General features: G+C 32.8%; 9 protein-coding genes and 2 long non-coding RNA genes across 13 annotated transcripts; 7 read left to right on the forward strand and 4 right to left on the reverse strand.

The window, feature by feature from the left end:
* Window positions 1–3409: 3409 nt before the first annotated feature.
* On the reverse strand, window positions 3410–7754 carry LOC144571781 (cytochrome P450 711A1-like). The gene is made up of 5 exons (XM_078321158.1): window positions 7474–7754; window positions 7126–7278; window positions 4431–5196; window positions 4244–4339; window positions 3410–3985 (listed from the first exon to the last, which is right to left on the reverse strand). Exons 1-5 carry the CDS (start codon window positions 7707–7709, stop codon window positions 3659–3661), a joined length of 1578 nt encoding a protein of 525 aa, XP_078177284.1. The 5' UTR covers window positions 7710–7754; the 3' UTR covers window positions 3410–3658.
* An 8015-nt stretch (window positions 7755–15769) lies between these two features.
* Window positions 15770–22082, forward strand: LOC144571386 (cysteine synthase-like). Of its 2 annotated transcripts, none has more exons than XM_078320660.1 (7): window positions 15770–15916; window positions 17903–18030; window positions 18306–18508; window positions 18926–19051; window positions 20259–20417; window positions 21021–21214; window positions 21744–22082. In XM_078320660.1, the coding sequence occupies exons 1-7, from the start codon at window positions 15842–15844 to the stop codon at window positions 21867–21869; spliced, it is 1011 nt and encodes a 336-aa protein (XP_078176786.1). In that variant the 5' UTR covers window positions 15770–15841; the 3' UTR covers window positions 21870–22082. The 2 variants fall into 2 exon arrangements, with proteins under 2 accessions (XP_078176786.1, XP_078176787.1); XM_078320661.1 differs by having other exon boundaries at window positions 21114–21214.
* Window positions 22083–33795: 11713 nt separating this feature from the next.
* LOC144571385 (cysteine synthase-like) lies at window positions 33796–38775 on the forward strand. Its single transcript, XM_078320659.1, has 7 exons — window positions 33796–33975; window positions 34690–34817; window positions 35228–35430; window positions 35836–35961; window positions 36579–36737; window positions 37851–38044; window positions 38346–38775. The coding sequence occupies exons 1-7, from the start codon at window positions 33901–33903 to the stop codon at window positions 38469–38471; spliced, it is 1011 nt and encodes a 336-aa protein (XP_078176785.1). The 5' UTR covers window positions 33796–33900; the 3' UTR covers window positions 38472–38775.
* A 9775-nt stretch (window positions 38776–48550) lies between these two features.
* LOC144571928 (uncharacterized) lies at window positions 48551–48959 on the forward strand. Its single transcript, XM_078321322.1, has 2 exons — window positions 48551–48870; window positions 48956–48959. The coding sequence occupies exons 1-2, from the start codon at window positions 48551–48553 to the stop codon at window positions 48957–48959; spliced, it is 324 nt and encodes a 107-aa protein (XP_078177448.1).
* Window positions 48960–49170: 211 nt separating this feature from the next.
* LOC144571387 (uncharacterized) lies at window positions 49171–49834 on the forward strand. The gene is made up of 2 exons (XR_013517503.1): window positions 49171–49594; window positions 49629–49834. It is a non-coding gene; the product is annotated as an uncharacterized LOC144571387 (long non-coding RNA).
* A 3072-nt stretch (window positions 49835–52906) lies between these two features.
* TAG1 (membrane bound O-acyl transferase (MBOAT) family protein) lies at window positions 52907–60506 on the reverse strand. 2 transcript variants are annotated; one of them, XM_078320735.1, is made up of 16 exons: window positions 60066–60505; window positions 58448–58528; window positions 57466–57539; window positions 57293–57368; window positions 57135–57202; window positions 56687–56810; window positions 56225–56323; window positions 55645–55746; window positions 55172–55308; window positions 54642–54723; window positions 54498–54518; window positions 54159–54221; window positions 53842–53889; window positions 53653–53715; window positions 53509–53562; window positions 52907–53234 (listed from the first exon to the last, which is right to left on the reverse strand). In XM_078320735.1, exons 1-16 carry the CDS (start codon window positions 60405–60407, stop codon window positions 53133–53135), a joined length of 1536 nt encoding a protein of 511 aa, XP_078176861.1. In that variant the 5' UTR covers window positions 60408–60505; the 3' UTR covers window positions 52907–53132. The 2 variants fall into 2 exon arrangements, with proteins under 2 accessions (XP_078176861.1, XP_078176862.1); XM_078320736.1 differs by lacking the exon at window positions 58448–58528 and having other exon boundaries at window positions 60066–60506.
* LOC144571453 (uncharacterized) lies at window positions 57546–58345 on the forward strand. Its single transcript, XR_013517514.1, has 2 exons — window positions 57546–57864; window positions 58278–58345. It is a non-coding gene; the product is annotated as an uncharacterized LOC144571453 (long non-coding RNA).
* Window positions 60507–76457: 15951 nt separating the features above from the next.
* Window positions 76458–77063, reverse strand: LOC144571851 (Ribosomal protein S30 family protein). Its single transcript, XM_078321236.1, has 2 exons — window positions 76926–77063; window positions 76458–76821 (listed from the first exon to the last, which is right to left on the reverse strand). Exons 1-2 carry the CDS (start codon window positions 76927–76929, stop codon window positions 76637–76639), a joined length of 189 nt encoding a protein of 62 aa, XP_078177362.1. The 5' UTR covers window positions 76930–77063; the 3' UTR covers window positions 76458–76636.
* A 9579-nt stretch (window positions 77064–86642) lies between these two features.
* LOC144571742 (Protein phosphatase 2C family protein) lies at window positions 86643–89447 on the forward strand. The gene is made up of 5 exons (XM_078321113.1): window positions 86643–86885; window positions 87628–87969; window positions 88350–88467; window positions 88795–89018; window positions 89119–89447. Exons 1-5 carry the CDS (start codon window positions 86709–86711, stop codon window positions 89293–89295), a joined length of 1038 nt encoding a protein of 345 aa, XP_078177239.1. The 5' UTR covers window positions 86643–86708; the 3' UTR covers window positions 89296–89447.
* Window positions 89448–96282: 6835 nt separating this feature from the next.
* Window positions 96283–102817, reverse strand: LOC144571590 (Transducin/WD40 repeat-like superfamily protein). The gene is made up of 13 exons (XM_078320940.1): window positions 102660–102817; window positions 102080–102198; window positions 101527–101679; window positions 100570–100697; window positions 100168–100357; window positions 99509–99674; window positions 98844–98944; window positions 98573–98749; window positions 98337–98392; window positions 97992–98049; window positions 97346–97463; window positions 96963–97073; window positions 96283–96654 (listed from the first exon to the last, which is right to left on the reverse strand). The coding sequence occupies exons 1-13, from the start codon at window positions 102673–102675 to the stop codon at window positions 96566–96568; spliced, it is 1482 nt and encodes a 493-aa protein (XP_078177066.1). The 5' UTR covers window positions 102676–102817; the 3' UTR covers window positions 96283–96565.
* A 13534-nt stretch (window positions 102818–116351) lies between these two features.
* LOC144571545 (dof zinc finger protein DOF1.7-like) lies at window positions 116352–117843 on the forward strand. Its single transcript, XM_078320873.1, has one exon. It carries the CDS (start codon window positions 116854–116856, stop codon window positions 117403–117405), a length of 552 nt encoding a protein of 183 aa, XP_078176999.1. The 5' UTR covers window positions 116352–116853; the 3' UTR covers window positions 117406–117843.
* Window positions 117844–120585: the final 2742 nt, after the last annotated feature.

Genomic DNA, 120585 nt, shown 5'->3' on the forward strand with positions numbered 1-120585 from the left:
TACATGACTAGAGTATTAACAATACCCTTAACGGGTATACCCTACCCTACCCGCTCGTGCCCGAGCCCGGGTATGGGTCGGGTACTTGGGTACGCGGGTAAGGGCAAAAACCGGACCGGACCCGGTTTTTTTTATCAATACCCGACCATACCCTACCCGACTATACCCGTACCCGACTACCCGAGTATCCGTACCCGTATACCCGACCACTGTTCATGCCATTTCAAAATTCAAAATTTGTATTTTTTTCCCCCCAAAAAAATCAGAAAAAAATCAGAAAAAACCAGAAAAAACCAGAAAAAAACCAACAAAAAAAAAAAAACCAGAAAAAAAAACAGCAAAAAAAAAAAAAAAAAAAAACCCGTACCCGCCTTACCCGTCAAGGGTACACGGGTAAGGGTATAGGACTGGTAGGGTATGGTTTTTGAAAATTATACCCGCCATACCCGTACCCGTATACCCTTGTACCCGAGTATACCCGTACCCGCCCGAGTATAAATACACTATACATGACTAAAGGTTAGTTAATTTCTGGTTGTTTCTGCAACAATAATAATCAATAGAGCCTTCGCCCCAAGTCCCAATGAAAGAGGAAAGTCGAACCGTCGCGCAGAAAAGATAAGTCGAAGGTTTGATTTTAGAAATTTTTTTACCGGGTCCATTACACACGGATATCCGTTTAATTAAAAATTACGGATACAAATATTATCCGTATTCGTATTCATATCTGCTTTCAAAAATTGAAACCATATCCGTATCAGTATTCTCACAAGTAATATATGTATCCGTATCCGCAAAACATCGGATACAGATCCAGATCCGAACGGATAATATCCGATCCATTTGCACCCCTAGTTCTATTGGAACCAACTCTGCTGTTGAGATCCGTGCATGAAAAAAATTCAACGGTCCGATTTAGAATAACAGAGTCCTGCTCTCCTATTTGGAGAGCAGCAGAATCGGATCCAGTTCTATTACATCCACAAAATATAGATTTCAAATTATTAGAATTTTAGGTGGCTCCTTGACTATTCCACAGGAGACGTTGCAACTTGAACCCGCCTTTTGAGTGCTGCTATGAGACTTGACCGGTGCCATCATTAAAGAACTAACCCAGGGGCCAGGACCATGTTTTGAATATTTGTACTCAACAGTAAAGTAAAAGCATCACGTCATTGATGTCTCTGTTTTTCTATTATAGATACTGTAAAAAAGGAGACCTGTTTAATCACAGAAAATATCAAATTTAAAGAAACTGAAATTGCTTCTGTTTCTTTAGCATCAATGCAAAAAGGAGACCTGTTTGATTGTCATTTCAATGGGTTAGAACAGTTTTTTATTTGTAGTTACAAATAAATCTCAACATAATTTAGTAAAAATTAAGGAAATGAATTCCGAAATTTGTATGGCATTTTGGCATATTTGATAATTAGTTCTTCAACTAAATTTCAAAGTCTAGCTATCGCTATCAAGAAGTTTGAAATACGTACCTGCTGTTTGCATCCCTGGTCGATGTTAATACAAAACCTGCCAAGGTTATTTCATTTCATATTTTGAAAAGAAAACGACTTAACGAAATCTGCAGAAGAATTCACAATCAGTGTTTTCTGCACCATAGCTTTCTGATAGTGCAGTGTACTATATGAAAATGAAATTTGAAAGCAAGAGTAGTAGTTAAAGTTCAACCACACACAACCTTTTCGAAAAAAAGCTGACAGGGTAATTATTCTCAAGTTGAATTCAAAGCAAAATAGTGACACACAAATGCAAATTGTCAATTTGATTTATAGGTGGAAGAAACTTGCGTATGTGCAAAAACCTGCACCGTTCAATATGCATGGTCACCTCGAAACTACTTATCAAGATTTCATGTCCAAGTTAGAATCTAATGATGATTATATATATAAATTATTTAGTAATGGAGAATATTTAAATTGAAATTTTTTATTCAGACGTGCGTATGTTGTGCGTATTCAAAATGATATTTTGTCAAAAAATAACACAGTGCCAAACTGCCAATGGCTAACATAACTCGATGGCATTGCATCCGACCAATGGTGGCACTTTAAAAGAACTGTAAATCTCTTACCGTCGCAATCCGTTGGAATCTCTGAGAGGTAATTAATATCTCTCGCTTCACCTCGTATTACAAGTAGTTCAAAGATTTTGTAAAGGAGCAAGAATTAATTAGGTTGTCGTATATATGCAGTGCATTATACCCCTGGACCGTTTTTGGTAGACCTCTACAATAATTGTGATGATGATATATATGGGCATCCAATGGAATATTCTTATTCTTGTTATTTTGAACTATTTTCATGTGATGTGGGACTGGCATCAGAATAATCTTACTTCTCTGTTTATCTCATCATCATCATCAACAACTTGGTACCATTTAATTGTGTCTGTCTGTCTTATGTAGATACTTAATGTATCAGTCACTCAGCGTCTCATCGATGCATATCAGCTGTGATAAACCAACCGATATAACTTGGATACTTCCGATAGCATTTCAGAACATCTTAGTTCAAAAGGTAATAGATATTCCATGAGAGAAACAGGACAGTGATTGATGTATCCTCATAACCAGTGGCGGAGCCACCTATATCCAGGGGTAGGCAGTCGCCTACCCTGGATTTTGAAATATGGTACCAAGTTTATATATAGTTGGTTTGGATTTGAGTTTTGTCTATTCCCGATTGAGTCAAAGCTCTCGATTAGTGAAATTGGCTGAGTCGTTACAATTTTGCTAGTCTTTCATCAATCTATTTTCAAATATTAAGAAGGTTAATAAGAATGGTATGACAGTGAAACTACAATAAATTTGTTATTTTTTTGTGAAAGGAATAGACTAAAATGTTTTATAAAGTAATATACTGAAATTTAATGTAATGCATTAAATTATTTTTATTATGTTTAACTGTTCAAAATGAGCTGAATTTTAATAGAAGTCTTATGAACTATGCTTCAAAGTAAACTTTCAAAAAAATTGAGTTATAATCTAATTTGGTGGATTTCTACTGATTTTCTCGATTTTAATTTATTGTTAATTACCGATTATGCTTCCAATAAAATTATTTAATAATATTTTATAATTTAATAATTTAAATAAAATAAAATAATAATAATTAATATAATAATAATTTATTTTGCCTACTCCTGATGAAAATCCTGACTACACCAATGCTCATAACCACATGCTGATCATATGTAACAATAAATATATTGTTGTATTTGATAGATTATGTTCCATTAACAAAGAAACAATGAATGCATAAATGCATAACGACGAGAAAAAAATCATGCGCAAAAATTGCCTACGCAGTGGTTTTTTTTTTAAAAACATCCTGTTGCTGATTACAATTTTTTATAAGCACGTAAAGAAATTGACACAATTTGCGTCTAATGATTTTATTTTATAATTTGAGCTTTCAAATTTTTTTATTATCTTTCTGTCAAAAATAAAGGTACAAAAGTGGACATGGACAGCTAAATATCTCAGTGACAATTAGAAGAGTCACTGGCACAAGTTTGAGAATTTGAAAAACAGAATTTAGTACATACTTTTCTTCTAAGAAACAGCTCATCATACTATTAATGTCTACATAATGTTGATTATATATATTTTACAACAGGGCTTTTGCAGAAAGTTCCCAACCTACCTCTTTATAACCCTGAGATAAACTCCATATTTAAAATTCAGAACAATGCCAAACTGGAACTGGAGAGGGTTTTCCATCTTTGGTGAATGCCGGAAAACAAAGTTCTGGTAAAGATGAATTAGTGTCAGCTTGATTTCTTGCAAAGTGAACTTCTGTCCGATGCATGCCCTGGGCCCAATCCCAAACGGTATGTGCGCATAAGGATGTCGATTTTTCTCTTCCTCACAATTTGGATCAAACCGCTCTGGTCGGAATTCACGAGGCTCGGGAAAGTGGTTTGGGTCCTTTGATAGAACCCCTGGTGCAATCCAAACCCACGCGCCCTGTAGACAAAAAAGCAAAATAAATGTTTTCTCTATCTTTGGATTGCTTTCATAAATCCGTTTTCTGATTTTTATTGTTCAAATTTAGAAAAAAGTCATACAGGAGTCCAATTTTAGAAAAAGGTTGTTCGATTTATTACTTGTAAACAAGAAGAATGTGCAGTGCAAGTAACTTTCTGAAATTGGCTGTTAAAATGTAAAAATGCATCAGCATATGTTATGTGGTAGTTAGATCTGCAGTAAGCCTAATAGAGAAACCTTTGGAAGAAAATAACCCCCGACTTCAACTGCTTGAGAAGTCTCTCTTGCAATCAATGGTGAAACTGTGTAAAACCTCATTGTCTCTTTTATCACCTAATAGAGAACAATAGAAGCACCTTTATAATTCATTGTATCAGAAAAATTAGTAACTCTGGGTAACAGTTAATTGCTAATTATTAATTACCTGATCAAGGTAAGGGAACTTATACTGCAAATCATCAGCACTTGGTACCAAATTTTTCGGGCCAAACTGATCAATCTCCTCTAACAATTTCTCCTCCACCTCTGGATGCCTGGCCACCAAGTAAACAACTGATGAAAGTGTAAATGCTGTGGTCGCAGATCCAGCAAGAAGGTGCTCATACGTAAGTGCACTTATGTAATCTGGTGTAAATAAATTTCTCGCCGACTCATTCATCTCCCTTGCATTCAAGATGGACGATAAGAAATCCTTGCTTTCTCTTTTTTCCTCATTCGCCCTCTTAGCTACGATTTCATTTAGTCTCTTAGTTAGTCTCATGTTGGTTTTGTCAATCTTCCAGTCTGCACTGTGTGGTACTCTTTTCAATACATGCCGAAATGGACATTGTAGGAATGGCACAATTAGGCCCAATATTATAGAAAGAGAACCAGATAAGTCCATCTTAAGTGAAGTTGTGGAATAGACGTGCTCTTCGATAAAACCTTGGCATTCTTGGTCCATTTTGAGGTTAGAATTAGGGTTTTCCTCTGTTAGCGCAAAATCTATGCCAAAGGCAGCTTGGCCGATTATGTCGGTGGCTAGCTTTAGTGAGAGGTCCGAAAAGCAAATATCTTCTTTGACAGAGACTTTGGAGAGAGCTTGAACTACACGCTCTATATAGGATTGCATCGAGGGGATCAGACTTGCTAGATGGGACGGCTGGTACAAGGAGATGACTGTGTTTCGCATAGCCGACCATCTTGAATCCCTGCAATTAGACTTGCGCGTCAATTGGATAATGGAGTTTGGTTTACCTTGAATGATATCAAGACCAATATACAGTGCCTAACTATATAAAGAAAAACCAAACTTTCAAATTTTAAAATTTGGCAATAGTTTGGCACCTACTGGATGCAACTCAGATTGGATTAAAGTCAGTTAGATCTTGTAAAATTTTGAAACACAGTAAAATGCATACATCAGTGGCACTCAACTGCTCTCTATTTCAGATCTCAAACAGCAGCGACTAGTGACCACTAGGCAAATCTCCTTCATTAAAATTAAAAACAGAATAAAGTACTTATTTTGCTGTTCAGATGCAAGTATGAAAGCCATTGGGGGTAGCTGGAATCAAAGTGAGTCATTTACAAAATCTATGTGCTGCCTCTGAAATCAAAGTGAGTTCTTTACATATGTAAAACATGAGATTAATCATACCATTTCGAGCTAAACATCTAAAACCTGCTTAGCAAGGACAAAGTTATGACAACAAAAGCCCAAGCGCTTACGTATACCTTACATGTTGACACACACACACACATACAAATTTCAGGATCAATCATTAAACATATCAGGCCATTATTAGCTGGACAAGGCTGTCTAAAATGCAGTTGGTATCCAGTTGACCCAACATAACTCAGTCTAAGATATGTTGAGCCAGGTGAGATTGTGAGGTCAGGCTCAGCCAGATCCACAGTTCAAACTTTTAATTTGACAGGCAAACCCCCCCCACCCCCCAAAAAAAAAAAAAAAAAAAAGAAAAAGTTCGTATATATATATATATAAATCTTTATATATTAAAATTAAAATAAAATATTAGGGCCCAAATTTTGTATGTGTAAATGGCCCAAACTTTTCTATAAATAGGTATAATCTATTGCATATTAATAAAAAATGAGACCAGCTAATAGGCTTCTATAAGTACTTCAACACCATATGCTTATATGTCTTTTTTTGCATTTTAAAAGTCCAAATAGTCTATCCAAACCATTCAACATGAAACCCATATTAAAACGTGCTTGGAGACCAAATTTTACATTTTTTTGAATTTTTTAACTGTTTTTTAATGCAGGTAGAAAATCATTGTTTTTTATTGTCCAAAATCTTTTAAATCAATGAATTTCTACATATATTAAAAAATAGTAAAAAAATTCCAAAAATATGTAAAATTTGGTGTCCAAGCACATTTTAATATGGATATCATGTTGAATTATTCGGATCAACTGTTTGGACTTTGAAAATGCAAAAATGACTTATAAGCATGGTGTTGAAGTACTTGTGGAAACGCATTAGCCGGTCTCATAAAAAAATTGTATATATAAAGAGCCAAATTTTTCTCCCGTCCCAGGCCCCAAAATCTTCAGGATCGGCTCTGAATTTCAATGACCTCCACTAGGCATTTGGCAGATTGCATCAAACCCCCGATGTAGGACTAGATGAAATTTCTCAGCCTCGTTCCTTCATGACTCTCAAATTAAGAGATAAGGGTTCTAGGAACAGTATAATTTTAGCCAGGGCCAGAGCAAGACTTTCAAGCTACACGGATCAAACACACATTGTGGGGTCCATCATATAAAGTTTTCATGTTGAGTATGAGGATTTATTTTACACCACCCGTACCATTTTACTCTAAACTATATAGAAAATCATGTATAATTAAGCACACATTTTTTTAAAATGAATAGGGGTCAATCGACCTCCCTCTCCCCATTTGTACAAACTGAACTGCCCCTGATTTTAGCAAAACACAAATTCAGAACCATAAGCATATTTGTCGATTTTTGTAGGATACATTACATAACACTACTCACTGGTTATTATCATTGAAAGATGTATAAATAATTTTGACATGCTAAGATGATACACAACAATTAATATAAATGCAGGAATTATAATTTCTCCAGTAATAAAAATATACCTTGTGAAGAAGAGACCTTTCTGGTGTAGTGGGGAACCAGCAATAGGAGAAGGCAAGCTTCTATTAGGCATACTCTTGAATTTCTTTATACCCACCTCCTTGCAAAATTCCGGATCAGCAACAATTATCAATGGCTGTCTCCCCAAATGAAACCTAAAATACAATACACATCGTTTTTTTACATAATTGAAGTACTGGTATGTATTTTATACTGTACTTCTCATGTGATTGTTATTTATTTTAACGATAGTGGCCTGGTGTACCATCGATTTCATAGAAACCATTTCATTAAATCTGCTGTGATTCTTATGAAAATTAGGAGGAAAAATAAAACGAAAAAGCACATACCTAAAAATGGGGCCATATTTCTTTGCTAAGACAGTGAAAATATCAGGACCAGCTTTCGCGATCAAGTGTAAATGCCCCAGAAAAGGAACTGTGGGTGGTCCAGGGACCTGTCGCACTCTCCAAAAAGGACCATAAAAGTATAAAATATAACCTACAATTAAAGACATGAAGGTGAAGAGGTAAGGTGCCATTCCCTCTATTTCTCTCCATGCCATGGTTATGGTCATCTTCTCCATTGGATTACTCGATCGGACTCAATTCATCCCATTTGATGTTTATCTAAGCTAGAAGTGCTTTTTAGTTATTTGATCCACTGTGAATAGAGCTGGATGCCTTTTCGAGTGTGGTATGAACTATTAGACTTGGAGTCTTGGAAAAATATCTTTAATGGTAGGTTAATTTTACATTTACCTATAGAAAAATGAATACAATCAATCGTGACTTTCAATGTGCCTCCACTTTTTTAAGATGTAATGATTGTGCATTAGTCGGGAGAGCACTTGGCAAACAAGTGGCTGACACTGAGCATAACTGGTCTTTATTGTATCCAACTTTTAAGACAGAGGGGATGGTTGTACATTTTCCATGAAAAAATAAAAATAAAGAAACAGGATGGACTGATGCCCAAGCGGTAGTGGTTTGCTAACGGGTTAACCGTGACCCGTTCCGGGTAACCCGTTAAGGGTAACGGGTAGGACGGGTCAAGGGGTAGGCCGGGTACAGGTAAAATCCGTGACGGGTAGACGGGTAATTTTTCCGAAACCTCTATCCGGTCCGTTTATTATCCGTACCCGTTGCGGGTTGACGGGTACGGGTCCGGTCCGGGCGGGTTTTTTTTTTTTTTTTTTTTTCTGTTTAATAGAAACGAACGGCCCAGATTTACTTAGGATTGTAGCAGATTTAAATAAAAGGTTGGATTTGGAATTGGAGGGACCCTACAATCCCTTAGGATTGTAGCAGATTAGAATTGCACTGGATCTGAATTTTAAAAGGAGGCCGCCAAAAAAATTTGAAATTCAAATTTTGTAACGGGTCGGGTACGGGTAACGGGTACGGGTAACGGGTACGGGTAACGGGTACGGGTACGGGTAGGCGGGTACGGGTAGGCGGGTACGGGTAGGCGGGTAAACGGGTACGGGTACAACGGGTTTTTTTTTCAAATGCCTTGTCCGGCCCGTATATTACCCGTACCCGTCTACCCGTTTGACCCGGGCAACGGGTACGGGTCAAACGAGTAACGGGTACGGGCCGGGTGAAACGGGTTTAACCCGTTTCGGGTATAGCAAAACACTACCAAGCGGTAGTGTTTGAATAATACCCTTAACGGGTATACCCGCCCGTACCCGCCGCCTAGGGTACCCGTGCCCGAGCCCGAGCCCGGGTATGGGTCGGGTACTCGGGTACGCGGGTACGGGCAAAAACCGGACCGGACCCGTTATTTTAGACCAATACCCGACCATACCCTACCCGAGTTTACCCGTACCCGACTACCCGAGTACTGTTCATCACATTTCAAAATTCAAAAAATTTGATTTTTTCCCCCCAAAAAAATAAGAAAAAATTCAGAAAAAAACAAAAAAAAAAAACAAAACCAGAAAAAAAAAAAAAAAAACTCGTACCCGCCCTACCCGTCAAGGGTACACGGGTACGGATATAGGACGGGTAGGGTATGGTTTTTGAAAATTATACCGGCCATACCCGTACCCGTATACCCTTGTACCCGAGTATACCCGTACCCGAGATGTACCCGTACCCGAGTCGGGTATACCCGGGGTACCCGTACCCGAGTCGGGTATACCCGGGGTACCCGTACCCGCCCGAGTATAAATACACTACCAAGCGGCCAAGCCAAAAGACCAAATCCCCTTCTCAAGAAAATTCCGCTAACACAATTCTATGGTCATAATAATTAAAGTTTGAGTTGTTTCTTTTCAAAACTCAATACTAGCTCTCTATATTTTAAGAGGAGGGTTCAAATGTCTCCATGTTTTTGTGCCTCCATCTCTCTCTATCATTTTCAAAATTCAAACAGTCGATCCGAACCGCTCAACCTAACCTCCATACTAAAATATGTTTGGAGACCAAATTTTACATTTTTAGGAATTTTTTTAGATAGGTACAAAATCAGTAAATCTGAACCATCTAAAAATAGTATTTTTGTACCTATCTAAAAAAATTCCTAAAAATATCAAATTTGGTCTCCAAACATATTTTAGTATGGAGGTTAAGTTGAGCGGTTCGGATCAACTGTTTGAACTTTGAAAATGATGGAGAGAGATGGAGGCACAAAAACATGGAGACATTTGAACCCTCCTCATATTTTAATGAGGGTTCAAATGCCTCCATCTTTTTGTGCCTCCATCATGCCTCCATTTCTCTCCATTATTTTTGAAGTTCAAACGGTCGATTCGAACCGTTCAACCTAACCTCCATACTAAAATATGTTTGGAGACCAAATTTGATATTTTTAGGAATTTTTTTACTATTTTCTTAGATAGGTACAAAATCAGTAAATCTGAACCATCTAAAAACAGTATTTTTGTACCTATCTAAAAAAATAGTAAAAAAATTCCTAAAAATATCAAATTTGGTCTCCAAACATATTTTAGTATGGAGGTTAGGTTGAACGGTTTGGATCGACCATTTGAACTTCGAAAATGATGAAGAGAAATGGAGACATGATGGAGGCACAAAAAGATGGAGGCATTTGAACCTCTATTTTAATTATCACCATTCTGAATTTCTGATTATGGATGGATAAATTATGTTTGCAGAATTTTGCTGCTCACATGTGAACAGGAAATGCGGTCTAAAAAAGCATAACAATATTTTATGTTTCATACGTTAGTAATAATAAATATTTCGGCTTATCTTTGCAAACTTAATTTATTGAAAACTAAAAGAAACGGAGTTAAGCTTTTAGTTTTAAATATTGTCTAACGCAAAAAATATTGATTCTAGAGAAGTATTTTTCATTTTTTTCCCCACAAGTCAAGCAGGCTCTATTGTTTTTTTTTTCTGCATCTTTTTATATAAAAAAAAAAATCAGCTGCAATTATAATCCGTATTTCTTATTATTCTCGCTCTCAAATTACTACAATTTTTTTTCTATTTGGACTGTACAATCTAAATATATTATTTTGATTGATCAGCAAATGTTAGTAAGGAAGTTTTTTATGTGAATCTCGATCTGTCTTAATTAAATTGGATAGTTAAACTGAAAAAAAGTAGGTCCTATTTTTCTGAATTTGATTGATCAGCAAACTGAGGTTTAGTTGTCTCTTTCAAATGCAATTTAATGGAGGGATCAAAAACTTTTAAAAAATCATTTACACCATGTTTGGAAGGAATAGGAGGTTAAGAATAGAAGGGAATGGAATGGAATAGAAAGGAAGATTAACATATTTAACCTCTTCGTGTTTGGATGATTAATAAGAGAAAATAAATGTAACTTTTATTTCCGTCTTATTTTTTGTTTGGTTGACTAAAATTTAGGAGGTTAATGAGAAATTCGGTGACTGTTGTAGGTTTGAGGAAAAAATCTTGTATGAGAATTATATATGTAAAATATAGGATTAGACATTTGTGTTATTTTTTCTAAAAATATTTGTAACAAAATTTATTTCCATCCATTACACCCCAATTTGGAAGGGAAACCGATTCTATTATTTATAATGATACAAGGTTAAACCTTCAAACTCCTATACCCTTCACCTCCGACATAATTTTAACAACCAAACACGATTCAATGGAAAGTTTTTGTTTCTTTCCATTCCCTCCCTTCCTCTACTCTCCATCCAAACAAGGTGTTAATGGTACTTACCGGCGGAACACTTAATAGTTCAATATATAACTAAGAAGGACAAAGAGACTGATAAATCGTGATGTCACTTCATTTTGCATAAAGACTAGTTTTATATGGTCCAAGTTATAAATAACAAATCTCTATACTTCTTAACATAATAGAATATCAACTTTTCATTTCTACTGTTATCAATTTTAATATGATTATTAATGCAGTAAACTACTATTGTTTAAATATTACAGTCTCAACTTTTGAAGCAAAATAGAACTTATTTAATACTACAAGATCTCAAAGTAAAGTACCAAATTAACACTTGGTAATTTAAAATTACAAACATCAAAATATATTAAATCTGCGTTTTGCGTCGGTTAATTGGTTTTATCATTGTTTAATCGTGCTTTTTATATAGCTTGTCTTAAATATATCTGAACTATGTATTTGAAAATTACAAATTTAATTTCATAAAAAAAAAAAATTCAAATTTGATGGTCCAAACCGGACATGATATGTACTATTATATCGGGCAGTAAAAACACATATTGAGCAGATTGAATCAGATTAGATGTGAGCCGTTGGATTTGAAATTGACAAGCTCAAATCTGTGTAGACTTTAGAATTAAATGACACTGGCCTAATTGAATTGGGTTTGTCGACTTATACTTCATCCTACTGACTTTTGACGGGCTTTTCTGGGCCTGATGCCCATGCTAGTTGAATTGATTCCTATTTTCTATTGTTCGGATGTAGGTACTCGGTCCTACCCAGTGTTATAAAATGCGGTTTCTATGCGGTATGCGGAAAGTCACCGCATATGCGGATTTTTATGCGGATTTATATATGCGGATTTTAAAATAAAAATTCATATATATTTGGAAGCATAATCTCACAACAAGAATAAGAATACACATATTTATAGAACTATTTTATATCCATTATTCTCTAATATAAAAGCAACATACATATATAAGAATACACAATAACAATATCATATGCGGATCATATGCGGTTCATATGCGGATCATATGCGGTTCATATGCGGTTCATATGCGGTTCATATGCGGATCATATGCGGTTCATATGCGGATCATATGCGGTTCATATGCGGTTCATATGCGGTTCATATGCGGATCATATGCGGTTCATATGCGGTATATGCGGTTCATATGCGGTATATGCGGTTCATATGCGGATCATATGCGGTTCATATGCGGTATGCGGATCATATGCGGTATGCGGTTAAAAATTATGCAGCCGAATATGCGGCCGCATATGCGGAACCGCATATTAATTTTCTATGCGGTTCGGAACCGTATACGCATATGCGGCCGCATAGACCGCATTTTGTTACACTGGTCCTACCAGCTCTTGTCGATTGTTGAGCGAACGACAATGTACGAACAAAAAGGGTGGGAGCTCGAAATGCTAAACAGTAAACACTAAGCACACTGAGTAATGAGTATGGTATCGCAAACATACAGGGGAATCGAGAGCGTGCGGATTCTGATAAGCGGAATCATTATTCCTTTCCTTTTTTTAAGTTCGAATGTTTTACCTTTTTCATTTTCATAGGGTAAGGCTACGTTGCATAGAGGGCTACGGTGTTACGGTTCAATATTTGAGTTTTCAAAATTCTAATGATCGATCTGAACCGTTCATTTTGCTCTTTATATTAATATGTGTTTGGAGACCAAATTTTACATTTTTTAAAAAAAAATTACTATTTTTTTAGATAGGTACTAGATAGAAAATCAAATATCTGAATGGTGCAGAATTTTTAGATCAACTGATTTTCTACCTATCTAAAAAAATATAGTAAATTTTTTCAAAAAATTTAAAATTTGGTCTCCAAACACATTAATATGGAGAACAAGATGAACGGTTCGGATCGACCGTTAGGATTTTGAAAACTCGAATATTGAGCCGTAGCACCGTAGCCCTACCCTTTATAACAAAGAAGAAATCCACGAGATAAATCCTTTCGCCCAGTGTTTTAATATTCAGTTTATATGCGATATGCAGAAAGCCACCATCGTATACTGCATATCGGTATGCGACCGCATATGCGGACTTATATATGCTGATTTTAAATGAGAATTCATATATATATAAACAAGTATACAGTAATATGTGGTATAAATTACTGTCAATGTACTCTAAATCGATATTTTTATCACTGTTAATATACTCTATATCAGTAATATACTATAAACCGATAATATGTTGTATAAATCATTATTAATATACTCTAAACTGGTATTTTTTATCGCTGTTAATATACTCTAAAACGGTAAGATGCTCTAGACCGCATATTCGGACCAAATATAGATTTTTTATTCGGATTACAACCAAATAGAAATATTGGCCGAATAGACCGAATATTAGTACACTACTTCCGCCTAATAATTTATTTCTTAGTTTATTAAACGCGAGACGAGAGCTGAGAGATATGGGTCAAGTTAAATAAGCTTTCTAGTATTATATTTGTATATGTACAAATCTCCTGGTAGATAGATCTGACATTTTTATATTTATCTATTTTCTAATATGTTTTAATAAAAATAACCAAGAGTTTGACAAAATTTTAAAAATGCTTAAGTCGCAAGATTTTCCGACATTTTTATTTTTACCTATTTTTAAAAATATTTTAATAAAAATAATCAGGGTTCAGTCAAAATTTTAAAAATACCCAAACCGTGAAAAAAATCCACGATCCCAAATTTTAATTCGGAACCGTGGAATAAATACACGGTCCGGAATTTAAATTCGGAACCGTAGAAAAATTTTATGGTCTGAAATTTAAATTCGGAACCGTGAAAAATATCCACGATCCGAAATTTTAATTCGGAGCTCGCGATTGACAGTGAGGAGACGGGACCATGTCGGCTTAATAATGCTGCCGATGCTTTGAGGTTGAATGAAATCAAAGTCGGCCCATGAAGCCCAATTCAACTTTTTTATTTGATTCAACTCAATTCGCATCTTTGTTGATTGGCTGAGGTAAAAAGGTGGGCCCCACCTACTTCAATATGACTAAATGAAAGGCAGCTAGCGCCATCATCATTTTTTTTCCTTTGAGTCATCTCCATTTCAAACAAAAATGGATACCTCAATTTCTCATTTTATTTAATCTTCAAAATTTAAATGGCCCGGGCTTATATATTTAGGTGAGCTGTGGTTTCTGTTATATCTCGAAATTTTAAAATATAATTAATTTGCTAAATTAAAAATTTTGGTTAATTAAACAACCTTTCATATTTTTGTCTGATTAATTTTAAAGTGAAACTAAAATTTCGAGATATAATCGAACTATGAATTTAATGTGTACTAAGTTAAGAATTTGAATCTAAAATATAAATTCTATAAATTAATGGTAATTATTCGAGTAGTTCATCAATTTAAAAATTCATTACAAGTTATGTTGAACCATTTAGAAAAGAAATTAAAATTTGATTTGTATGAATAAATAAATAATTGAATTCTAAATAAGAGTATAATTATAAGAAGTTATTCGTATAAATAAATAAATTATGGAATTCAATTATATATATTTCTTTTGTAAATGGTTCAACAGAACTTGAGACGAATTTTTAAATTCACGAACTACTCGAATAATTACCATTAATTTATAGAATTTATATTTTAGATTCAAATTCTTAACTTAGTACACATTAAATTCATAGTTCAATTATATCTCGAAATTTTAGTTTCACTTTAAAATTAATCATACTAAAATCTGAAAGATCGTTTAATTAACCAAATTTTTTAATTTAGCAAATTAATTATGTTTTAAAATTTCGGGATATAACAGAAACCACAGCTCACCTAAATATATAGGCCCGAACTGTTTAAAGATTAAATAAAATGGGAAATTGAGGTATCCATTTATGTTTGAAATGGAGATGACTCAAAGGAAAAAAATGATGAATGAAACCATGCATGGCGGCATGGCACTATCTGCCTTTCATTTACTCAAATGTGAAGTAGGTGGGGCCCGCCTCTTTACCTCAGCAACAAAGATGCGAATTAAGTTGAATCAAATAAAAAAGTTGAATTAAAGTATGGGTAGCATTATTAAGCCGACATGTGGTCCCGTCTTCTCACTGCCAATCGCGAGTTCCGAATTTAAATTTCGGACTGTGAATTTTTTTCACGGTTGCGAATTTAACAATTTTGAACCGTAGAATTTTTTTACAGTTCCGAATTTAAATTTCGAACCGTGAATTTTTTTTATGGTTCCGAATTTAAATTCCGGATCGTGTATTTATTCCGCGGTTCCGAATTAAAATTCAGGATCGTAGATTTTTTCTACGGTTTGAATATTTTTTAAATTTTGACTGAAATCTGAATATTTTTATTAAAATATTTAAAAAAATGAGTAAAAACAAAAATGTCGGCAAGATTTTCCTGCGACTTTCTTTTTGCTTTTTATTTTTTTTGGATAAATCCAATTCGCAAGGATTTTTCGGCGACTTGAATTTTGTTTCTTTAACACCCCTCTTCTGTGAACAAGCTCCACTTATCAGGTGCCAAGGAGGATAGAGAGAGAGACGAAGACAGAGAAAGATGGAGGATGGGAGAAGAGGGGTGCCTTCACTGCTCGCTTCTAATGGAGAGCACATTGCCTCTAATATAAGCGAGGTTAAACACAATTTCTTCTCTTTCCCTTTCGCTTTTTATTTTGTTCCACTAACGCGCACACACCTAGGGTGCAAACGGATCGGATACGGATCGGATAGTGGTAAAACTATATCCGTATCTGTTTTTATTTTCCAGATACAGATACGGATCGGATATTAGACGGATACGGATTGGATATTAACCGGATACAGATACAGATATCCGTTTTTTATAATAGTGAATAACATAATTTTTTTCATAATATATATTAAACTATATAATATATATCTACTATTCGGATACGGATAGTTAAAATTCAAAATCATATCCGTATCCGTATCTGCACGAATATTCAGATATCAGATATCTGTATTAAATTTTCGAATACAGAATCGGATACGGTCGGATAATATCTAACCCGTTTGCACCCCTAACACACCACCAAAACAAAAGGTATTTTTTACGTTTTCTTCCCCGTGTACCGTGCTTCTTGTCTGTAAATTTAATTGAATCAATGCACTTTTACTAATTGAGATTTACTGGGAGTCTGGGACTCGTGGCCGGAAATGCTATCTGGATTGGAGACTAAATACTCTAGTTATAATTTGTGCCTCTCAAATTATGGAGAAGTGGAAGTGTGGAACAGATCCACTGCTTGGTTGTACTGTATCCTTTATGGGAGGTTGAGTTCTATTCTGAAAGAAGATCATGAGAATATTAAAAGCAAGGTTTAATAGAGGTGCTATCGGGTCGGGTCGGGTCCGGATACTATTATATTTGGACCTGTACCCTAAAAGTGTTCGGGTCCGAATTTTGATCCATATACTTATTTGTTTAAAATCGGATTGGGTCCGGATCTGGATACCTATCTACTTGAAGATATTTCGGGTCCAATCTTTCGGTTCCGGGTAGATAGATACCCATAACTTGTTTATAGATTATCGGGTCCGGTTCGGATACGAGACGGTTCCAGATTCGGAGTGAGTATATGTCATAACTCCAAAGCATTTGAAAAATCATTTACATTTAAATATAATAATTTTTTAAACATCTCATATCATAAATCATTATAATATAAATAAAAAACTACTGCAAAATAAAAATTATACTAATGATCTTGTTCATGAATAATAAAATATATCATGCTACATAATACAATAAAAATAATAACTCTATAGTTAAAGAAGAGATATAATTTTTAGAAAGTAAAATATTAGAGATGACGATTTCCTTTTTTATAGTTCAAAAAATTTATGAATAAAACACTAATAATTTGTAGAAAGGACATATCAATGAGAACAATAAATTTTCATTATTATGTAGAGGATATTAAGGCAAATATTGAAGGATGCATTCATAGCAATAAATTTTATTTAAAAAATTAATGCGGCCATTACGAAATGAATAAATTTGACATCTATCTGTGTGTATAAGTATAACGAATATGTGATTGAAAAATTCATTGCATTATATTTTCTCACATTTAAGTTTTGAAAAAGTACTGGGCTCACCATAATTTATGCAAAAATTAATATGTAAAGTTGTATTTTTATATATTAATAGTTATTAATATATGTTTTATCGGGTATTTATACGAGTATCGGGTCGGGTTCAGTTATGAGTCGGATAATTAAATGAAACTCATATCCTACCCATTACAGTATCGGTTCCGGTTCGGATCCGGATCAAATATTAAATTATTAATTTTGTAATTGTACCCATAATTTAACATGTTATATTTTTTAAACCATACCCTATCCAAATTAATCGGATCCGGTTCGGTTCCGGATTGGATCCAGGTAATCGGGTAAAAGTAGCACCTTGAGGTTTAATCATTAAAGGCAAGTTCTGCGACCACAAATTTCATACGATTTTTTGGTGAAGCACAAAAGGCTCCTATCTGTGTGCTTGTTAATTCATTTGAGGAGCTTGGGGGCAAAAAAAACAAGCTGAAGATGTATATACAGTTTTAATAGGCATGGTTTTTACTTAATTATTTGTGTTCAGCTTATAGGATGGACACCATTGGTAGAGTTGAAGAAAATAGCACAGAAAGATGGATTGGATGTGAGACTGGTTGCAAAGTTAGAGTTCTACCAACCTCTTTCTTCTGTTAAAGATCGAAGCGCTCTCAGGTTCTTTTGCAATTAATTATATTTTCTAATTTTTAACGAGACAAAAATATTAATTTGCAATGACGTAATGTTTTATGTTTAGGACCTTTATCATGTTTATTTGTGCATACCGTCCATGTTTTTATCCCGTCTCAGCTGATGTTTAAGTTGGTTCTTTTTCTTATTTTGAGAAAACTAGTTAGTGATGGATATTACTGATGTTTCTGATGCTTTAGAAGGGCAAAATGATTCTCATTTTCTTGGAGTATAAATAATATTTAATATTGATTGTTTAGAATGATAGAGGATGCTGAGGAGAAGGGTCTAATTAAACCTGGTGTAACGACATTGGTGGAGCCCACAGGTGGTAATCTTGGACTAGGGATTATTCTTGTGGCCATACAAAAGGGCTATCGGTTTATTGCGGTAATGCCAGCTCAATACTCACTTGATAAACAGATTCTGATGCGATGGCTAGGTGCTGAGGTGCAATTAACTGGTATAAAATATAAATCAAACACTAATAAGCAACAGTTGAAAATTTATTCATGATTGGTACATTACTGCCACAATCTGTTCAGCCTACAGTTTCAGATTTTGGTACAACACTGGTTAGATGCAGTATGTACCCCCAAAGTAGTGAGTATTCATAATTTTTTATTCTAGGATTTATATAACTTTGTTGTTATTTCTATTTCCTGTTGGTTCAACTTTACTTTTTAGGCCCAAAAGTAGTGAGAAAATCTAGTACGATCTGACAGGATATGAAGGCCAGTGCTGAGACAACAAACGATTGTACTGGTGCGGATGGATAACAGTGGTACTGGCCATAACTTGAACCTGGAATACTCCTGAAATGATGGATTAGTGCTGATTTAACATAAGTACCCACCATGACCAGATTTTTCTCTTGTAGATCCTATGAAAGGAGTGGATGGATTAATTGAAAGGACAGAGAAATTGAAGAAGCAAGGACCAAATGTTCACGTACTCAATCAGTTCAACAACCCGGCAAACTCAGAAGCAAATTTCAGATGGACAGGTACTCTTAGAAACCCTGAAATATTTGTTTTCAACTATGTTTTTTTTTTTTCCTTCTGAGAAATTTGTTCTGAAAGATCTTTCTGCAATATGCTTTACCAAAGGTATTTTCAAGTCTTTATGCAATATAATTTAGTGGCTTTCTTTTGGCAATGACGAAGGACCTTTTTTTTTTTTTTCTTTTTCTTTTTTGCAAAAATGGTCCAAAGTTTACCCAACATTTTGGCCGGAAGCAAACATTTGTTGTTGTTGTTGTTGTTTGCAAATAAGACTTGACTAGTTGAGCAAACAAATTATGAACTTCCATTATCCTTCTAGTTATAATTTAAAAATCTGGCATCAATAAGTTAAAAAAAGGCAGAAGCCCACTATATTACTAAAAAGAGTTCTTACAAGACTGATAAGGCATCTTAGTAAGTATTGTATTTGATATAAACTTCAATGTGAGCATCTAAATTGGTCCGGTCTTTTGGCTGGGTTTGGTCATAGGAAAAGAAAATGACCTTACTAAATACTGAATGATGGCAAAATATTTCTTCTTCTTCAAAGCCTTTATTCTCAAACAAGTTGGGGTAGGCTAGAAATAAAACTCAACCGGAATCAGCAACACAGAGACTTTCCAGGAGATCACCCATCCTAGTACTACTCCTGCCCAATTTGTGAGGGTTTTATTTCCATAAAGAGGCTGTTTTTTTATCGCTGGCTCGCCAAGTCTATCACGAACCCTCCTCTTTTTTCTTGGCTTGGGACAGGTTGTGTAGAAACTACACAGGCGGAGTTAATGATGGAAAAATACTAAGTTCAAAAAAACCGGACTAACCTTTGTACATATTTGTAAATATTTTATTTTATCAATCAATTTGTCAGTGGGCTACTAGCCAACTGACAATTTGGCTGAGTTCTTACAAGACCGATAAGGCATCTTACTGAGCACATAACATATAGGAAAAGATAAGGCATCTTATGTGCTCCTTTGTAAATATTTTATTTTATCAATCAATTAGTCATTAGGCTACTAGTCAACTAACCTTTAAAAAAAATGTTATGTGCTCAATAGAAAACCAAGTCTAAAAGTTAGGTGCTTTTTGCATCTTTTTTAAAAGGAAAAAAAAAAGCAAACATCAGAAAATGATGGGTTCTAGTATTCAGTATTCTTAAATATTGGAAGTTAATTTTTAAAATAACCTTATAACAATGTAAACTGTCAGGGCCAGAGATATGGGAAGACACGGCAGGCAAAATAGACATTTTTGTGGCAGGATCAGGGTCAGGAGGCACTGTAAGTGGGGTTGGCAAGTATATCAAGATTAAAAATCCTAATATCAAAGTAGTTTGTGTTGAGCCTGCTGAAAGCCCCGTTATTTCAGGTAATTTCTTTTTCTTTTTTTTTTTAGTACAAATTATGTGGGCTGTTGGAACACCTAATCTAAATAGAAGGTTAATATTAGTTAGGCCTTATAAAATTAATAAAAAAAACATCCTGTATAACCTTGTATAATAATAATTTTTTAATGAGTGAGGCTAAGGTACTATGCTAAGCGCACATCGGTTCGTGCTATGAATCCGTATATTCATTTTAAAGGTCCAAATAGTCAAGGGCGGAAGAAAATTTAGAGGGGGGACTAAAATTTAAAATGCATAATGCACGGTTGGAATTTGATCCCAAGTCTCTGCAATAACAAACTAAAATTCTAACCACTAGGCTACATTCTACAAGCACACATGCAATAATTTATGAAGGAGGCTGAGCTATATAAAAACTTTAAGAAAAATAAAAAATCAATTAAATTTCAAATATAAGGAGTAAAATTTTTGAAATCATGGGGTGACTAAGCACCCCTGGGCTACACATAGATCCGTCCCTGCAAAAAGTCGATCTTAATTGTACAACATGATTTCCATATAAAAATATGAATAGAAGGTGAAAATATGAATACTGTCAAAATGAAGCTCTTGATGTGGCATTGCAGGGGGTGAGCCAGGCCCTCACATCATACAAGGATTAGGGCCAGGAATAATTCCCGAAAATCTAGACACATCAGTAATTGACGAGGTTTTGACAGTGTCGTCTGAGGAAGCCATGGAGAATGCTAAGAGACTTGCCGTGGAAGAAGGTGTTCTTGCCGGCATTTCTTCTGGAGCTGCTCTTTCCGCCTCTCTAAAGGTAACAGATTATCTTATAAGCCCATGGTGTTATATTTTGACTCTTCATGATCATTCTTTCTTATATGTGCATTTGTCAGCATAGGACAAAGGATGAAACATGTGGTCTGCAAAGAATAGGAAATTTATTTTTATATTTATTTGAGTAAAGTTGGGAGTAAGCTATTCAATTATTTTAATATTTACAAGAAATTTTCATTCGGATTTCAAATCTGCGACTTTCCACACAGATTTTGATTATGCAATATTTCACACGGCGATCATTATTTTTAACACTAGACCAAAGACGAATTATGGATAGGAAATTTATTTTAACATTTCACAATATAAGGATACAAACTAATTAGTAATTAAGTTCCAAATAAAATTTCGGGACTTCTTAGTTCCACCATATACTAATTTAATATAACTCCTGTCGGAAGTAATTAAAGATTTCAATCCAACACCTGAAAAGCATATGAAAATCAAAACCTAGCATTCCTTTGTATTTTCTAGTTTTTTTATAGACCTTTTTTCTTTCTTTTATTTAGTTGGCTGCTAAGGAGGAGAACAAAGGAAAGATGATTGTGATGATGCTTCCAAGTGGCGGAGAGAGGTACACAAACTCAATTCTCTTTGCAGAGGTGAAAGAAGAATGTGCTAAAATGACCTTCTAATTTAGTATTGCTAGTTTGTTACCGTCACAAATTAAACCCTAGTTTGTAAAATTTTGTTTGTAATATGGTTGGCTTCAGTCATTGCGCCACCTTTGTTAAAAGAACATTATATCACTGAGGATCTTTGTATTTTTAATTCAGGCCTGGATTTTATAACTCGATACTCCCAGGATTATGTTGTACCTTTAAATTTACATATGTCAATTTTTACACCTCATTTGTTTTGTCTTTGATCTTTCGTCTCTTTTTCTTTTTTTTTTATAAATTGAAAATCAAGCCACCCAATTAATTAATATCCACAAAAATTCAATCGGAAAACAAGAAAGAGAAATCCCACTTGAGGAAAAAGTCCTTTAAAGAACGCCATACATTCATGAACAATTCTTATGATAGTCTCAAGAAACAAGAGACCGTCGTCTATGGGACTGCAGCTTTGCTTTAAGGTTCTGGAGAGGGCTGTGTGCACAATTTAATATCAGGATGGGAGATGTCCGGGAGGTTCGCAACATGTGGCCAGACTTACAGCATCTTTCTGGTCGAATGAGGAGACATCAATGAGTAGTCTGGGCGGCAGGAGCATAGGCAATCTGGAAAGAAAGGAATAGAAGATTCTTTTCGGACAAGAGTAAACTAGTGGATATTTTAATTAATGAAACATCCATTATTACCATGCAGTGGTTGTGTAATATTTAAAGAAGGGCGAAGGAGTAAGGGTATAAGCCAAGTAGGTGCATACGTAACACAACTGGTGGTTTTATCTACAATTTGAAAAATTGAGCGAGCTCTTTTTTTTTTCCGTTTAGCCTTTTTTTATCTTTCTTTGTGTAAATAATATTGTGAATACTTTGTACATAATTTTTTTTATCCAACCTTCAAAAAAAAGATAGTCTCAAGAAACATGCAACTACTATAAAAACGTGTTATATTAATTTTTCACATGATCCGATGATTTTTTTTTTTTAATTGAAGATTGTCATCGAATGTCATTGTAAAATTACGTTTCATTTTGAATTTTTGGTTCCATGTTATTTTGTTCCATTCCAATATTTATCATTATGTTTAATTCGGTGCCACTGTAATCCCAAGCAACTTGTTAAAAGTTTAATTTACAATCAAATTTAACTCCAAACTTAATTCATTTCCTCTCTATTGCTCACTTGATGAAAATTTAAAAAAATATATTTACTCTAGTTATTAAAGGTAATGTCCGTCACAGAATTAAATTCGAAGATTCTCTATAAATATTTAATGTTAAATGTGAAGAGTTTGTCACACATCTTTATCTAAACAAAATAGTTAGAAAAACTATGCAGGAATCTTCAGACACGATTTCAACTTGTTGGTTTAAAATATAATAAAAATGTTGAACATCTTTATCTAAACAAAATAGTTAGAAAAACTATGCAGGAATCTTCAGACACGATTTCAACTTGTTGGTTTAAAATATAATAAAAATGTTGAAATTGTTGGAACATTATTGTTACATATAAACAATTCAATTCTATATGCCACTATTGATCGACCTATGCCAAAATGGTCATCATGCAAAATTCATCAATTCTTAGGGAGCAGACACAATACTTGACTCCATTAGCGTATTTATGCAAAGCTTCTCTCAAAAGCGGTTGATGAACTTGTAAGACGGCGGCAAGAAAAACTTCGTGCCGATGTAGAGGTTGAAGCGTCGGCGGCCTCCTTAGTGGTAGGATAAAGCCTTCCAAAGCTACAAGACTGCCCTTGTGAGATCGTGTTCACAATTTCTTAATGATCTCACCTCTCTATTCTTTAATGGGGAGAAGTAGAGAAGGCTACAGAATTGACTAGATGACGGCTAGAAAATTCTGCAACTTTTCGTATATCCTTGTGCTTTGGGGACCAACCTATTTATAGAGAGGAGGAGTTGGCACATTGCCAAACCCTAACCCTAAACAGATTTTCTGGCCTTATGCCAACTTAAAAAAGGTATTTTGTGCTATTGCATCAAAAACCGTGCAGTCGCATCAAAATCCGTGCAGCTGCTGAAAAATCTGTTTCCTTAATTGCAAATCTCAGAATCAGTCCATCAATGATTTGATTTTTGCCTAAATTGTTCTACACATTTGTGAACCACATCCTAATGAATATATTGATTGTCTATTTCTTTATTTGATCACTTTAATTGACAACCATATATGACAGTAAACAATGCATAATTAGATTACATATATGCTCAATGTTGGCATTAAATCCAACGAGGTTGGCAATAAATCCAACAGTCTCCCACTTGAGCAATATGTCATGACTTTTTAATTATGCATTGTGTTCCTTATGTGCGCACATTTCTTTACTGTCTTCCTTATATATTCTCAAACCAATTCGGTCCATCAATTATACTAGTAAATGACTAAAGCGGCATTCGTCGCATTTATTCGCAACTAAACCCTCAATAATCACATTACTAATACAGCTGAATGACATGAATCATGATGTGGATGTGTAGCATAGAAATTACATGTAATTGTGATCTTCACATGCCTATTTCTAACTTGGTCTCCCACTTAAGTCTTGAAACTGAATTTCATAAATTAACTGAATATTCAAACATAAATGAGAAACAGAATGTCAAAACTTCATAATATATATAACACTTGTTACATGTCACGAGTTATATATCCAAAATTACAATGAAAAATAGAACATTAAATTTCAAATAACAAACTCCCACTAAAACTGAATATTCTTAATAGAGATTACACCCATATGAGCAACATGCTCTTCAAACTTAGCCGGTGTCAATCTCTTAGTAAGAAGATATTCTAACCAGTGTTGTAAAATGCGGTTTTCATGCGGTATGCGGAATGCCACTGCATACCGCATATACGGTATGCGGCCGCATATGCGGATTTTAATGCGGACTTATATATGCGGATTTTGTACATAGTGGTGTCTCCATAAATATAAAAAAATTAATATCTTAAAATATATAAGTTAGGAAAAAAAATAAAAATAAAAAATGTCTCCAATCATATAAAAGTTGGAGAAGTTCCCTGCATGAAATCAGGTCAGCCACCTATTCAGGTTGACATTTAGAGCCTCAATATTAAAGAAGCTCACTGCATGAAATCAATTTAGCCCAGCGCATTTGTACGTACCTAGTGGTGTCTCTCATTTTCCAAGCATCCAGCCCATTTGAGAGTTCATTTACCCCAGCGCTCAGCCCAATTTAGCCACAACTCACACCCATCCGGTTAGCACTTAGGCGAATAGTCCCACAGTATCAAAATAAAAGTTTCAATGCGCTGGAGGGCTTATAAAAGAACTGAGGAGGCACTGGACAAATTAACGGACGGATCCGGGACTCAGTTAATGGGTTCGGGATTCGGAGTTCTTCATATTTTTTTAGTTGCGGTAATGGATTTTGATTTTTTTGAATCCGTTAACTAAAATCCGCATAAGTGGATTTTATGCGGTCGAAGGTCGCAACCGCATATGCGTCCGTATATACGGCCGCATAAACCGCATTTTACAACACTGATTCTAACATAGAGTCTGTTCCTACATGTTCTATTTTCAATTCACCATTCTGTACTCTTTCCTTTATTTTACTTTATTTTAGCGTTGTTTCATTAACTGAATAATACTTGGGGCACTTGTTGAGACTAGATTTGTCTCTATTCTCTATTGAGATTTATTTTCTGGTTTATTGTTTTGCTTGTCATACTTAAGGATAACCTTGGGATAAACTTAGAATACTTTTGGATTTTATCCCTTCGTATTTCAATCCCTAGGCTAAATGATGCATCACTAAAACCTTCCAACTCTAAATTCTTTATCATAAAGTTTTTAGTTTATTGCAAAATATTTATATCGTTATCGGCAAGCAATATGATATCCACATATAAAACCAGAAATACAAACTCACTCTCACAGAACTTAAAGTATACAAAATCATTCAATAAATTTATCTCAAAACCAAACGACATAATCTCACTATGATTTTGTAATACCATTGTTGAGACACTTTCTTTAGTTCATAGATGGATTTCTTAAGTTTTCACACTATAGACTTTGCGTCTCTTGACACATAGGTTTCTAGTTGCACCATATAGATTATTTCATTAATGTCACCATTTAGAAACGATGTCTTAATATCCATCTACTAAATCTCTAAATTAAAATGCATAACCAATGCCAATATGATCTTGAAAGAGACTTCCAAAAATAGAGTTTGATGATTCAAATAACATATCAATCAATATGTCTTCCTTTGGGCTGACAATATTGATTATATGTAAACATAATAATCATCACTATACTCTATGTGCACATAATTTTAACAATTATTAACCTTTCTTTGGGCCGGTTAATGCTTGCATTCATTAAATAAAATCAAATATAAAATATCTTAAATCTTTGGAGACAAGACGAGCTTTATATTACTCCTCATTACTAATGAGTTTCACATCTTTAGGTAATGGAGTAATTTCCTAATGTCATTGTCAATTAATGATTATATTTTTTTGGGTAAATTTCGCTGGAGGTCACTAAACTTTGTTATTTGTCACAAATTGGTCACTCAACTTTGATTTGTCCCTTTTGAGTCACTCAACTTTGTTATTTGTCCCAATCAAGTCACTCAACGTTTTCCATCCAAATTTTTAACGGAATATGCTAATTCCGTTAGTTTTTTGGATGGAATATGCTAATTCCGTTAAAATTTTGGAAGGAATGGGTATATTCCGTTAATTTTTTGGACGGAATAGGAATATTCCGTTAAAAATTTGGATGGAAAACATTGAGTGACTTGATTGGGACAAATAACAAAGTTGAGTGACTCAAAAGGGACAAATCAAAGTTGAGTGACCAATTCGTGACAAATAACAAAGTTTAGTGACCTCCAGCGAAATTTACCCTATTTTTTTTTATTGGCACTTCTAAATTTTCTTGAGGATTTCCAGCATTGTCTGAAACAATCTGGCGTACAACAACATCTTCCAAAACTTCATGCAACCTTGAGTGGCCTGCACTCGTCTTTGGATTTTTATTTTATGTTGTTTCATCTTGTTGAGTTTGAGTTTCAATAATTATTTCGTCCGTAGAGGTGTTTTGAGTAAAACTCGGATCTATATCCACAAAACTCGCAATACCTAATGGAATATTTGTATATTCCGATTCGAAATCAATTATTTTCTCACCCCCCACAAACTCAACATCCTCCAAAATTTTTGCATTTTTTTTTCTCAAATACATTGTGTTATGTAGGATTATAAAATTTATAACCCCTTGAGTGCTCATTAATGCTTCTTCATGAACCTCTTCATTATCATAAGACACATGCGATTAGACCTGTTTCACTTTTCCTTTTCCTTCTTTTGATCAGAAGTACTTGTATCCGTAATAGTGAGACAAGTTTCTCTAAACGCACGGTCCAGATCGATGACACTGAGAACTATTACTATGTTCTCATGTCAAAATTTGAAGTTGGTTCTATTCAACATAAAAATATTGTTTAGGCCTTTAACAATGCTAACTGAAAAATCGCAAAGAACAACACAAATAAAAAATCTGAATTTATAAATTACATTCAAATAAAGGCCCAACTTGCTCAAAATATATGAGATGATTTTCCCTTTTGTTACTATACACACGAATTTCACAACCAGGTAAGTTCCCAGGTAAGTCAGGGATCCCTAAGGATACACTTCGAATTCCGACTTGCCTAGACAGAACTTTCCTCGACATTGTTACATTCATAGTATCGTAACTTATCTCAATAAATCACCAAATATTTTATGAGTCTTAATATCATCATAAAACCAAAGTATCGTTTTCCATTAAGCGGCTACCTTTGGGTAACGGGTCAATTTCTTATGATACTTTGGCGCAATAATAAAGTATTGATAACCTAGAACATACCGAACAACATGCCTTCCTTTGGGCCGACAATGTTGACATATGTGTAAAATTTTTGATCATCACTATACTTTATTATTACTCACTTGCACAAATAATTTTTATAACCATTACCTTCCTTTGGGCCGATAATGATTATATCCATTAATTGCACCTTAACTTCCTTCATAAAATGCATTTGAATTAACCTCATCAAAAGAGATACCTTTGGGTACAATTAGGAATCAATTAATTCAAATCCAAATTACATATCCCTTTGCCTTTAAAAGAACAATAATTTATACCCTAATTATATAATCTAAATGTGCAATCAAACTAACGCAAAAGGAAAAAAAATTAATTGCTTTACAATAATTTACCGTTTCCAAAATTTGGCTTTACCAAAATAGCAGCGGAATACTTAAAAAAAATGGCTTAACATAATAGCAGCGGAATACTTAGTTTGGTAATAAAATATTAACCATAATTCATTTTGGAAAAGTTGAATTATATAAGCCGAATCAAATGGATTAATCATATATATAATTCATTTTGGGTAAAAAAATATTGATCACATATATAAGCCGAATGAAATGGATCCAAAATATCCGAATTGTTTAATCAAATTAAATGATTTGTTCGGATGATCAGGTCAAACATTTGCTTGATTATTGTAGTAATCTCCACAGTAGAAACAGAGAGGGCTAATTTCAAATTCTTATTTTACCCATTTTAAAATAGAGAATAGCGTAGAAATAAACAATTTCAAAGCAATTGAAAAATCAACAATCAATTGCTTATTCTCTAGATCAATTATAAACAAATAATCCAAATTGGCATAGGAGTGGCTCTGATACCACTTGTTGGAACCTTATTGTTACACATAAACAATTCAATTCTATATGCCACTATTGATCTACCTATGCCAAAATGGCCATCATGCAAAATTCATCAATTCTTAGGGAGCAGACACAATACTTGACTCCATTAGCGTATTTATGCAAAGCTTCTCTCAAAAGCGGTTGATGAACTTGTAAGACGGCGGCAAGAAAAACTTCGTGCCGATGTAGAGGTTGAAGCGTCGGCGGCCTCCTTAGTGGTAGGATAAAGCCTTCCAAAGCTACAAGACTGCCCTTGTGAGATCGTGTTCACAATTTCTTAATGATCTCACCTCTCTATTCTTTAATGGGGAGAAGTAGAGAAGGCTACAGAATTGACTAGATGACGGCTAGAAAATTCTGCAACTTTTCGTATATCCTTGTGCTTTGGGGACCAACCTATTTATAGAGAGGAGGAGTTGGCACATTGCCAAACCCTAACCCTAAACAGATTTTCTGGCCTTATGCCAACTTAAAAAAGGTATTTTGTGCTATTGCATCAAAAACCGTGCAGTCGCATCAAAATCCGTGCAGCTGCTGAAAAATCTGTTTCCTTAATTGCAAATCTCAGAATCAGTCCATCAATAATTTGATTTTTGCCTAAATTGTTCTACACATTTGTGAACCACATCCTAATGAATATATTGATTGTCTATTTCTTTATTTGATCACTTTAATTGACAACCATATATGACAGTAAACAATGCATAATTAGATTACATATATGCTCAATGTTGGCATTAAATCCAACGAGGTTGGCAATAAATCCAACAGAAATAACATTTTCGATTATAAGAATGTATCTCGATCTTCTGCATAGAGAATGAATCAATACGGTTCGTAAACAGGTCAAATCGGATCTAAAACTGACAAGATCTGACTCATAATTATCCATGTTTGGGCGTTGGTGGGTCGGAAAACATGGACGAAACGGGTCATGTTCTGAATGGTGCATGGGGATGAGTATTTACAGACCATGTTATGGTCCTACCTGCTTCCTAAGCAATTTTCTGCCAGTATATCTGTTTTGTTTATAAATACAACTGTTGGACTTGTGAAAACAAATATAATTTATATTTTATGTTATTAGATAGATTATTGTCTGTTAGAAATTTAATTTGTATTTTTTACAAAATAAATCTTAATTTTTCGTTTTTGAAAAATAAAGTCCACATACCGAGAAATTTCAGAAAATTAAATCAAAAAAGTAGTTTTCTTTATAAAGCTTATAAAATACCACTTTCTTAATTTTTCTTTTACTCATGTTTTTAAACTTGTTCATAGTTCTACCTTGCTTAAGCATTATGTCCAGCTTCAAGCCTTCTTAAAAAAATACATTATGTCCAAACTTTTTCAAATCGAACTCGAATCGAATCTCGAATTTTTTGTGCACCCTACCTTGGACACACTGTGAAAAGTCCGCGTGCCTTTCCTTTGAGTTCGCTCAGTTTGTCTGAAACTAAAATTTTCTCTTTTTGAAGGTGACGAATAGAAAGAAATGGAACATGTTACCACTTGCAACCCTCTATTTTATCAGTTCTCTTTTCAAAAGCAATTAAATATAAAATAATATGGATGGAGCCACAAGGATCGGCTGGTGGCAAACTATTATATTTAATTTTATATTATACTAAAAATTAATACTTCATTTTGGATTCATCATCAAGCCAATTATGTACGAATTTGCTACCATTTTATGTGGCTCCGCCACTGGCTGAATTGGTCAGATTTATAACCAAGCGGTCCGGATTCAAACTCAAAATTTGAGTTGCTTGAGGTGATCCAAATTTAAGGAACTGAAGGTCTCCATCCACCTTTTATTTTGCTTACTTTATTAAAACGAAAATCTTTTTTTTTTTTTTCTGAGAAAGAACTTTTTATTTAAATTGAGGGCTAACACGAGTAATAGAGAGACAGGAACAATGAGGCATTAATTATGACTGTAGATTTTATTTGTGACTGTTGATATTTAATTGCACTTGATATTAAATGGAGGCAGCGGCAGTAGATCTCTCTTCGAGAATGGAGTAGATATGATGGGTATCTGATTTTTTTTTTTTTAGGTTTAATGAGGTCTAACACTGTCTGATCTATTTTAAAATATGTGCGTACGGAAATTAAAATAGACACGCACGAAATTTTAAATAAAATGCACACATTTTAATACATATTGAATAATGATTAAGACCAGTGTTCTAAATAGCGCGCTATAGCGTTTTTGGACCCTAAACGCTAAGCTATGCATAATAACGAGCTATTTGAGCTATGGACGCTATAGCGGTAATAGCGGTCCGCTATAGCGCATAGCGTATAGCGCAAATAGCGCCCGCTATGTAACATTTGCTGTTTTTTTTTTTTTTTCAATTTATATGAGCTTTAAAATAAATAAATGGTGAAGATATTGTTTAATTTTGATGAATATTACATTATATCAAATTCAGGTCCGCTATAATAATTTTTTCATTTTGCTCTTGGTTTTTTTTAACTGATGATAAATCAAATAAATAATTGCTAAATTATGGAAATTTTAGGGACTAACAAGAATTTCTTCAAGGATCATCTGTTTTTTTTACTAGAAGTATGATTTTTTTTTTTTTTTCAATTTCTAGGTTATTTTGAAATTTAAATAGAAAAAAAATAAATTATGTTATGATGTTGAAGATATTTTAAATAGAAAAAGATCGATAGTTTATGATATTAGTATTACTATAGATATTTTGAGTCGCAATTTGGACTTTGTATTGGTTCAATATGAATATTATAATTTTTTAATCAATTTGATATTATTTATTGTTCTATGAGACTAAATAATGTTGATATTTAGTACAAATATATAATATAATTTTTATAAAAATAAAAAAAACGCTATTTGGGATAGCTTTCGCTATAGCGTCGCTATTCGCTGTAGCTTTTTTTGGAAGCTCCCCGCTATGACGCGATAAACGCTATTTAGAACCTTGATTAAGACTATTGAATTAAAATAAGTTTGATGGACATTGGATTTACTCTAAATTCTCCCTCTTCTATTGGAATCAAGGTTCTAAATAGCGTTTATCGCGTCATAGCGGGAAACCTACAAAAAAACCTATAGCGAAAGCTATGCTACATAACGTTTTCTTATTTTATACAAATTATATCATATATTTGTACTAAATATCAACATTATCTATATCTCATAGAACAATAAATAATATCAAATTAATTAAAAAATTATAATATTCATATTGAATCAATACAGAGTCCAAATTGCGACTCAAAATATCCATAATAATTCTAATATCATAAACTATCAATCTTTTTATATTCAAAATATATTCAGCATCATGACATAATCTATCTTTTTTCTATTTAAATTTCAAAATAACCTAGACATCATGGCATAATTAACTATCTTAATATATTCAAAATATTCAAACTAATGTATAGTAAGTATCATTTTGTTACTTCAAGAAATATCTTAATATATTCAATCTAAGTCTTTATTTAAAACCCATATAAATTGAAAAAAAAAAGCTGATGTTACATAGCGCGTTGTAACTTACTTATTTTGATTTCGTTTGATGGATCTCTCATTAAATATTTAATAGTTTAATATAAAACTTAGTACGTCAATTGAAAAAAAAAATTACGGTTAAAATCCAATTTGAGTCTTTATTTAAAGCTCATATAAATTGAAAAAAAAAACAAATGTTGCATAGCGGGCGCTATTTGCGCTACACGCTATGCGCATTATTATGCCATAGCTTAGCGTTTAGGATCTAAAAATGCTATAACGCCGCTACAGCGCGCTATTTAGAACACTGATTGGAATGGAATGAAATATCACAAATTTTCATGCAAAATTGAGATGATGACAAAATCAACAATCGGTAGATTCGAATTTTTTTGTTCAGATAATGATACATTTTAATACATATTGAACAATGATTAAGACCATTGAATTAAAATAGGTTCGATAGATATCAAATCTACTTTGAATTCTCCCTCTATTGGAATGGAACGAAATATCACAAATTTTTATGCAAAATCGAGATGATGACAAAGTTAATAATCAGTAGATTCGAAATTTCTTACATAGACAGTGATGACAATAATCGATAAATTCGAAATTTCTTGCTCAGACAATGATACAATTTCTGATAGTGCTAATCCGGGTGTTTGTTTCAAAATATGTAACGAAGGCTAAAAAAGTATTTCCTTTACCGTTAGTCGATTACTCGGTTAACGCCTCCGATTAGGGGTGTTAATGGGTACGAGTAGAAGCATATTCATACTCATATCCACTAAAAATAGTCTTACCCATATTCTACTCTTACCCATTAAAATTTGATTTTACCCTACCCTATCCTTGTCCGTTAAAATTATCGGATAACGAAACGGTAGCGGGTGAATAACGAATAATACTACTATAATAATTAGTTTTATTATATTTTACAAATAGAACATCAAAAGTCGTTTATTTTTTACATATGCAATAATATTACTGATAAAAAATAAAAATAAATATGCAATTAATTTCAACAAAATTGTATTTTTTATAAAACAAGAGAATTGAAAAACAAAAATATATCTTCCGACAAATTTAATTATTTAATTAAAGAACAAAACATACAAATAAAAATAATATGTTTAATATTTTTCTTACAACAAAAACAATACACTAAATAATAAAAGTACTCACTAATTATTGCTCAAAGATTATCATATTATTATATTTTATATAATTATAATGGGTACGAAATAGCTTTTATTTGTATCCTTATCCGTTTAGCTAATGGAAAAAAATTCTTATCCATATCCATACCCAATAAGCCAACGAAAAAAAAATTTTATCCATACTTGTCTTGTGAAATACGGTACGGGTCAGATAAACGGCTAAAAGATTATCATTTTTTTTTTTTTTTTGAGAAAAACCCTTAGGTGACTAAAAGATTATCATTGACACCCCTACCTCCGATTAAAAATTTGAAAAAATAATTCTGATGAATTTGCGTTGACGTCATAAAAACAAATATATAAAACTCGATTCTTATCGAAACTCGAAAGACCGAGTTTGCGCGCATCCTGATAAGCGGAATCCTCTGACCTTTTTTTTTTGGTTTTAACAAAAAAAGCCACATAAACGAGAGGCGAAAGCCGAGAGAGATGGGTCAACCCGCAACTCGTCTTCTAGTATTTTATATGTACAGATCTCCCAATAGATAGATGCAGTAAACTTCTGTGAACAAGTTCCACTTATCAGGTGCCGAGGAGGAGAGAGAGACAGAGAGAGACTGAGAAAGATGGAGGATGGGAGAAGAGGGGTACCTTCACTACTCGCTTCTACTGGAGAGCACATCGCCTCTAATATGAGCGAGGTTTAACACTATTGGATCTATTTCCCTTTCGCCTTTTATTTTGCTTCTTTGCAAAACCCCTCCCACCAACCCCCAAAAAAAAAAAAAAATGAAAAATTAAGGTGCTTGTCTGTAAATTTAATTGAATGAATACACTTTTACAGTTTTACTAATTGAGATTTAATGGGACCCGTGCCCGGAAATGCTATCTGGATTCTGGAATAAATACTCATAGTTTTATAATTTGAGCCTCTCAAATCACGGGGAATTGAAACAGATCCACTGCTCGGTTGTACTGTATCCTTTATGGGATATAGAGTTCTATTTTGTTAGAGAGATCATGAGAATATTATTAGAGACCAAGCATCTAACAAGTAAAATGTATTGAAATGATCGCAAATTATTTGCATCATTAATAGTGTCAAGTGTCAACATGCATCTTTGGAGGATCAACTATGAACTAGTTTTAGCTAGTATTTTGTTCTAGCTGTTGTGAACTTGCTAAACATCATGATACCAGTGTGCTAATGACTCGTTTGGTGCTGGTACCAATAAAAACATTGTTTTTTAATTTGGATGAAAATAGGTGAAGCACAAAAAGGCTTCTAGTTTTATGCTTGTTCATTAGAAGAATTTTGGGCAAAAAAAAAGAGCTAAAGATGAATATAGGTAGCACTTTTGGAAACTATCGTTTTAGGTTTTTAATAGGCATTTTTTCTGCTTATTTCTGTTCAGCTTATAGGATGGACACCATTGGTAGAGTTGAAGAAAATAACACAGAAAGATGGATTGGATGCGAGACTGGTTGCAAAGTTAGAGTTCTACCAACCTCTTTCTTCTGTTAAAGATCGAAGTGCTCTCAGGTTTTTTTGCCAAAAAATATGTCTTCTTTTAATTTTTTATGAGATAGAAAGGATAATTTGCAAAGTAGTGCTTTATGTTTAGGGACTTTTTCCATGTTAATCTGTGCAAACTGTCTGAATTTAACCTTTATTTCTTCAAAACAAGTTATGCATGGTACTAAAATCCCCATTAACTTCATACTGTTTTGACAGTAACCTCAGTTCATGTTTTATCTCTTCTCTGATGATGTTTAGGTAGGTTCTTTTTCTTATATTGAGAAATCTAGTTGATGATGGGCATTAGTGGTGTTTCCGATGCTTAAAAGAGCAAATGATCTATTTTTGTTGGAGTATACATAATATTTATTATTCTGCAGGGTGGCATTCGTGTGACTATTGACGTATTTGTATAAATATTTGTGCTCGTGTAGAATGATAGAGGATGCTGAGGAGAAGGGTCTAATTAAACCTGGTGTGACGACATTGGTGGAGCCCACAAGTGGTAATCTTGGAATAGGGATTATTCTTGTGGCCATACAAAAGGGCTATCGGTTTATTGCGGTAATGCCAGCTCAATACTCACTCGATAAACAGATTCTATTGCGATGGCTTGGTGCTGAGGTGCAATTAACTGGTATAAATCAAACACTAATAAACAACTGATGAAAATTTATTCATGATTGGTACATTACTGCCATAGTTTGTTCAGCCTATCAGATTTCAGTACAGCACTAGTTAGATATAGTCTGTACCAAAGTAGCCAAAGTTCATAAATTTTATTCTAGGATTTATACAACTTTGTTGTTGTTTCTATTTCCTGCTGGTTCAACTTTATATTTTAGGCCCAAAAGTAGTGAGAAAATCTAGTCCAATCTGACAGGATAGTCTGGCCATTGCTGAGACAACAAATGACCTGTACTGGTGCATATGGATAATAGTAATACTGGCCATAACTTGTACTGGAATGCAGGAAATGATATGATGGATTAGTGCTGATTTAATGAAGTACCCACCATGACCAGAATTTTTTGTATTCTAGATCCTATGAAAGGAATTGACGGATTAATGGAGAGGACAGAGGAATTGAAGAAGCAAATACCAAATGTTCATGTACTTGATCAGTTTACCAACCCGGCAAACCCAGATGCACATTTCAGATGGACAGGTACTCTTAGGAACCCTGAAATTTTTATTTTTCACTATGTTTTTTCTTTCTAAAATGTTTGTGCTGAAAGTTTTTCTACAATATGCTTTACCAAAGGTATTTGCAAGTCTTTCTGCAATATACTTTAGTGGCTTTCTTTTGTCAATGATGGACTTTTTTTTTTTTCTGCAAAAATGCTCCAAATTTTTGCATTACCAAAGATTACCCAACTCTTTTGCCGTTGCCATTGGAAATGAATATTCGTTTTTTTTTGTTGTTCGCAAATAAGACCCAACTAATTCAGAATTATGAACTCCCATTATCCTTCCAGTTAATATTAAAAAAATTGGCATCTTCATAAGTGTCTTATATAAACTTTGATGTGAACATCTAAATTGGGTCGGTTTCTTTAGCTTGGTTTGGTCATATAAAAATAAAAAAATCTTACTGAATGAGGGAAAAATACCAAGTTAAATATAAGAAATGTTATGTGCTCAATAGAAAACCTAGTCAAAATGTGAGGTGCTTTTTTGCACACTTCTTAGAAAGAGAGAAAAAAAAAGGATGGGTTCTAGTATTCAGTACTTGTAAATATGGAAGTTATTTGTAAATAAGCTTGTAACAATGTGAACTATCAGGACCGGAGATATGGGAAGACACGGCAGGCAAAATAGACATTTTTGTGGCAGCATCAGGGTCAGGAGGCACAGTAACTGGGGTGGGCAAGTATCTCAAGACTAAAAATCCTAATATCAAAATAGTTTGTGTTGAGCCTGCTGAAAGCCCTGTTATTTCAGGTAATTCTTTTTCTTTGTTGACAATGATATGTATTAAGTAGAAATTATGTGAGCTGTTGGGACACCTAATGTAAAATATAAGGTTAATATTAATTAGGCCTTCCAAAATAATAAAAAAAACAATTTTATTAATCCTGTTTTATAAAAATAATTATTTAAGAGATGGGCTTATGGTGAGTGGGAAGTATGAGCCATTTCTTACCTCGCATCCATATTTTTGAATTTCAAAGTCTAAACAGTTGATTGGAACCGCTCAATTATGAAAATGTCCTCGGATACCAAATTTTTCATTTTTTAGAATTTTTTACTATTTTTTACATAGGTAGAAAATCATTGTTTTTCTAGGCCTAGAATCTTCTAAAAACAAAGATTTTCTAACTATAAAAATAATAATTAAAGAATAAAAATTCTAAAATTTGGTCTCCGGTGACATTTTCATATGGAGATAATGTTGAGCGGTTCGCATCAAAATCGAAAATATGGAAATGAGGTAAGAAAGGGCTCTTACTTCACAACTTACCATAGCCAATATCATTATTTAATATCCCCTAAAATCATGGGAATTGTCGGTTATACCTTTCCCCTGCTAATATTGTAAGGAATATTTAAATTTGCTCTTGCTGCTTCCTATTTACGATAGAATTACACAGTGATGGAGTATTATGTTCTTTTTGAAAGAAATAAGGGATACATAGAATATCCTCTGTGTTTTCTAAAGCCTGTGGACATGATATTTCTCTGTTTGAAAGAAAAGGCATGGTAATTGTCCTTTTAGAGGGGATATTTTATATTTTGTCATTTTATAATAAGCTAAAGTGTGATTGCCTAATAAAAAGAAAATATCTTACAATTTTGTTTGCTGCCGAAGTATCGCTAAAACTGATACAATTTTCCTTTTTTTGATCCAATACACCAGTATTCTATAGCTATTCTATAGCTATTATATTCAAATCCGTCTGCTTTTGACTTTTGGGGTGATTATCTTGGCACCACTTTTTCCTCTCAGAAAACTCAAATAGAGAATAATTAAATTAAAAGATATATCAACTTCTGAATGAACAAAAGGCGAAAATGTAAATACTGCAAAATGATGCTTTCCACGTGGCATTTCAGGGGGTGAGCCGGGCCCACACAAAATACAAGGAGTGGGGCCAGGATTAATTCCTGAAAATCTAGACACGTCAGTAATAGATGAGGTAGTCACAGTGTCGTCTGAGGAAGCCATGGCAAATGCTAGGAGACTTGCTGTGGAAGAAGGTGTTCTTGGTGGCATTTCTTCTGGAGCTGCTCTTGCTGCCTCTTTAAAGGTATCTTGTATTATCTTATAAACCCATGGTGTTCTATTTTTACTTCTCATTTTTTTTTTACATGCACATTTGTCAGCATAGGCCTCACTGATGCCACATATGGTCTGTGGAAAGAATAGGAAATTTATTTTAACTTCTCATAATAGAAGGATGCAAACTAATTAATTTTCAAATAAAATTACAGGACTACTTGGTTCCACCATGTACTTATTTAATATAACTCCTGCCAGAAGTAATTAAATTTTTTAATTCATTTGTATTTTCCAGTTTTGTTGATATTTTTTTTCTTTCTTTTGTTTAGTTGGCTGCCAAGGAGGAGAACAAAGGAAAGATGATTGTGATGGTGCTTCCAAGTGGCGGAGAGAGGTATGCAAACTCAATTCTCTTTGCAGAGGTGAAAGAAGAATGTGTTAAAATGACCTTCTAATTTAGTGTTTCGAGTTGGTTGCCACCACAAATAAAACCTTTGTTTGTAAAATTTGCTTGTAATACGTTTGGATTCAATCATTGTGCAATCTTTGTTAAAAGAACATTCTATCACTGAGGATCTTGTATCCTGAATATCCCATTCAGGACTGGATTTTTATGGTTCGTTACTCGCTGGATTATATTATACTTTAAATTCACATATGCCAATTTTTGCAACATTTTTTTTGTCTTTGATTTTCGGAAGGAATATATATAGGTGTATATATGGATACAAACTGGGTAATATATAAATCTTTATACTTGTCAATATTCGTTTCATTACGAAAGAGCACATTTATGTATTACAACATGATGGATTATATTAACAGTAAATCTATGTAACAATCATTATAGGTATCATTTAGGATCTGTCAATTACATTTGCATGGAAAATGATTTGCATTCTGAGCTATTTTGAACGTTTTTGAGTAGTGCAAATGTAGATTTCCATCATTTGTTAAGAAATATATTTTAAACTAGAGTTTGTTATTAACGATAATATATCCTGAAAAAAAAGTTCATGGACAGACTCCGGAATTGGAATTGGTATTGCTCTATCTTTACGATTTTATCTTTCGAAGTTTGTTTTCTTCTCATTACTAAGCATAGGTGTATTACAGTATTAGGGATTGCCTATTACAGTTGGAATGGATCAAGTACTTGGTTCGTATGTCAACCTCTTATTTCAACCAAAAAATTTCGAGAAACTGTCAATTACAGCAGAGCTCTATACTCAGCTCAATATTGTGTATCATTTTTATCACACAGTAGCTGCTTCAAGCAAAAAAACTAGAGTGAGTCTATGGTACTATGCATATTACGATTTGGCACCGTGCTATGGCTCTATATTCGAGTTTTCAAATCCTAACGGTCGATCCGAACCGTTCATCTTATTCTCCATATTAATATGTGTTTGGAAACCAATTTTTACTATTTTTTTAGATATTTAGAAAATCACTTGATCTGAAAATTCTGGACCATCCAAAAACAGTGATTTTCAATAAATTTCAAAAAATAGTAAAAAAATTTCAAAAAATGTAAAATTTGGTCTCCAAACACATATTAATATGGAGAACAAGATGAACGGTTCGTATTGACCGTTAGGATTTGAAAACTCAAATATAGAGCCATAACACGGTGCCAAATCGTAATATGCATAGTACCATAGACTCACTCAAAAAACAAAGTGTGAACATAGCTTCTAGTACTTGTTGAACTAGCCACCTGTACCACAAAACAGTTGGTAGTAACTAAACCCACTTGCCAAAATTCGCGCCGGATTATGATATCAAAATCAATGAAAAAATGGCTGGTCCCGGTGCTTTGAAAGGAAATAATATTGGAATTAATGTTAAATGGCATTTTCTAAGACTCATATCGCCAATTGAATTTTCGGCCATTTGACAATCACAGCAGACAGCTCCATCCTTTCGTTCCTTAGCAAACAAGTCATATATCAGTTTAATTATGCTGATTAATAATTGCAACGCCACAAAATCAAACTACCGATAACGCCCTGATGCGACCTGTTTTTAAAGTTTTAGTTCGAAATTTACGACAACGCTGCTCATTTCTAGAATTCTTGACTTCCCCATTTCAATACAGTCAAATGAGATGGACATGCGAGGAATTTAAAAAGGAGAGAAGCAAAGAATTTATATAAGAAAACTGCTTCGGAAAGCTGAATTTTTGTTGTATAATTTATATATATTTATTTTATCAGATAATTATATTTTTCTTTTTGAGATATAAAGATGGAGATCTAGCTTACCAATTTCATTTTAATTATTCATAAAGAACTCCCCATCAAGATTTCAGACTCACAACCTCAATGTTTTCATTTGTCATTAGATCAAAAACTGGTTTTAATAATAGTTATAGTATGTTATTGAAATTTTCTAAAATTAACAAATATATACGAACATTTTTTTTATAATCTATATTTATTAGTAAATATTTTATTACAAAAAAATTAGAAACTAGTCTTAATAAACACTCATAAAATGTACGTAGTGTACTAGAGTTTTCTCTTTTTTTAAAAAATAAATAAATAAATAACAGGTCTAACCGTCTAAATTAGGGCTGTAAATGAGCTGAGTTTGAGCGAGTTACCTCCAACTCGTGCTCAGCTCATTTAGTAAATGAGAGAGTTAACTCGAGTTTGAATGTCAATAACGAGCTGTAAAGTCAACTCGAATTCAGCTTATTACCAACTCGAGTTGGCTCATAACTCATTTATAACTCGTTTGACTAGTCAATTTTCTTAGTTATAGTTATATACTCGTAAAAGTTTATCTAAATAAAAACAATTCAAATGATTTAGTAATAATTTATCTAAATACAAACAATTCAAATATAATTAATAAGGCAACTAACAAAACAAAAAAAATCCAAACAGCAACTTAGGAGTCATTTAGAAGGGCATAAGATTTATTGTGACGAATTTTGTGTAACTCGAATTGTTAATGAGCGAGTTGGGGTATGCTCAAACTCAGCTCATTTATTAAAGGAGTCAGCCAACTAGAGTTGGAACTGATTCGAGTTGTAATGAGCGAGTTAAAGAGAACAATTAGTGAACGAGTTATGAACGAGTTACGAGTTTGAGCAATTTTGTATAGCCCTAGTCTAAATACCGTTTTGTTCTGAATGAAACCAAATGCAACTGCTGAAATTTCTGTTTTTGCAGTTAATTCGACCAGAAAATACACATTATTGCTTAATTGTAATTCAGTAGAGGAAAAATATCCCTTTCACGTGTTTTTTTTTTAATTTAATTTCAAATTTAATATTTATAAAATAAAAAGTTTATATATTTTTTAACATGCATGCTAGGACGTGGGGAGTCCGAAACTCGAATTATAGATATTAAATGAAAATTGATAAGTTAGATCTCTACTTTATGTATTATATATAAATTGAATCATTATGTATTATAAATTGAGAGATCGTAGGTTCATAAAATGGATTGAGTCCTTGTGAATATTAAAATTTGAAAATTAGATCTTTGTCTTTCTGAAGAAAGAAAGAAATAATATAATCTTAAAATAATTGTTCTCTTTACACTCGCTCTCACAAACTCGGTCCAAAAACACTTTTAAAATTCGAAATCCGAAAATAACAATCGACATTTATTTATATCTCATTTGATACTGACATGTACAAAGTTGTTAATTGAATTGTCAGCTTAATTATCTGAAATTGACACTTTTAATTAGTTGTCTAGGTTAATATCTACAAATTTTGGTTCAGGCTTAAATATAACATGATCATTACATTTTAAAAATTAACACTTATTTGAGATTTAATTTTTGATCTAGTGGCAAAGATAATGTTTTATGTGTGAAAAATTGTAGGTTTAAAACCTGAATAGAAATCATTTATAAATATTAAAACAATTGGATGACTTAACCTCCAACTTTACTAAAAAAAAAAAAAAAAAAAACACGTTACACTTATTTATTTCTGATAAACACAGAACACTTCAATTGATCAATACTTGTGATGATGTAATTAGTGGACCATTTTTCTTATAATTTGGGAGAGGCAGATTCTCCCGAAATTTTCATTCATATCATCAATTAAAAAAATTACACAAATATCCTCAAACAAAAAATTATATATCCCTACCGCTAAGTTTTTCAGCATTTGTCTTAAACACTAGTTGCTTTTCTCTCTTTCGCTCCATTTGTAAAATAAATTTTTTTAGTGAATATTTAACGGACCGTAGAATTAGAAACAACTTCAACTGAAGTTTTGAAACTTAAAGAATTTTTCTTTTTTTTTTTGCAATTCTGATTTTTTGACGTCCGAAGGCTTATGTCTGAGACATTAGCTCATCCGTCTCTTCGCAATAGATGGAAAGTTCACAATAGATCCGAGCAGACGAAAACAAAAATTTATCATGAGGGGAACAGTAGAAATATTGATACAAAATTTCTTTTTAATCATAAATAATTTAAGTTCATATAAATATTCTTGACGATTTTAATTTGATTAAAGACGTCAAGTTAAAAGTACAATTTTAATAAATAACTGGTATTACTTAAATATAAGATTTAATATAAATAGTTTAAAATCAAATACATATATAGCCGGAATAATATTGGAGGAGTTGCTATTAATTTAGAAAAAGTGAGAACCGTCTATTTTTCATCGTAACAAAATCATCTATTACAATATGCAAATAATTCTCAGCGATTTCTTTCTCAATATAAACAATAAAATATTTTTTTAAGATGTCACACTCTAAACCATCACAAAGTGTAGTCTTGACTATTGACAATTTGTGTTGCTAAAAAAACATGCTATGTAATTACTAATTATTAATTATTGATGAAACCGAAAAAGTGAAAACAAGGCAAAACAATCTAATTTATACAGACAATTACACTAATAAAAATATTCAGAAGGGAGCAATGAAACTGATTTCTGATATTAGAAAGTATGATATGCCTTATTTAAAAAATAACAAACAATCGTTAATTTCACTTTAGTTTCCAAATTATAATATTTATTTTTTAACACAACCCATGAGTTAATTTCGCACATCATGAATTTGATAAACAAATACAATTATCATCTACTAAGAAGGTTATTTGCTATACCATATTAGTCAACAACTCTTATTTACTTGACAACAAATACAATTATCTCTTCTTGAATTTTTTTTTATTGTAAACAAAATTAATAAACCAATAAAGTTATTTTATAGGGTTAAAATGCCTCAATGATTTTGTGCGCCATCCATACTCCACATCCTTATCTTCGTTTTCAAAGTTCAAATGGACGATCCGAACCACTCAACATGATCTCCTTATTAAAATATGCTGGAAAATTTTACTTTTTTTTTAGAAATAAAAAAAAATAGTAAAAAAATTCTAAAAAAAATATAAAATTTGGTCTCTAAACATATGTTAGCATGAATGTCACGTTGAGTAGTTTGAATTGTCTGTTTAAACTTTGAAAACCAAGATAAAAATGTGAGGCGTGAATGGAGCACGAAAACAATAGCATATTTTAACCATACTCTTTTTAATATATAAAACATAAATTGTTTATCTCCGACTCTGGATCCAAGGGTTTACATCCGGTATCCTAGTTTGGATATGAAATAATTTATCTATTCCTAGTCAGACTTGAAACAAATTATATTCCTAGCTTAATTAGATGGGGAACAAATTCTGTGTACTAGCTAGTAGCTAGGTTGGATCATCAAAAAATTCTATATACCTATTCTGTCACTTTTTTCCCTACTGGTGTCAGAAAAAAAGCAGTTGGGATAAGAAAAATTATCACCGCTCATACTATTTATTTAAAATGCTGTTTTTAATTTCTAAAAATAATTATAAAATCAAATTAAAATAGGAGCGGCTAACTACTCCGCATAAAACCATGACCTCAGTGAACGGTGGAGATATGGTCCCATTGCTTGTCGTATTTATTTACTTGTGATTATGTTATGCCAAATTTTTCTTATTCTTTTTACCTTTCTTTTCAACATTTTCTTTCATAACCTTCCAAGGTAAAGCGTTAAAGTTTCATCTATTAAACTGTTTTTGATATATGCCTTCGCAGTGTGCGCTTGAACAGCTAACGAAAAAAGAACCAAAACTTTTGTTGTCTCCAAAATAGAAAGTTTGTACTTACAATTTAAAAAGAGTGGGGGTTTAAGAATGCCATTATTTTTCTGTGATCCAATCATACCTTACATTCTTATCTCTATATTGAAAATTCAAAAGGTCATCCAAATCATTTAACATGATCTTCAATTCTTCATATTAAATGTGCTTGGAGATCAAATTTTACATTTTTTTTAGAATCTTTTAACAATTTATTTAGATAGGTACAAAATAATTATTTTTCAAAAGTTGTGGACCATTCAAAAACAGTAATTTTGTACCAAAAATAGTAAAGAAATTTAAGAAAAATTATAAATTTGGTCTCCAAATATATATATTTTTTTTTCTTGCAAAAGTGGTATTGACCACCTGTTTCATTACGAAACGATAAAGTTCATACAATATATCCAAAATGAAATGTTAACATACAGTCCAACTAGCATCAACATCTAACAACTACTAAATCTCTAACCACATATAAAAATAAGAGTAGGACTAAAATAACAATTTTTTTTTATTTCTCCAAAATAAAAACTAACAGCATAGTCTAACAACTAAAACCATACTATGTAATTATCATATGGTCTCCAAATAAATTTTTAATATATAAATTATATTGATTAGTTTGAATCACTATTTAAATTTTCATAATAGTAATAAAAATATGAGACATAATTAAAAATTAGAATGAAAATAATAAAACATTTTAACTCAACTGATTTAAAAATATTGTGGGACGAAAATCTTTGCTGGCGTCGAACGACCAGAAATCTGTTAGAAATAAATATACGAATTACAAAAATATTAAAGATATGCCAACAGAACATTCCGCACTGTATAGGGGTGAAAACTGGAGCGGATAATGCTGATACTATATTCGTATCCGTCAGATAATGAGCGGATACAAATACGGATACGGATAGTAAATGGATATCAAAATTCAAAACCAAATTTGCTTTAAACGGATACGGATACTGAACGGATAGTCCACGGATACGGATTCGAATATGAATATAAAACGAATAATAGTCGGATAATTAATATATATTAACTTCTAAGATACAAATATTAATTAATAAAAAAGTTGAGATATATAGATTGATGTTCAGATTCGTTTATGTATACAAAAATAATAATAACTGGAGGTAGCTGTTGGTCCACTAAATGAAGAAAATTGAGTGGAAAGAAAAAAAACAAAATCAGAAAAAAAAAAAAGAGGAAATGGAAAGAGTAAAAAAGATTGAGAATCCTGACACTCCAGTCAAAAAGAACTTCATTTCAGTCAAAAAGGAAGCATGTGCCTTAAATATAATATGGGTAAGGCTATGGTGCTACGGCTCAATATTTAACTTTTCAAAATTTTAACGGTCATTCCGAACCGTTCATCTTGATCTCCAAATTAATATGTGTTTGGAGATCAAGTTTTACATTTTTTGAAATTTTTTTATTATTTTTTTAGATAGGTAGAAAATCAGTTAATCTAAAAAATTCTGCACCATTCAGATATTTAATTTTCTAGCTATCTAAAAAAAATAGTAAAATTTTTTCAAAAAATGTAAAATTTGGTCTTCAAACATATATTAATATGGAGAACAAGATGAAAATTTCAGATCGACCGTTAAGATTTTGAAAACTCGAATATTGAGCCGTAACACTTTAGCTCTCTATGCAACCCATAATACCGTAGCCTTACCCATAATATCACATATTCAAATCAAAACTCATAGGCAAGGCACTCCGCTCCGGAACTTTAATATCTTTCAATAGTCTCACTTGGGAAAGAAAAAGAAAGAGAGTGGTTATATATAATGGGAGCGAATACGAGACTTGAGAGATTTTCAGATAGCGGATTTGAGATTGAACAGGATTTCAGATATATTCGGATATCCGATCCGTTTACAGATTATGATCCGTATCCGAATCTGGTTCCTGTTCAGTGAATTAGAATATTATCCGAATCCGGATATTAAGCAGTTACGAATCGGATTCGAAGCGGATTATCCAGCTCCGTTTTCAGCCCTAGTACTTCAGCATCTGATAATATGCGACAAAGTGACAATATCAAAAGATAGCATTAATATTTTCTGGGACCACCAAAGAGAAAAAGGAATTTTGACTAACAGGATTGGCATCCGCTACACCATCGTTGGATAAGGTTGTGCTACTATAGGATAGTTTTATCCAAGGTTATCAAACTTTTCTTGATATCATAAATTGATCATTAAATTCAATTCTTTGTTACAAATTTATCTTAATTCCAATTCATTCAAATTACATTACTCTATTCAGATATCAACATGTGGTGAGATAAGCATCTTTTATTGATATGGCTCATTTTCTTATGTTTTAAGTTTTACAGAGAATTAAAGAATGTTTGAATATAAGTTCCAAATCAATTTCTTGTTTGCATCCATGTACATAGAGGTAGACATCGGCTATACAAGCCTACATGTCTCTGGAATAATTTATCCTGACTATGATCAAGCCAAATTTCTTTATCTAATTATATATGATGGACCCTTTTTGTCTCCAATTCGTCCCAAACAACATATAACGATATACTCAAATATGTGGTACCAATAAGGACATTATTTGCTGATGTTGATGATTTTTATGAACATTAGTGCTATGCTACACTTTTTAGGGAAAAATGATCAAATAATTTTTCCTAAAATAAATTGAAACTCAATAATTTATCAAGGACAAACTAAAATTTAATGACTTATCTATGACTTAAATAAAATTTTGTGACTTCTCAAAAAAATTACCCTTCACACACTAGACCAGTCAATTAGTGTTGACAGTTTATATGAATCCGGCTAGTATGACATCAATGTTGTTTTAGCTTACATAACATCAACTCTTAAATCTATCGAAACAACTTCAAACGGTGAATTCAAACTGTTAAAACCGATCTACTTCATTAGTTGTGCGTTTACATGCAAAATTTATAATTTTTATAATTTATTTAGTATCAAGTCAAACGGTCAAATGTAGGAGTTTTTGACCGCTTGACTTTATACTAAACTAATTCGAAAAAATATTTTTTTTGTAAGTAAATGAATTTTTTTTTTAGTAAAAGTTGGAGGTCAAGTCATCCTATTATTTAATACATTTGTAATACAACAAAAGGTTTCTCCTCATCTGGGTTTCAAACACATGACCTCCCATATAGAGACCATGTGTTTTTGCCATTAAGACCAAAGACTAGTTCTTTATGTAAACGAATTTTGAGTAAATCGGTTTGAACAATTTGAATTAGTCAATTGAAGTATATCTAATAAATTTGAAAATTAATGTCATATGACACTGATATTATGCTAGTCATACTCTCTTAAAATTAGATAAATCCTCACTCTTTACGAATTGTATAGTCAAATAACGGTGTATGTTTGTTGTCAAAGAGAGACCTTTTTCGCTATCAAAGTGGATACAATCCTTATTAGTTTATGATGTATATGTGAATAAAGATATAAGAAAAATTGTACAACTATTTGCTACAAATGTGCCACAATATTAATATATTAAAATCGGTGCTGACTGATTAAAATAATAAACGGTTCGGTCAATAATAAATTCATTTATTGTAGGTATGCACATTCAGGCAACGACTTGGACCATTTGATCAAAGACAAGTGGTCCAGATTTGTGGAGACCACCTATGGTATATATGCAGTTAAAGAGGGCCCCATCCTTCATATTCTTGACTAAAATAGCAAAGAAGAATGTTATTTTTTTGTAATGCAATTACTCTAAAGTGTAAGCCCTTAATACTTTATATTTGGACTCCAGTGTGTAAAGAGAATATTATTTCATACACTTCCAGTTTTTGACAATAATATTCCAAGATAATTAAAGGGGAGCGCACCTTTTTTTCAAAAAGTAGGTACGAATTTTTGTTTTGTTTTTACTGTAATCTTATTTTTTTTTTCTGTAAAGGTGATTATGGCTCCTCCAATTTCTAAAACTATAATCTAATAAATTTGATGACTTTGACATGATCTGACGGCTGGAAATGAAAATTGCCGACTATATACTGACAATGGAAACAATTGCCGACTATATACCGACCTCACAAATTTTATTTTAATTTTTTTTCTCTCGAAATTAACTGTCCAAAACTAAAATCTCATGTGGAAATTGTCCGTTCGGCCGTGTTACTGTTTATGTGAGAAAAGAAAAATCAGTAGAAATAATTTTTTTCTTATAAAAGTAGTATTTTTCAGTTCAATTTTTTGTATCTATTTTCAGAAGCACTTTCAAAAAGCAACCAAGCTAAAAGCATTTCCAGTTTGAGAAAACAAAAGACAAAAAATTAAATTAAATAGAAAACAGTTCTACCCAAAGCACCGGAAAGCTTTTATATCATCTTCTTCTTTCTCAGAAGTCACAATAAAAAAGAATCTATTTTCTCTTTCCCATGGAGGAGTTCAGGTCAAGTTCTTACAGCGATCGCACAACAGAGATAGAATCGTACAATTCTCACGATCTGAGATGTTACAGTGCATCCTATGCATCAACTCGAGCTCCTAACAAAGAGTTTAAGTTCAAAAAAGGAAAAAACGCAATTGGGTCTTCTTCTTTCAAAACGGGTTGGAACTTGAGCGACCCGGAATTGCAGAGGAAGAAACGGGTTATGGGTTACAAGGTGTACGATATGGAAGGGAAGATGAAAGGGTCTTTTCGAAAGAGCTTTAGATGGATCAAGGAGAAGTGCAATCGAGTTGTTTATGGCTGGGTGTAATTGAGATATGATTAAATTTTAAGGTATGTTAATTTTCTCAATATTGTTCTCTGTTTCTGGGTTTTCTGTGTGGTATTGTAGGTAGACTTTGTGCTTTGTGTCTCATGTCAGCTCATATCGATTTTTTCTGATGAAACTAGTGTGCTTTTGGCCTTTTCAATTCAATTTGAAGAAATTTATGAAGCTTTTCTATACTGGTTCTCCGTTTCTGGGGTATATAGATATGCAATGTTACAAGTAAAGTTAAATTAAAGCTATGTAATATGACATTTTTTTTTCCTCTTGTTTATAGTCGAAGCTGTCCAGCAAGACAACAGAGCAGTTGAAACCTAATATTCTGCTCAGTATCTTAAATTAAAGGGGTGATTGAAGGAAATAACAGATGATTTTCACGTGCTATTTTTTCTTCTAATCTTTTTCATAATGTTATATAATGTAATTCCTCTGTACTTCTTCATTACTGGTAAGATCAAACCGGTACAGATCGTACTGATGTCATGTGCATTTTATTAAAGCAAGTTATGATTCAAAAACTGTAATGCTACTTGTACTGGTACATCTTACCAATCTAATATGTGTATATAGGAACTGAAGTCGATTACTATGATCCCTCAATCCAAGATTCTTAATTGGTTCTAAATGGTTTTACCTAGTAATACCAGCTCAGCCAGTTTGATTTCCTTTTTGTAAGTAGAGTGGCATTCATTTCTTTGTAGAGATGTGAGATACATTAACACATTATCATCAGTGAGAGGCCTATAATTCCCTATATATGTTCCTTTCCTTTATGACCAGTATGTAAATTATTTTTCTTTATGAAGCTTTAGCATTAGTTTGCAAGTCTGAAATTGTTGATATATTTTTCTGTTGTACATTCTACTTTAAAAAAAAAACAAAATCTGTTGTACCAATACCAATATTTGAATTGAATATTCATGCGCCAAGCTTTTTCTAAGCAGATGCAACACTTTTCTTCCAATCATACTCATAAATAACAAGACCCAAAATATATCTATGCTGAGAGAAAATTTAAGTTGTGGACTTGTAGTACTCAAAACTTCTTTAATAAACTAAGTTGGTTCCCGAACTTTCGTTTGCAACAACTTGGTAGTTGAAATAAAAAAAAAAATAAAAAAAAAATCAAAGTAATCCCTTTACTTTTTCAAAGAGACTAATTCAATCTTTCCATCATTTTTTTTTGTTAACGTGAATTATTTTATTTGACACACAGATAATTTGTCACCTAGATTATAATTCATCATATTTATAGAAATAAAATCTAGGTGATATTCACGCCGAATCCAATTCATTTCAATTCAGACTTGTAGAACACCAAATTTTTCCTAAACCATATTTTTTTATTCTTTTCGGAGCTAGATTTGAAAAGGTACTATGATTTAGCTTTTTCTTGCAGTTGGTTCAAATCTAATTGGAAGATTAGAGATCCACATGATATATAGGACAATCCACACATGTCGGTAAAGTTCATGAAAGGACTCAACTTTGTCCTTTCTGTAAAGGGACTAAATTGATTTATTTTTTAAAGTTCAAGGATTGAAATAGTGCAAATGAAAGTTTAAGAACCAACTGGAACTCTTTCCATTCCACTTGTTCCATTTTTAATTTTCTTCTTCGGCATAGTGATATCTTTCTCTCTCTCGTCTTTATCTCCTTAAGTGGAGAAGAGAATGACAAAGAGGGAAGGGAGCCGAGTTGAGCGGAGCCGATCGGAGCTGAGAGCGTGGTATCGTCAGAGCTCGAGACTTCCCATCTTGATCAGAGCGCGACAAATCCGACCGTCGAAGTGCTGCGACTATCGGACGAAAGCGGATCCGATCATAGATAGAGATGGAGAAAGAGGTAATCGGATGTTTTTTAGAGTAGATAAATATGATTAGTTGATTATAGTAGTTTATGTGATTTCATGAAAATAAATAAGTTTAGATTTAAGAAGAAGGGTCATTTGACCCGTTGTAAGTCTTTTTTTATCAATGAAATTGTTAGTGTGCATTTAAAGCCACTAACTTTAAAAAAAGAACCAACTGAATTCTTTTTTAAAAAATGTTCAGAACTAAAACCAGAAAATGCAACAATTTTTCTATCTACTCGTGTTATCCTTTTCAGCAGGTGCTTTCCTTTTTAGTTCGTCATGTCAAAACCAAATTCTGGCTTACATACCGATCACCTGAGATCAGTTTTTTTTTTTTTTAAGGTCAGTGGATATTGACATTTTCATTGATTAAGAAAAAAAAGTTATTTACAAAAGTTTATAGCTAATTATTTACAAGTTATATATAATAAAGATTTACTCACCCACTCTCGTGCCATGTCTTTTTTAGTCAGGCCCGCCTATATATTCTTGTGCAATAATATGAAAAGAAAAAAATTGCAATAATATGTAGGTGAAAAAAAAACCAACTTAAGTTCATAAAAAAGTTGGATAGTTAATTATACAGTTGCATAATTTATTCTGATTTCCCCTGCCGGCTGCCAGAGTCTCATCAAATTTTCTGACTTCTGAGGCTCAAAATTTATTTGTTTAAAGTGACATCAATAAATCTCCATAAAAGTTTGTTGGACACTCGCAACCAATTATTCCTTAGCTGTTAAAACAACACTAGATTTAATCAGGCCTATTCTCACAATATCAAACTGGAGTATATCTGTATATGGTGATGTAACCATTGAATTAATTAAATTTAAAGTTAACGCTCTCCTTCTATAATTGGAAGAAAATGTGAGTATTTGACTAATCCCATCCAAGTCTATGACCTGGAGTCCTGGACCTAGCACTGCCCGCAGCTATCCCCGTCAGGTGGGCCCGTGTCTAAGCATCCCTGGGTTTGACTTGGTCAAAGTAAAGAGCAACATATAGAGTAGATGCAACTGGTAATATGGAAGAAAATTCTTCTCTGGCAGTTCCTTTTCATTCTTTTTTTCCAAAACCTCATTAGCAATTCAATTGGAGTGAGTCTATGGTACTATGCATATTACGATTTGTTACCGTGCTATGGCTCTATATTCGAGTTTTCAAATCCTAACGGCCGATCTGAACCGTTCATCTTGTTCTCCATATTAATATGTCTTTGGAGACCAAATTTTACATTTTTTGAAATTTTTTTACTATTTTTTTAGATTTATTGAAAATCACTGTTTTTGCATGGTCCAGAATTTTCAGATCAAATAATTTTCTAAATATCTAAAAAAATAGTAAAAAATTTTCAAAAAATGTAAAATTTGGTCTCCAAACACATATTAATATGGAGAACAAGATGAACGGTTCAGATCGACCATTAGGATTTGAAAACTCGAATATAAAGCCGTAGCACGGTAACAACTCGTGATATGCATAGTACCATAGACTCACTCATTCAATTGTAAATTTTATTTTTCAACTGTATGGATATACTGCTCCCTAGTTAATTTGCTCCTTGCTTGATAGATCAATTGTTTAATTTGTCATGTTTTGACCATGGCAAAGCTGATCATATATTCAAATACCCAAGTAAAAATTTGCACTTAGTATCGCTATGAGCCTATGACAGTCATACAGAACATTCAGGTCAATTGCTCCTGAAATTTTTCAACGTGCTGAGATAAGAAAATCATTGAATGTTTGGCAATGCGGTTAGTTGGCTTATTAATACTTTGTTGTTCTTCCGCGTATGTTATGTTCTCATCTGTTTTACGAAGAACTGTGTTGCAAACCCAAATTATCTGCCTGCCTTGTTTTAATACTTTGATGATTCCAGCGCATTAAGAAATCTTATCTCATCGTACGATTCTGACCTAATTCACATATAAGATATCTTCGTAATCCACAGCGCTTCTCATTGATAAAAAAATTTGAATGACGGTGCAATTAACTCTATTTAGTACGGGCACGTTTGAAATGCACTTGTTTTATATGTAACCTCTAGGTGATTTTTATTCTAACGACCAACATTTCTCATTAGTGAGAACTTCAAATTGAAGAAAAAAGGGTTAGAAGTTTATCCAGGCGCACTAAAACAAAAGAACCCATCCACCATATAGAGAACTAGAACATAGCTTTAAACATCAAATGGGGTTTACATCAAAATAGCTCAATACAACATAAGCATCAATAGATGATAAAATCGCGAAAACACCCCATCCCTCCCTAAGAAAACCTCTCTTCTCGAGTCTATGCATCCAGGCCTCAAGATCTTCCTCCGGTGACATTAGAATTATATACATTTCTTCCCCAGGGTTAGGTTATTCTGTTGCTATTGAGTTCCTATGTTCTAGCTATTCTATTCATGACATCATGGTAATATAAGAGAACGCACATGGGCTGCCCAAGTATACTAAAGAAGAACCAAAATATCATGTTCCCAACCTGTTAATTTAGAAGTATTGTAATTATTTATAGGCACTGCCAAAAACAGCTTCATACACCTTAAACTTTCTGTAGCCTTTTTGATTTGGTACATTTCTTGATGCACTACAGTGTGATAAATAACTTCATTTTTTGCACTTAACTAGAGCTTTTGGCCATGTGTTGGTGATCTAATATGCAATTGCTAATACCTACGTAATACTAACTCACTTTAAGAGAAAAGATAAACCAAATTTGAGGTACTTGATTTATGACGCTAGGAAAAAAGACATACCATTGAACTTCTGAATTTGTCTTGAAGATATTTTGTCAGGAAAACCAAAGGAATCTAATACAATGAAGAAAAATTCATAAGAACTGATCATTTTTAAGTGTAATTTTTTTCATTTATATGGGAGAAAGAGGGACGCTTGCGTACCTGGAGCATTATACCAATGAAAGCCCAGAACTTGAAGATATGACATGGAACCCCGACAACAATCTGTAACCCAATGAGGTATCAATCAGTACAGAGTACACAGACCTTTCTTACAAATTTCCTCTTAGTTATACTTCGATATATAAAAATAAGGAATAGAAGACAGAATCCATTTTAACAAATAGATACCTCATGGAACAAAGCAGAAACCAAAAATGAGATTAGAAGAGCAGCACCCTGAAAAAAAAATTAAAAAAATATGAGGAAGAATGCAGTAGTGGGAAATGCTTAGTTTCAATCAAGGATTGAACTGCTCATCTCTTCTACTACCGAAGAATGCAGCTAAAGGGCAATACCAGTTCACAACTGAGTGCAGATACAACTAGAAAGACATTAAACAACAACATATCATAAATGAAAAAAATAAGGTTCAATACTAAATGGAATCGGTGCAGCACAGCCAATGTAGCAACTCGATTAACAAGGAAAGAGAAATAATGTCAAACCTTTGGTAAACCATGCCTTATGCATGGAAAATATATATGACGTATCATCCATTTATGCACCGGCTGAAAATTGTGAAAACAATTTACAAGTTAAACAGTATCTTTTTTTGCCTATAAGACCTCCTAAGACCCAGTATTTGCATGGCTCTAGACAGTTGGATTCACATGACTATCAACTTGTAGCCTTATTCTATTCACACCCTCAAATTTTGACGAAGTTGAAAAAAAATGCAAATATCAATGTATGGAGGCTCCCTATGAATTTCCAATGTTCCAGGGGTATAGTATAAATAAAGTAATAAAATGTAATATACATGAGTGCAAAAAGTAACTATTTACCATGTTCCACATTCTCCAGTACTGATGCAGTCCAAGCACAGGTAGCATAAATGAAAATAAAAATGAAAAACCAAACAAACATCAGCTAAATACCTCACACACTGCATATAAAACTTAAAGAGAGAAAGAAAGAGAGAGACAGACCTCTTCAACAGTTTTTGCATTCCACCAATCTTTGTAAAATTCACGGTCACCAAACTGTAGGAGTTCGGCTAGAATATTTAGCCTGAGATGAATGATTACAAATTTCAGAGGTAGAAGACAATAGGCTGCATTCGGTATCTGAAACCAGAATGAATTATCCAGTACAGTGAGAAAAAGTAATTGTTATTACCATATATGCAGATAGAACCAACCTTTCCTAAAGTTTGTGCCAATTTGAATATAGATCCATAATGTTTTACGCTAATTTTGCCTAAACTTATCTCTAAACTTCCCTTGCTTCTGCTTAAAAGAATTATGGATGGATATTATGAAATTGGGGAGAAAAGTATTTTCTTAACCAAGCTTTTACTTATTTTAAATAATACTATACAGATATTTTATTAATTTGTACGAGATGCAAAGAATAATTAGGTCATTTTCCAATCATATATGAACTACTGTTAGAGGACTACATTACGCATTCAGTATTATTTTTCAGAAATAAAAGATAGCTGGGAAAGAGATACAACCAGAGATGGAAGAAGCAGTAGAACATGCATAGCCAGACATAAAGAGTAGGCACAGATAGCTTCAAAACCCTCTCTATCGCATTCAAAAGGTTCCCTTTCAGTGGGTGTTGCGAATTCTGCACTATCGGGTTGATATACTGCATAATTTAATAGAAACTCAAAATTTATGATTGTTTTTTGTCTAATTGACCCTAGAAATCATAATCCAAAATTACCAACAAAGAATATGAAAGTATCTCACTCATTTCTCCTGAGAATTATAATTATCCACATTTTAGTTCAAAATATCAAAATAGCCCCTCCCATCTTGTCTCTTCTGAGAAGAGTTAATGAGTTGAAGCTTGTCATTTTTTAAAAGAAAAAAAAGTTGGGGAGTGCAGATTGGTGGGTTAATGGGTATGAAAAATTTCTTATCTTCCCCTAGGGTTGAAAGGAAGGTACTCCAAAAGTAGTAAAGAAGAAATACACCTAACCTGTTCAATAATAAATCCCATCAAACCAGTAAAAATAATATACTTCACAAGCTGACGAAGAACCCAACCCTTTCTGATAGAAGCTGTACGAGGATAACTTGGCTGTATCACAAAAAGAAGTATAGAAAAGATAAAATGAGAAAACAAACTTAAAAATTCCACTCATATTGGATTGTACTTAACTACCTTCTCTTCTATTCTTACATTTCTATGTACATCCAATATGTAAAATTAATCTGCTTTTTTTAATCCAAAAATCGTATAATAGGCCCTTCTCCAGCTATTCCTTCAGAAAAAAAAGAAAAAAAGAAATGCACCCATATTTACTTTCTCATTTGTCTTTTTTTTCTTTTAGTTTTGCATAACAGGTTCCAAACTGCTGACTTTAAGTTCAGTCCTCCTACTAGACTTATCTTCAATTAAAAATTTAAAATCCCCCAAATGCCCCTATTACTAGCTCAACTACTGCTTTCAATGCAAAAAGAATAACAATGGTGTCTACTTAAATCTGCTCAAGAAGTGAAAACCAAAGACCAATCAAGCATTTGAAAGACTGGAGAGAGAGAAATAGAGAGAGAACCTGATAACAAAGGGTAGGAGCTAAGAGAAAGTAAACAAGACTTTTGAATGTAGGCCCTTTCAAGTTTTCAAGGTCAAATGTACTATTACTGACAGAATCCTGAAAAAAAAAAGCAAAAAATAAAATTAAAAAGGAAACTTACAAGTATGCTATGTTCATATTATAGATTACATATGGCATTAAAGTTTTTAAGTTAATAAGGGGAATAATCTCACAAATTAGCATTTTCTGTATACAAATACTGGTACCTTATTAGTATAGGAACTGGTTGGTAGAGTGGTGTTATTGTAGGTGGAAACAACCAAAGATCTAAACAAAACTAAATCCAGAAAACAAAAGAAAAAATACCCAATTGAAATTGCACCAGTCAGTACCACACTGTACCGCACAGTACATTCTTTTATGGAAATATCCTACGCATAGTCACAAAAACAAAGAGAATATACAATCCATAAACAGTACCTTATCAATAGTTTTAGACAAAAATCTGATATCATAGTTTGTATGGGCATATGATACAAGCTTCATCCAAAGAATGCATGCAACAAACATTAAAACAAATCCAGACAAGACTGCTGAATCACACCTGATAAATAATAAACGAAAAAAATCAGAGGCATAAAAGAAGAACTTGACAAATTTTAAATATATTACTGGTGATATGTTATCAACTGGTAGTTTCATCAGATTAAAAACAATTTTTCGAGGTAAACGAGATTAAAAACATTAGAAGTCCTTTTATTTCTTTTCCCAAAGAAAACAATAATTATTGTCAAATCATGTTATTTAAGTGACTTCATAATAGTATTATGAACTAACTCATATAATTAGAATAACCTAAACAAAATAAAAACAAGAAATAAAATTAGCTATAACACCTCTTTGCTGAAAAAAAACTACTAATACTTACTTGAGAATTACAATAACCGGATATATCATAGTAGCAGTTGTTATGATAATTTGAAAAAGAATAACAATCTGTAACCAAAAAAGTAGATTAGAATTAGGAAACATACAACAAATTAATATTTTTGGACATATAAGCATAATCATATAGCTTGTACTTACCGGCTCAGGTATGCGCTTGCGTTCTGCCAACTTCTCAACAAAAAATGAGGCCAGAGGAAAAATGGGAAGACTCAGGCTGCAGTTATACATAATTTTTAGTTTTACATAGTTAATCCTTTCAAAATGTTTTCTTCTTCACAAAAAAGAAAGGGATAAGAGATAAGAAACAGTACCAACACATGAGAAGAGGCCAATCCCTTAGTGATTTCTCACTAAACCAAAATCCCGCCCTTATTAACAGCCCATACTACACCAGTACAAATAAGAATATATTACCATTCAAAAAGAAGGAAGGATAATTTCTATGTTAATGTTATAGAAAGTTATAAATGAGGTTGCTTTCGTATTTTTGTATCAATAATTTTGACAGGCTAGTTTTATTTATCTGACTTCGTAAAATTATTTCGAACAAATGAACTTTACAACTTTCAGAGAGGTTACAATCGCCTCATAGTCTTTTGTACCCAGTATATACACCAACAAAAAACCTAAATTTGCATGACCCAAAACTATAAAAGCTTAGAAAATTGCTAAAGCAGGTATTACAGAAATACCCACCAATGTGACATTAGGTGGAGTAGAACTAGGGTGTTCTTAAGCTCACCAAAGTGTTTGGTGAGCTTGATTTCAAAACCCATCAAATCGGTTTCAAATGACGAATCCGAACCGTTGGAACCCGCCTATTTTACGTGTGATGCATCTACATGTGAAATTTTTAAACTTTCGAATTAGTTTAGTATAAAGTCAATTGGTCAAAATTAGAAGGTTAATAAATTAATTTTAGTGCATTCATTTTTTGACCGCTTGACTTTATACTAAAACTAATTCGAAAGTTTAAAAATTTCACATGTAGACGCATCACACATAAAATAGGCGGGTTCCAACGGTTCGGATTCGTCATTTGAAACCGATTTGACGGGTTTTGGAGTCAAGCTCACCAAACACTTTGGTGAGCTTAAGAACACCCTAGTTCTACTCACATTAGGTGCATTATCTACAGTTTAAGAAGGGGCTGATAAGTACCAATTTTGGTAGACTGTTGCAAAAAAATAATTTTTTTTATATATCATGCAAAAGCAAAAAAAAGCATGTATCTTGAGAGTAAGAGAGGGGGGGGGGGGGGGGGGGGGGGGATAGAAAGCTAGAGAGAGAGACCTTCATGAGATTCTCAATAATAAGGCGGCTATTAACAGCAATAAGAACAACAATACACAGATTAAGAAGACCCGCGTGGCTCTGCAATTAAGTTCATTCAAAGACAGATTAGAGTAGCTTTAATCCTCATAGATTCACCAAATTAACTTATGCAACTAGTGCAAGAAGCAGCACTGTTAAGCACTGTTTACCCCATTCTAAAATTAAGTCCACAAAAGCAAACCTACATTAACTATGCACAGGGAACTCAGTTAGTCCCAACTCACCCAATACCTACTACAATCTAATAATTGTGGGAGTAAGCCTCAAATCTAACTCAAACAAGCCTAGAGTAACCCTAATTATATGCTAATATAACTCAAGCAAGCCTCAAGTAGCACTAATTAAGCAGTTCAGTCTTAATTAAGACTGGATATAATTCAATTTGACAAAACTCAGCATGTATTAGATACCAAACATCCTAATCTTGGCGAGTTTCAGATATATGTATTTATGCTCCGTTTGTTTAATTGGAACTATTAGGCGAGAACTCTAAAGCTCTCTCTCATTTCAATAAAGGTACAAAACATAAAGTACAATCTATTTTACAGAATTAACCATTGTTGTCTCAAGGTTAATTTAGTAACTTGCCTAGGCATTGATTTTCCTGGTGAACCGATAACTCTCATGTTCCTAGCCTTTTTGTTTCACTTGTATCAGGATTTATTACATGCAGGACCAAAAAAGGTAACAAACATACCGGAAACATGATACAGGCATGAGTTTTTAACTTTTTATACTTTGTGGGATGCACAAAAAAAGAGGAAATTTGTAGCATAAAGATCAAAAGCTACCCATTGGGATATCTGGCAAACTTATTTTCACTAAGTATTAATCGAATGGAAAGCATGAAGGAAAAAATAAAGTTGCAGCTGTAACGTAAAATAAAAGTTAAAAGTCCATACCCAATGGACTAACCTTATTCATTCCAAAAACATAAAAACAAGGGCAATAACAATATGATACCTGATATCAAACTAATCCTGACTATCAATGTAAAATAGAAGTCACCTATATGTTTTGCTTGTTGTTAATTAGGCAGCAGTAGAGATATAACCTAGAAATTTTACTACCCTGGTCCCTCCTCTCCTTTCAAGTTATACTGAAGAAAGTTATATAACTAACAATGTCGGCTATTAAAGTTACTCACTGATCCTATGTGATTCATAATTATTACCAGAGCCCACTTGATTTTTGTAATTTTGTCGCAAGTAGTTTTATAATTGCACAAACCAGGTATGACATGCGTGCCTTTTGCAAGCAGAAATCAGGCATGAGATTGCTTGTTTTTTGGAGTAAAGTATCATGTGATTATTTGAATAAAAAAAAAGGGTTCGAGCACCACTTGGTAGCATTACAGTCAAACCAATGAAATTGCACTCAATTTTTATTTAGGGTTGCATGCATCTGAGTAATTTTTTAGCACCACCAACTTGATTGCGGAGGGGGCACCATACTATTACTTCCTCTGTTTCCAAGTAAACTAGAAGCAAACTAACGAACTGAGCTCCAACAAATCGCATACCATGCTGATTAACATACATAAACTTAGTACAAATAAAAATTCATCAAAACAAACCTGTCTAAAAATAGCTTCATTGCTTAGCGGGCTGTCCCTGATCCGCCTATGAGCTGGGTATGACGCCCGGTACTGAGGCACCTCCGGACCCGATAAACCATCCACATCGGAGCCCGTCTTCTTAGCTTCTTTCGAATCCGCAACTTGATCTCTCCGGTCCGAATCCGATATCGTCGCCCCCATGTCGTCGTAGCCAGACGAAACTTCCTGCTCTCCTCTACCAGGATGGCGATGTCGGATATTGCCTTTATCGGATTGGGATGGTGATTGGGATTGGGTTTGGCTTCGGGTCTGTGTTTGCGTCTGGGTTTGGGTTTTGTTGTAATCGACTGAGTTCGCCATTAGAGAGAGGTAAAACGTTAGAGTCTAGAGAGAAGGAGAGGTGGAGTTTTCGGGATGGCGAACAGAAGTTCAGACTTTTTAATTCTTTTGCTCGCGTCACGCTTATCTCCTCCATTTATACGGTAACGGAGATGTGATCCTTGTTCGTTGTTGCGACTTTGTCAGTCGAAGCAAATAAGCCCGAAATTTTTATATTTACCATTAAGAAAAAAAAAACAATAAATTATGATTTTGTGAGAATTTAAAATTTAGCATGGACCTAATTTTATGTTGAGTCCAAAAATCGAGTGGGTTCCATATTTTTTGGACCAATCAGATTTAATCAAATTATTTAAATGGTCAAAGTTGATTAAAAAAAATTGGTGGGCTCAATCTGAAGTTGTGTCCGTGCTAAATTTCAAATTTCCACAAAATAAGCAATATTAATTGCTAAAAAATTTTAAATCATTAGATAAGTTGGATATTTATTTAATAGATAATTTTATACCGGGGATAGTATCATAATAATACAGAAAATTATATATCAAGTATATTTAAAAGAGTAAATGAGGTAAAATAACAATATAATAAACTTATTTTCAAAACTATTCTTTACCATGATTTTTACAGGCCTATAAAAAATTGTGGTCACAAAAGATCATATTTAATATAAAGTCATAGTTATAAAAATAATATCATGACAAATTATGTCGTAAGAGGCTATTGTTTATAATATAAATACTTGATACAAAATCGTATTTTTATTAATTTTATCATGCATACGTTGTTAATTATGTTGGGAGATAATTAAGAAATTATTGTTAAATACAGAAGAAAATGTCAGAAACATATTATAGAGGAAATTTGTAAGTAGTATTTTTTTTATTTACAATTTGATAGGCAAATTTCTTCACTTCAAGTTGCTTTCATACTCATTTTTTTTCTTTTTTTTTTTAGAAAGAGTTGTTTTCATAAACTATATTTAAATATTTGAGGACATGCATTTTTCAAAACTGGAGACATGTGATTCTCTTTTGACTCTTTGCAAATATTAAATGATTCGATTTGAGGAACAGAAAAATGCATAAATGAGTAAATGACAAGAGAGAGACGTGATTGAACATATTATAGGAGCAGAGTTTCTAGAAACTTGGGGCTTGTCGACAAAAACTAGACAAGAGTGCATCCTCTTGTGTTACAAATTAAATGATACAATAAAATCAAAATATTAAGAAAAATCCTCAATAATGAAAATAATAAATTCTCTCGTTTTCACTCCCGACAAACTGGATATGTAATGAAAGAAGAAGAAGAAAAAACGAGTTTATTTTCTCTACATCTTAAATCCGAGGTGAAAAGAATAAGTTTTTAAAAGCAATTTACTCTCTCTGTCTCTCGTTTCCTTCCATTCTCTTTCAAACAAAAAAAAAAATTTGGAGCAAATAAACTTTTTCGTTCAAGACCGATCACTCCTCCCCTTCATTTTCTTTAATCAACCCTTTATGATAAGGAATAAAATCTTAGTTACTAAAAATTCTAAAATACATACAATGAAGACAATACTATGAACTTCAACTTTTCAAAGTTTTCAAGCCTATTATTAAATCCCCAAACATTAACTTTCAACGTGTAATTTTTTTTTTGTCTGCTCACCATAAAATATTAAGGTATGTTATTGGTTACTAGCGTTTATTTTATGGATATGAATCTGCTGCTATTCTTCTAAGAATAGCAGCTTCCTGCTTTTTATATATGTGTTTATCTCTCTCTTCAAAAAGAGAAGGAGAGAGGGGAGAGAATAGCAGGAAGAACAACAAATTTGAATAACAACAGATTTCATTCCTTATTTTATAAGAAAGGTTAAATTAAAAAAATATATATATTGAACTCCAAAGAGAAAATGACATCTAGCACGATTGAATAACGATTCAATCCTCAAGTCAAAAGACAAACCCCTTCCAAAAAAATTGAAGGGTATTCATTTTTTTATTATAAGGATGTTGATACTTAACTGCAAAATTTATGTACCATAACTAACATAACTATTTGAAGGATCGTAAAAATTTCAGTACTCATTTTTCTTCTTCTAAAGTATTAATATTTAAATATTTATATTATACACGGAAATATTTATATCTATAAGGTAAATAATTTTTTATATAAATAATTGGTTATACAACCAAATATTCTAAACGTACCCGCACAATAAATATCTGTGGGAGACTATTCAAACTATATGTGGGAGACTATTCAAACTATATGTGGGAGGACCATACACTTTTTTAGAGGTGGATTTTTTTTTCTCCGTTCAATCTTGTCCATATTTATGACGATCTGTGAGAAATTTTGCGAATCTAAAACCATGAATGTCTTCTATATAGTTTTATTTTTCAAATAAAATCGATGATAACATACTTTCGGATTCATCATTATACAAGTATTTATACCTATATTTACAAGTATTTTTTACACATGACACTGGATGACATTTGAAAATATTAACATCAAGTATTGCAAGTTATATCCATGTACGAAAGTATTTTATACCTATGAGATCAACTATTTTTGTTAGAAGAAAGTGGACGCGAGATGATTGGGGAAGGTTGATGCGGGGATATGGAGTCCCCACTACTTCATTAAAGGGTGGTTGATGCGGGATGATTGAGGGACTGAAAAAGAGATGATCATGACAAGTTATGCATCAAAGTATTAGTATCTTATTTTTTTAAATATTAATATATTATCTTTCAAGTATTTATACCTATAAATGTTGACGCAGAGACGAGTGTGAGAACTATAAAAGAGGAGACCATATAATTAGTGGAACTATAGTACATTATTCCTCTAATGTTGTTGCGGAGATTTTAAAGATACTGGAGTGCGGAGACTCTAATAATTATTCTTATAATTGTTTATACTAATTATAATGCGTTTATTGTTCAACATAATTATAAAATTTTGTTTAATTCTAACATTCCAGCACGATCTATGATAATTTTAACTCCAGTTAATTATGTCGTTTGCATAAAAATATAACACATTTAAAATTCGGTTCACCACTAAAAATAAATAATTAAAAAAATCTAACCGTTGTTTCGTGCTGGAAAAATATTAAATAAAAAAGGTACGTAATTTGCAACAACAAAAAAAATTTCCGTACAAGCCCGTAGGCATAAATGTGCAACTTAAACTGGAACCGAAAGTGTCGACCTCGAGTGAAATTCACTCTATGATAACTTCACTTGGGAAATTCCCGAACGTCTCAAGTTCCCAAGAAATGGAGGCGATACGAATTCTTTAATTTCTCGAACGCCGACGTTATAATGAATAAAGAAAGCCCCGAGGTTGGTAATACTTACGCGCTCGCCTTGTTCCCAATCTAGTTGAGTTTGCTAATTTTGGTATAACGAAGTTTCTGTGGCAGCATATATTATTCCCGACTATGCATCCACCGACATTTGTATCAGAACTAATAAGATAAATAAACGAACTTTCCGTCAACGGATGCAAAATCTGATTTTTCTTCAATTTCTTTTAACACTAGATATATTTAGTTCAAAAAAAGCAGAATTCGTCGTAATTAACAAATAGCTAATAATGAAAAATAAAAGGGGCAAACTCAGAAATTAAGATTGAGGAGTTGATTGAATAAATTTTATGTAATTTCACTTTATGAAGAAAGTTAATATTAATTTTGTTTTTATAAAAAAATTAAAAGACAAAATTAAAATTTTTAGAGAGGCTTAGCGTCTTTTTCCTCTATTTTGTGGATCGTAGTAAAGAAAAATACATAATTTTCAGAAGATTATGGCATATGAATAATGGTGAAATTTAACCTTAAATAGTCCTATTTTAATTTTTCAATTTCGTTTGGAAAAAAATGTAGAATAATAATAATCCTTGGCTGCATAATTTTCTAAATTTAATTGTGGTTAACTAGCCTCAACTCTACCTACAATTTATGTTTGTTATTGTAAAATAATGTAGGGAGGCATATTTTATAATAAAAAAATATGTCCTGAAAAAAAATAACATTTATATTTTTTATAAGAAAGTAAAAGGGAACGAGGCTACTTGAAAACATAATTATGTTATTTAATAAAAATTAAGGTAAACATAACAGAATAATATAACTTCAAAATCTAAGACTACGTTAGAATTTTATTAAATTGATAACTCTATAGTTCATTAAATTATTTTAACAATTGAGTTTTGTGCATATCATACTAACCGAGAAACTTGCCGGTACTGCATGATACATTGATACCTGAACAGGATAGTCACATTTGATCATTTAAAGCCAAAGAAGGCAGGCCCGGCTCCTGGACACATCTTGCACCGTTGCACGTGCCATTTGAAGATGACTACCACTAGGGGTGTCAATGGATATGATACGGGAGGGTGGAATCATTTTCATAATGGCAGTTAGGGCTGGCAAAAAAATTCGAGGTTCGTGATTCGATTCGGGTTTGATTTGAGTTTAATTTGATTTGAAATGAGTTTGAATTGAAACGAACCCAACCAGGTTCGGTTCGGAATTAATTCAAACCAAATCCAAACTTAGTCTGGTTCGATCGAAATGGGTTCGATCATTTTTATGGTTCGAATCTCATAATAAAATCGGCCGTCCATTTACCTGATGAAATTAAAATCCAAGATAAGTCATAATTTAACTTAGCCGACGCTCCCTCACTCTCAAATCTCAATAACCTAATTCTCTCTCCACCTCTCCCTAACTCACTCTCTCTCTAGCTCTAAAATCTAGCTGACGCTCTCGGCGACTGGCTGTCTCTCCGGCTGTCACTCCTCTCTCCGGACTAGATGACTGTCTCTCCTCTCTCTTCGGTCGTCTCTCATAGTTCATACCAGGAAAGCCGTCTCTGATGTATTTTTCATGAACAATTTTTCAACTTAAAAACACTCATTTCATAGTTTATACCGGTAAAAGGAAGCCATGTGAATTGTCCCACGAGAAAAAATTAATGTATAAACTATCGATATAACTAGGACTGCTAAAAAATAATTTAGTTCGTGATTCGATTCGGGTTCGATTCGAAAAATGTGTAGTTTGAAATGGGTTCGGTTCGAAACGAATCAAACCAGGTTCGGTTCGAAATTAATTCAAACCAAACTCAAACCTAAGGTAAGTTCGGTTCGGTTCGGTTCGTTGCCACCCCTAATGGCAGTAGATGAATAACAAAAATACTAATATAATGATTTTATTATTTTTAACTTCAAATCTCAGTTACTCACAAAATTTTATAGTCGTGCGTCTTAGGGATATCCAATTTTAGAGCCTTCGAACTTGACGCAACCTGTTGCAGTTTTCTGAATAGCAGCTGGTACGTCAGTTCAAATGGCTTTTTCTCAAAATTTCCCCACACATTACCCCTTCAAAATTTTACATAACCCTCCCATATATATCTACTGTCATTCTGCAACTGCCTAGTACTCTTAGAAATTTTATAATCTGTTTAATGATATATTTGAGGTATGATTAGGATTACTTTATTTCCATTTGCATTATTGAGAAGAAGGCAATAACAATGAATAAGGAAGATTTGCATAATTGAAAAGAAGTCAATAACGATGAATAAGAAAGAAAACAAGGAAATAAATTCGTTGATATATGTCTCCAGCGTTGATATAGGCATACAGCAATATGGAAAGAAGGGAAATAAATTATATAATATATTTCATATAATTACTCATTACCCAATGGGTACGAAATAACCTTTACCCGTACTCATACCCGTTTATCTAACGAAAAAAAATCTTTACCCCCATTCCCATATCCAATAAACTAACGAAAAAAAAGCCTTACCCATACCCGTCTTATAGAATACGATACGGGTAGGATAAACGGGTATCATTGACACTCCTAACTACCACCCACATAAATTCGTATCCTCTGCATTAACTCAAAAAGGAATCTTTTGAGTTAATGCATCTAAACTGTCTGATCAGCTTCAAAATTCGTGCAAATTAGATCCGCACTAATAATAAAGAACTCCATGTTTTAGATAGAACCGGATGAACTCTATTTACAATCGAACGGCCGATGTGTATTAACTCAAAAGATGCTCTTTTGAGTTAATGCAGACGATGGGGACTCAACCTAGATTTTTTTTTTTAAATAGAATTGCATTGAAATAATTTAATAGAACAAGCCCAGACTGTTGGAATTTTCGAAAACTAGCCTCCACCGATCCCTAGGATCGGTGGAGCAAAAAAAACACATCCTACACCGATCCCTAGGATCAGTGCAGCCCATTTATCACTCCACCATTCCCTTGCCGCAGAATGTCACAGAATGTCACAGAAAATCAGAAAATCAAAACAAAATAGCCCTCCACCGATCCTGTGGATCGGTGTAGGTTTTTTTTTTTTTTTTTTTTTTTAAACAGAAATTTCTAATTTTTTTATTAAAATATTAGAAATGTTGAATATATTTCTTTGAAAATAGATGAAATACAATATAATTTGATTTATTAGAAAGACTGCAACAAATAACCCGGATCAATATTTTTCAGGCCGGATTTTTCGCGGCTGTAAGAAAAATTAATATATTTCTTTATGTGTTATTGGAAAAAAAATAAAAATGCTTAGATTCTGAGTTATTGATCCCGGTTCAAAAGTCACTTCTATGTAATCCAAAAAATATTGTGATCTTTCTAGGACATTTAATTTATAAAAAGTTGTATCTATTTTTGAAAAAAAACAAAAACTTTAATTTATTTAATGATTGTTTTTCAAAAAGAATTCTCAAAATAGAAACAATTTTTTATTAATTAAATGTACTAGATGGATCACAATATTTTCTAGATTACCTAGAAGTGACTTTTGAACCGGGATCAATAACTCAGAATCTAAGCATTTTTATTTTTTTCCAATAACACATAAAGAAATATATTAATTTTTCTTACAGCCGCGAAAAATCCGGCCTGAAAAATATTGATCCGGGTTATTTGTTGCAGTCTTTCTAATAAATCAAATTATATTGTATTTCATCTATTTTCAAAGAAATATATTCAACATTTCTAATATTTTAATAAAAAAAATAAAAAAATTAGAAATTTCTGTTTTTAAAAAAAAAAAAAAAAAAAATACACCGATCCACAGGATCGGTGGAGGGCTATTTTGTTTTGATTTTTTGATTTTCTGTGACATTCTGCGGCAAGGGAATGGTGGAGTGATAAATGGGCTGCACTGATCCTAGGGATCGGTGTAGGATGTGTTTTTTTTGCTCCACCGATCCTAGGGATCGGTGGAGGCTAGTTTTCAAAAATTCCAACAGGCTGGGCTTGTTCTATTAAATTATTTCAATGCAATTCTATTTTAAAAAAAAAATCCTCAACCTATGCACCTCAAACAATTTAATATTGAAGTAATGGAGAATTTTCTTTGTGCTCAAGCTTTATCAGAACCTTTAGTTACTCTCATAAAAAAAAAAAAAACCTTTAGTTACGTCATCATGCGGTGCTACATACAAAATATAATATAGTTCCGTTGCTGTCTGCTGAATTTGTCGTCGAGTGCCAAAGATTTTCTAACTTGCTTATCATGTTAAGGATTTTAGTTACATTTAATATCTTAACTTAATGGAGGAAGCCACAGCACGGCTCATTGGCTATCAGCTTAAGTCTTAGCAAAACTGGCAGGTAGAATTCGCATCTTCTGCGTTAACTCAAAAAGAATCTTTTAAATTATTGCATCTCAGCCATCTGATTAGCATCGGAGCCGAAATTTTTTTAGTTAGTATTCTAATAATTCGAAATTAAACAACAACCATTCAAAATCTCAAATTTTAGCTTTTACCACCACGTGCTCTTAGTCTGTGCACCAAAATTTTTAGTTCGCGGATTGTGGAAGCACACCAAAGTTTTTATTTTTATTTTTTTTGTTGTGCACCCTCAGAAAGCGCACCAACTTTTTTTTTTTAGTTTTGTTCTTAATTGTTTGAAATTTTTAGGCAAAATTCTTTTCTGTTTTGCGTATAATTTGTAGTACATAGCGTTCATCAAATTGGGCATATAATTTGTAGCAATTTGCGCACCAACTTACTTAGTACAAAACGCTACTCAGATTGTGCGTATAATTTGTTGCAATCATTTTTAGATCAAATTTAGTATAAAATTTTATTTGTTAAACAAATGTATTTTATTTTCTACAATTTCACCGTCAAATTTTATGTGTATATATAAGAGGAGAGATCCAAAAACAACCATTTTATGGTGACACATCTTGACACTATATTTTTATAAGTCATTTTTGCGATTTCAAAATTCAAATAGTTGATCCAAACCGTTCAAAGTGATGTCCATATTAAAATGTACTTGGAGACCAAATTTTACATTTTTTTTTTAAATTTATTACTATTTATTTAGAATTTTTCAAAATTGTTGTATTTTTCAATGGTTTAAAATTGCCTGAAAACAACAATTTTGTACACATATTAGTAAATACTAAAAAAATTCCAAAAAATGTAAAATTTGGTCTCCAAGCACATTTTAATATGGAGATCATGTTGAACGGTTCGGATTTTAAAATCACAAAAATGACTTATAAAAATATGGTGTCAAGATGTGTCACCATAAAATGGTGTAATTGGATCCCTCCTCTATATATAATTCTAAATACCACAGAACAAAATAGAATAGAATAGAAATAAAATTAGTCCAAAAATTTCAAACAATTTATAATAGAACTAAAAAAACAAATTTTGGTGCGCTTCCTAAGAGTGCACACACAAAAAAAAAATTGATGTGCTTTCTCAGTCCGCGCACCAAATAAATTGATGCGCAGACCGAAGATACATGGGTGATAAAAATTGAAATTTGAAATTTTGGTTGGTGGTTGTTTAATTTGAATTAATGGAGATGCTAACTAAAAAATTTCGGATATTGGAGCCAATCTCACCTATGTTTATAATGCATAGAATTTTTAATATTAGTATGGATTTCAATTGGATGGTCCCAATCTATTTATACACAGTTCCGTTAATGTAGTGGATACAAATTCAAAAAAATGAGTGGGGAATAATGTAATGTTGGTATAAATCTTGGCTTACTTTTGGAATTTCATGTATACCCCTCAAAAATATCAAAATTACATATCCTCCTCTAAACTTCATAATATCATATTTATCCTTTTAAATTTAAAAAATTCACAAATTTATCGGGAACAATAAAATAAAAAGATAAATTTGTGAATTTTCAAAATTTGTGAATGGTAGGCCCTTCATATCCAAATTAATTAAATTGCCCAGATCATGTGCATCTGACCAAAATTGGTCATGTCTGGTCAGATCTAATCTTTGAGTTAGAACCCATACCCGAATCGGGTCGGCCCCCGCTGTAGAAAATCAAGTAACTCATATTGTACCAATCTGGTACCAAGTTCACGTATCTCACCTCCAATGGAGTTGCAAGTGAAGAAGGCACAATCTCGTACCACACATCAATAACAGAAGTTGCAAATGAAGATTGGGTAAAATAGGTATTTCATAATTTTGAAACGAGTTTTAATAAAAAAAAAAGATAATAAAATAAGTAAATTTGTGAGTGTTTGAAATTTAGAAGGATAAATACGATATTATAACGTTTAGAGGAGAGGATACATAATTTTGAAGTTTGTGAGGGGTATACATCAAATTTTAAAGTTTGTGAGCCGTGAGGGGTAAAAAGACCGGTGAGAGATTTAATAAACTAACCTTCATTTGAAAAAAATTAAACATAATATCTCCTCTCAAAATTTCTTGACAAAATAATCCTCTGAGACCCACCCGTGTAAAACTTTTCCCTCCTCTCAATTTACTCCCATTTTTTTCATTACCTCTTTTACTCCATTAAAAATTCTAACTCCTCTTCTTCTTTATTACTCCCATTATTTTTTGTGCAAGTGTATTATTATTGTCCGGAATTAAACAAATATTTGCATATTAACGAGATTGTCGGAAACATTTTTTATCATGCAATTATTACTTAGAAGAATAATCACACAATCCAAATTGTTTGTGCAATTAAATATCTATATATACTGAACAATAATACTTCTAAGCATTGTTGATGATCAAATTCTATGATGATGATCAAATTCTGTCTTAAGATGATGCAATACACGAAAATAGAATTTGATTTTCAGGTATGTGTCAGATGTGATAGTGCCAATTGTTGGATTGCACGGTTTAACTTGATCAACCTGGAGTAATGCACCGGGTTGTCTTTGCTATTTTTTCAAGAAAAGCTACTATCTAGTTAAGCTGCACACTGCTTGCTTACGGGGATGAAACTTTTGATCATCATCATAGGATTTAAATCACACAATCATTATCGTATGATAAAAATTTGTTTCCAGTCATTCATTGATTTCAAAGCAAGTTTTTCCTCTTTCTTTTAATTTGATACTTCTTAATTTCTACGCTTAAAAGTATTAATGTTCTTGATCGATTTTAAATTGCACGAACAATTAGGGTTGTGTGATTATTCTTTTATTTACTAATTGTATGATAAAAAATATTCCCAACAATTTCTTTAATATTCAAATATTTGTTTAATTTCGAACAAGTGTATAAATATTATCCGAAATTAAACAAATAGATTGATCTTTTTAAATATTAAACAAATAGATTTCTTTAATTAAACATATATATTTGTTTAATTTCGGACAATAATAATACACTTGCACAAAAAATAATGGGAGTAATGAAGAAGAAGAGCTAGAATTTTTAATGAAGTGGAAGAGGTAATGAAAAGAATGGGGGTAAATTGAGTGGAGGAAAAAGTTTTACATGGATGGGTTCCGGAGGGTTATTTTGTCAATAAATTTTGAGAGAAGGTATTTTGTTTGATTTTTTTCAAAGGAAGATTTGTTTATCAAATCTCCCACCATTGGTTGCTTTATCTCAAAGCAGGGATGCACCGGGTAGTAGGTACTCGTGATATCATAATTATAGTGACGTCGAAAGTTTATATTTGAATATAATGTAAATGTTATTTGGAAATAATAAATTCATATTATGTAGAAAAAAATTGTACATAATTCACATTCAAACATTAATTACATTCAAAAATTAATATACAGATATTAACTCTTGAAAAGTAGAATTTATATAAAATTTACAATCAATAAAAAGTTACACAAAATTTATAATTAATTTATCCTATTAATTTATATAGAGTCCACACTTATCTATACTGATGTATTAAAAAATTTATATTTTAAATCAAAATTTACGCAGACAAAATACACATTAAACACATTAATCTATATAAGCTCCACATTTATCCGTACCGACAAACTAAGATTTCATTTATTACTTACGTCAAAATTTACACGGCTAACATATGTATTATTAAAAAACATTAATTTATATAAGTTCTACAATTCTTCATAGATGCGTTAAAATTTCGTGTATTTTAAGTCAAAATTTTAGCACAACAGACATACATTGAAACGTTAACCGCCAACAAACATCATAACGGAAAGAATAATAATAAAAACGGTTCGCACGCATTTAAACCGTCCATTGAAAATCGTACACGGGAGAAGAGAGCAGCTACGCCAATAGCAATAATAGTATATAGTATGAATAAAAAAAATAAAAAAACCTTCATTGTCTTATTGAGGAGTAGATCCAAAGGTATACCGTCCTGGTATAAGCAGCCAAGAAGACAATCGAATTTGTGTCAGGCTTCCGCATTGTATTTTGTGACTGGTCGTTTTCTCCTAGGGCTAGACAGTTATTGTCAATTGGCAATTTACAATTTACAATCAGTACTTACATTGTGCATTCTAGGAAATAAGTTTCTTGTAAATTTGTAATTAACAATTTACAATCGGTAAATTGTACATGCTAGGAAATTAATTGGCACGATATAACAAGCTACGATAGACTACATTATCTTTAGATAAATATTATAAATCTCTCCAAAAAGTTAACCCGGATTGATGTTATTTTCGTCAATAACAAAAACAGTACACTTGTGATAAAAAAATCAATAATAAATAAAGTAATATTAGTTATACAATAATAGTAAAATTAGTAAACTAAATAGTTAACATTATTTTTTTATCAGCGTCAACAGTTTATTGTGTAATATCACTAATGAAACAAGGATTTTTTTTAATAATAAAGTAAATAAATTAATAGATGATAAATAGGAAAGTTAATTAACTAAATGATTATGCCATTTTGAGATATATGTATTGAAGTTTTTATTTAAATTATATAATTTACAATAAACCAACCGAAAATAGACACTTGTGTGATAAAAAATCACTAATAAATAAAAAAATATAAGTTATATAATAATAGTGAAATTAGTCAACTAAATAGTTAACATTATTTTTTTATCAATGTCAACAGTTTATTGTGTAATATCACTAATGAAGCAAGGATTTTTTTTAATAATAATGAAGTAAATAAATTAATAAATAATAAACAGGAAAATTAATTAACTAAATGATTATGCGATTTAGATATATATTTATTGAAGTTTTTATTTAAATTATATAATTTAAAATAAACCAACCAAAAATACTGCTAATAATATTTCAATCAATTGAGTGTCGTAATTAAATAATAAAAATCAAAACTAAAATGTGTCTGGAACATACCATTTCAGGTTTAGTTGAAAAACGTGCTATACGGAAACACATAAGGGTATTTTTTTTTTTATCTCATAGTAAATTATTTGTTTCGTCAAAAAAAAAAAAATTAACAAATTTATAAAATGGTCTTCAAGAAGCTTGTTAATTAAAAAAAGAAAACAAATAGCAGCTAAATAGAGGATTAATTGAAGGATGAAATTGTGTAACGATTAAAAACTTTAATGCGCGTTGCGTTGATAAGAAGTTTGGTTTTGTGAATATCAGTCTCCTACTTTAATCAAGGATTTCAATACAAATAGAAATTTTCTTTATTTGCTCGGTAGAGTAAATCAAACACATTTTTAACATTAATTATGGTATCATTTGAATGTTACTTTCAAAATAACTGGATCCTTACTCCAAGACCTAGCATGCAGAGAGGCAAGCGGGGCAAAGCCCAACGTTCAATTGGAGGTGAAATCATAAAATTGAATTGGAAGGCATTTGATAAATAAGTATTATGTAATTTCATTTTATAAAGAGGTTGATAGTATTATTCTTTAGCAAAGATTAAAAAAATTAAAGGTTGAAATTAAAAAGTTCGAATTATAAGAGCGACTTAGCTCTTGATGGAGATCAAGTTTTCAAGTTACATACCTCTATTATTGCAATAGAGAATATTTGATTTATTATATTAATAAATGTTGTAATCAGCTCAATAAAATATTGTAGTCAACTAGATAAGATATTTAATAAATGACTAGAAAGATAATATTTAGAAACACTTCAACGAGCTCTTTAGATCTTGTAGCCTATAAAATAGACATTTTATTGGAACTGAAAATAACAATCAGAATTCAGTCAAATCATTTTGCACTTTCTCAAATTTCAAAATGATTTTCATGTTATAATTAATGTCAAAAATATTATTCCAGTGTCATTAATTAAACCAGGCGTGAAAACAACTCTCCAATATAAAAATAATTATATCAGGTTTACTAAGACAATACCTTATCCATATTCCACAATCCACATCTATTACATTAACAGTTAGACACCAACCCTTGGCTCATTGTTATTGGTTAAGGTGGTTCTACTGTAAAGTCTGAAAAGTATTTAAATCGAAAATTTTAATGGAAAGAGATATCCACAACAAGCTTATCTAGCTAACACTTTGATCCAGCTCTATCTAAACTTTTGAGCTTCACTCCAATATTACTCACTTGTCTTATTGTTGCTAAGCAGTTTTGGAATATTAAACGAAGTGACCAATCCTCTTTTGCAATCAGTCTCGCTAATTGTCTTTCTTTTCCATGTGTGAATTATATGTTATGTATGGTCGTACCTAAAGGCATATCAGTTGAAATAGATTTTTATTTTTTTATCAAAATAAAACCTTCTCAAATTGTACAAGCTTCTTCTAAAGCATACTGCTTTTTAGATGTATATAATGATATAGAAAATAATATATCTTTTCGTCATAGTATGATATATCACATGAGTGGATATGGAGATATCTGAATCTGCCGAATCGTTCATGTTTTCATTTTCTACATCCCAGGTCCTACAACTCCCAGTTGAGAATAGAAAACTGACTCAACCTCGTCTACTAAATCCTAACATCTGACAGACTATCAATTTAGAGGCCTAACTAGTACCGACTCCAAACTTAGCCCATTATCTGTTTCGTACCTAACGTAGAGCATCATAATTGGTCGATAAAAGCCCAGAATGAGAAACCATGTTGAGCATGTGGATTAGGGTTTGATGAAAAGTAATACCTTCTAAGTTCTAACTCCTTGTCAATGGACATAACATTTTTTTAAATGACGATGGAAATCTCAAAGACGGAGGTCATAGTAAATATATTATCAATAATTCGGAGGTCAATTTAATTTTCTTTTTAAAAAAAAAAAAATACAAATTAGCTTAAATTTTGGGAGAAAAGGGTTGGATGTCAATTAACCCTCGTATCTGGCCGAAGGCCGTTGGTTGTTGTCAGTTCTTGCGTAAACCTATCAGATTGCCAAAGTATTTCATTCGGTGGCCATTATGCAAGTTATTATGCAAAAGTCAGGTTACAAAATATTTCAGTCGGTGGCCTGTATCCAAGTCAGGTTAAGTAATACTCTCAGAGGATCCAAGTTAATTGATTTACATACTTCAGAATGCGACCGCAGAGGAGGAAAGTTCCACCAGCAAAGTCACATAGGCAGATTTCTTTACATTACTCTCCTAAGAATCTAAGATTCATATTGCTGTTAGTACACTTGGATCATCAAAAATAGTCGCTATTCAAAATAGTGTGGCACTGTGGCCCTTGAGAATAGCATTCAATTTTAACACGCTATCTCAAATAGGTCGCGAACAACACTAGAAGAATATTTGCTAATTCGAATAAACACTTTTTCTATTCCTAGTAATGGCTTAAATAGTATAGGTTAGAGTTTGTACTCTCCAGAATGTATTTTTTTTAATAATCTTAAAGGTACAATTCAAACAATAATTTTACCAACTCAACAATGATTTGTGCTCCAATATCCACCACATCATTTTCTCCACTTTCTCAATTCGATCGGAAGCACTCAACATGACTTTTTATTAAAATGTGATTGGAGACATTTTATATTTGTTTAGATAGATATAATAGCACTATTTTGAATGGTTCAAAATTTACTGAAAACAATGATTTTGTATTAAAAAAATAGTACAAAACTTCAAAAAATATATATAAAATTTGGTCTCCATGGACATTTTCATTTGAAGATTTTGAGTTTAGATTGGCTGTTCAAACTTTGAAACAGAAATAAAGGATTTCAAACCAAGTGCATTTCAACCCTACTCTTTTTATTAGTCTGGACAGCACCACACTTACACTATTTTTACACTAATACGAAAATCACTATTTTTTCTCTAGTCTTAGCTACTTCTTGAAAGCCTTTATTTCCAAACAAGTTGAGGGTAGGCTAGAAATAAAACCCAACCGGAATAAGCAACATAGGGGCTTTCCAGGAAGTCACCCATCCTAGTACTGCTCCTGCCCAATTCGTGGGAGTTTCATTTCCACAAGAAGGCTGTTTTTTTTTACCGCTGGTTTGCCAAGCATACAATGAACCCTCCTCTTTTTTCCTGGCTTGAGACAGGGTTCTATGCAGGCATAGTTTCTCTAGACTCAAACTACTAAATCAGTAATTCCAATTGCAATTGTTCTGCTCTTGCACTAATCCGTGCACGTATTGGAACCATAAATTCAGATTTTACAGTTCATATAACTTGTATGCATTATCCAGATTAAAAAAAAATCCAATCCACCGAATATTAGAAGCAATCCCATGACAACTGACAAATCCATGTTACTAAGTACCAACAAAATATTTTCTGAAAAAACAAATCCAATCACCAATACCGTGACAGAAATATGATAATAATGGCATAATTTCAGCTTCTCATCCTCATATTCCTTCAAACAACAACAAGGTCTGCTGTGCAACAAAATCAAAACTGTATTCCAACAACACTAGGTTCAAAGCATAGCTACAGAGGACATATTATAAATACCATCCAAAACAACTACACCTTAAGAATCCCAAAACATCACTATTTCAAAATAAAAATTCAATTAAAAACTAACTCATTGCAGAAAATTGAAGACCTCAGATCTATTTCTCAGATGAGTTGGGGCCTCTCTTCTTGCCAAATCCGACAACAGCCGTGACAAATCGGCGGTTGTATTGGATCCTCTTGTGGGCGCGGCCTCTTGGCTGCTTCTTCTTATCTTGCTTAGCCACTTTCGGCGTCTGGCCTCTCACCTTCCCGGCGCGAGCGAGCGATCCGTGCACCTTACCTGAAAAATAATCAAACGAAATAGAAAAATATATCAGCAACAGAGGAGGATGTCGACATACAAGAGAAAAATAAGGGATTAGATGGAGGAAAGTAATTGATTACCCATGATTGTGTTCTCTTCTTCGACGACGAAACTCTTCCAGGTTTTGATGGAGAAGCGGCAGCCTGAACAGAGAGCGAAACCCTAGTGAATTTATACTTATGCACTATATATAGGCTAGAAGGCAGCATTGATTTTGGGCCTTTACATGTTTTTATTATTTTCAGAAGGGGTGGTCCATTTGAAAAAGGAACGTATTGGGGCTCTAATAGAAATAGTACAATTCCCGCACGACATTATGGGCTGTAAGCCTGTTATTGTTGCTGAGCTGTTTAATAATTTTTACCCGACCTGATCTATTCAACGCGGACCAGTAGATCATAAAGGTCTGAGGTCTCCAGCATTCTTTTTGTTTATTATTATTTTATCGAATAGGGAATACCGAGGTCAGGCGCCCACTGGGCACTGGGCAACTACCGACCTCCTGATTTAGATCCGTATCCTCCCAGGTACCTGATTCGAACAAATTGAAACGGACGGTTCAGATTTATTTCCAGCCGGTGCCTATTCGGGATAGCACAGGGGGATAACATCAATTGTGATTTGAGATTCGTGCCTAAGTTAAAAGAACGATCCTGAACTGTCCGTTTCAATTGTTATCAGTCAGTCAGATAATCTGAGAGGACGTGAATTCGATTGGATTGCCACGAAGCAAGAGTGCGTATCCTCTGAGATATCTCATATTTTGCGTGACCGATGTGTCCGCTTCCTATTCGGGGAAACAGCAGGGAATAGTATTATTTGAGCTTCGAGATTCGTGCAGAACGTATTTGAACAGTTGAGATTTTCCAAAAAGTCACGCAAAATATGAGATATCTCAGAGGATGTGAATTCACGAAGCAATGTAGAAAGGTAGGTAGTCTATCGGTCCAATTATCCAATTTGTAAAAAAAAAAAGAATCAACTGAAACTGATGAACATGCTGGAGTGCGTATTCTCTGAGATATCTCATATTTTGTGTGACCGACATGTCCAGTACCTATTCGGGGATAGCGCAGGGGCAGTATTATTTGAGCTCTTGGATTCGTGCAGAACATATTTGAACGGTTGGGATATTCCACAAATCACGCAAAATATGGGATATCTCAGAGGATGCAAATGCAACATGCTGCTGTTTTGGCAAGTTGGATTAGCCATTGAGGCACAGCATTTCTCCACAGAATCCGTTAAAAGAATTATTTTTAGTCTTGTAGACTTGTTCTGATCAAATATTTTATATTTATTCACTCTTAATTATTTACTTATAGATCAAATTTTATATTTTCAAAATTATTTTACTGTTTTTTTTAGAAAGATAGAATATCACTTAATTTAACAATTCTGAATCACCCATTTAAATCCTGGATCATCCGGTAATTTTCTATCTGTGCAAAAAATAATAAACAAATAAAACTTGATTTTCAAGTATATTTTCATATAGAGATTATGTTAACAACTCGAATCGATTATTTAAACTTTAAAAATTGAAATATGAATTCATAATACAGATTTATCTGTAATATACGTATTATCATAGCCTCGCTCAAAAAATAATATTTGAAGATTGCAAAAATAATGGAGCTTTGATCAATAATTTAGATCCTACCAAGCTTGAACCGTACTAACTAATTTATCGATTAATTGATTGTTCATATACCGAGTGACGGATAAATTAAAGTCAGAATCGAATTAGGTATTTGACGTTATATTACTATATTAGGCGCTCGTAAAGGTAAGGTCATGGACAAAGTAATAATGTAAATTATGTAATGTCACTGTCATGAACTAACTATTTTTGTATTTGGCAAAAAGAAAGACAGAGAACTAACTGTTATTCCAATGCTAATGTCATGAACTCTTACTTTCCCATTTGTGATGTCATTGTCACTTCAAGTAACCGTCCCAAAATCCATGTTGCGAAAAATTAGAATAATTACAGTAGTAGTAGTTAGTTTTTAAAACATTTTCTTGGAAGCAACTAGTTGAAAGAAAATGTTCATTTCTTAACTTATTGCGACGTAATATTGCATACATGATACGGGATGGGCTACGCTATTCCATGGAGTAAAATGAGTTAGTGTTCTACACTGTCATATTTTTATTTTGAAAATCCAAACGACCGATCCGAACCATTAGATGTGATCTCCATATTGAAATGTGCTTGGAGACCAAATTTTACATTTTTTGAAATTTTTTTACTATTTATTAAGCATTTTTGAAAATTGCTGATCCGATGGTTCAGAAAATTTTACTGTTTTTTACTGTTTACAGCAAAACAGAAAATTTGAAAAATGCTTAATAAATAGTAAAAAAATTCCAAAAAAATGTAAAATCTGGTCTCCAACCACATTTCAATATAGAGATCACATCTAACGGTTCGGATCGATCGTTTGAATTTTCCAAATGAAAATACGGCGTGGAGTACAAACGCGTTTTACTCCATGGAATAGCGTAGCCCATCCTACATGATACATGGAAATATCACGGTAGACATTGGAGGTATAATATACAATTTTGGGTTTATGTTATGCTTTTGATCGACCCAATTTTTTTTTTCCTTTTGTGGGTCACTATTATTGATTTGTCTCCAAATAAATGGTCAAAGTATAAAAAAAAAATACTATATCTATATATAAAAAGATACTTCATGTATTGGTTGACACAAAAAAAATATTAGAAACAAGAATAGGCATCCAATACTCATATTTTTTTTTTTCAGTTTAAAAGAATTTTCTAACTGGTCCCACATACAAAACGGAGTTTACTTGTTGTTATATAAAGAAAAAAAAAACAAATGCATAACATATAACCTATCAAATACAAATTTAGCATCAAAGATATCCGACTAAATTACACAAATGATCTCTAAATTATCACTCATTTATCATTTCAATTTTTTAAAATTTCAAAAGTAATATTTTAAAATTTTACAATTTTTTTTGTTCCCTACCATTATTGGTCAAAATTCGAAAAATTATATATGTAGATCCATATTAACATCAAATACAACACTAATATTTATGGCGAGATTATTAAAATAATATTTTTAATTAATTTATGACGACATTGACGCCAATGAATGTTAATAATATTGATTAATTCATGGTATCTCTTACACATGGCTCTACGATAATATTTATTACTAATTTCAATGAATGTTAATAATAGATATTAAATTAAAACAAATTACAGATAAAAATAATATTTTTTAAAACCTTAAGGATCGATATGATAAATTATTGATACTTTATGTAAAATACATGAAAAATTAAGAAAAATAATGTTTTAAGTATAGATGTAGCGTATAGGATCAGCATCTGCTGCTTTTCTCAAAGAAAAAGCAGGAACCTGCTATCCTTTTTACTCTCTATCTCTCACTTTAAAGAGAAGGAGAGAGAAAAGGAGGAGAGAGATAGAGAGAACATCATAGAATAGCAGAGATTTGAAGAGCAGCTGATCTCATTCCGTAGTGCATATGCCTCAATAAAGAACCGAGGGTTAAATTATAGGATTACACATATCACATATGTATAGACGTCCTCTTATCTCCTCTAAAGAAAAATAAAATCTCATAACTTTAAGGTCTTCTAAAAAGATCTAAAAAAAATCCCTCGTATCTGATCGCTTACCGTGGGTTTACAAAATAAAATGAGAACTTTGGTCGGTTTGATATGGTTTTAACAACTGAAGGGGACAAGTTTAGCTCGCAACCAAATGGCAATTTGGCCCTACTATTTGCGTCATCAAGTGACTTCTCAGTTTTTAAAATTTGTCAGCTTGTATTATGTTTTTTCCTACCTTTTTGATGTAATATAGCGCTTTAAAAAACTTTTCGTATTCTATGACCAACTTGTTACCACTTACCAGCCCAAGTAGGTTTCTGCAGTTCAACGATAAGCATTAAGTAGGATTTAACTATGACCAACTTGTGACAAAACAACTTTCTTACATTCCCCCTGCAAAACTACAAAACTTGAAAATATTTTACACATCCATTCACTTGCTCTGGAAAAAAAGTAAAAAAATGAATACCGAGATCCCCGCCGAAAAGAAAAATAAAAAAAACTTTGGAGAACTGCCACATTTTATATTTTAAAATATTACAAGGAAGAAATAAACAAAGATTTAAAAATACATTTCTTTCCTAATTAGATTAAACAACTCACAAACTATCTCTGAAATCTGAACTGACAATTGGTACTCCGAATTGAATCCAGAGGTAGGCAGATTCAAATTTAGAGGTAGGCAAGACCTATCGAAGAACCTAGTCAAAAGAAAAAAAAATTCCAGGGGTAGACAGCTGCCTACCCCTGTGCCACTGTGGCTCCGCCACTGCCCATAAGTAGTGGAGAAAAATAAAGAAGAGAGAAAGATAGGACTACATTAAACATCAGCTAGGAATCTATGCTAGGTTTTATTCGGTCAACACAACGTGCCAACGGTTTTGTTCAAAGAATTTTGAACAAAATTTTATTTAAAGTTGGATCTAAATCATCTTATTTGTATCAAAATTCATTCACAAAAATAATTTAAATTACATGACCGTTTAAATTTATCAAGTTCTAAATCAGTTGCATAAATCTCAATATAAATCGGACAATTTAGATTCCCTTATGAATAAATTTTGTCTCGAGTTCTTTAAACAAAATTCAATTCTAAATTTATACTCTCTCTGAAATCACTTTCCAAATTCGACAATCCAATTTATAATTGTAAAGTTGGTTTATTCTACTTTTCCTTAATTTTTTTTTTTTAGAAAGGACCCCCGTAGGCAATACTACTTAATAATATCGCTCAAACAATATCAAGTGCTCATCATTCTTACAATTTATTTCTAATTTCAATTTGTAAGATTTAATTAATGTTCTAACACATTTTATTTTTACATTGTTGTTATAGAAAATTGGTAATCGACCTTAATGTTGTAGTGGCAATTTTAGTCAAATTACAACATAAGCACACTTGCTAAATTAACAATTGTGTCATATAAACCTTAAAAAAAAAAAACAATTGTGTCATATATACAACGTAACATAGCTTTTAAATTGTGTAAGCATATTTTAAAAAGGCTTGGCAGCCAAATGCCAAAATCTTCACTTAGGTTATATAAATTTGTGTATTCCATTATATAATGAGGAGGTTCCAATACTTCATACATTTTATATCTCGTTATACCTCATATTTTATATTTTCGTTTTCAAAGTTCAAATTGTTGATCCAAATCGCTCAACATGATATTTATACTAAAATATGCATCGGAATAAAATTTTATGATTTTTTGGAACTTTTTTACTATTTTTAGATAAGTACAAATTAAATGACTGTTTTTGAACCGTTAAAAAAACAATGATTTTATACCCATCTTAAAAAATAGTTAAAAAATTCCAAAAATTATAAAATTTCATCCCCAGCCATATTTTAGTATGGATATCATGTTGAATGGTTCCGATTGACAATTTAATCTTTGAAAACGAAGATATAAAATCTGAGGTATGATGAGGCATAAAAGGCATGAGACATTGGAACCCTCCTCTTGTATAATATAACGAAATAAAAACTATTTTATGGTCAGCTGTAGAACAGGTACTTTAACCATCGTGAAAAAAGAAGAGGTGCTTATTGAGAGAGAGAAGATGGAAATAAAATAAGGCAAAGGCTTCTATGGACATAAGGACATATTTGTAAAATGAACATATTTTTATTTTCAAAGTTCAAACAGTAAGAGCTAGAAGAAAGGTGTCTCTTGATCAGGTGTTTTTGTACTTTATTTATGACGAATATCAACACACAAAAAAGACCGTCGACTGATGAAATATACGAAAAATAACTCCAAGAAGATTTTATAAGTAGTTTGTTAAGAATCGATTTTTGATTTACTGACAATAAAATATTTTTTAAGTGAAAGATTGCATGTTTAAAATTTAATTAAAAAATTCGATATAAATATTTAAAGTTGAAGATTTTGGTCATCTCTTTATCTTAACATAGTAGCTAGAAGATAAGCATCAATTTTACATAAAAGATGAAGATTTCATCTTCAGAATTTCAAAAACAAAAAAGTAAGTTGTGATTATTTTTTTTGAGTAAAGGTTGAAGATCAAGTCACCAAACTATTTAATACCTTTATTATTATAGTAAATAAATTTTTTCATCCGAGTTTCGAACTTATGACCTTTTATATAGAGATCATGTGTCTTTGCCACTAGAAGTAAATTGTGATTATTACTTGGGGTGTCTATTGATCATTGAAATGTAAACAGCAGTGGCCATCTGATTGGAACAAAAGATTAGATATCTTTTTGCAGTGTTCCTTTGCACGACATGACTAAATTAGGTCCAAATCATTGTATTTTGAATAAAAAGTTGACAATGAGATTTATTTCTTTTTAATTTAAGTACCCATCCTCAAATTATTATTCTGGAATTATTTTTCTGAACTTATTTGTTTTAAATGGAATTATTGGAGGTGGTGCTTAATGTGCTAAATTTTTTTTTTTCTATTTGAACACGTAGTGCACGATTAATTGTAAACTACACTTAATGAAACATTAATAAAATTGGAAGCAATGGTTGTATATCGCATGATTTTATACTAAGCTTAGCTATGGCGCCTAAAAGTTTGGATTTTTGAGATCAATACGTAGCGATCTTTGTACAATAATTTTGTGAATGAAGTATTAAATTGTTATTTTATTTTATTTTATTTATTTATTATTTTTTGTGGGGGTTGGTTCTAAAGAGAGAGAGCAAATCTCAATTCTCACATATGTATCTCCCTTTCCAAGCATTTGATATCAAAACCCCGTTTTCTTTGCTTGTAATATGTTTGAACACTTATAATATTTACTTCTTTATAGATGTCCTCGTATGTATTTCATTATTTCCCTTAAAGTCAATTGGAAAAAGCGATTTTTTTTTTTTTTTTTTTGGGTCGTGTTTTGGCCTCTCTCGACTTTTGATATTTATTTTAGACATATAAAAATTAGACAATATTTCTAGGAACAAAAGACCTAAAACAAAGTATATTTTGACTCGTAATTTAGACACCATATAATATTTGTTGGAAGCAAATGCGAAAAGGCATATTTAAATTTCTATCGTTATCATAATAATAAAATTAGAATTAAATAAACACTTCTGTCACATAAACGGAGGAAATCAACGGAGTTAGAGGAATAATAATTGCATATATAAGAGTATTTAGTCACCTTTATAACTTTAAATTTTATTATATTTATTAAAATTTAATTTAATTTTTTAAACAAATTTATATGATTCAGCACTCCTTATAAAATATTAAATTTGTTTATATAATTCAGCACTCCTTATGTGAAAAATTTAAATTCAAATTTCACCAAATATATACTGTGTATTTTAGTTTCAACCACCAATCAAAATTTTCTGAGGCACATCCCTTCTATTTAATTTTTGAAAAGACACTGAAAAATTTCCTGAAATTACGAGGGGCTCTCTGGAAGAAACCTAGGATAACGACAATTGCGTGGCCGCACCTGCTCCTGGTTTCATTGGTCCCTCTCAAAACGGTGAGGGACCCAAAACAAAGCAAATAAAAACAAAAAAAAAATAGTTGAGTATGTCATATGATTAACTAATAAATAGTGACACCATTAAAAAATCCGAGTGCTCTGACCCACACATGCAGATATTCAACTCGGGTCGACTTCAGGTTCAATTAATTAAATATGCGCATCACTTTCAGATTTCTGGTACTTAGATATAAAATTAGCACCGGAAACTCTGGTAATAGCTTCGTCATATCAAACTAGTTTATAGAACCATCTATTAACACATTAAATTATTTGCCAACTAGCCTGTTCACATTTTTTTATTAAGCCCCTGACATTAATTAGATTTCGTAAATTACAAATACAGTAACTAGCCGTCATTATTTTGTATGAGATAATTATCACTTCTAATCTTTCCATATTAATTACAAATTGCACACATTTATTTGATAAAAGAACTGACATACTAAAATCAATTGTTTTTAAGTTTAATTGATAGATAATATAAATTTTATAAAAAATATATATTACTGATTTTACAAAAGGATGTTAGTTTTCCGAAATTTCTTTAGAAAATAATTAAATTTACTTAGTGTGTATTATCTGTGAATGTACTCCAATCTTATTTATAAATCTTATAGAATTTGTGGTATTTTCTTTTATTTTTATTATCAATACAATATATTTACTGAAGGTGCTTTTTTTAATTTAAAAAGAGGTAATGGTGCTGTAATCTTAGTTTCGGATACCAAAGGGTCCACGTAACAACAATGTATAGATTTTTTAGTATCAATATATTTCTTAGTGGAAATTTTATATTAACCCTAAAAAAAAAATTATTGAATACTAGCTCATTGGATGAACGATGCTGCCTAGTTTAGCGTCAATACCATTTACACATCAGAAGATAAATTTTGTCGAGAAAGATGTCAATTGAGAATCCAAAATTCTCAACAACAACAATAATAATTATGGTGACAAAAAAAAGATCTGCTATAGTCTATGTGGACCTCCTATTCCAATCAATGTTTTAAATTGTTTGTGATTGTAGAAAAAAATCTTGAAATCTATCTAAAATCATTCAATTCAAATTGTATGGTCCATAACCATGACAACAATCTAATTCTTTGTATTTTAACAGAATAACAACGACACAATGAAAGTCCGGAGCTTCCAACAACAAAAAGGAAAAACAAATGAGAATTAAAAAATAGCCAATTACCGACATACCGATAAAAAAATTAAAAATATCCAATATCTCCATCTTAACATTAATTTTGACATCAAAACAAGCCACTATTTCTATCATCCCCTTCTTTCCATTTAGCCTTTAAGAACCTTTTATCAAATATAAATAGACCAAATACCCTTCTCTTTACTAAAGACAATTATTTGACATGAACACCTTTGTGATTCCAAACTTTAATATCGAAAAAATAAATAATTATCAGTATTTTTTATACTCCAAGCAATTATCTTCTAAGTTTGCTGATGTGTCCTGGTTATGCCGACAACATTGCAAATGGACTTTCAAATAATATGCCCTCGTTAATTTGAGGGTCTCCATGTATTATTTTTTTCTTATGGTGTGTTATAAGAAAATAACTTGCTTTAATCATTTGATTATAAAAGTTGGCCCAAGGAATAGACTTGGTGCAACTCTTTTATTAAATCGACAAAAAGACAAACTGGTCAATTAATAAAAGCTACAAAGGCTACGAGATCATGACTTGGAAATTCATATATAAATATTTTGTAGATATTAAAATTTTGAAAACTTAGATATCTATTTTTCTCTCAAAAAATAATAAATAAATGTTGTAAAGGCTCATCATAAATAAAATGATATATTTTGATGAAAAACATGTAGTGACAAGATATTGATCATTTTGAAAAATTCCGATGAGTATAATAATAATTGATCCTTCAAAAAATTGCTGAGTTTCATCCGAAGAAAAATCGTCTTGAACTCGTCTATTATTTTTAATTTTTATTAAGCCACGTATAAATTATGTACAATTTTAACAAATATAAATTATATATGAATTTGAAGTTTTATAAACAATTTATATTTATGAGAACGACATTGTACAATTAAAAAGAATATAGACGAACAGTCAACAAAATCATTCTTTAGAAATAAAAAAAATAAAAAAATAAAGATGGTGGATGTTTACTTTTGAAGATTTTATATACAGCAATAATCACTCAGAAATTAGAGCAAAATAAACCGGTACTGGCCTACTGGGACAAAAAAAGAACCCAACCTCTTTCTCTCAAATGGGGAACTGCGCCTCAGCAGAGTATTTGGAGAAACAAGAAATCGACGAAAATGTGGTATACATGGTCGACGAAGAAGCTCCGATTTCAGAGAAAGATGGGACGAGAAAAATCGCTTCACTCTTCTCTCAAAGGGGGAAGAAAGGTCCCAATCAAGATACAGCGATTCTCTGTCAGGTACATATAATTGGTTTTAGTCTTGATTTACGCTCATCGGGATCGAATAGGTTATTCAATTTCCATGTTTTTAAGTTAAATTGGGTGACCAGTAGGTTTTAATTGTGTAGAACAGTGAACTGCTCTTTCTATATCAAAACTTTTGGGGGCGATTAGTCGGATCAGTTAACTTCAGAGGGGAGGTTAGATGGGGAGAACTTGGTTCAAATTATCACGGCTGCAATCAAAGTTACTGAGTATTATTTTCTAGTGCAACAGAGAATTACAAACTATTCTGTTTTTCTATTTTAGGGAACTATTTTAGTTCTCCCTGCTTTGGTATTTTATTTTGTTTCTTTTTGTTTGCCCTGCGAATTTTGACTGTTGATTCAGTCTGTAATTTTTTTTTCAGTAGATTCAAGGATGCATTGATTATTCTCAAAATCAATTTAACTAACTATTTTCAAAAATAAAAAGCCGCCGTACACCTGCCAAATTTTACCTGTGCACTTATTTCGAAAGGAGGAAAAAGATTGTACGGGCAGGTCAAATGAAGGTTTGTAGAATATGAAAGTGGACATCTTCTCTGGAACATTTAGGAGCATGGTTGTACCAGTGGATAGTTTAACCAGACAATCTTGTTAGATGCATGTTTTTGTAACAAAAATGGTGTGTTTCATACTAACACTGTAGGTATAAGAAGGGAAAAAAAAGCAAAGTGGATGAAATTGGAATTAACAATTTTGATGTTTTCTCTGTGAAGGGATTTGGAAAGGAGAACGGAATCTTCTGTGGTGTGTTTGACGGGCATGGTCGTATGGGACATGTGATTAGCCGTCTCGTGAGAGACTACCTTCCTTTCTCGATACTTAGCCAGAGAAACAACTCTTTCCTCTCCAGGGACGAGTCGAACTTTAGCGATGAGAATAGTGATTGTTGTGTTGGTCTTGAAGCACATGACACACGTTGTTCAAATTTAGCAATGTTTGAGGATTGGAAACAGGCATGCATTAATGCAATGAAGGCTGTGGATTGTGAGCTCAGGTTCAAGCCAGGATTAGATTCCTCTTTCAGTGGCACCACAGCTGTTTACATTATTAAGCAGGTACATAAAAAGTTATTACTTGTCCCTACAAAGTGAGAGTTATTACTTGCCCCATGCAAAATATGACACCATCTGTTTTAAATTTGTTGAAGAAGTATTCAAACTATCCTATCTCCCTTTTTATGTAGAGAGAAGATGTAAAAAGAGAATAATTTTGTAATGTTTCCAACTGATGTACTATGTCTCTGCAATATTCTCTAATTTGTTGGGAGTATGCATGATTTTTTTCTTTTTTTACACATGCCTGCAATTGCCCCTTCCATGCCAAAAGAAGCACGATACCTGCACTGTTCCACAATTTTTCGTTAATATATATTAGTTTATTCTCTATTCAATGTTATTCATGCTCTTGTTGGTTTCTCTTGCATTTTATTAATTAGGGGAAGGACTTAATAATAGCAAATCTTGGGGACTCAAGAGCAATTTTGGCTAGCATTTCAGAAGACGGTTGTTTACAAGCCAAACAGCTAACTACTGACTTCAAACCCAATATTCCTCGTGCGTCTCTCTCTCTCTCTTTCTATTTTTTATATATTATCCTCTCATAATGGTGCAACCATCATATGTGGTATATTTTTTAGTTTTGCAAGTTAAAAAATTTGAATTTTATGCCAGGACTGAACATGAGTTTAAACATTAACATAGAAGATAAAGAATGAAAGAATGAAAAAGGATGACCTATGAGTAAAGGAATCAATCTATTAAACATGAACTTAAGCATCAAACCTAACATTTATAGTACCATTCCTTCAGAAAAAAAAAAAAAAAACAGAAGAAAACATGAACACAAATATTAACATTAAATTTTCTTATTGTTGTGTGCAGAGGAGGCAGAGAGAATCAAAAAACACCACGGTCGGGTGTTCTCCCTAAGAGACGAACCTAGTGTGGCACGTGTATGGCTGCCAGACGAAAATTACCCCGGCCTAGCCATGAGTCGTTCCCTTGGAGATTTCCAATTAAAGCACCATGGCGTCATCTGCACCCCTCAGGTTGTTTACCATCGGATCACTGACCGAGACCTGTTCATTGTTCTGGCCTCTGATGGGGTAAGTGCATGTGCAAAGAGAAAACCTGTATTATTTTCTTAGGCAATTTGTTACAAGGGCAAAGTGTGATATGTTTTTTCCTTCTTACTCTATTTGATAGGTATGGGATGTGCTCCGCAATGAACAAGTAGTCTCCACTGTATACAACACGAAAAACAAACTGGAGGCTTCCAGGGCCATAGTAGAGGAGGCCGTGCATGCATGGAAGTCGAAGTATCCTTCTTCTAAGATAGACGACTGTACAGCTGCATGCCTTTTCTTAAATGACAATAAGTAATTTAACGGGGAGAAACATGGTCCCACATCAGTTGCGAAATAAGATTTGACCTAGCTTTGACAAAGACTCTTGTGCCTAGTATTAAGAATTTTGCTGTGGCTTTTTGCTTGTCTGCCCTTGCATAAGTTCTGAATGTTCAATACCCTTAGAAATCTGGTCTTTGTAGTTCCAGATTTTGGATATTACCGAATTTTATTGCAGGAGGCAGGAATTGTATTGGTTTTACTTTGATCTAGGAATTCGGTCTGTGTTTAGTTGAGTTCCTAGCTTAACTGAGGCTGTACATGAAGTATTTTATTTTCTTTTTCCCGAAATTTCATTGGGAAAAATCACCAAGGTTACAACTATCGGCTGGTTAGAAAAGTGGCAATGGCATTGGCTGGGTGTAATATCGGTGAATGGTTTATAGGCACCGCAACAATGACAAATTTCTTTGGAGCAACTTTTGTATATCATCTGCATGGTTTGCTGTATTGTTGGGCTTTTCCACCCCTACATTATGTCTATATTGTAAATTTTTTGTCATGGCTGTACATAGTAAAGCGCATTTGGTGTAAAAGATTTAAATCCAGAACTCAAACTCTCTTGTGTACATGAAGATTTTTAGTTCTCTGAGCGAGTAAATTAGTGTGCGTTTTAGACATGACTACTTAATTACTAGTATATGCAAAGATTAATCGATTCAAACGGTATTGGTATCATTATTCCATCTATATGAAATCGGTACAAGTATAACACCAAAATGGTATCATTATTCCATCTCTAAAGCAGAAAAAAAGTTACCGAGTGTTCTCTCTTAAATAAGGTACGGTAACTTTAGCGGGTTTCAGCTGTCGAGTCACGCTGAAATCTAAGCAGTCTGATGAAATAAATGGTTCGACGGATGAGACTGATCCAAGCAGAAATGCAAAGGCAGTGAGGTTTTGAAAACTAGCCGTAACGCTTGGCTGACGTCAGAGAGTAAGATCAGCAAATCGCCGGCGTCAGCACTCAGCAGCAAACAGTAATGCCTTCGATGAGATCAAGAACGCAAACGCATAATCCTTTTTTTTCTCTCGGTTTTTTATTTTTTGGATGCGGTGGAGATTCTGAATTAATAAGGCTTTCCGAAGCGTTTACATCGGTAATAAACACTTCTCCAAGAAAGAAGCAATAAATTGGAAGAAGCTGACCAGGGACAAATCAAGCAAACGAAGTGAATGGGAAGGTGGTTCATTAATGTTTATAAAGACAAAACATTGTTTGCATGACCATCAATAGGTACTTATAAGCTGCCCAAGGGATAGTGTAGAGCTTTTGCAATGGCTCACCCCACACCGTGTGCCTTACAGAACTTACAGAAATTGCAGCATAGTCACAATTATCTTTGCCACTTACACGATTAGGACATTAATAATTAGTCATCATGTGAAACTAGTAGTGTCTCCGTATGACAAAAGAATATGGTAATTGCAATCTTAATACAACATTTTAATTAAAGGTCTTTGCAGCACTCTAGTAGTGTCTACATATGGCAAAGGAAGAGACTAGATGCAACCCTAATACAACACTTCAATTGAAAATCTTTGTAGCACTCTAGTAGTATCTCCAGATGACAAGATAGATAACAAGATAAGATGGTAGTTGTAACCCTAATACAACATTTCAATTGAAGGTCTTTACAGCACACTAGTAGTGTCCCCAATTGGCAAGAAAAGAGTGTGGTTGCAACCCTAATATAACACTCCAATTGAAGGTGTTTGCAGCACTCTAGTAGTGTCCCCAGATGACAATAGAAGATGGTGGTTGCAACCCTAATATAACATTCCAATTGAAGGCGTTTGCAGCACTCTACTAGTGTCTCCATATGGCAATAGAAGATGGTAGCTGCAACCCTAATACAACACTTCAATTAAATGTCTTAGTAACACTCTAGTTGTGCCTCCAGATGGCAACGTAAGAGGGTAGTTGTAACCCTAATACAACACTCCAATTAAAGATTTTTACAGCACACTAGTAGTGTGCCCATATTGCAAGAGGAGAGGGTGGTTGCAATCCTAATATAACTCTCCAATTCAATGTGTTTCCAAAACTCTAGTAGTTCCTCCATATGACAAGAGAAAATGGTAGTTGCAATCCTAATACAATACTCCAATTTAAGGTCTTTGCAACACACTAGTAGTGTGTTCTCGTAGGGTGCATAAAGTTTGCATTGTTAGGTGGGAGTTGCTGTTGGCTTTGGAGCCCTCGTCTTATTCGTTTAACTAGATTTGCAAAACATACATAAATTGCATTTTACAGTTTTCCTTCTTGAGACAATGTGCAAGTTCATGACAACTGAAGGTTCAATAAATACACATCAAGGATGAATTAATGAACTGCAATACAATATCAAGGTAGTAGTCATGAAGCACAGGACATTGGATAGCAAAAACATTAACTCAAGATTAAAGATAATTAATCTGTAAAATTGATAAAATAAGCTTGAGATTGACCTAAGTGAGGCCTACCGTTCCAACGGAATAAATAAATCCTCAGTAAAGTCTGTGACGCATAAAATCAAACTTAGCGTCGCATAATGCTAAACAATCCAGAGGATTATCGTTGGCAGAACTGTTGCAACGGTCATGGACTGTTGTCAACAGTATCCACTGTTACAACAGTCAGCACCAATTACTTCTTTTTTATTAGCTCTCTATAAATAGAAGCTATACCAAGATTTGGGATATCACTCTAGCCGCCCCCAACTTTAATATTTCGTATTTAAAGATCTAGAGAAAGCCGCTGTTGCTTGTGCACTTGAATTTCAATACTCACAATCAATTCAACAACTCCTAGAGTAATCCTGCATGATCAAATCAATAACTACTTCGAGCCTTGTGCTCACCTAGCAATCCTTGAATCCTCGCAAATCGGATTGTCTTTCTTTGAGCCTTTAGTGCTCGTGTTTGGGCCGTGTGACTTCCCAGAAGATTGTAAGGGCTCACTAGTTCCACTTTGTAATCCTTTCTCATTGGGTAAAGAAAGACGTGCCATCTCGAAGGTCACGGGCCCCGGAGACGTAGGTGTTAGTGCTGAACTCCGTAAACAACTCTCGTGTCAAGTATCTCTAAACTCTACTATTTACTTTATTTATTTTATAAATTTTAGTTTAGGACAAAGTTATTCTAGTTTCTGCCAAGAATAACTTATAGACACGCTATAACTTGATTACTTAGACAAAAATCTAAAAAGACCCTATTCATCTCCCCTCTAAGTGCCTTTGGGACCAACAGTTGCAAGTGAGTAAAATGTTTCAGGGTTCAATGTTCTCATCTTTTGGGATTTGGGGAGAGACATTGAACTTGAGACATTTCCTTTTCCTTTCGTTATTCCTTATGGTCCTCCCTCGACTGACCTACATTTCATCATCAGTCTGTCAAGAGCATATTGTTTGATTGTGGGGACGTTTATCACTCGACGGGCGCAAGCCCCCGTCGTTAATTACATCAGCGGACTCTCCTAAGTCTTATGCTAAATACCTCAAGGCATCCCATGATTTATGCTTATTTTGATGTAAATTGAATAATAGGGCTAAAAATGGGGGTCATCTATGATTTTGTCATATTTGGTTGACTTTGTTTGAGTTTGGTTGAATTTTATTAAACCTGATTGACTTTGGTCAAATCTAATTGACTTTAGATATATATGTGTGTGCAGATGATATGATGCATATTTGTATTTTTTAAAACATGAAATATATGTCAAATATATTAATTTATCATTTATGCTTTAAAAATGTTCTTGAATATTATATTTTTATATTTTTAATTTATTATAAGTCAAGAAGAGGGGGTAGTTTGGTCATTTCAGGACTTGGCTGATATTTAGTCATGCTTTATTTTGATCTAGAAGTGTAAACGATTTAATTTGAGTTCATTTGGAACTGATTTTAATCAATTTGGACTTACAACGAATAAGTTATGACCAAATGACTTGGAAATGTTTTTCTATGAAGTTTTTATACTCCCAGGGATCTATTTGTAATTTCTGGGACTTGGAAATGTAATTTGGACTTTTAACAAGGTCTGGAGTGCAATTTGGGCTTCTAGGGGGCCTGTTTGAGGATATTTTAAGTCGATAGGGGCCTTTTTATAAATTTTCAGAGACTGCGCTGCGAATTTCTTGATGTTAGAGGATTTATTTTGTAAAAGGCCTTATTTAATTCCTTTTCTAGGCTTTGACATTAGTGTTTGGGCTTTGAAATTTGGAGTTTGGGTTTTAGAATTTGTACTGGGCCTTGGATTTTAATCATTGAGCTTTTGAGATTCGGGCAAAGGATTTTAATTTATTTTTATCGACTGATAGATCTAAATTATATACATGTTCGATCTAGTTTTTTTATCACAAAAAGACACCAAATATCTTATATTTTTCATACAAAAAGGATAAAATACACAGAATCAAATTACTGCGTTTGTTTGATTTCAATTTGCAAAAAATGAAGAAAAATGAGCAAAATGCGGACACACTGACCATTGATGCGGCCACACTCATCACTTAGACCCTAAACCCTAAACCCTAATCCTAATACAACACTCCAATTGAATGTGTTTGCAACACCCCAGTAGTGTCTCCATGTGGAAAGAGAAGAGGGTTATTACCGCTCTAATATAACTCTCTAATTGAAGGTCATTGCAACACTCTAGTAGTGTCTCCAAATGGCAATGGAAGTAGGTAGTTCCCTAATACAACTCTCTAATTGAAGGTCTTTGCAGCACTTTAGTACTGTCTCCAAATGGCATGGGAAGAGATAGCTAAAACCCTAATATAACACTGAAATTGATGGTCTTTGCAGCACTCAAGTAATGTCTGCGTATAGCAAAAGAAGATGGTGGTCACAACCCCAATGCAACACTCCAATTGAGGATCTTTGCATAACACTAGTAATGTCTCCAGATGGCAAGGGAAGATGGTAGTTGCATCCCTAATATAACTCTCCAATTGAAGGTCTTTGCAACCCTATAGTAGTGTCTCAAAATGACAAGGGGAGAGAGTAGTTAAAACCCTAATACAACACTCCAATTAAAGGTGTTTGTATCATTTTAGTAGTGTCTCTAGATGGCAACAGAAGACAGTAATTGTAACCCTAATACAACACTCGAATTGAATGTATTTAGAACACATTAGTAGTGTCCCTAGATTGCATGAGAAGAGGATGGTGCAACCCTAATACAACACTCCAATTGAAAGTATTTGTAGCACTCTAGTATTTCCTCCATATGGCAAGAGAATGAGGTAGTTGCAACCCTAATACAACACTCCAGTCGAAGGTCTTTGCAGCACTTTATTAGTGTATCCAAATGGCAAGGGAAGAGGGTAATTGCACCCCTAATACAACACTCCAATTAAAGGTTATTGCAACACTCAAGTAATGTATGCAGAAGGCAAGAAAAGAGGGTAGTTGCAACCCTAATAAAATACTCCAATTGAAGGTCTTTGCAGCACTCTAGTAGTGTCTCTATATGGCAAGAGAATATGGTTGTTACAGCCCTAATACAACACTCCAATTGAAGTTCTTTGCAACACTCTAATAGTGTCTCCAAATGGCAATGGAAGTTGGTGGTCTCAACCCCAACACAACACTCCAATTGGAGGTCTTTGCATAACACTATTAGTGTCTCCAGATGGCAAGGGAAGGTGGTAGTTGCAACCCTAATACAACTCTCCAATTGAAAGTCTTTGCAGCACTCAAGTAATGTTTGCAAATGGCAAGAGAAAAGGGAAGTTGCAACCCCAATACAACACTTCAGTTGAAGGCATTTGCGGCACACTAGTAGTGTCTCCAGATGGCAAAAGAAGAGGTTGGTCGCAACCCTAATACAACACTTCAATTGAAGGTGTTTGCAACAGTCTTGTAGTGTTTCCATATGGCAAGAGAAGATAGTTGTTACCGCCCTAATACAACACTTCAATTGAAGGTCTTTGCAACACTCTGATAGTGTCTCCAAATGACAATGGAAGCGGGTAGTTTCACCTTTAATACAACACTCCAATTAAAGACAAGATTCTTAATTGGTATTATACTTTATTGTTATATTAATTTATGTACTATTTGCTGTGTTGCATATCAATAGTGAAGTCTCAATCTAGTTTTATGTATTTTTCGCATGTGTTAGTAAATATTGTTAAAAATATTATAGTGGACACCGAAATATTTCAAATTCTGATGAAAACTTTTTTACTATTATTTTAGATTGCATGCTCTATATGCATATTAAAATTAATATTAATATTGTTGTTGTAATTATTAAAAGATCAAATAAGATGGAAATGCCTATTTTTTTTATACAGCCAATCTTGTTCCAATTGTCAAATACATGTTCGTTACGCATCATAATGCTTATTTCAAGTGGGTTTTTTTTATGAATACCTTTTTTATTACTTTCCGATGTAATGTTCTCTTGTGAATGATCAAACTTGTATTAAATTAATGAAGAAATATTTTGACAGTAACTTACGAAGAATCAATTTAGCACTCTTTTAACTCCAACACGACTGTACTACTCACTAGAATAAATACGAATGTAAACATTAGCGAACAAAAACACTATAGAATGCTTATATAGCTGCCTTTAAAACTATCACATACATTAGGTTCCATTAAGAAACATACTTTGTGGAAATAAGATATACCATAACCATAATATACGGTTTGTTACAAAAGCAATGAATAATTGTATTTAAAGAGAATTCAAGAATGAAAAAATATGTAATTATATCTTGCGTTTGCAATCAACAGTCTGACCAAGTTTGACATGATCAATATGCATTCACAAGTTCATTAACTTCACAAAATATATTTCTTGACATGTCTTTTAATTGACAGAAATTTTATCTCTATTTCTAAATGATTCCATCAAAATTTTGATCATTTACAAATATTTTATTGCAGCGCTCATCTAGCAAACTACTAGCATGCTAAACAACAATTTAAGATCAGAACCTAATCTTTGGTAAGTGCAATTATTTACTTTTCCAAAGGTCTTCATTTAGAAATTTCAACTTGAACAATTTAGAAGATTTATACAATCTTGGAATGTGTATGCATTTGAATTGTACACCATAGTGCATAGGAAGGCCATTGACAATAATATCATTATAACAAAGTTAGAATTCGATGTAATGTTCACAAATCTACAAAGCCCCTATTTTGTACTATATTCCCAGAAGTACTATAGTTTGGTAAATACTAAAAGTAAAAGTGAGATGCCAAGTTTAACTGTCACATTTTTTAACATAACTGGAATAATCAGATAACCTGCATATAATAAAGCCCATCTCGAGACCCCAACCATGCGCCCGAACTTTGACTTTGATAGAGCTGATGCCCAGCATGGCCTACAACAAGAAAAGGTGAACACTTGTGAAAACTTTTATTAACTTGATTTCAAAATTTAAGTCCTTGGGTTTTACAAATTGAAGATACATTTTACTTCGTGATGCATCCAAGGTTTACTACATTACCTCATACATAAAACCAAGCAACAATATGCCTCATGCATGTACTACATAATACCAAGCTTGTACATTACTCAATGTTTCCTTACAATACTACACTATGTTTGATGAAAAAAAAATTATATATTTTTTTTGAATTGGAATAATTAAATAATTATACTAGCAAATTGTCAAGTTAAAATGCCAACCTTGAAAACCAGGCCACAAGACCGTAGTACAACATGACTCAGAAAACATCTCAGAAAATAAAAGTTCTCCCGTTTTGATACTCCAAATGCGCGTCTTGCAATCCTCCCCACCTGATAAATTGCATCATCTTATATAAACTTAGTAACTTCTTTTTCATTATTTCATTATTCTGCTTGATATTTTCTACATTAAAAAGTTGTATGCCATGGCCCAAGCTGCATAGAGAATTTGGAGATTGCCATGCTAGCCGTGGTAGTAGAAAATAACCATTTGGATATTGATACCAACTTTAGCAAAGTTTAGTGCTATAGCATAGATAAACAAAGCAAATAATTTACACTTGAATATAACCAGTGGTGTCCCTAAAAAAGTAACCCAATACCAGAAAGCAGAAGCGTTTCAGACGGGTTGACCGCAAGTTGCAGATGGTTGTGAGAGTTCACATGTCCCCTGTAAGACTGGACACCTCCATTCCCGAGACGAATATCAAATAGCTTGATCTGCATTTTATAAAGGTGGAAAAACAAAACAAAAATAAAGAAAAACAATATAGATGTTTAACTGCAAGGGTATCATAAGCACTTGACCAACTGCAAAATGTCAAAATATCAATCTGTTTTCTTTTTCCAAATGGAAATATTACATCTTGCCCATATTTCATTATAAATGACAACCTCCTGTATCCTTCTCAACTGAAATCAACATATTATTCTGCTTGCTATTATTCTTAAGGAAATATCCAAATCAAATCACCCATCTTCATAATGACTTTTTTGAATATTTGTGAAAAGTTTGGAACATATACATGTTCAATATGGAGATTTACACCTATTGTGCGTGATTATTATGTGTTCACATGAAGCATTTTCTTCAGACAAGACAAATAGTTAAAAGGCAACAACAAAAAGATTGACCCCCCACCAGTTATACTACATTAATTATCCATATTATGCCAGTTTGTACCTTCCCCAATCTCCCAAAGAACTTGGTGACTTTTGCTTAAATTAAAGAATAGGAAAGGATCTAACCGAACCATCCATTGAACTGGCTATGAAGTAATTTTCATCAGATGATAGAGAAACAATGCTGCACATATAATTTATTTCAGATTTCGTACAAGAATATAGAAGCAATACATTATCACATTTGGGACTAAAGGCTTGGTGGTGGTTGTTGTTGCATTATCACATTTGGCCCTCCAAAAACCATTATACTGCATGCCCACACTACAAAGAACCCCATTTGCTATTCTCGGGAATGATGCCAAAACTAACCCCATTTGCTCTTTTTCACATGCATGGATGCAATCGACAAAGATATTCACAAGTTAACACACATATAAAACAATAATTGAAGGAATATTGTTTCTATACCTACAGACTGCAGAAGTCATATGCACATGACTGCCAGATCTTACTCCTTTATCAACCTATTAATCAACAAAAGGATCAAATTGTACAAATAAATAATCTGACATTATAAATGTTGGTTTAGTTCAACAAGAAACTGTTGAAACAAAAAACAGCCAAACAGTAGTTCAGAGTAACTTTATTTCAACAATATCATGACGCATACAATTTGTAACACATGATCAAACTTGATAACGTACCTGCGTTCTTATAAAATTCCTTCTTCTCTCTCTCCTACTCGTGTGTAAGCTCGTCATGCGAGGATTTGGTGTGGCACTAGACCAATCAGAGGCCTCTGTATTACCAGAAATTTGCTTTTCCCGTGTATCAAAAGTCAATATTGACCCATTCCTCAGACCACATAGTACAACATTTCCCTGAAAAATAAATAACGAATTTTATTTATGCAATCAAAAGGTTTTTTACAATCATATGAACAGGAAGGGAACAACCCAAATTAATAAATATTACCGAAGAGAGAAATTGCTGTGACAAAACATCACTTTTACTGCGAATTATCCGCACTGGTGATCTGGTTTCCAAGTCGAGTAAAGCTGGCCCCGTACTAGTTCCTACACAGAATTTCAAATTTGTCCATACCACAGCAATAAGATAATAAACATCTTTGAGTGAGGCTCTGGTAATATGCATATTACGAATCGACTCGTGCTATGGATCCATATCTCTAGTTTTATAATTCAAACAGCCAATCCAAACCGTTAAACATTATCTTCATATGAAAATGTACTTATATACCAAATGTTTAAATTTTTTAGAATTATTTTTGTATTTTTTTAGATAGGTAGAAAACCACTGCTTTTGGATGATCCAGAATTTTCAAATTCTAAAAAAGGTAAAATGGTATGCAAGTACATTTTTCATATGAAGATCATGTTGAACAGTTCATATGGACTGTTTGAACTTTAAACACAAAGATATGAATCCATAGCGCAGACCGCTATCTCCCCAATAATGATGTACCTCCTATCTCCCCAATATAGAGTTCTTAAACAAATATACCTTCATGGCCTACATTTAGTAAGATTTCATTTTTCTATCATAGCGGCTCTTGGCATTCATTACAATATAGACCATCACAAATCAGAAATATTATAAGAAAGAACAAATGAAATAACCTAATGCAACATAGGTTCCGGAAGAGTTGCAATCAGCAGTCCACACAGTACCATCCATTGAAAAAAGGCATTCAGCGGGTGAGCCCGGTGTAAGGAAATTTGACATAGCATTTGCATCTAAAGAGTAGAGTGAACCTTTAGATTCACCCGATCCGAGAGTTGTGACCATGTTAATTGTTGTCAAGGAACACAAAGCAATTTAAGTAAGATTTTTTGGTTCACAAAAGTTTCAAAGATCATATTAGACCTCAGGACACATTGGTAAGACTTCCTATATCCCTCCTCTATTTGGAAGTACCCTGTTTCCCTTCATCTATCTCACTACATAAAAGAATAATTTAGAAGGTATCCCACTTTTCTCTCCAGTAGTTGATGTGATCTTTGGAGGTTTAAAAGGGCACAATAGCATTGCCCTCCAATTAATAATAGTATTAAGCAGCATTTTACAATGAGCACCACACTCTTTTAAGTTACCACATTTACAAAAAACAGTGAACTTTTTTCAGATATAAATTCTGCATCTGGATTCTACTGTTAATTGCTTGTGCGGAGAAGTACCCCTCACTCTTTTATACCCTCTCAAGTCCAAACGGAGTTGAAAGCGAGTCATCTTTTTCTTAATTTAATCATTGAAGTTTAGTAGAGAGCAGGTTAGGATACAATACATGACCACTCAAACCACCACTTTGTTTCACGCATGAAACTTCAGATGGGAACCTCAGATCTCGACATAATGAAAGGGATGGAATCGTCAAGCAGGAAATATTAGAGACTTCATTCTGATGACGTGGGGACCACACTGATTCTACATTAAGATGGGGTCCCTCGGGATTATCTACCTGAAAAAAACTATAAAACAAAAGTGTAAGATCACTAAGTCAGTAACCTAAGAAATCAACTTAAAAAACTGTTAAAATACACAAAAAGGATACTACAGTACTGAACATCAGAACATATCAATTCTAAGCAGACATCCGGAAGTGTTGCAGTGTCCTGTCTAATATAACATCAAAGGGGGGCAAAAAAAAAATAGGAAAAAAGAATGACCTATTGCACCTTACCTTAAAGAACCATGGTTTCTGCTAGCTGCCAAAAGTAATGCATTTCTGGTACCAGTTTCTGTATCTGATTGAATGCAAATTCTTTCAATTGCACGGTGCACATTTTTTGTACTCTCAAACTTCCATACCTGCAATAGACAAAGGCATGAAAGATTTCATTTAAAATTTATTAGGTACAGTTGATTTGAGATTAGGCATTTCTTGATATGAAGTCAATAACAAATTGATAAGGAATTAGCCAAAAAGAAAAATCAGTCCGAATTAGCCAACTCAGGTCGGCACCAGCAAAGGCTCAGCTCCGGGATAAGACATGATTGATTCAAACTGCTAAATCTTTATCTGAGCCAGAGTTTGATCCGAGTCAGCGTAATATGAGCATGTCAACTGTCTTGTCCGGAGTCAGTCAAATTTTTTGCAGTTTTATAAAAAAAAGGACGTGTACATTTGGATTTTAGGTGCAGAAATTTTTCAAAACAAACAAAAGCATGCAATAGACAAACAGTAAAATTAAAAATTAGGGTTCACTAAAATGTCCAAGTATTCTAAATTTATGTGTGCATATTTCCATTTTTTTTTAACATTCCTTTAACCTTTTTTTTTTCTAATACACCAACAATATTTATTTATAAAAAGAATAGGTGCATGTGTTGCTGCAATAACCATCCTACTGGGAAAAGCCCACATCCAACACCTAAACGAACCCAATCAGATTGTAAGTTCCAGAACCATGACAATGATTATAACATTGCAAATACAAATATGCTTCTCAATTCAGTAATCAAAATACTAATTCAGAAGGAAAAGGAACCAAAAACAGGAAGAACTTTGCAATATGAATACTGAAATGACAATAACATTCCATATGGAAAAATGTTTCTTAATACTATAATCAAAATATTAATTCAGCAGGAAAAAAAGAACCAAACTTAAAAGAAATTTAAGAGATGACAAACATACTGTAGGCTGAGAAGCTTGAATTTCTTCGTACTGCTTATGAAAGTAATATCTTCTTGAGTTGAACAAGATATCTCTTCCTTGAATTTCTCTTAAACCAAGAAGGTGGCTGATTTTTATCCTTTTGCCCTTTCTAATCAACTGAATTTTACTTTCCTGAAATGTGCAAAAGGTTCTACAAGAGTTCTTTTACAAATATACGCACACAAATATCATATCCAAAGTATATTGGTGATCAAATATGTCCTATTGATTTTGAAGAATCTTCAAGGTCATAACAGAGATGCCATGATCTAATAGTAAGCTTATACTGCATATATAAATTAAAGTTTTTTTAAAGCATACTTCTGCTACCAAGAGTCAGCACACCAAAAGTAGCTAGAACAGAAAAGTAATAAAATATTAAAGTTATGCTAGGGCTGGAATAACATTAGTTGAAATAACTGACATGTTCCTAACTAAGTAGATTTCCATGGCAAAACATTAGTGGCTTTTATTGCATATAGAGAAACCCACAAGTAATTACAAAAACAACTAAGAAATAATAGTTGGCCACCTTGCTAGAAGAAGAACAAGTGGCCAAAGCAGCACTAGCTGTGCGCTTAGAGCCAGGAATTGGCCCTTTTATTGGGAAATACCGATTTTTCTCTGCATCATAATAGAATCCGGGCAGATCTGCACAAACAATGATTATAGTGGCATCAATATTTATTTCTAAAATTTTGGGTAATAACATGGCACTTCAAATTTTGAATTGTGGCTCAGATGAGGATTAGACTAACAGTACCAGACATTAGAGTGAAACTGACTAGCTTAGGTAATAGTACAGCACTAATGAAAACAAACCAGTGCTGTACTGGTACTAATTTGTGCAGTGGATGGGCTTAATTCTCCCCATGTCAAATTTGAATACCAGCATATTATCATCTCAGTCACGCTGGTAGCATACTTATTGATATTGTGTGCCAATGCAGCAACTTATATGTACTATAAAATGTAATAGTTATTACAAGCAACAGTTATATTTCGGGATAAGTAGCCGCAAAGAAAAGTTTGCGGGTTTGTACCAAAAAAACAGTAGAGCACCTAGTGTGCGAAAATATACTCAAACCAGAGAAAGCGAGAACGCGACAAACCTTTAGGCGGTGGCATCGCTAAAGAGAGGAAAGAGGCTCGAATTGAACGGAACTGCGGTGGGGGTCCCTTGGTCTATTTCTTATACGCCGCCTCCTCTCTCCTGCTGCGGTCCAGTCGAGATGCCTCTTCTTCTTTCTTTCTTTTTTTTCCCCGTTATGATTCCTTGCACTTCGGCATGCAATCGTTGTGTTTTTAGTGGGCCGTGGGCTGGGACTGTTATCTGTGACTAATTTACATGTGCTGCTACTTTTAAGTGGATCATTTTTATGTAAATAATTTCGGCTGCAAACCGTCATAACAAGATCGTCTTATTTTAATTTTAATTTTTTTAACTAGTGTATTTAGTTTCGAATAAAGATTTTTATTCCTCATCTAACTACTTTTTTATAACTAACTCATTAACTATCAAAGTCAAAAACTAATTAACTGTTTCTAAAAAAAAAAAAAATATAGCTCTTCTTTCTCTTCTAACAGATCTCTCCACCCCCGTCTACTATTCCTCTACCCTGACTCCACCCCAATCTATTCTGAGTGGGTCTTCCATTCCCTCTCTCTCTCTCTTTTTCTTTTTTAGTCTCTCTCTCTCTAGAGATCTGACCTTGTGCGATTCACAAGAGATTAAAAAAGTGTTTCATCTCCGACGAGATTTTTAGATAAATTTTGCTTCCTCAAGTGAGATTTTCAATTTTAATTTTAATATCTTAGTTGCATTGTGTATCCCACGCGGTAAACTGGATAAATATTTTAGGGAGAACCTAGCTATCCCTCTATAACAATCTCTCATTCATCCTCCAGTCATTAACTACTTGGATAATTACTAACTACCTAGGGGGACCACTTACTATTTGGGGACCATCAAATATTTGAAATATTTTAAAACTGGCGCGCGCAAGTATTAATGTATAATGTATCAAGTATTCATTTATAACACATCAAGTATTCATACTTAATATATCAAGTATTTAAAAAAAAAATGAATACGTTTTTAGAATTGTTTTTTTTTTTCCGTTCAATCTAATCAATATTTCTGACGATCGGTGAGGAATTTTGTAAATCTAAAATCACGAATGTATGTCATCCTTATCGTTAAAGTATGCATAGTATCATAAACTCATAGTTTTTTTTATAGTTAGAGACTTGGAACGTAATTAAGTTGTAATGTTTGCTTGTGATCGTTCGTATCTATTTTGGTTAAAATTAAATAATAACAACTCCGCATCCTATCAAGTATTTGATTCGGTTAGGTAGCATATGGACCGTTCCATTGATGCACCAGCTTTTAAGGGGGCCGGTCAATTAATGAAATTTGAGATGCTTCCCCGCACTGGAACGGCAAGTAACAAACTTAGCCCTTTGTTGTCCCGTGTCAGAGTTCTTTGAAGAAGAAACTTAGAGATCTAGCCTGACACAAGTAGTGTCGTAAAAGTTTTACAAAATGATTTTGTCAAAAGAAAAGAAAGAAAATATAGGAATTAAAATAAAAGGTAATGTAAAAACAAACCCACACTAGGGTCTCTACGGCACAAGTGTTTGCCATTTAAGGGAATCAGCTCCTAAATTCTTATGCATCTCATTGAAGAGTAAGGCTATGGTGCTATGGGTTGCATAGAGGGTCTCTATGCAACGGCTCAATATTTGAGTTTCTAAAATTATAGCGGTCGATTCAAACCGTTCAACATGATCTCCATATGAATATGTACTTGCAAACCAAATTTTACATTTTTTAGAATTTTTTTACTATTCTTCTAGATAGGTAGAAAATCAAATATCTGAATGGTGCAGACTTTTTTAGATCAAATGATTTTCTACCTATCTAAAAAAATAGTAATTTTTTTTAAAAAAAATGTTAGTTTGCAAGTACATATTCATATGGAGATCGTGTTAAACGGTTTGGATTGACCATTAGGATTTTGAAAAGTCGAATATTTGTTGCATAGAGGCCCTCTATGCAACCCATAGCACCGTTGCCTTACTCCTCATTGAATATCTGCCTTGCCATCTTGCCAGGGTTGTCAATGATACCTTTTAATTGTTTACTCAATCCGTACCATATTCGATAAGGCAGGTATGGATAATTTTTTTTTCCGTTAGTTTATTGGATATGGTTATGGATAAGGATTCGTTTTTCGTTAGTTAAACAGGTAAGGGTAGGGGTAAGGGTAAAGACTATTTCCTATCCGTTACCTTACATGATAGTTATATAAAATATAATAATATGATAATGTTTGAGCAATAATTAGCGAGTACTTTTGTTATTTAGTGTATTATTTTTGTTGTAAAATAAATATTAAACATATTACTTTTATTTGCATGTCTTGTTCTTTTATTAAATAATTGAATCTGTCGGAAGATATATTTTTATTTTTGAATTATCTTGTTTTATAAAAAATACAATTTAGTTGAAATTGATTGCATATGTATTTTTATTTTCATTTTTATCAGTAATGTCATTGCATATGTGTGAAATAAATGAGTTTTAATGTTCTATTTGTAAAAATATAATAAAACTAATATTATTCGTTATTCATCCGCTACCGTTTTGTTACCGGATAATTTTAACGAGTAAGAATAAGATAGGATAAAATCAATTATTAATGGGTAAGAGTAGAATATGAATCATGTCATTTTTAATCGGTGTGGGTATGAAAATTCTTCCACTCTACTCGTATCGTACCCATAGACACCCCCTACATCTTGGCCTCGTTTCCTAATAACTGAGCGCACATTTTTATTTTTTTGGCTGAAAATTCATAGACAATTTTATTGATGGAAAAGAAGTTACAAAGTAGTTGTTTCATAAGATTAGACAATGAGTGTCTGTGAAAAACATACAGCTAAACAAAACAAAAATGCACAGGAGTATGTGCATCCTATGAACGCAAATTGATTATCCTTGCCTGATACATGATAGAAGCCAAGCAATGATTTTCTCTATACACATACCATAACCGAGAAGACACTAAATCTAAAACATACCGGAAACTGAATCGATCGGATCAGAACAGTCACTCATAAATCAACCAGTTGTTTAGATTTGAGCGCACATTTTTCTTCGTGTATAACAAAGCACATGACAGATCCTGATCCGACTGAGCGACAAACATCCAATTATTTGGATCCGCTCAGATCCAAGTCGGACACATATTTAGTCATAGACGAGCTGTCACAGAATATTGTCTAAATAGAATTATAGACGAAGCCCCACTGCGAGTCACATCGTACGGCGCTATGATCATCAAGCTTTCTGCGTGAAAGGCCAGCAGCCGACAGGATTGGACTTCTCGACCTGACTAGTGGGTCCCATCGCCTCATGGGCGTTATCTCGGTGTCGTTTGTCATACGTCAGAGTTTGAAGACGGTCGATCAGTCGATCACATCACATCAAGATTCTTTTTTTTTTGTTGGTGCCTAAATCGGTTTGGATGTGATTCGTTGCACGCAATACAACAAAAATTATCCGTAGTCCGTAGAGGAGAATTCACTGCGTGATTTCAAAAAGAATTTGCGCAACATTTGTCTCATTAAAGGGAAGGGAGGAAAGGAGACGAAGGGAGAGGTTACTCTCGTAACAGTGAAATTTATATTTCAATTCTGGAGTGACAGATTTCGTCTAAAACTGTGTTCTCTCTCTCCTCTGAACAGTGTGCGTTCTCTCTCGTTCTTCTTCGCTCTCTCTCTGATTTTTTTCTTCTGAAGCAGGGAACTTGATATGGGATGATCAGATTTTCAGGATTTTCACCTCTGCTGCCGTTCTTTCCCTCCGCGTCCCTCTTTCTGAAGCAAGCCCTAAGGAACGTCTTGAGCTGCTTTAAAAAAATTTAATTTATTTCAAATCCGACACTTCATATTTTAAGATTAAAAACAAAATAGATTTATCATTTACCATGAAATGTGAAATGACGATTCATATTTTACACAAATTATTCAATAATTATCTTACTATCAGAGTGGAGCTAAATTTGAGTAATTATAAATTTCTAGAATTTTCATCTTTATTAGTTTTTTAATTATTCTTTTACTACCTTTGTCTTTGTATATACTGAGTCTAGCTAGCACGACATCAGTGTCGTATTATACCAACTTCAAAACCTATTGGATAGACTTCAAACTACTAATCTAAACCGTTCAAACTGATTTACTTTATGAGGAGTACGTTTACATGCAAATTTTTATTATTTGGAGTTATTTTGGTATCAAGTTAAGCGGACAAAATTATTGAAAAATGAACATAAAAACTCCCGCATTTGACTACTTGACTTGATACTAAATAAATTCTGAAAATTATAAATTATGTATGTAAACGCACAACTAATAAAGCAAATCAATTTAAACCGTTTGAATTTATCGTTTAAAGTCGATTCAAAAAGTTTTAGAGTCAGTATTATAAAAACTGGAATGACATTGAATATCATACTAGTCATATTCTATAATACTGTCGTGTTACGATTTTTCTTTGTTTAAAAAATACAGTAGATTGTTTTTCTGCTGCTTATAAAAAAGTTTTATAATTATATAGCCGGCTTTAATGTTTATGAAAATACTGGTACATAAAAAGATACGAGAGTCATTGAAAAGGTGAATCAACCATTACAAGTCCATTGCGTGCTTTGTCATCATTATTTGTACGCAATCGTGATAAAAGATAATTCAATTTTGCTACGGATCATGTTTTTGTTTTATTTTGTGGTACTAACAAATACTAACATCTAACTTATTTTATTGACAAAATTCGTTAACCTCAACAAAATAACAAGGCGAGTGCAACACAACTTTCTTACTTATTATGGCCTTAAGTTATAAATTTAAACTATTATATTATTAACAAATTTGTTGATTCATTTACCAACTAAAAAATTATACCTACCATTTAGTTAGTAATCGGTAACATCCAGTACACTTTTATATTCAGCTAGAGATGTTCACAGATGGACAGGGTGGGCCCAGAGGAGAAAAAAAAGATCTGACTATGGGATTCATTCCTAGTCTTGTTCGACTGCCAGGTGAGACTGCAAACGGAAATAGGTTCAATTTGAATGACAGAAATACTGTGCGTGTGAGGAAAAAAAAATTTACTCTAAAAGGCCTGTTCGGCGGACGGAGGGGAAAGAGAAAATGAATGGGATTGCAATATTTTTTAACTGATTTTTACTGTTCACGTGGGATTTCACTCTGAGGGCCTGTTCGGCCACCAATCGAGAATGGGTATGGACACAGGAATTTAACTGAAAAGTATTGTTCCCGTGGGAAAAAAAATTTCAGTTGAATTTTTTTTTTCTCACAGGAACAGTAACGCGGCCGAACAGGACCTGAGTGAATTTTTTTTTCTCACAAAAACAATGAATGGCCCAATAGGACCTTATTGTAATATTTCAACCTCTTATTAATATTATAACATACAAAAAATTAAAGAATTTTAAATTTGAAATATAAATTTAAGTCATGTGAGATTAGCAATCAATATTTATTATTCTTTTTTACAATAAATTAGGGTTTTTTGTAGACCAACATATAAAATTTGCATCGGAATTTCTACTGTAGAGAGGAAAAACTTTTTTACTAAATAACAATATAAGTTTCTTATTTGGGACAGGAGCAGAGCCACTCAAGAGGTCAATTGATTCTTATTTATTTTTTAAAAAATTATATTTATATCTTATTTTCTATATAATTATGAGTAAAATGTTATGGGTAGTGTAAATTTAATTTTTATTCGCAGTAGAAAATTTTTATATGCTTGATCATTGTTTACGTTTGACTCTATAATTTAAGGGAGCTGATAATAGTATCCGTGCTACAGTACCTGCACTGTATACCCGCAATGGGAACCACCGAAAATTAAATATGAAAAAAAAACTTTTTGTAAGAATCGCAAAAACTCCACAATCCAATTTTTTTTTCTTAAGTATGAATACCTATGCATGGAAGTATTTATACCTATGTATGGAAGTATTTGTACCTATGTACGGAAGTATTTATACATATAAGGTGAACAATTGTTTATTGCGCGGGTACAGTAGCTTAAAGATAACAGTACCCACAATACAGTACCCATAGGGGGACCATTGAAAATTAAATACTGAAAGATAACTTTCTGTGGAGACCGCAAAAACTTCACAATTTGAATTTTTTTTTTCTAAAGTAATAATACCTACGCAATTTTCTCTTTCAAATGAGATCCATAAAGACGTACTTTCAGGCTTGTTGTCATGCAATACCTCACCGTACAGGTATTTATACCTATACTTGTAAGTATTTTTTACATATGACACTGAAAGTATTAATATCTAAGTATTGAAAGTATTTTATACTAAACACTTAAATATTTATACCTACGAGGTCAACTATTTTTGTTAGAGAAAGATTGACGTGGAAATGATTTGGGAACTCAAAAATGGATGATCATAACAAGTTATATTGATATCTTATTTTCTAAATATTTATATCTACGAAGGTATAAATATCTAAGTATTTTTAAATACGACACTAAAAGTATTTATACTTATCCATTGAAATATTTATTTCTATCAAATCAACTATTTTTATTAGAAAAAAGGTTTACGCGTGAACGAGTGCGGAAACTGTAAAATGAATATTATATAATTAATGGGAACTATGGACAAATGATGTTTTTGAGATTTTAGAATAATAATTAGTAGAGAGTATATAATATATTTTTAAAATAATAATTAGCGGAGACTATATAATTAGTGAGTTTATCCGTTGAGCGACGGCCCTTCCACTCGGCACCATCGGATCACTAAGGCCAATTTTCGTCCGTGCTCGACGGGTGAGTCTTGCAGTCAAGCTCCCTTCTGTCTTTGCACTCAAAAACTAATGCCTATCTAGCCTGAAAAAACCTTTGCACGCCTCTGTTACCTTTTGCCCATAAAAACTGTCTACCTGAGACTATATAACACATTAATTTTCTAAATGGAGGATACGGAAATAAATATTCATAGATAATTTAAAAGTCCGACTCCTTCGGAATACGAGGTTCTTAGTACGGTGAAACACGATAAGAATGTTTACTAATGAACTATGCACATTCATGAAAAAGTGATAGAAATCTGCTAAATTTTCAGGATTTAGTTATTTTATATTGATGCTTGATTAAGTGTACGACGGTGTTACCTTTTTCCAACGAAACATTGAAACTCAAAACGCACATAATTTTAATCGCATGTATATTTATCAAGGTTATAAATAGTGTTTATCGCGTCATAGCGGGAAGCTTACAAAAAAAACTATAGAGAAAACTATGCTACGTAGCATTTTTTTTTTAATTATATCATGTATTTGTACTAAATATCAACATTATCTAAGTCTCATAAATAATAAATAACATCAAATTGATTAAAAATTTATAACATTCATATTGAACCAATACAAAGTTCAAATTGCGACTAAAAATATCTATAGTAATACTAATATCATAAGCTATCGATCTTTTTCTATTCAAAATATATTCAGCATCATGACATAATTTATTTATTTTTTATTTAAATTTCAAAATAACATAGACATCATAGCATAATTAACAATCTTAATCTATTCAAAATATTCAAAGTACCATATAGTAAGTATTATTTTGTTGCTTCAAGAAATATCTTAATATATTCAATCGGAGTCTTTATTTAAAGCTCGTATAAATTGAAAGAGAATAAAAACAACTCATGTTGCATAGTGCGCGCTATTTGCGCTACACGCTATGCGCTATAGCAGACCATTATTACCACTATAGCGTCCTTAGCTCAAATAGCGCGTTTTGATACCATAATTTAGCGTTTATAGTCTAAAAACGCTATAGCGCGCTATTTAGAACACTGATATTTACATGACTAAAAATTTATAAAGAAAATATTATTGTTTATTATTTTTTGGATTTTAGTTAAAAACTATTGTCGGTAGATTCATTATTCTGGTGCATCTTCATTATTGTTTGATCTATGTCTATCCGCCGCTGCATCTTTAGATATTCGGGGTGCAACATTCTGAGTTTTGGGAGAACCAACAATTAATGCTTTTGTTATCTTAACATTAAATATTTTCTGAAAATTATATCTGATTTTTTTTTTTTTTAAGAAAGCTGAGTTCGTCATCGTTATGTTAACTCCTTAGTTGGGAAAGTCAACAATGCAGTTGGAAAATTAAATTTACTGTATTAAATAGTATTTTTACTATTTTTTGAAGGATTCAGATATTGAATGGAATTTCGTTCCTACCCCGTAACAAACGAATTTGAAAAATAAAAAAAGTATGAATTGAATTTTGACCATGACCAGAAATGAGAAAACCTGAGTAGCGGGGCAAGCTGATTTGGACATTATCCGTTCGAATCCAAATTTATAATCAAAAAAATAAATATGGATATCCAATAACTGAAAATTCGTACAGATTCAGATAAGGATATAATATTAAATTTTAATTATACATATCTAAATAGTAGATATGCATCAAACAGTTTAATATATATTATAAAAAAATATATTATTCACTATTATAAAAAATAAATGTCAAATCCGTATCCACAGTCCAAAAATAAAAACTGATACAGATATAACTTTACCACTATTCGATCCATATCCGATCCGTTTGCACATCTAGAAAACCGCCAAACAATTCGTTTACATTTCCTTCGTTGATTACAAATACAAACAACTTTAGATGAAAAATTGAAGAAATACCAACAATTTCAGTATAAAAAGGGACGAAAAGGGAAAAATAATATACACGGGCAAAAGGATTTTTTTTAGAAACCATAAATAAGAATTATTTTACCAAAAGTAATTTGATTGTTTTAATTCTTACAAAAATTTTAAGAATCGAGCTGTCATTTCGGTATGAACTATTTTTTTCTGTACTAAATTATCAAATTAGTCCGAACTAGTTTCACATATTTTCAAAAAAGATAATATAACTACTGGTGTAATCTTTATGGATATAATTACCATTTCGGTCCAATGTTACACATACCGAAATAGAAATTCAGATTCTTTTTAGAGCATGTTTCTTTTAGAAGACTATACTTTATTACAAGACTATTTTTTCAACTGTATTGTTGTAGCCTTTTATTTAGGACTTTGTTACTAGGTTTTGCAGTGATGTCACCTAAATTTCATATTCATCTTCGTTTAAAATTTGTGGTATTGATCAAAATTTGCGTATAATCAAAATTTCATGTTCATTGACTGGAAATTTTTTATCTATATAAATTATTAAAGTCACACGTATAGAAACAAAAAGAGTATCTGATTTTCAATAAATCTAGAAAGATCTAGCTCAATAAGTCCGATTCAAGTATATAGATCAGTCTCAATAGTCCAAATTCATAAATATATATATATATATATAGAGTAAGGCTTGGGTGCTATGGATAGCATAGAGGACTACCGTGCTACAGCTCAATATTCGAGTTTTCAAAATCCTAACGGTTGATCTGAACTGTTAATCTTGTTCTCCATATTAATATGTGTTTGGAGACCAAATTTTACATTTTTTGAAAATTTTTTACTATTTTTTTAGCTAGGTAGAAAATCACTTGATCTAAAAAATTATGCACCATTAAGATATTTGATTTTCTACCTATCTAAAAAAATAGTAAAAAAATTTCAAAAAATATAAAATTTGGTCTCCAAACACATATTAATATGGAGAACAAGATGAACGGTTCAGATCGTCCGTTAGGATTTTAAAAACTCGAATATTGAGCCGTAGCACCGTAGTCCCCTATGCTATCCATAGCACCCAAGCCATACTTTATATATATATTTTAATGGTGATAAATGAGAAATTTTTATGTCACGTTTAATTTGATACTAAGTGGATCTGACTTAATGAGTCAGATCCAAATTTTTTTTTTTTAAATTCGGTAGAGCATGATCCTTCTAATTTTTTTTAAAAAAAAAAATTAACCTGGATCTTCATCATTGAGACCGATCTAGTTCTTATCTGATTTTTTGTGACATCTATATTTCAAATTTTTTCATCAACGTCTACTTTTTTTAATAATATAATATATATATATATATATATATATATATATAGATAGATAGAGATGGGCTATGGTGCATTGCAATGCATAGGCCATGGTGTGCATTGGACCATAAATCACCGATTCAAAGTCCAAATGACCGATCCAAACCGTTCATCTTGTTCTCCATATTAATATGTGCTTGGAGACCAAATTTTATATTTTTTGGAATTTTTTTACTATTTATTAAGCCACTTTGAAAATCGTTGATCCAACGGTGGCTTCTGATTTTACTGTTCCAAACAGTCACCGTTGGATCAGCGATTTTCAAAGTGGCTTAATAAATAGTAAACAAATTCCAAAAAATATAAAATTTGGTCTCCAAGCACATATTAATATGGAGAACAAGATGAACGGTTTGGATCGGTCATTTGGACTTTGAATCGGTGATTTATGGTCCAATGCACACCATGACCTATGCATTGCAATGCATCATAGCCCATCTCTCTCTCTCTCTCTCTCTCTATATATATATGGATCTAAACTATTGAGACCAATCCATATATTTAAATTGGACTTATTAAATCAGATCTTTCTATATTTGTTATAATTCAAGTACTATTTTTATTTCCGTACGTGTAACTTTAATCATTTCTATAGATAAAAAATTTCCCATTCAGCCAATGGTATTTGGAAACACTATCCTCTGCAGAGGTTACCTGCGGTGCTGAGCGGTGATTTTGATCTGGTCTGTTCGTTTCGAATCGGACAGGCTGGATTAAGGGTTCACCAAATTTTGAGTTTTTTTAAAATTTAGACAAGATCTGATCTGATCCGTCCAATTTGAAACGAACAGACCAGATCAAAACTACCGCACAGCTCTGCAGGTAAAACCTCCGCTTCCGTGGTATTTGACCTCTAGCTGAAATAATTAATCGGATCGAAATTTCAAATTGGTACGTGAAAAAACTAATCGGACCCCAATGTCAAATCGGTCTAGAAAAAAGTGATTTTCTGTGGCAGACCGTTCTGAAAACTGTAAAATTATTTCGGACCGATTTGGTAATTCAGCGCAAAAAAATATATGTAGCGAACTGAAATAACAAGTTCGTATTTATAATTTTTATAAAAATTAAAATAATAAAGTTAGTTTGGTAAATTTTATTTGTATTTATGGTATCTAAAAATTTTTCCAGGCGAAGATCGATGGCCACCTTGCTGAAAGGTAGGTTCCAGAAACTAGTTTTTCAGACCACCATCACGGTTCTGGTTCTTCGAGCAAGCAATACACCAGGTACAGTAAATAATATTGATAATGGGGCCCACTTGTCCCCTTCAGGTCAAACAAGTGTACGGATATGACTGTAGTCAATGAGACGTGGACGGCACAGATTCGCCATCGCTCTTACAACACCCGCGTTGATTACTGTGACTAGGTCGCTTGTTTTCCACGCTACCCCTACTCTTTGTTTATAATTATTTAATTGCAATCTTAATTTTATTTCTTACGATAATCATCTCAAATGTCCGTATAATATATATAGCTGTTAGTAGTTAGAATAGAAAGGTAAAGAACTAAAGACAATACAAACTTTTAAATTGAAATCAATATAATAATGTAGTCGTTGCATCCCAAGGGAAAGAAACTTTATGGGTTATGGTCCCAGTTTAGAGAATGTTCGCAAATGATATCTTATGAAAGGAGGAAGAATAAATATAAATAACAAGGAGAGTCCATTTTGCATTGGGGGAGTGGAGGTCTGACACGCCGTAGCACCGACTCAGTGGGCCACTACCAAATTCATGCCAAATCCTGTAGCTGAAAACACACCAGCAGCTCCGACAGGCGACAGCTCCACTTACTCCAGAACTGCATTTCCCTGCAATTGTAGCTACAGTACTTGCCTTCGTAGCCAAACCAAAATTAGGGGAGCGTGAGAGAGGTCTCAAAACCCGAGCCTATCCCTTGGGCAACACAACCCTACTTCCGCCTTTCGCCTCCCTCTTCTGTAATTAATCTCGGTTCAATAACCTTCGAATGGAATAGGGATCAAATTATTTAGGGTAAATTTCATATGTACCACTCAAAAACTATGAAATTTCATAGGGTATCTTCTGCATGCTCATAAATCTCAATCGTTTGATTTCAAACGAAGTTAATTCGGTTCATACCTACATTGTTATAGGAGAACTCTTTAATATTAATGCAAATCCAGTCTACACAAATTTTAAAATAGATCAGATAGTTTAGATACATTAACTTTAAAAATTTTCTTTTGAGTTAGTGCAAACGATACAAATTCTTTGTTCGAGACATAAATTTCTTAGAGACTAATAATTTAGTTAAAATATTAGCAAAATAAAATTGTCACACAACTAAGTGTCATTATATGATTTCATTAAGTATAATTATGGAATTATATAATTTCATTTAGTGTAATTATGGCACAGTAGAAAATTATAGATTTATTCATTCTGTACATATTATTTTATCTCACATAATAAAATTGTTATTCTAGACGGAATTTTTTTATCTGTAAATGTTAAAAAAAATGAAAGAAAAAAGGATGGTCAATTACAAACAGGTGTGTTATGTGCAAGTGCGATGCGGAAACAGCGGCTCACATGATGGGACACTGCAAATTTGTTGTAGAGATGTATAGACGAATGGACATTACACCGCAAATGAGAATACAGCCAATTGAAGCCGCTCTCGACATTAACAACAACAAGAATGCGAGAGGAACCTTACTGGTTACAATGTTTGTCATCTGGAGGGAGAGATGCGCACGAATTTTCAGAGAATCGGACAAAACAATACCGGAATTGATAGATGAAGTAGACCAGCTACTGCATGGCTCTGCCCCACAAACGCGAGAAGATTGACCGGTGAATTAAGAGAGAAAATTTTATTACTCTCAATTTTTCTACTTAGATTTTACTTTTTCTTACTTCCATACTTTTTAATTTTTGTTTTAGCTCAATTGTTTTGAGCAACTTGTGTTTTTTTTTATCTTTCAATTGCAACTACAAAACTTTTGTAACCGCAATTATCAATCAAATATGGACTAGATCTCTATTTTTTCTCAAAAAAAAAAAAATGAAAGAAATAGTACATTATGTTTTTAATTGGTAGAAAGATATTTCTACCTATCTTAAAAATAAGAAAGTTTAAATTGGTAGAATTACTACTGATCTAAATTTAGTTTTTTTAATCTGATGTATAGATAGAGGAAATTTTTATATTAGATTTTTAGTAAAGTATAAAAAGTTTTGCAAAAATAGATATAATGTCTCTATTATATATAATTCATGATACTATTTCTATTTTTATAAAATCTATTTATATTTTACTAGAAAAAATAAAAGAAAAAATATAAACTAGTTTGGATATGTAGAATTTCTACCGATCTAAACTTTTTGATTTTTAGAATCGGTAAAAATTTTACTGATCTTTCTACCAATTAAAAATATAATGAATTTCTCTCTATGCCTTTTCTTTAATTTCTAAAGATAAAAAATTGCCATTCTAGACTACCTATTTTTTAATTTTTAGTTTTTCCAATTAAGTGACAACAAATTTCAAACAGGCGGTAGAGGGATTCCAGCTTATACTATTTCAGAGGAGGTACCCACCTCGAATAAAGCTACAGTCCCTCGTTACAATATAATACAGATCATCTGCGATGAATACTCTATTCAAGATTTATAGCGAGTGATAAATCCAAACTGGTAGGGGTCCACCTAAACAGGTATCAAACTATCAGCAACTCCCCACAGGGATTGTCCAAAGAAGCTTTACCACATAGTACCTTGATACATAATTCTCTTGTAGTTTTCTAGCCGTATGCACAGTAGTACTCTCGCGGCCCCGGTCCAAACAGAACAGAGACAAAACATTAGCGCGCAGACGAGAGAGAAAGAGAGAGATGAGAGAGATAGAGTCCGGTCTCTGCAAGAAGATTTGCACCTAACCTTACAGTCTCTCAGAAAATCAAATCAAATATTTCTGCTCACCACATCCCCTTCCCCTCCTCTCTCTCTCTCTCTCTCTCTCTCTCTCTCTCTCATAGCTCTGTCCTCTCCCCATCCTGCCACCTCTTCATGGTTTTCTCTTCCCCTTTCATTGACCCAACCAAACACTTCTCCCACTCTATAACCAACCTAACCCCTCCTTTCTGATCTTCTTTCTCACACCGCACCTTTTCAAGCAATTCAAAACCATGGAGAATCTCCAAACCCAAGCTCAACCCCATAACCAAACCCTAGATCAGAAACCAAACCAAACCCTAGAGACTGATCAACATCCACCTGTGGAGTGTCCCCGGTGCAACTCCATGAACACCAAGTTCTGCTACTACAACAACTACAACCTCTCTCAGCCGCGCCACTTCTGCAAGAACTGTCGCCGCTACTGGACCAAAGGCGGAGCGCTTCGTAACATCCCCGTCGGCGGCGGGACACGCAAGAACAGCAAGCGCGCCAGCTCAGCTCACTCCAAGCGCCCAACCAAGACCGTACACGTGTCATCTGCCCCACAGAGCGTGTCGTCTGTGGAGCCTGATCATCCCCTGTTACTTGATTGCGGTTTGGGGAGCTTCAGTTCTCTTTTGGCGTCTAATGGGCATTTTGGTAATTTTACTAATGGAGGTTTCCTGGGTGGACTCGGAACCGGAGAGGTGACCTCTTCTGTGGATAGTGGCGGGAATGAGGCGTTGTGGCCCGGAAGTTGGGCTGATTTGTCTATTTACACTCCTGGTCCCACATTCCAGTGAGAGAAGGAAAGGAAACAAGGGAAGGACAGAGTACAGAGAATTCGTTCTCTGTTTTTAGTTTGTCAGGTATAGTTAGATGATTAGCTGGTTTCAATGGATTCTGTATGGCTAATAAATTTCAGTAACTCTTTTTTGTGTTTTCTGAAGTTAAGATACCGAGGTGGGAATTTTGTTGTGGTGAATTCCTGATATGCTAATTTGAGGCATTTTAGATGACATTTTGTGTGTTTCTTGAGAAATCGTAATGCCACTTGTTCCGGTAATGTGTTCAAAATGTAGTGTACTTGCTTCATTAAATATTTGACTGAACTGGATGGATAGTTAGATAGTTTCTCTTCTCTGTTTCAAGTTATTACTCAGTATTATCTTGGTAATTAGTTAAGGAACATCTAAATCTGTGTAATATATTGGAAAAGTGTGTTTTGTTTCTCAGTATCACTATCATGATTCTCTTGATTGTAAGTAGTATTATTCTAAGATGAATTTTGATGATGGTAGGTCCATGTGTCTGTAACTCTGTATCGCTCGTTTTTTTTTTTCTTAAATTTATATTTTACTGGAGAGTAATAGTGTGGAATAAGCTCTTTATATTTGTGGAATTACTGTATTATCTTTGACAAAATTCGCTTGTGGTTCAGTGGTTGGTCTCATATTGGCCATTTGTCAGTTGAATGGGATCTTATGCTTACCCCATTTTAAGCTCTGTCGCCTCTCTTTGTCAAACTATTCGTTAATTCCGTACACTCTAAGCTCTGTCGTTCTTATCAAATGTTTATATATAAAATAAAATGCATTTGTCGTTGGTCTGAAAGTGATGTTATATGGATTGGTACATGAATGCAAAAGTTTAGTTGTAGGTGTATTAGGTTATTTGACATTAGGATTAGGATGCTGTGCGAGACGTAGTATAGGGTCAAATTCAAAATCTGTTAGTTGGGTGGATCACAATCTGATGTTATTCTTATGCATGAATAGTGTTGCAATCTCTGTTTTTTTAAATTCAGTTATTGAATTGTTTTGAGATGTATGTACAAAAAAGTTCTGAAAAAAATTGTTTTGAGATTCGTTTCCGAAAAAAGTTGAATGGTTGAATTAAAAAAAACAGAGATAGCACAGTTATTGTTCACGGAAAGAGAATAGCAGCGGATATGATTTCCAGCTGTCTTCATCTAACAAAGAAATAGTATGTCGTTTCCTCATCTCTCCTTTAAATGAAACAATAGCTGGCCCATGGAAGACGTGGTTGGAGTTTATGATTGATTAATTCATTAAATTCCTGATCTGTATGTATAACTTAAGCCCCTAAGCTTACATTATTGTTAGTTAATAAATCAAAGGTTGCTAATACATAATTTTCCTTCTTCTGTAGCAGGACAGAGCCAGGAATTCATGGAATACGGGTTATTATTATTATTTTTAAATAAAAATGGTGAGTAAGAGAGAGAATATAAAATAAGAAATGTTACATTTGAGCATTTGAGCTTTTGATTTTTTTTATTAAAAATATTCTAAAATGCTAGAAATCTCTCAAATTATACAATTTTTTCTTTAAAGAATAAGAGTCAATAATATAAAATTTTATAAAAAAAATATGGAGATCAATTTCTTGTATTTCTAACATTTTACTATAATTTTTTTAAGAAAAGTATATTTTAGTATTAGTTTTTAGAAAAAAATAGATCAGTTGATTCCATTCTTGTATGTTAGATCCGCTCCCATTCTGGTAACCATGTCAGTACCATGCTAATTCTTGTATGGTACCGTGTGTGAGATATTTAGAAAAAAAAAAAGCTCTAACGTTGTGAACATATGTTCTAATTTTTCCGGATAACTTTGGTCTGACTCCGTATGTTGTCAATCCCATCACGAAGCAACCAAGGTAATCCCATCACGAAGAGGTAAACGTTTCAGATTTTAACCTTTTGACTTCTAAACAAATGAAAACATATTACATTAAATTTGATAGATATGAATTAAAATTACTTGATCTAAAAGTTTTCGACCACCTAAAGTAGTGATTTTCTATCAATGATCTATCTGAAAATAATAAAAAAAAGATTTTAAAGGAATGTAAAATTCGTTGTCCAGTTCATTTTTATATGGAATCACACTTAATAGTTTGAATTGACTGTTTGAAATTTAAAAATAAAAGTATGAATTTATTGTACGCCCCAATCGGTAATATTCATATTAACATAGCCTCATTTGAATATGTATATAGATAATATGACTTGAATTTTCATTCGGACTGTCTGTCACCCAAGCACTATTGTTTAGATGTAACCTTTTAGTATGTTTGGTTGTGTCAAGAATAGCGACTGTTCTAGAATAGCGGCTATTCGGAATAGCAATGTGTATTTAAACAATATTTTTGTTATTTCGAATACTTAGAATAGCTTTTTTTTTATTCCTTGTAAATGTTGAAATAACTATTATTTGAAAATGTGAAGAGAGAAAAAAATAATTCTTTCTCGGACTTTCGTCAACACACTTCTGAAATGACAAAATTAACACTACTTTATGTTATCTTCACGTTGTGGCAATTCATTTAAGACCCTACTTGTCTATATTTTCTCTTAATTAGCATCTTTTAATACTATTATTTATCGGTTACAACTATTCACTATTTCAAATGTACAATCCAAACAATATTTTTACTAATCCGAATAGCAACATTTTCACACTAATCTAAAAATCACTATTTTTTCTCTATTCTTATTTACTATTCTCAAATTTTGCTATTCTAGCTTTCATCCAAACGTACCCGCGTGCATCCTTAGCCGTCTGATTTATTAGAGCAAAGAGTTTGATATGAATTTGTTGGATAGCATGAATATCAATTAAGGTTTAAAATAATGATTATCGCGTCATCGCGAAAAGTCTAAAAAAACGCTATAGCATAGAAAACAGCTAATAAAACTATAGTTTTTAAGGTCTAAAAAAACTATACAGCCCATCTATAGCTAGTTATTTAATAACTATGATTATAAATATATTAGAGCTTCTCTGATCCGTGCAGCAAATCCCTTTCAATGAAGCTTGAATTTGGTTTCGACCAAGTTCTACAAATTGGTAACTACGATCAAGCAACTGCATATTTGACGACATAAAACTATATACATTGATCATCAATAAGAAATGGACAGTTCAAACTAAATTAAAAAAAATCTTCTTGATGTT

The sequence above is a fragment of the Carex rostrata genome, chromosome 19, assembly GCF_964058835.1.
Source record: "Carex rostrata chromosome 19, lpCarRost1.2, whole genome shotgun sequence".
Lineage (NCBI taxonomy): Eukaryota > Viridiplantae > Streptophyta > Magnoliopsida > Poales > Cyperaceae > Carex > Carex rostrata.

Excerpts from the sequence above, each read along its gene's own strand:
- LOC144571781 (XM_078321158.1), bottom strand. The coding sequence starts at position 7,709 with ATGGAGAAGATGACCATAACCATGGCATGGAGAGAAATAGAGGGAATG. Across the intron at positions 7,279-7,473 it reads AAATATGGCCCCATTTTTAG|GTTTCATTTGGGGAGACAGC; the intron begins GTATGTGCTTTT and ends ATTGTATTTTAG. Across the intron at positions 5,197-7,125 it reads AAAGGTCTCTTCTTCACAAG|GGATTCAAGATGGTCGGCTA; the intron begins GTATATTTTTAT and ends GTCTAATTGCAG.
- LOC144571742 (XM_078321113.1), top strand. The coding sequence starts at position 86,709 with ATGGGGAACTGCGCCTCAGCAGAGTATTTGGAGAAACAAGAAATCGAC. Across the intron at positions 87,970-88,349 it reads CTGTTTACATTATTAAGCAG|GGGAAGGACTTAATAATAGC; the intron begins GTACATAAAAAG and ends TTTATTAATTAG. Across the intron at positions 89,019-89,118 it reads TTGTTCTGGCCTCTGATGGG|GTATGGGATGTGCTCCGCAA; the intron begins GTAAGTGCATGT and ends TCTATTTGATAG.
- LOC144571928 (XM_078321322.1), top strand. The coding sequence starts at position 48,551 with ATGGAGGAGTTCAGGTCAAGTTCTTACAGCGATCGCACAACAGAGATA.
- LOC144571385 (XM_078320659.1), top strand. The coding sequence starts at position 33,901 with ATGGAGGATGGGAGAAGAGGGGTACCTTCACTACTCGCTTCTACTGGA. Across the intron at positions 34,818-35,227 it reads AAAGATCGAAGTGCTCTCAG|AATGATAGAGGATGCTGAGG; the intron begins GTTTTTTTGCCA and ends GTGCTCGTGTAG. Across the intron at positions 35,962-36,578 it reads TGCACATTTCAGATGGACAG|GACCGGAGATATGGGAAGAC; the intron begins GTACTCTTAGGA and ends GTGAACTATCAG.
- LOC144571590 (XM_078320940.1), bottom strand. Across the intron at positions 99,675-100,167 it reads GTTTGAGTGGTCATGTATTG|GTCACAACTCTCGGATCGGG; the intron begins TATCCTAACCTG and ends ACAATTAACATG. Across the intron at positions 96,655-96,962 it reads CTTGTGGCCTGGTTTTCAAG|GCCATGCTGGGCATCAGCTC; the intron begins GTTGGCATTTTA and ends TTCTTGTTGTAG.
- LOC144571545 (XM_078320873.1), top strand. The coding sequence starts at position 116,854 with ATGGAGAATCTCCAAACCCAAGCTCAACCCCATAACCAAACCCTAGAT.
- LOC144571386 (XM_078320660.1), top strand. The coding sequence starts at position 15,842 with ATGGAGGATGGGAGAAGAGGGGTGCCTTCACTGCTCGCTTCTAATGGA. Across the intron at positions 15,917-17,902 it reads TTGCCTCTAATATAAGCGAG|CTTATAGGATGGACACCATT; the intron begins GTTAAACACAAT and ends ATTTGTGTTCAG. Across the intron at positions 18,509-18,925 it reads TGCTGAGGTGCAATTAACTG|ATCCTATGAAAGGAGTGGAT; the intron begins GTATAAAATATA and ends TTTCTCTTGTAG.
- TAG1 (XM_078320735.1), bottom strand. The coding sequence starts at position 60,407 with ATGGCGAACTCAGTCGATTACAACAAAACCCAAACCCAGACGCAAACA. Across the intron at positions 57,540-58,447 it reads TTATTGAGAATCTCATGAAG|TATGGGCTGTTAATAAGGGC; the intron begins GTCTCTCTCTCT and ends GTACTGGTGTAG. Across the intron at positions 54,724-55,171 it reads TACTGCTTCTTCCATCTCTG|GCTAAATATTCTAGCCGAAC; the intron begins GTTGTATCTCTT and ends CATTCATCTCAG.